This window comes from Cervus canadensis, chromosome 3 (genome assembly GCF_019320065.1).
Source record: "Cervus canadensis isolate Bull #8, Minnesota chromosome 3, ASM1932006v1, whole genome shotgun sequence".
Taxonomy (NCBI): domain Eukaryota; kingdom Metazoa; phylum Chordata; class Mammalia; order Artiodactyla; family Cervidae; genus Cervus; species Cervus canadensis.
The window spans coordinates 28,122,450-28,266,628 of record NC_057388.1 but is presented as its reverse complement, the minus strand read 5'-3'; the positions used below and the strand labels follow the sequence as shown (position 1 = coordinate 28,266,628).

The window sequence follows — 144,179 nt, the reverse complement described above, 5'->3', positions numbered from 1 at the left end:
AAGGCGATAAGAACTAAAATGAACAGCTCACCACTCTATATAAAAATTGCCTGTGTCATAGGGATAGTGTTACCATGAACGCCTAACTACTTACAGATAATGGAGAGATGCAAAGTTTGACCAAAACACCTGCAGTCGGTCAAGAACCTCTTTAGCCCATTTGATATTTCCTGAAGCAAATGGCATATTCTTGTTAAGAACTACATTTCCTTGTTCAATCTGCAAATTGATATTGTGGTGAAGAGGAAAAAAGGGAACATTTAATGAGAGTACACTCCAACCTTGTGAACAACTGCTCATTTTGGTACTTTTACAGAACAAATATATAAAACACATGTGCTAAGTTAACTTGGTTGGTAGAAGAGTTACGGTCCTAAAGCAGGTTATTCACATCCATAGGAAACCAGTTAAATAAAAGCTTAACAACGTTAGTGCCGTATCTCACCTTTAGGTTCAGTCAGTGTAGTTCTACTTGATACCCTGACCCGCAATATGATGCTGTGCGTGTGCCAGACTTCATCCCCCCACTCACCTGTCTCATGTGTTCATTATACAATTGCTTACACATATCCAACTCTGCAATGAACATGTGCACAAGTGTGCTATAATGTGGGCTGAAAATTTCCATGACAACTGGTTTCTCAAGAAAATTCCCAAATACGGTCAAAAGCTATAAAAAAAAACAAAGTGAAAGAAAGATTAACCACCATAGGTTGTTAATACAAATACTCAGCTTCCCCCATTAAACCTCCTCCATCACTAGATACAGAGCAAACATTTAGATCTATGCAAGTATCCTGCAAGGTCTCCACATCGAAAACATATCTTTGCATCTCATTAAAGTTTCTACACATCCAATAAAGCAAATTTTAAATGTAAAGCAGTTTCCCTTCCTCACCAGAGAGTGAAGAGTCAGAAAGGAACCTCTGTTAGCGATCCCTGATCACAGCTGACATTATACTTCTGTTGGGCATCAGGAAATGTGGAGGATGCTTTGCAGATTTAAGAACAGAAGCAAGACTGTATACTTGCTATTTGCTCTTCTCTCTTACATACTGGACTGCAAAGAGATCAAACCAGTCAATCCTAAAGGAAATCAGTCCTGAATATTCATTGGAAAGACTGATGCTGAAGCTCCAATACTTTGGCCACCTGATGCAAAGAACTGACTCACTGGAAAAGACTGATGCTGGGAAAGATTGAGGGCATAGGAGAAGGGGACAACACAGGATGAGATGGTTAGATGGCATCCCCGACTCAATGGACATGAATTTGTGCAAACTCTGGGAGATAATATAGGACAGGGGAGGCTGGTGTGCTGCAGTCTAGTGGGTTGCAAAGAGTTGGACATGACTTAGCGACTGAACAACCTACACATACTCCCTTTGAAATAAGAAAATCCATATTGAGGACCTCCAGGTCACAGAGTAATAATAACTATAGCTACCCTGTGACAGACGATAAAGGAAAAGAATGTGAAAAAGAATGTGCATATATATATGTGTGTATATATATATATATATGTGTGTGTACATATATATATATATGTATGTATGTATAACAATATTGTCACCCTGCTTATTTAACTTCTATGCAGAGTACAACATGAGAAACGCTGGGCTGGAAGAAGCACAAGCTGGAATCAAGATTGCTGGGAGAAATATCAATAACCTCAGATATGCAGATGACACCACCCTTATGGCAGAAAGTGAAGAGGAACTAAAGAGCCTCTTGATGAAAGTCAAAGAGGAGAGTGAAAATGTTGGTTTAAAGCTCAACATTCAGAAAACTAAGATCATGGCATCTTGTCCCTTCACCTCATGGGAAATAGATAGGGAGACAGTGGAAACAGTGGCAGACTTTATTTTTTTGGGCTCCAAAATCACTGCAGATGGTGACTGCAGCCATGAGATTAAAAGACACTTACTCCTTGGAAGGAAAGTTACGACCAACCTAGACAGCATATTAAAAAGCAGAGACATTACTTTGCCAACAAAGGTCCATCTGGTCAAGGCCATGGTTTTTCCAGTTGTCATGTATGGATGTGAGAGTTGGAGTGTGAAGAAAGCTGAGCACTGAAAAACTGATGCTTTTGAACTGTGGTGTTGGAGAAGACTCTTGAGAGTCCCTTGAACTGCAAGGAGATCCAACCGGTCCATCCTGAAGGAGATCAGTCCTGGGTGTTCATTGGAAGGACTGATGCTAAAGCTGAAACTCCAATACTTTGGCCACCTGATGCTAAGAGCTGACTCATTGGAAAAGACCCTGATGCTTGGAGGGATTGGGGGCAGAAGGAGAAGGGGACGACAGAGGATGAGATGGCTGGATGGCATCACCGACTAGATGGACATGAGTTTGAGTAAACTCCGGGAGCTGGTGATGGACAGGGAGGCCTGGCGTGCTGCGATTCACGGGGTTGCAGAGTTGGACACGACTGAGCGACTGAACTGAACTGATAACTGAAACACTCTGCTATACAGCAGAAATTGACACAACATTGTAAATCAACTATACCTTCAGTAAAATTAAATTTTAAATTAATAGTCATACCAGAAGCATCAGTCACAGTGACTGTCCTATCTATGCCCATGCGTGTTTTGCCACAGGACCCAGTCACCCCCAAAACAGCAGCTGGCACAGCAGTGGCGACCTGTTCCAATGACACCCGCTCCACAGGCTGACAGTTCCTTTGGTGTAAGAGTCATAGCTGAAACCTATGCTTTGAGAAAATCAGATTCTTTCCCAGAAAAGGAATTAGGGCATGGCAGGTTGAACCAATGCCAGTAAAATTATGAGTGAAGACAAATTACAACTGAACCTTGAACAAAATGACCTTCAACTGCATGGATCTACTTTTACACAAAATTTTATCAATAAAGACAGTGGAAAAGTTTTTTGGAGATTTGAGACAATTTGAAAAGACTCTCAGGGCTTCCCTGGTGGCTCAGAGGTTAAAGTGTCTGCCTGCAGTACGGGAGACCCGGGTTCGATCCCTGGGTCGGAAAGATCCCCTGGAAAAGGAAATGGCAACCCACTCCAGTATTCTTGCCTGGAGAATCCCGTGGAGGGAGGAGCCTGGTAGGCTACAGTCCACGGAGTCGTAAAGAGTTGGACACGACTGAGTGACTTCACTTTCACTCAGAGGAACCATGTTGCCAAAAAATAACAAAAATTTAAGATGTGTCATGAATGCATTAAATATATGTAGATACTAGTCTATCCTTACAGAGATATAAGAATCTATTTCATATAAAATAATGTATAGTCTTCTGTTTTATAACTTTGCTTTCAAAAAATTACATTATCAAACAGTATACCTCTCTCATAACTGAAGAAATTGCCTATCAGCCTATCACCACAGTTTTAAGTAACAATGTTACCAATATCATATTATGAATATGACTGTAATACTCTATGCCATAAAATTTTTATAATGATTCAGTTATTAGTACATAGGCTAGGCTATTGAGGGACAGTCCTGTCGATTGTTCTAGGCTACCAGAAAATAATCATGCTGAAAAAAAGAAGCAATCATTCAATCACTGATAAAAAACAGCAATCATGAATTCATTTTTGCTGCTTCAATTCATGATTACTGCTTCTTTTTATCAGTGTATGAATCATTATACCTGTAAAGAAATATGAATTTCTTTTTCACATTATCTTTTCAATTTTTTTATGTCTAGTGTTGGTGATACATGTGCTCTATATCATGTAAGACGATATTGATACAGGTACATACACACTACCAATGCAGGTATTGGCAGATGATTCAATAACAAACTCACAGGATCTTTAGAATACAGTCCTGTAAGTGTGTTTCTTCTTCCTTATGATTTTTCTTAATAACACTTGCTTTTTTCTAGCTTCCTTTCTTGTAAGAATATATTATGCAATACATACAACACAGGAACTGTGTCTCCACTGACCAGTCATTATTGGCAAGGCTTCCGGTCAAAACAAGGCTGTTGTTAGTTAAGTCTGAGGGGAACCAAAAGCTAAACACTGACTTTGGACTATGAAGGGGGTCAGCATTGTTCAAGGATCAACTGTCCTAGCAAGCAGGGGAAGCCAATGAGTAAGGGGAGAGAAAAAGCAGACATGTGAACCAAAACACCATCACACAACCAGCAAGCTGCTGAGTGTAAGCCCACAATTCCTGTTGATTGGTCATGGAGCCCTCAGATCTTAAACTAATCTTGACCAACCAGGAGTTTTAACAAGGCTAAGCTGTCTGGGGAGGCTAACTTTGGTTTCCTATTGTCCTCCTGTCTTATTTTCTCATCGGTGGGGATTCTTCTGTGCATCAGTGTGAGACAGCTTTCTTTGCAAGAAAAATAATGCAGTAAAAATACATATTTTAATAAAAGCAGTGTTTACAGAACGCTGACTAGGTGCCCAGGCACTATTTTACGGGAGTTAAAAAGGCTGTTCTCAAAGCTCCATATAAGGAAACTGAGTCGTGGGCAGGGGACAACTTGGCCGAGTTGTCAGAGCTGACACAGAGCTGTCATCTGACTCCGACACGAGCCGTCCGGCGCAGGGCAGCCTCTGCCACCTTGTGAGGCCTCCCATCAGCCCAGGCGCCACTGAAAATTGTTCTTTGTTAGTTACTCACTCTGTGTGGGCTTCAGAAAATGTTAGCTATCAGGCCTGTTCCATAGATACTTCCTTCGAAGTATCTCCTCAAAATAACTAAATATCATCAAGGTGGCAAAGAATTATATACCAAGATCTGTGCCTTGTTGGTGATGAGACACGGCAAAAGACAGAGCTCTGCTACTCCTCTTAGGGGTACACTAGTGGCTGTACCCCCAAAATTGTTGTTGTTAAAAAGCAGCATCACTGTAAACATTTTGTAAAGATGTCCTAAAAACTACTCACTTAAAAAAAAAAATCAACACAAGGAAAAAAAATTATACCAACAGAAATGTAGATCTAACCGTATCTTCAAGGCAATTGAGATAAACACATGCTGGCCTTTTTTCTGGTAATATTAATTGTAAGCACTGTAAAACTGTTGGTGGGAAAGAAAGTGGTGCAGCCGCTATGAAGAACAGTGTGGAGATTCCTTAAAAAACTAAAATTACAGCTACCATGTGATCCAGTAATCCCACTGCTAGGCATATATCCAGAGAAAACCATGGCTCAAAAGAATACATGCACCCCAGTATTCATTGTAGCGCTATTCACAACAGCCAAGACGTGGAAGCAACCTAAACGTCCACTGACAGATGATGAAGAAAGAGGATGCGGTATGCATATAATGGAATACTACTCAGCCATAAACATAATGAAATAATGCCATTTGCAGCAACATGTGGTCATCATACTAAGTTAAGTCAGTTAGAGAAAAATAAATAGCACGTGATATCACTTACATGTGGAATCTAAAAAATGATACCAATGAACTTACGTCCAAAACAAAAACAGACTCACATACATAGAAAATAAAACTTAGGGTTACCAAATGGGAAAGGGTGTGGGGAGGGGTAAATTAGGAGTTTGAGATTAACATATTGACATTACTATTATATAAAAAATAGATAATCAATGACATGTTGTTTAGCACAGGAAACTATACTCAGTATCTTGTAATAATCTATAAAAGAATTTGAAAAAGAATATACGTATATATATGTGTAAAACTAAATCACTTTGCTGACCACCTATAACTAACACATTGTAAATCAACTATATTTCAATAAAAAGTACTGCAGAAAAAAAAAAAAAGTACTGCAGAAACTACTAAATATTTAAAATCCACTTGGTTAGCTGCTGCCGAGAAAAATGCAAAGTATCAACTTTTCTTCTTACAAGCACTGTTCTGTTACATTTGGACTTTATGTTAAATTCTGAAGCAAAAACAGCCTTAAAGATTTCATAAAGAATTGGACTCTACCTACAGTAAGGAAACACATCTATTTCACAGCATTCTCTTTCAAACCCGTATTATGTCAACCACAACTGAAACAATACTAGAAGCTTCCCAGCCACATCTCATTTAGTCCAGCTGACATGCTTAGTGGAACTTAACTCCAAGTGTAAAATAGGAAAGAGAGAGAAAATATTCTTTGGGGAGGTAGTTAAGCCAGAAATTAGTAGTTAAAGTCTTAACTTTTAAAGCAGTACACATTACCTTAATTTTTCAACATCACAGATAAATAAAAGTTATCTTCCAGGATGAGAATAAAGGTCATTTGAACTCCTGGTTTCCTTGTCACATCGGAACTAGGAGCTTTTTTAAGAAGACAACAGATTCTGTCCTTCATATCAATCTTGAAAGATTCAAGACTGATTCTCAATACGTGCTTCTTTCCGAAATATTCCATTAGAGGTCTGTAGGGTTTACCTTGATTTTCTTCTACTTCTTGGTTTCATTATGCAATATTTATGTTTTTCCTAAATTTGTCTCTTTTTCAGATTTTTGTAATCTGTTGCGTATGAACCACGTACACTTCGCAGTTTTCTGCTGCTGATGCTGCTAAGTCGCTTCAGTCGTGTCTGACTCTGTGCAACCCCATAGACGGCAGCCCACCAGGCTCCGCCGTCCCTGGGATTCTCCCGGCAAGAACACTGGAGTGGGTTGCCATTTCCTTCTCCATCACAATTTTCTAGTGTTCTGTTATTTCATCTAAAGACTTTTCTCAACACTTACCTTACATACTTCAGTCTCCATGTAGAGACACTGTAAATTTTAGAAAGCCTTCCATCAGCATTTTGTTTTAATTTTTATTGAGCACTAACTCTGCAGGGGCTATGTCAGAGTTTTATACTGTTGGCTTCCAGGGCCCTCCCTGCTCATGGCTTTGCTGGGTCCTGGTCTTCAGAGAAGTCTGCAGGTATTTATTCCCCAGGACGCGACAGTAACTGGGCAGAGTTCATCAACCTAGGCCTGTAGTAGAAATACTTCTCTCCCTAAATACACAACCCTGTTATTTTTCTTCTTCTGCCACAACTCTTGCTGCAGTTTATCTTCATCTGCGTGTCACTGCAGGACTGTGACAACCAATCAGCCCTCCTAATGTCACAGTTATTAAGTACCTGCTTTATATAAAGGATTGTAAAAGGTGATCTAAATATAACAAAAACTCTAAGATGATGCCCCACCCCTGGAGAGCTTATAAGGGCAGCAGCTTATGCTATATTTTTCAGTAGACAAGGTACAAATATGCTGAGAATCAAAGAAACAATACATGACAATCAAGAGATAAAACTGTTTAGAAAAATAATTGGCATGTTAAGTAGAATCTATATGAATGGCTGTGAGAAAGAGAAAAGGTAGGAGCCGCTGTAATTGAGATTTTCCTCCACATTCTTTAATGCTATGATTTCCAAAAGTCTGAAAGGAAGTCCAGTAACAGAGAAGATGATAGACTAGTGCATAGCCACTAAAAATGGCATTGTTGAAATCTGTTATTAAAGTAAAAATATTTATGATTCGCTGCTTCTTGAGAAGGCTACAGAAGGATTGCAGAGTTCAGAATATGTCATTTTTCGCAAAGAGAAATATGTATGCATATCTAGTCAAAGAAAAGGACTGGCAGTATTAAAAACCACAGTAACTTCTGAGAGAGGGCATGACGGGTGGTGTTATTTTATAACAACAGGCTATATATTTCAGCCAGCACATCTCAGTTTCATGCAAGGGCTCATAAGAGAGCACTCTAGGCCTTGTGACTTCCCTGTGTTAAAACAGTTGACAGTGTTAGAAGACACAAGAGCCTAACCACCATCTGACCAATTTATTTGAATTTCAAGACCAAAATCAAGCAATTATCTCTGAGAAAGTCTGGGTCTGTTATTTTGTTTTGCACTGCAATCTTCAATGAACTGTGTCCACAATTCTCTAGCTGTGTTTCGGCCAACACAGAGTCCTCATTCCACTTTGGGGACATCATCTAAGTTTACACTCAAGATTCTCTTCTTTGACAAGCAAGTTCTACTATTCATACACTATACTGTATTTCATCAGTTCTATGATAAACATTCTTTCATGTTTTAACACCTTTGAAACTAGATTATGTTATATAATCAACAGCGTCCTAATCTTTTGGCAGTGTTCCCCTTTGTTGATAAACAATGGCATGTCTGGTAACTGGTGTCTTATGCTTAATGAAAAACAGTGCGTAAACTGTTATTTATTTCAGTCAGATCAATAAAGTGGGCAGGCGAACCCAACCTATATAAACAATGGTAAAGAAAAGAAATTCTTGAATTAGCTGGTATTTTTCACTTTTCACTGTGGCTTAATTTTGAATCAGTACCTCACAGGTCTTCCCAAATTTGCTCTAAAGGTAATGAAAGAACAATGAATTCAAGCAAAGATCAATAGTCAAATGTCCTAAAACTGAACTTGTCCAAGGTAAATGTCATCATTCATTAGTGTGTTATTCAAAGTTTATAATTCAGTGAGCTGAATATGAAAAGAATGTGACTAGTTAATAGTTTACCTGAATCAGAAAAGAATGTATTCCCTCTTTTCATCTAATAGTCTTACATTATTCATTAGTAAAACTTTTTTTTTAATAACTTCTTCAGAACTAACCTTAAACGCAGCTTCCAGACCACTGCAGTTGAAGAAAGCTTCACAAAGAATTGTCCCAAGCCTTCTGTCAAAATCCAGAATTTTGGACTTAAACTCAGCATAATCACTTTCAAACTCCTATAAAATTCAAAATAAAATATTAGTTTTCAGGAAAGAATCCAACAGTGAAAATATCAATCACAAAAGTGTGACACCTCTCTCTTTTTCTCTCTGAATGGATTTATTCTTCATAGCAGGATTCTAGGAAAGAAACAGCTGTATCTGACTAAGTGTTCAGTGACAGCCTTACAGAGCCGTGAACATCTAGCACTGTCAGCTCACCTTTCCACAATGCCTTCCACTGGCTCAGACCCCAACATCAGAACTTTGGCCTATTGATCCACCCTTCTCCATGCTATTTTGATTATAAATTTAAAAAGCAAAGCTTTATAGAAAAGAAAAAGGAAAAAAAAAATCTTGCCTCATTATAAATTTAGTACATCTAGAGTTTAAAAATAAAGCTTTTGTTATTTTATGGAGCAGAAACCCTGCCAGGAAACACTATTTCTTCAAGTGGGAACTAAAAAGCACAGGTCTGTCTGTGAGAAAGATCACTGGAGACACAGACGCAATGCAACACTCTTCCCATTCCCCCAGTTTCCTACTAACATGTGGCTAACAACCCCCAGTTTCCTCTTAATACATAAACACCCACTCTCATAATTACAAAGAACAAAACAAAGACTAAATAACCATCATCTGCATAGCATTCCAACTCAGTCTTCAGTGAAGCCCCAGAAATTCAGAAACACTTTGGGCTTCCTAATCAAGCCACCCCAGAAGGGTACACCACACACTTAACAGACGCCCTTTGTTACCTCCATAAACTGAGCCTTTTCTATTAATAATACTAACAGGAATAATAACAATGACGACAGCTAACATTTATTCAGTTCTATTTTAAATGTTTTACATTATTAGCTCAATTCTAATAATATATAATGTAGGTAATATTTTTCTCATTTTATGGGCAACTAAATAAACTCTGAGAAGTTTATGTCCACAGTCATACCACTAGTTAACAGCAGAGCCAGAATTTAAAACCAGGCAACCTGGCTCCAGAGCCCACACTCCAACCTTGATTTTGGATCTTTCTATGAAGAAATGCACCTTATGCTAAATTTAATACACACTAGAAAATGTGTATTTCTAGCGTAACAGCACAGTTCTAGAGCACTGTGTATCATAAACAGCAATGTCACATTGAGCATCAAGAGGAAGTCTACACTTTTGAATTAAGGCCAAACAGTCTTTTCATTCAAGGATCACTGACTTTTAAAAGTAAACACAAATGCCCAACAAGTTGTAACAAGCCTACCTTGCCTCTCTTCTCAGTGTGGCAACAAGGAACATACAACTTAGGATCTTCAAACATTATTTGAACAATTAGCAAATAATCAGTATCTAAGTTCAGTTCAGTTGCTCAGTCGTGTCTGACTCTTTGCAACCCCATGGACTGCAGCAGGCCAGGATTCCCTGTCCATCACCAATTCCCAGAGCTTGCTCAAACTCATGCCCATCAAGTTGGTGATGCCATCCAACCATCAGGGAAGGAACAAATACTTCTTTCCCATAACGGATCTCTCTCCCAACCTCTCCTGTCAGCTCAGCCTGAATTCAGAATTGCTGAACGGACTTCTCCCCTAGGAAATCCCCCAAATAACTAAAATTTATTATATACAAAGGCTTCCCTGGTGGCTCAGATGGCAAAGAATCTGTCTGCAATGAAGGAAACCAGGATTCGATCCCTGGATCGGACAGATCTCCTGGAGGAGGAGATGGCAACCCACTTCAGTATTCTTGCCTAGAAAATCCTAGAGGAGCCTGGCGGGCTACAGTCCATGGGGTTGCCAAACGGGAACTCATCCTCTCTATAAAGCCACTCCTCATTCTAAAACCCTAACAAAAACTCTGGCAATCTCTTTGACTTCTTCCTCTCTTGCTCAAGTGTTATCTCTCTTTTCTTCTATGTATTCTCCATCATCCAGGCATCACCCTCATCTGGATCACCATTACCACTTAGCTAGACTTCTGTTGGCCATATCTGAACAACTCTCTTTACCTTTAATCTCATCTCTCCCATCATTCTCTAAACTGCAATCTAAATAAGCTTTCTAAAATAGAAATCATATGTCAATCTCGTACTAATAATTCTCCATGTCTCAGTATGGAATACTTAACTTTTAGGGTGAAGTCTCACAGTCTTAGCCTCATCTACAATGTCCTTTGAGATGTGAACCCTACTTACTCCTCCTGACTATTCCAGTGTCTCTCCCGCTTCACACTCTCGGATCTAGCCAGGCCTGCCTTGTCACACTGATGCTCTGTGTATAACACAATTTTCTCTAATCACTTTCTTTTCACCTACTCCTCACCTGCTCCATTTCTATTTATTTTTTCAGTTCCATTTATCTTTCAGGCATTGTCTCAGTTTCCCTTTCACCTCCCCTGGAAAGGGGCCCTTCACAAATGCTTCCATGGCACACAGCACTTTCCATTCCCTAGCACTGAGTACACTGTCTCACTGACTACCTGGATTCTCGCGCTGGATTTGAATTTATGAGGATGGTAACCAGGTTTCTTCTCACAGTGACAGTACCAATATTTAACATTCCCAGCGCATAGCTGTTTCTCAATACTTATTAGAGAATAAACAATATACTGGTGCTACTCAAAACCATTGTTTCCATATTCTAGAAGCTCCAAAATTGCCCTTATTAGTAACATGAGAAATTTTGACGTTTTAGCTAGAGAAAGGTCATGGACTGGAATGGGTGAATTTAACTCAGATGACCATTATATCTACTACTGTGGGCAGGAGTCCCTTAGAAGAAATGGAGTAGCCATCATGGTCAACAAAAGAGTCCAAAATGCAGTACTTGGATGCAATCTAAAAAATGAGAGAATGACCTCTGTTCGTTTCCAAGGCAAACCATTCAATATCACGGTAATCGAAGCCTATGCCCCAACCAGTAATGCTGAAGAAGCTGAAGTTGAACAGTTCTATAAAGACCTACAAGACCTTTTAGAACCAACAGCCAATAAAGATGTCCTTTTCATTATAGGGGACTAGAACGCAAAAGTAGGAAGTCAAGAAACACCTGGAGTAACAGGCAAATTTGGCCTTGGAGTACGGAATGAAAAAGGGCAAAGGCTAATAGAGTTTTGCAAAGAGAACACAATGGTCATAGCAAACAGCCTCTTCCAACAACACAAGAAAAGACTCTACACATGGACATCACCAGATGGCCAACATTGAAATCAGACTGATTATATTCTTTGCAGCCAAAGATGGAGAACCTCTATACAGTCAGCAAAAACAAGACCAGGAGCTGACTGTGGCTCAGATCATGAACTCCTTATTGTCAAATTCAGACTTATATTGAAGAAAGTAGGGAAAACCACTAGACCATTCAGGTATGACCTATATCAAATCCCTTATGACTATACAGCGGAAGTGAGAAATAGATTTAAGGGACTAGATCTGATAGACAGAGAGCCTGATGAACTATGGACGGAGGTTCGTGACATTGTACAGGAGACAGGGATCAAGATCATCCCCATGGAAAAGAAATGCAAAAAGGCAAAATGGTTGTCTGAGGAGGCCTTACAAATAGCTGTGAAAAGAAGAGAAGCCAAAAGCAAAGGAGAAAAGGAAAGATATTCCCATTTGAATGCAGAGTTCCAAAGAATAGCAAGGAGAGATAAGAAAGCCTTCCTCAGCGATCAATGCAAAGAAATACAGGAAAACAACAGAATGGGAAAGACTAGAGATCTCTTCAAGAAAATTAGAGATACCAAGGGAACATTTCAGGCAAAGATGGGTTCAATAAAGGACAGAAATGGTATGGACCTAACAGAAGCAGAAGATATTAAGAAGAGGTGGCAAGAATACACTGAAGAACTATACAAAAAAGATCTTCACGACCCAGAAAATCATGATGGTGTGATCACTCACCTAGAACCCAACATCCTGGCATGTGAAGTCAAGTGGGCCTTAGAAAGCATCACTACGAACAAAGCTAGTGGAGGTGATGGAATTCCAGTTGAGCTATTTCAAATCCTGAAAGATGATGCTGTGAAGGTGCTGCACTCAATATGCCAGCAAATTTGGAAAACTCAACAGTGGCCACAGGACTGGAAAAAGGTCAGTTTTCCATTCAGTCTAAGAAAGGCAATGCCAAAGAAATGCTCAAACTACGCTCACAGTTGCACTCATCTACCACGCTAGTAAAGTAATCCAAAATTCTCCAAGCCAGGCTTCAGCAATACATGAACCATGACTTCCAGCGTTCAGCTGGTTTTTGAAAAGGCAGAGGAACGCAGAGATCAAATTGCCAACATCTGCTGGATCATCAAAAAAGCAAGAGAGTTCCAGAAAAACATCTATTTCTGCTTATTGACTATGCCAAAGCCTTTGACTGTGTGGATCACAATAAACTGTGGAAAATTCTGAAAGAGATGGGAATACCAGACCACCTGACCTGCCTCTTGAGAAACCTGTATGCAGGTCAGGAAGCAACAGTTAGAACTGGACATGGAACAACAGACTGGTTCCAAATAGGAAAGGAGTACGTCAAGGATGTATATTGTCACCCTGCTTATTTAACTTATATGCAGAGTACATCATGAGAAATACTGGGCTGGAGGAAGCACAAGCTGGAATCAAGATTGCTGGGAGAAATGTCAATAACCTCAGATATGCAGATGGCACCACCCTTATGGCAGAAAGTGAAGAGGAACTAAAAAGCCTCTTGATGAAAGTCAAAGAGGAGAGTGAAAAAGTTGGCTTAAAGCTCAACGTTCAGAAAACTAAGATCATGGCATCTGGTCCCATCACTTCATGGCAAATAGATGGGGAAGCAGTGGAAGCAGTGTCAGACTTTATTTTTTTGGGCTCCAAAAAATCACTGCAGATGGTGATTGCAGCCATGAAATTAAAAGACACCTACTCCTTGGAAGGAAAGTTATGACCAACCTAGATAGCATATTAAAAAGCAGAGACATTACTTTGCCAACAAAGGTCCATCTAGTCAAGGCTATGGTTTTTCCAGTGGTCATGTATGGATGCGAGAGTTGGAGTGTGAAGAAAGCTGAGCGTCGAAAAATTGATGCTTTTGAACTGTGGTGTTGGAGAAGTCTCTTGAGAGTCCCTTGAACTGCAAGGAGATCCAACAAGTCCATCCTAAAGGAGATCAGTCCTGGGTGTTCATTGGAAGGACTGATGCTAAAGCTGAAACTCCAGTACTTTGGCCACCTGATGCTAAGAGGTGACTCATTGGAAAAGACCCTGATGCTGGGAGGGATTGGGGGCAGAAGGAGAAGGGGACGACAGAGGATGAGATGGCTGGATGGCATCACCGACTAGATGGACATGAGTTTGAGTAAGGTCCAGGAGTTGGTGATGGACAGGGAGACCTGGCGTGCTGCAATTCATGGGGTCGCAAAGAGTCAGACACGACTGAGCGACTGAACTGAATTTAGCTTTTAATAGGCAATCAAGTTGCTGTGTGAAGAATAGATGCGATGGAGCCAAGACAGGGCCTGAAGGAGTAGTTTAGGAGCAAAGGCAATAACCTGGGTCAGAGATGAAATCTGTATATATTTTCAGGGTGATATATTCTCAGGGTTTATATGACAGAACCTGATGTTTATCATGAGAAAAGAGTAAGATCATGGATGACTCCTATATTTTGTACTAAGCAGTACACTATATGGAGTATTTTTGAGTTGAACAATACAGGAAGAATAGGCTTGGGGAGAGGTAAAGCACGCTGGTGATGTCTATTAAATATACAAGTGGAGATGTTGAGTAGGCAGCCAAATATACGCTTTGTTTTTGGGATATAAGGAGGTCCTTTCCATTATGTCTGATGTCCTTGAGGCTTTTGGTAGACGTTCTTTATCAATCTGAGGAAGGTCCTGCTACTCCTATTTCTGAGAATTTTTTTTCCCATCATGAATGGATGTTGAATATGGTCAAAAACCTAATGCATCAAAGTTTTTAAATTGATAAACTATCACAAAGGAGGCAAGAATATACCATGGAGAAAAGACAGTCTTTTCAACACGTGGTGCTAGGAAAATTGGACAGTTACATGTAAAAGAATGCAATCAGAACACTCCCTAACACCACACACAAGAAGAAACTCAAAATGGATTAAAGAACTAAATGTAAAGCCAGAAACTATAAAATTCTTGGTGGAAAATACAGGCAGAACATTCTCTGACATAAACCTATATCTCCATCTTTTTGGATCTACCTCAGAGAGTCATGAAAATAAAAACAAAAATAAATAAATGGGACCTAATTAAACTTAAAAACTTGTGCAGAGCAGAGGAAGCCATAAACAAAATGAAAAGACAACCCAAAGAATAGGGCAGACGATCTAATAGACATTTCTTCAGGGAAGGCAGACAGATGGTCAAAAAACAGATGAAAAGATGCTCAATATCACTAATTATCAGAGAAATGCAAATCAAAACTGTAATGAGGTATGACCTCACACCTGTCAAAATGTCCATCATCAAAAAATCTACAATAAATGTTGGAAAGGGTGTGAAGAAAAGGACACCCTCTTATACTGTAGGTATGAATATAAATTCGTACAACCATTATGGAGAACTGTATGGAGAATCCTTAAAAAACTAAAACTAAAACCCACAGTTACGCCCACTCCTGGGCATATACCTGGAGAAAATCATAATTTGAAAAGATACATGCCCACCTATACATGCAGTACTCTAATAGCCAAGACATGGGAGCAACCTAAATGTCCATTGACAGAGGGATGGATAAAAAGATGTGGTACATATATATACAGTGGAATATTACTCAGCCATAAACAATGAACTAGTGCCATTTACAGCAATATGGATGGACCTGGATATCAGCATACTAAGTGAAGTCGGACAGAGAAAGCCAAAAATCATATTCTATCACTTATGAGTGGAATCTAACTGTTGAAATGATACAAAACGGGGACCTCCCTGGGAGTCCAGTGGTGAGGACTCCATGTCTCCACTGCAGGGACACAAATTTGATCCCTGGTCGAGATCCGGCATATTGTGTATGTGCTTAGCCGCTCAGTCATGTCCGACTTTTGCGACCCCATGGACTGTAGCCCGCCAGGCTTCTCTGTCCTTGGGGATTCTCCAAGCAAGAACACTAGAGTGGATTGCCATGCCCTCCTCCAAGGGATCTTCCCAACCCAGGAATTGAACCAGGTCTCCTGCATTGCAGGTGGATTCTTTACCAGCTGATCTACCAGGAAAGACCTCGTGTGCAGCACAGCCAAAAAAAAAGATACAAATGAACTTATTTACAAATCAAAAACAGACTCAGAGATCTCAAAATCTAACTTGTGGTTACCAAAGGGGAAACATGAGGGGAAGTGATAAATTAGGAGATTGGGATTGACATATACACACGACTGACTATATATAAAATAGATAATAGGGACCTACTGTATAGCAGAGGGAACTCTACTCAATATTCTGTAATAACCTATATGGGAAAAGAATCTGAAATTATACACACACACACACACACATTATACACACTTTATCATCACTGACCATCATCTGAGCCTTAATGAGTCACAGCAATAATATCAAAGATCACAGATCACCATAACAAATATAGTAATAACAAAGAAATTTGAGATATTGTGAAAATTTCCAAAATGTGACCAACACAAAGCAAGCAGGTGCTACTGCAAAAATGATACTGATCAGTGCAGGGTTGCAATGACCTTCAATCTGTAAAAAAAAAAAAACCAAAAAACAAAAAAACCCCCACAGTATCTGGCAAGCACAAATGAAAAAATGAGGTGTGCCTGTAATTCTTCAATATTTGGTAGAATTCTCTAGTGAAACACCCCAGGCATCAATATTTTCTTTGGGGGAAGTTTTTAAACACAAATCCAATTTTTCTCACTCTCACAAGAAAAAACAATTTTAAGTATATGTAATGACAGATGTTAAGTAAACTTACTGTGATAATCATTTCACAACATACACATGTACCAAATTATGTCGTACACCTAAAACTAATAACATGTCAATTATATCTTAATTTTCAATATTTCATATTGGGTGAGTTGTGGTAATTCGAATTTTTTGAGGAATTGCTTCATTTAATCAAAGTTATCAAATTTATGTCTAGAGGTTGTTCTTTTGCTTGTTTTTTGGTATTACCCATTATTCTTTTGACATCTGCAGGACATGTAATGGTAGCTCTTTTTTACTCCTGACATTAGTAATTTTTCTCTTTTCTTTGTAGTCTTACTAGAGTTTTGTCTTTTCAAAGAACTAACTCTTAGTTTCATTGACTTTATTATTTGTTTTCAATGTCATTGATTTCTGCTCTTCCCTTCTGATTTTTCCCTTCTTCATTATTTGTATCTATTTGTTCTCATTTTTTTCTAGGTTCTTAGGGTAGAAACATTACTGATTTGATATTTTCCTCTTTTGTAATGTATGCATTTAGTGCTATAAATTTCTCTCATAACTGCTTTAGCTGTTCCTACAAATTTTGAAATACTGCATTTTCATTTCATTCATTTTCATTCAGTCCTCTATGTTTTATTTCCCTTGAGACTACTACTTTGATTCACGGCATACTTAGAAATGTGATCTTTAGCTTTTAAGTCTTTAGAGCTTTTCCTGTCAGGTCTCTATTATTGATTTCTAGTTTGATTCCATTGTCATCTAAGAACATACTCTGTATGATTTCATTCCTCCCACAAGCAGCGAGTCAAATAAGAAATCACCTGGGAAATTAAGAATACCTTGACACAAATGGGGGAAAAAAGAGCCCAACAAAGTCAAACTTAAGGAATATACCAGAAACAGTATTAAGGGAAAAATTATCACTATAAACATATACATTAAAAAGGGAGGATCTTAACTGAATAACCTAACTTTACAAGTCACATGAATTGAAAAAGAACAAACTAATACCAAAGCTAGCAGAGGAAAGGGGAAAAAAATCAAGATTAAAGTGGAGATAAATGAAGTCAATAACAGAAAAACAGAAAAATCAACAAAACCAAAAAGTTTATTCTTTGGAAAAAAAATGAAATTGACATTTAGACAGACTGACTAAAGAAAAAAGAGGGAAACTAAAACTACTAAAATGAAATCTGAGTAATTACTACCAATTTTACACAAGTAAAAAGAATCATAAAAATGTTTTATGAACAATTGTATAACAAATTATATAACAGATGAAAAGGACAAATACAGAAATACATAACCTACTATGACTGAATAATGAAGTAACAGAAAAACTAAATAGGCCTATAACTAGTACAGTGACTAGTCATCAAAAAACTTCCAAAAATAACAAAAAAAGCCTAGGACCAGATAGCTTTCTGGTAAACACCACTAAACACTTAAAAAAGTATTGACACCAATCCTACTCAAAAATCCTCTTCCGAAAAAGTGAAGAGGGAACACTTCCTAACTCATCTTATAAAGCATTGTCCTGATTCCAAAGCCAAATAAAGACATGACAAGAATATTACAGACAGGTATCCCTTATAGATAATGATATAAACACTCTCAACAAAAGCTAGCAAATAGAACCCAGCAGCATATCAAAAGGATCACACACCATGACCAAGTGGATTTCTTTGCAGAATGCAAAGATGGCAAATGAAATCAATAACAGACCATGTTAACGGAATGAAGCAAAAAGACCCCATGACCATCTCAATTGATGCAGAAAAAAATGACAAAATTCAACACCCTTTAATGATAAAAACACTCAAACTAGAAATGCTACAGGTCATCAACATGATAAAGGCCATCTATGAAGATCCCACAGTTAATACCACACTCGATGGTGAAAGGCAAAGTGGTCCCGATAGGATCACAAGCGTGACAAGGATGTTTACTTCCACCACTTCTATTCAACAAAGCATAGGAAGCACTAGCTAGAGCAATTAGGTGAGAAAAATAAGTAAAAAGTAATCAAACTGGAAAGGGATAAGTAAAATTGTCTCTGTTAATAGATGACATGATTTGACACACAGAAAACTCTGAAGATTCTGCACCAACGATAAAAAATGCAGCAAAGATGCAGGGTGCAAAATCAACATGCAAAAATCAGTTGTACTTCTATTCATTAGTTATGAATAACCAAGCTGTTCATATACCTTACAGGATATAAAAAAGATAACTCAATATTTACCAAATACCTAAATGTAAACGCTAAAAGTATAAAACTCTTAGGAGAAAATATTGGAGAAAATCTTTAGGACGCTGGATTTGGTAATCATTTCTTAGATGTGACACCGAAAGCACAGACAACAAAAGAAAAAATTTGACTTCATCAAAATTAAGAAATTTTGTGCATGAAAGGACAGTATCATGGGTATCAGTATCCAATAACCCATGGAATGGAAGAAAGCATTTTCAAATCATACACGGGATAAGGGATTAATGCCCAGTATTCTTTGAATTCTTTTTTTTGGGGGGGGCTCTAAAACTCCAATTTTTTTATATCTTCTATTTCTTTGGTGAAAATTTCTATTTCTTCACTGAGGTTATTTTTTATTTGTTTCATTATGTTGATAATTGCTTACTGAAGCATTTTTAGCACGGCTCTATAAAACCTTGTCAGATGATTCTAACATGTCTTAGCTTGATGCTGGCATCTATTAGTTTTCTCTTTTTGCTCAGTTGAGATATTCCTGGTTCTTAGTATAATAAGAAATTTGTTATTGTGGGGAGCTCCTATTATGGCTGAGTATACCAGCAGGCAAGACATGAAATTCCTGTAGATGACTAAGAAGAAATTTATGCAACTAAAATTTTTAAACACTACATACTGTAATAGCAAAGAATAAAGAGTTAAGGAGACTAGAACAGATCTGAGAACTAATTGTAGAAACTGGAACACAAGCTAGTATAGATTAATAACCACTTTCAAAGTGACTTTTAGATCCTAGAGTAATGATGGGTTAGGTATCTGGATCAACCTTCCTACTACAAACTATCAGGGAGAAGGAACATAGCCACAGCATCTTGGGTCACTCCACCTCAGGGTACAGGTCCTCAGCCTGAATTCCCCAAACTGCCCCAGATGAACTTACTGACTTCTTTTCTATGAGGATGCAAGGAGGGAGACAAACACTAAAGGACAAATATGGCACAGCAAAAAATGCTAAACATAGCAAAAACTCTCTCTAGGCTGAGAGTTCCGAGTTGGAACTTCTGTTTCACTCCCTGAGAACTATGTAATCTCAGGTAATTTACTTGCCCTCATCTGCCTGTGTGGTTACTCTCAGGGTTACAGTGAGAATTAAGCAGGAATGTGTATAAAAGTTTGGCACGATGTCTGGCATCCAACATTTGTTCAGTAAATATTAACAAACTCCGAATAACTGACTCTAGTGGAGCCAAGGGTTTACTTTCAAGAATATGCACCAACCTTGTGTAGCTATCTGGGGAATTTTATTTAATCAAGCCACATTTCAGAATGTTGGTTGAACCTAACCGTTGAACCTAAAGTCACGGGCCCATCAGTTAAACACAAACAGTTAAGAAAGCAATCCTCTTGTCAAGTTCAACTTAATATAGTATCACTGTGTATACTCCCTAACATCAAACTTGCTAAGAGACTACAACTTAATGATTTCCACCACTAAAAAGAAATGATAATTATGCAACATGATGAGGTGTTAATTATGACTACAATGGTTTTTAAGATCTATAAATGCTTCAAATTAGCATGTTATATACCTTAAACATCTACAATGTTTCATGTTTCAACTAATTAATTAATTAAGAAAGCAAGTCTCTCCCCATAATTGCCTAGATCTCAAACAGTCCCATAGGAAGCAATCAAAGCAAATACCTAAAGTGACCTTTATATTCAGTATTAATAATTCAGAAACCCAAGGACATGTTAATGGACACACCTGAGCACCCCCTCTTCTGTAAACCGACCACAGTGGCAGAACTTCTGATACATAAAGGCTCAGAGCCTCACTGATAGGCTTGAGATTAATGAAGAGAGAGAAATAAGTAACAGCATTTCTGAAAAGAAACTACCAGCCACTGTTTCTTTAATTTCCTGGAACATATGTCAGCCATCTCTACACCAAAGGGCAGGAAGCGGACAGGACACACAGGACCGCCGCATGCGCACTGCTGGATGGGGTCAGGGGACACGGAGCAGTGTGTGCAGTGGGAGAGCAAGGGCATGGGGGCTGGGTGTGTGTCACAAGAAAACACCACCATGAATATGAGAGTTTGGAGGCAGTTTGTTGGCCGAAGTATTGTCTCCTAAAAATTACCAACTGATTTCATCATGAAATTTCACTGACTTCCCTGGTGGCTCAGGCAGTAAAGCTTCTGCCTACAATGCGGGAGACCCGGGTTCGATCCCTGGGTCGGGAAGATCTCCTGGAGAAGGAAACAGCACCCCATTCCAGTACTCTTGCCTGGAAAATCCCATGGACAGAGGAGCCTGGTAGGCTGCAGTCCATGGGGTCGGGCCAAAAGTCGGATATGACTGAGGGACTTCACTTCATCATCAAAATCAGAACACAATGAACTCAGCTCTTCAACAAATGAACAGCTTAGTCAAGCCAAAATAATCATTGCAATATTCTAAGGCAACACTGATAACCAAGGCACATTAAAGAAAAAGAAAGGGCATCTTTGACATAAGCACACCAATTAATTGAACTTTTAGTTAATTCACATTTTGATTTCACGGAATAACCAAAGTCAAGATAATCAGACCGGAAGTTGAAAGGGAACTTCAAGGGAAGGCTATAGATGTCTCCAACCTTTGGAGATCAGAGGTAAGCCTTGCCCTTTTCAATTACAAAATAAACAGGGCTTCAAAATACTAAATACAAATACCAGGCAGATATATATATCTGAAATATCTATATATATATAATATGTATCTGTATATATATTAATGGCATGCTGAAAACCTACCAGGATTTGTAATTGTGAGTAAATCAAGACTCTCCTGCAACTGGCAGGCACCTGAGGGTCTGCACACTGTGGGTCTCACACTCCACTGCTCAGTTGCTCAGAAGAGCTAAACCAAGCCCCTCCAAGAGTCCCATTCTGTCCACATTCCCTGAGTGCCTGCCACGTGCCAGGCATTTTAGCAGGCTCTGCGGAAGAGCTCAGGCTATTCATCGCCACATATCTGGGTTTCTCTTACTTTTCCACAAATTAGCAGCACACACAACAGCTGTATCATTCTTACTATTGACTCCACTTCCCAAAAGCTATCAACAGTTCAGAGGGATTCACTTTGCAGACCATGTCCTTACAAAGCTAACACACTGTACTTGTACATTTCAGAGAGTCAATTATTTGACCAAATATAAACATAATAGTGAATAAATTCACATTCCACAAAAAACAATGAGGGTGAGAGCTAATCATTACTTTTTGTTTTTGGTACCTGGGCTTCACTGTCATGGCAAAACACTAAAATGAAGCTATTTTTATCCCAGAGCTGCAGGGACATTCACAGGGAACTCCTGGCCCCTAATCTGCTGGCAGTAACAGAAAACAGAAGCAGCTTAAACCTGAAAAGCTTCCCTCTTTTCCCTGAGATTAATAATATGAAATTAACAATTATCTCTTAAGAATAACAAAAAAGAGACTACATAATGTTAATAATATATGCAACAAATGAGATGAAACTAAATATTCAAGTAAATGAAAAATATACTTAATGGTTCAAGAAAAGGCTAAAATAAAACATGGAAGTTACACAGACACCAGATAATCAAATCAAGATGAGTTAATATGGTAAGTTTTCAATACACATCAACAAGAAACAAATCCAGACAGAGGTCCACTGTTGCATTATTAGAAATAGTTTAAAATATTCCCAACTGAAAATGCAAAGGACTAAGTCTAGTCCCTGATCTATCATGAAATAGATGAGAGAATCCATGCAAGCCATTTCGCCTCTTTCATCCGAGAGAGGCTGGACTGGAGAGAACGTATTACCACTGTGACCTACTGTCCTTCCCAGCTTTAAAGTAAGATTCTATGAAATGAAAACAAAAAGATACAACATTACCATGTTATTGTAATCAGATGGGTCATACGTGCTCTGTTTAAAAATATTCCACTGTTTCATAAATTCTTCACTCATCTCACAGATCTGTCCATTTAAAATTGCTCCCCTGGTACCGCCAAATTCAAGTCTTTCCAGCTTTTCAAATTCCAATATGGTGACAAATATATCCTTTGAAAAAACACAGTAAAGATCTTTCCACCCTCTTGAGTAGGAAAAGAACATTTTAAAGATTCAAAGAAAGAAATTTCCCAGCATCCAAAATTGGTGAGTCAATAAGACATTTACATGATAGAAAATAAACGTTATTATGATTTAAATCAAGAAAGTAACTGCCTACTTTTAAAATTACACTCCCATTTTCACATGGACTGAAAATTATTGAGCAGTATAGGTGACATCTAATTTAACCTCAGCAAGACATTTAACTCTCTCATTTCACATCCTTCGGATCCTAAGTCAGATGCCCAGGCAAGATCCACCAAAGCTATGGTGAATGGGCTGTTAAGAAAGCATGGTGCAAGTTGCCCAGTGTTATGCATTTGGCACTCAGACTTTAAGAGTCATTCAGAAGAACTTTTCTGGTGGTTCAGGGGTTAAGGCTGTGCACCCAGTGCAGGGGGCATGGGTTCAATCCCTGCTCAGGGAACTAAGACCCCACAGACTGCAGCCAAAAATTAAAAGGCATTTGGGCTGCATAAATGATGAGAATTTTCAAAACATAAAACTCTGATTTTGAATGAAATCTGACAAATCTAACAACAAAAAAGCCCAAACTTGCTGGAAAGAGTTTCATAAAGAAAATAAGGCAGTTTGAAACTTGGGGGAAAAAAAAAATCGTAGCCAGCTGGCACCATAGAAACTGGTGTTTAAATGTGTTTACATGTATGCATTCATTCAATGGCTTCCCAGGTGGTGCTAGTGGTAAAGAAGCTGCCTGCCAATGCAGAAGACTAAGACACCCTGGTTCGATCCCTGGGTCTGGAAGATCCTCTGGAGAATGGCATGGCAATCTACTCCAATATTCTTGCCTGGAGAATCCATGGACAGAGAAGCCTATGCGACCCTTCAGTCCATAGGGTCGCAAAGAGTAGGACACAACTGAAGTGACTTGGCACATAGCAATTCATTCAATGTTTGATTTTTTGGTATTTAAAACATTTATACAAAGCACATGTTTTCACGTTCTTTTCACCTATTTTCATGGATAGCTAATATTTTAACTGTATAGCATATATATTTATATACTAAAAGTTACCATAATATTGAGATGATCAAATGGGTTTTCAGGTATGGAATCCCAATAAAAACATCAAACATGTAAAAGAGAAAAAGGGATTATTTTTTAGGTTCCCAATTTACAACTGTCTTCTAGGAACTTAGTATGTTGTAGCACAAGGGTCAGTTCAGTTCAGATCAGTTGCTCAGTCATGTCTGACTCTTTGCAACCCCATGGACTGCAGCACGCCAGCCTTCCCTGTCCATCACCAATTCCCGGAGTTTGCTCAAACTCATGTCCATCAAGTCGGTGACGCCATCCAACCACCTCATTCTCTGCCATCCCCTTCTCCTCCTGCCTTGAAACTTTCCCAGCATCAGGGGCTTTTCCAATGTGTCAATTCTTCGCATCAGGTGGCCAAAGTATTGGAGTTTCATCTTCAGCATCAGTCCTTCCAATGAATATTCAGGACTGATTTCCTTTAGGATTGACTGGTTTGATCACAAGGATCACAAAGGTCACTGATCCGTAAAGATTAATGAAGTTTTGAAAAAAGAAACCAAAGCTTTGAATGTAAACAAAACTCTGAAACTAAAACTTTTACTGTATCTTGACAGCACTGGCCTTGTAAGCTCCCATGAAAATCACCAAGGAAGCAAACTTCTCACCCCCTACTCAAATAGAATAAATAATCTGTTCCCTGAATCATATTAAAAGGTATAGGGCTTTTGAATTAACCTACAATATAAATCAATTAGAAGCCAATAAGTAAATACCTCTATTTTCATGAAACGATCAAGAAATTTGTCAAATCTACGAAACACCAGATAAGACCGGAAATCCCATGGTTTCCGTTTCTTATTTCCCATAAAATAGCTTGCCAATCCTCTTCTATAGTTGAAGAAACAATTTTTGAAAGTCTTTAAGATGTTAATGGCCACTTGAACCTTTTCCAGACAGTCTTCAATTTCCCCTTTCAAGAGATCTTCAGGTGAAAGGTAAGCTATTGCCTAGAAATCAAAGAAAGAATGATATGAAAATGTTTAATAGTTTTCCTGAAAATATCTGTTTCAATGAAATGTTTTATTTTTCAGTGAGTCATTTTCAAATAACAATGTCTAGAATTGGGCCAGCAAGGCTGTGAAACAGAAGACACAAATTCTAGAAATTCAGGTAACTAGGTTTTAATGACATACATGTATAAAGAAATCTACAGAAGATGCTGTAATTACTGGAATCAAACATCCAACCATGACTGCATTTTTGCTAAGCTTCAAAGATAAAACAACTGTGTAATCACAATTTGCATGGCTATTTGAGGCTGCAAATATTCTGCACAATTTCTTTTTAATATAAAGAAATGTAGAAGCCAGGAGGGGAAACCTATGAGAGCATGTATTTTAGAAATATGGTCATGTTACCTGGCAGCACAGGGTCACTTGCAAAGGTGAGGAAGAGCTGACACAGGTGATTATACCACTGGCAATTTTTTTAGATTAACAAACTTCTCTTCTGGGGGCTCATTACAGGACATAAAATCTAGCTGAGCTACAGCAACTTGAACTGATTTTGAGTAGTTGAAAGGCAAAGATGAGAACGATTAAAGAGAAACCAACAGATTCATGGAGCAGCTCTCATAGTACCATCATTCAGTTCTTCCCTTTCTCCTGTTTGTTATGAACCTTCACAATTTCCCTGTTTAGGGAAAACCTAAACCTAAACCTATAAAAACCAAAAACCTATAAATTCTAAGCCCGATGCATCTTCACCTCATATAAATTAAAGGTAAAATTGCATGCCTTTAATTCAACAGTTGTTTAGAAAGCTGTAACAGATCTCAGTGGAGAATGTAATAAAAGCCATTGGGTTCAACAGTCAATTGAAGAAATGATTTCTAAATGCAGATGTATTTTCCTCCTTCTCCCATAAATGGCTACAGTTTTACATGCAGTGGCTACAGTTCTACCAGAATATAGACTCAGAGACATAAATGTGTAAAGTAGTAAGAAAATCATTCACTTGGTGTCTAAAAAGCCTACTGAGTTCCTTCAACTCTGGCGATAGAATCCCAATCTATACTCATATTTCTCACTCAGGCCTGTATGGAAAATTAACTTCTCCCTAAAGGTTGTGGTGTTGGGGAAGACTCTTGAGAGTCCCTTGGACTGCAAGGAAATCCAACCAGTCCATCCTAAAGGAGATCAGTCCTGGGTGTTCATTGGAAGGACTGATGCTGAAGCTGAAACTCCAATACTTTGGCCACCTCGTGTGAAGAGTTGACTCATTGGAAAAGACCCTGATGCTGGGAGGGATTGGGGGCAGGAGGAGAAGGGGACGACAGAGGATGAGATGGCTGGATGGCATCACCAACTCGATGGGCATGAGTTTGAGTAAACTCCGGGAGTTGGTGACGGACAGGGAGGCCTGGCGTGCTGTGATTCACGGAGTTACAAAGAGTCGGACACGACTGAGCTGAGCGACTGAACTGAACTGAAAGGTTGCTAATATTTCACACAACAGGGATGAGAACTCCCAGGAATCCCTCAGTAATTTGAGTTTTGTAAGAGTCTGCACATTGGTATGGGTTAGGGATTCCATAGGCCTTTATCTATATGTATTCTTTATAGTAAATGTGTCCTTTTAGGAAGCTAAAGAATCTACACAGTGCTGACTCCATTGCAGTGTGATTCGGCAACCCTCCATGACCTAATTATCAACATCTGAAGTAGCCTCCCTTTGGGCAAGCCATCCTTACATTCATTCCTGTGCTTCCTGCCTGACCCTCACATAGATGAGACAACCATGGCAATCAGCTTTCTGTTCACAGAGCCCACTGGTGAATTAGACCTCCTACATCAAGGACACAGTACCCAACATCCTAGATCAGAAAACCAGTCTATACCCTTTCGCTGGGCAGCAGGTTTGGGCTGCTGCTGAGTCGCTAAGTCATGTCCGACTCTTTTGTGACCCCATGGACGATAGCCTGCCAGGGTCCTCTGACCATGGGATTTCCCAGGCAAGAATACTGGAGTGAGCTGCTATGCCCACCTCCAGGGGATCTTCCTGACCCAGGGGATGGAACCTGCGTCCCCTGCATTGGCAGGAGAACTGTTTACCACTGAGCCACCTGGTAAGTGCCAGGAGGTTATGCAAACGGAAAAAGAGTCAGCAGAGGCAAGAGCCCTGGCCGTGGCCCAGTTGGAGACCACTAACTGCTTTTGTTTTCTCAGAGGGTCTCAGTGGCCTTATTTACAAAAGGAGGAGAGATGAATGAAGTGAACCTCAAGATTCTCTTCTGCTTCCTACAGTTCTCCCTGGAGCACACCCAACCAAACCAGCTCTACTTCCTCATGCTCAAGAGTATTAGCACAGACCAGCAAAAAACCACCGGATTTAGGATGAACTGGTTCCATGTCCAAAGCCTTATAAAACAAAAAATGATTAACCAGTTTATTTTATCAGTAGGAATCAATTAATGAATTTATCAATGATAGCATTTTTTAAATTTTAATTTTTATTTTACGTTGGAGTATTGTTGATTTACAATGTTGTATTAGTTTGATGCCTGTCTCCCAGCTTTTTCGTCTGATTTATGTGATTTTATGGACTTAATTCTACCATCCTTTTCCAAGCTCAACCTTGCAGACTTAAAACTCTTTGTCATCTAGGATCTTGTGAATAAGAACATCCCCAAGAGGGACACTAAGTAAGCTGTAGAACAGGGTGGAGGGCCTAGAGTGGAAATGACTCGCAACGAACAGGGAGCAGACTTAGGTAACCATGGAAGAAAAGCAAGGCACTAAGATAAGACACCATTACTGTGCCATTATCCAAGGTGGTCAGATGATGCCTTTTATATGTCTGGCCTAAATGACTAGGTTAACAGTCACTGTTAGAAAACAAGTAAAGAGAAACACATTTGCTTTTAAAGCAACAAAGGATTTCTGACCGTGCCTGGAATGCCTAGAAAGATCAGGCAGACAAGGAAAATGAGTGAAGAAGATCAGGAACAACAGTGGATGGTGGAGCCCAAGGTCACCTGGACAGCACCTGGCCCATCTAAAGGGGTACCTGAAGCTCTAGCAGCTGACTGTGCCAATGGGGATGGAAGAACCAACGGAGACCTGACTTTTCAGTGGAGGCTGGAATGCTGGAATCTAAATAAGACCTAATTAATTTAAGCACTAGCAACATATTTTTAAATAAAAATTTCAAAATACTATGCAAAACAAACACACTGCATTGATCCATTGGCCAAACACAGTCAACAGAATGCCAGCTTATGACTTCTGATAATAAGCTAAGGGTTCAAGGGTTCAAATGTTTCATAAACACACTGAAGTCTATAGATTCACAAAGTACATAAAAACTACCTAAGGAAATTATAAAAGACACATAAAATGTGTAACCACACAAATTGCGCAAAGCACAAAATTAAAGGAACAACATGGTATAATTCTATACCCACAAATCACATCAAATTTTTAAAAAATGGTAATGCTAAAAGCTGGTGAATTACAGTAAACCTGGTTACACATAATAATAGCAATGCAATTAACATAAGCTTCTAAAAATAATTTGTATATGTCAAATATTGTTCAAGAGTCATGAAAAGATTATAGCCCTTAAGCAACATCAGGAATTTATATTAAGCTGATTATCCAAGTTAAGGAAAAAGGATTTTCGTATAAAGTTGTTGTCTACATATTGTTTATAATACAAGTGGCTGGAAGTAATCTACTTATCCAATAAAAATAAATTAAACTTTTCAAGAAGATATTAAAAAAAAGAATTATATGATAAAATGTATTAGTAAGGAAAATTCTTTTAATGCTGAATTTGAGAGGGATGGAATTATAGGACTACTTCCATTATAAATTTCATACAATATTTTACAGATATCACTAGTATACCAAATAACTAGTATACCAAATATTACATGGTAATTAGAAATAAAAACTTATTTTAAACTATGGAGCATAACATAACAGGTAAGAGCTCTTTCTTGCAAGCTGGATGACCTTGGGCATGCTATTTATTCTTTCTGGACTTTGGGTGTTTTTGTTTTTGTTTTAATATAAGCTGGATCTACTAATAAATAGTACCTATATCATAGTGCCGCTAGAAGATTAAATTCATAGAATTTTGTAAAGGGCTTAGAAGAATTCTGGCAAATAAAACAAACTATACAGTGCTTGCTGGGGCTTTCCTGGTGGTACAGTAATAAAGAATCCACCTGCCAATGCAGGAGACACAGGAGACACAGGTTTGACCCCTGATCCTGTTGGGAGGATTCCCTGGTGGAGAAAATTGCAACCCATTCCAGTATTCTCGCCTGGGAAATCTCACGGACAGAGGAGCCTGGTGGGCTACAGTCCGTGGGGTTGCACAAAGTCGCACACAGCTAACTGACCATGCACATATACACTGTGCATTAAAAAGGCATTAAAAATCAACTGGACAACAAACTGGAGGTGGTGATGGGTGTTGTAGAGGTTAGCTCTTCAGAGAACCCAGGTATGAATGTTTACTCATTGGTCATTTTTTATTCCTTACATGTTGGGGCAGATCTACTACAAAGTCTACTTGGAGAATCTAGGAAATTGGGTAAACTAAACCTTTGGACATAAGCCAGGAATAGTAACTAAGGAACAAGGGAAGCAAGGTTATTTCCTCAGGAGTTTGGCAAACTTTGACCACGGACACTGACCAGGGGTCAGGGATAATAGGTTAACAGGCTTACAGGTAACCTGGGCTCTTTGCAAGCCACCTATAAAAATGATTGACAATCTTTGAGGTTTCTGCACTAACAGGGCTTTGCAGTAAAAGTTTGGATCATTCTCAAAATGAGATGTGGATCCTCAAAAGGGGTTTGGGAGAAGCTGTGGTCACAGCTGTTAAAACCACAGTGGGGATCAAAGCCTTTCACATGAGATGTGTCCATTAGGGCCCAGTGCGCTCACTTAACAAAAGAGCAAAACTGAGTTTGCACAACAGAGAAACAGAAATAGAATGAAGCCAGAAGAGACACTAAAATAAAGCAAGAAACTGACAGGTTACCTCCAATTAAGAGCTGCAACTAGTCTGCAAGTCAACAGTTTGGAACTTTTACTGATTTCTATTAAATGTTGCACTGAGCACTTCATTTAGGTTCTCTCCTTTGATTCTTACAACAGCCCATGAACAAGGGCAGAAACTGAGGCTCAGAGAAGTGATTTAACTCCACTGTGTGCTCAGTCATGTCTGACTCTTCTGTGACCCCATAGACTATAGCCTGCCAGGCTCTTTTGTCCCTGGAATTCTCCAGGCAAGAACACTGGAATGGGTAGCATTCCCTTCTCCTCTAAAATGGTTCAGTTAGATCTGAATCTTGGTTGGTCTGAGTCCAAAGACCTTTGCGTATACCATTCTATCTAGTTAGAAGCAGAGAGGAGAACCCCCTCTGAGAGAGAATAAACCCCCACACACCCACATCCCTACCTCAATCTTACACTCCCAAAACTCTAAACTGCAGGTCAGAAGACCTGTACTTTAATTTGTCCCCCTAAATTTCAAGGAAGTTGAGCAAATGATATCTTTCAAGTTTCAGTTAATTCATCTGAGAAAGTATCAGAGATTGGAGTGGAACCCAATTCCCCAACCAGTTTCTCCTACAACATCCTTCTCTTGAATGCTTAGGACAGCAAAGTGCTGGGCCTGGGCAGCAGAAACTCCGAGCTGCTTGCCTTGACTATGAGCAGATTTTCAGGGTTCCCAATCTCCTCCAACTTACCCCACTGTGCAATAAAATTTTTTAATTTTCAATATGAGTCATGAGGAGAGAAGCATTAGACTAGACTGGGGATTTAATAGGTCAATCATAGATGTCCACCCTTCCCTGAGCTAGTGATCCAGATCTGTCTAAAATATCCTATTTTCCTGGCCACAGGGTTGCTCCAGAAGAGAAAGTAAAATGTTTTCAGTTCAGTTCAGTTGCTCAGTCGTGTCCGACTCTTTGCAACCCCATGGACTGCAACATGCGAGGATTCCCTATCCATCATAAAACCCATTGGTCCAGAACTAAAAGCAAAGTCAGTCTCTTTCCAGGGAAGTTCTTCTAGTAGCAGAATATCCCTTTAGTGCTACCAAAAGCCACCTTACTTACATGTGATGAGAGGCTAAGAATTGAGTCAATTAAACACAAATGAGCAAAGTGGAGCTTTGAAATTACCATCTGATTCTCCTGGAGAATGCTAATCCTCAAGTCTTTGCACACTTAGACTTTCCAGTTAATGTGAACTTAGGCCCTTCTTTCTGTTTCGGTTCGCCAGTTACAGGTAGAAGTGAGGGACTCTCCTAAGAGGCGTTCTTAGCAACACAAAGGCTAAGCCACAAGCACAGATTCTGATTCTCTGGCATCCATTTTACAAAAGCCCCTCAGGGGTTCAGACCCACACCCTGATATAGACCCTGCTATGGACTGAACTATGCCATACCCTCTGAAACAGTGCCTGTGTTGAAGCCCTAACCACCAATGTGACTATCCAGAGATGGAGTCTTCAGGAGATAATTCAGGTTAAATGAGGACAGGAGGGTGGACCCTGATCTGATAGGACTGTGGTTCTGTTACAAGAGGAGGAGGAAGATCTTTCTATCACGTGAGGGCAGAGAGAGAAGGCAGCTATCCGCAAGCCAGAAAGAACACGGGTCAGAATACACCAATGCAGGAACCTGGACTGTTCTCCCAGCCTCCAAAACTGTGAGAAAGCCATTTCTGAAAATAAAGCCACCCAACCTGTGGAATTCTGTTATAGCAACTCAAGCAGACTTAAACACACACACACATACCCTTAGAGAATCACTAGATGATACGTCCTTCCAGTATCTTTTAGCTCTGAAATTATGAAATGCTGATATTATCGACACAAGAGGAATTAAAACTTTCCACTGGATGAGGAAGCAGTCTAATTTTTAAAAATATTTTGTAATATAAGCAAAGAGTAGAGAAACAATTATAAGTAAGATATTTTTAAAGGTCACCCATGAATCAAAATTTTTTTAATTCGACTACTATTTTTTTGACGATCATTCTTGCTTCCACCATGTTCTCTTACTTTACTTTCCAAAAGTCTTCCCTCAGCCTGTGTTTCCATGGAAACCAAAAGGAAAGATACAAAGAAAGTACTACACATGTGTGCCTTGTATTAGAAGCTACCTTAAATCTCTGAAGAAAGGTAGGGTATTAAACAAACAGAATCCAGTAACAACCTGTCCTGCGATTGTATTTAAGTTATTTCTAGTGCTCCTTTGCCATTTAGGATAGAAGATCACCTGGCCTTTGTTACCATAAAGTCCTCTCTGAAAAAAGAGGAATAAAGTGATCTCTAACTGGATTTATTCATTCCTCATTGATGTAATAAAACTTAAAAGTGAAAGCGATAGTCGCTCAGTTGTATTGGACTCTTTGCAACCCCAGGGACTGTAGCCCACCAGGCTCCTCTGCCCATGGGATTCTCCAGGCAAGAGTACTGGAGTGGGTTGCCATTCCCTTCTCCAGGGGATCTTCCCAACCCAGGGATCAAATCTGGTCTCCTGCATTGCAGGCAGATTCTTTACTGCTGAGCCACTAGAAAAACCCCAGTAAAACCTACCACATGGCAATAATTCTCATTGACTCTATTTTTTCATGCTACATACCTGGTCAATGAAGAGATTACAAAACTCTTGCAATAAAACTATAATCCGAGCAGGGGTATTATAAAACTTGGAATGACTCCAGATCAGACAGATGGTATGAAATAACGGGGCAATTAATACACCGGTCTGTGGGAATTCCGTCTCCTGGAGACACTGAATGTGTCTCCTCAGGGGTCTCAGGTAAAGTTCCACATCTTGGGCTTCGAGCAGAGCTGAAAGGAAACCACCATTAATGTGAGGCAGTCTCTTCTATCTAAATTCACTTCACAAGCTCAAGACAATGATGCAAAACAACATGGTTATACTTAAATGTTGCCTCTTTTTAGATTATTTATCCTACAATTGACACATGACAGGTTAGGAAAAGCTTCACATATTGTCTGGCTGTAAGAACCCTTCCAAAGAGCCTGGGCATATTCAATATTCACCTTCACAGCACAAGCAAATTGTGACTGAAGACTCACAAGCTTCATCAGCAGGATTTAATTCCTCCTAGGTACTTGCTACCAGCACAACTTAATCATTTATTGTTTCATTCTTCTATCTTATGAGAGTAACTTATACAATGACTAAAAAATTTTCTATTACATTATTAATCAAAATATAACTATTGAAACTTTGAGGCATGGGTGATGAACATATTTTGGACATAGACGAAGGCAATAGTTACAGGATACTGTGAATACACTAAATGCCACTGAACTGTACTCTTTAGAATTTTACCTCAAATTTAAAAATTATTAAGCATATCATATTGATGTTTGGTAGAAACCAACACAACACTGTAAAGAAATTATCCTTCAGTTAAAAATAAATTTTAAAAAATTGTTAAGCATGTTGGAATAGGTATATTTTTTAAAGCTATATGAAAAAAATTTAAATAGTTAACTATTACTAATTACTGCTTAATCTAATTCAAATTTTCTCTTAAAACTGGCCCTTTTGATGGCCCTAAATAGATTTCCATCAGACTCCATTTTACTCCTGAGGCTACAAATACTTTTGCTTAACTGAAAGGCATCTCCTATGAAAGTAGGATATGAAGGAAACTAAATTCTTGTTATCTTGTGTATCCCGAAATACTCCTGTTAGAGATTAAAAACAAAATAACCTGCTACACTTTTTTTTTTTTAGCTGTCGGAATCAGATATCTACCCACTCACAGTACTCTACTTGACAAGTAACTCATATCTGTCCACCTAACAAAGACCTGGGATGAAAGAGAGGGTCCAGGAACCATTTTTATCCCAGATGCACTCATGTTCTGAAATGAGTGTGTTTTCAATATTAATTTCAAAATCAAGTAACTGCATGTAATAGGTAAAGTGACCTTAAAATGTGATAAGCATATCTAGTGACTTTACAGAGCCCCCAGTAAATCGCTGGGGAGGGCCTTCTAACAACGGCTTTGGGCCACTTGCTCTCCTCAAAGTGTTTTTTCCCTGAATCTCTAGGCTGTATGTTCATAAGGTTCTAAGGATCCCTGGGATTTATTCCTGCAGACCTTGTAGCCAAAGAAAATGTTAAATCTTACTAACAGAAAAAAACACAAGCAGCTTCTGTTTATGGAGGGTACACTTACTGTGTGCCTAGTACTCTGTACTTGTTGTTAAATCATGTCAGACTCTTTAGCGACCCCATGGACTGTAGCCCACCTAGGCTCCTCTGTTAAGGGGATTTTCCAGGCAGGAATATTGGATTGCCATATCCTTTCCTGGGAGATCTTCCCAACCCAGGAATCAAACCCACGTCCCCTGCATTTCCTGCATTGGCAGGTGGACACTTTACCACTGAGCCACCAAGGAAGCTGGGTACTTTGTACTGTATATCAAATCTTCAGTTCAGTGGATTTCAGCCAGGGGAGGTCTTCACCACTGGGGGTCATTTGGCAATGTCTTAAGTTTTTTTTTTTTTTTTTTTCTTTTTGTCATAATGGGCATGGGGGTAGTGGGTAGACTCCAGCAATGCTGCTAAATATACTGCAATGCATAGGGCGGTTCCCCACAACAAAGAATTACCCCACCCAAAGTGTCAGTGGTATTAGCGTTTCGAAACAGTGTTTCAATCCTTGCAACAATTTGCAAACAAAGTTTTAATATGCCAATTTGGCCAATGGAAACCAGAGACTCCGCAAAAAGATAGTGTACTGAGTGGATCTGGGGCAGAAACTCAGATCTAATTCCCCTCTGTTTGAAAAGAGGCCTTAAGACAACAGTTTATGGAGAAAAGCCTAAAGAGTTAGCATAACTTCCTCAAAGTAAACTTTAAGTATTTTCTGACCTTCCATGTATTACACATTAAAAATTTAAAAATAATTCTCTGATGTCAGAAACAAAAACAGGAGTTCTCTGGTGGTCTGGAGGTTAGGACTCTGCTTTCACTGCTGAGGGTCTGGGTTCAGTCTCTGGTCTGGGAACCAAGATCCCACAAGCTGTGCACATAGCCAAAAAAACAAAACAAAAACCAGCTATGGGGCCATGCTATCTTACAATTTTATCATTTAAAACTTTAGAATCATGGATCATATCCATATTTGCTTACACATGCCTAAAGAAACATGAACAGAAATCAAAAAACTATGGAGGGGATTACTCCTGGTTGAGACTGAAACTGGGTACTGAAAAGATAAGCAGAATTTGCACTTTTATATTTTAAATTATAAATACCATCTTATAATTTCTGGCTTTAAACAATGTGCATGTATTATCTGTTGGAAATTCAACAAACAAACCCTCCTCTCTGGGTGTTAAATCTTCAATGATGATTTTGCATTCTTAGGAGTTAAATAAATGGTGGAACGTAAGCAAATTCGGAGATTCTACTGGGGAATAACTGGACTAATTGCAGCCCAACTGTTGATTAGATAATATCCATGCTGGGCATTCAATTGCTTCCTGATAAATACCAAAAGCCTTTTCCCTTCACACAGGCACACTCACTGAAAAGTTCACTCTAGATCCTCTTTAGTAAGTACTTAAATGGTTTACTAATAGCTGAAGAATAAATCGTAGATGATTAAGGTGGATTTACCATTAGAAGAGTCAAGTGCAATCATTTCATGAGCATACCAAGGGTAGAAGGAGGCTGAGCAAACAGTCAGATCAGGAGGGACACTGATCCAGGCCAAGGAACACGAGTCTTACCATTTTTCACAGCCATGAAAATGTCCTTCAATGTTGGAAAATAGCTGCTTTGCTTATTTTTCAGGATCTTAACCATTTTGAGGACAACAGGAGTCTGAAGCTAAATTGAGATATATATATAACCTAGATTAATGACTAAATAAATGCATTCTGCAAAAAAATTTAAATTGTATTCCATTAATGCACAATACACACAGTATCTAACACTCAAAGACGTACCTGGTTTCAAGTTGAAAATAATTTTTAAAATTAACATTTTTTCCTTAAGCTTGTATTTTATTTTACATTTATAGGTCTTTATTTGACTTTTTAAAAACCTAACTTACATTTTATTATATATGTAAGATAATAAATTTCCATATAAAATCTGTTTCAGAAAAATCTCTAAGAGATAGGTGAACATGTGAATGAATGTCTTAGTTTTTAGAACATTAAACTGAATAACTTCTAACGCAAACAGTAGCAGAGGAACCAGTTCGTTCTTCTAAAGTTGCATCTCTCCACTAAGCAAAGCCTACTCCTTTCCCAAATCAATTATATCAACTAGATTAATTAAATCATAAAAATCTTCAACATTTCCCTTGGGAACCACACTTCCTATGCCACAAAGTGTTTCCAATTACTCATATGCTGTCAAAATATTTTCAAAAAGGCAAATTCAGCTTTAATACCCATTAATTTTAAGAATGCATACTATAGAGAATTTTGCAGTAAGAACTGAGTAAGTCATTCAAAGACAGTGTGTTAAACCTTTAAAGTTATTGGAAATCACTGCTTTGGGGCACCAAATTCAACAAGTGACTTTGCTAATTCAACTGACAAGCAATTTCTACGGCTCTCTACTTACTTGATCATAAATGCATGATAGGTTCTCTCTTCTCATCGTCCAGAAATCCAGTTCAGTTTGAGGATTTGAGTGAAGACCATTTAGCAAAGGTTGCACTGAATCTTTCTCTATGATTTCTTGGATTTGATGTGACCATTTAATAACCACTGATTCAATTGCATGGAGTACTCTCCTTTCATTTGGCTCCAGTCTGCAAACACTGAAATGATTAATAATATAATACAAAAATCAATCATTTCATCTGACTAAGGACAGGACTTAGTATTTTAATAACTATTTTTTTTATTTTTAAAATGTGCTATCATTACAATAATATTCCTATATTGCTAACATGGGGGTGTTACAGGGGTGTGATATTAAGTAGGTATATCAGCTCTCCATTTTGATATCTTGGGTAAACTGTATCATTACGTACCTGGTCTCTGAATATTTCTGATGTAGGTCAATGTTTCCTGCAATAGTGGGAATTGGTAGAAGAGTTCTTCTCAACATTTTGCCCCTAAAAATATGCATTTTACTTTTCATGACTTCTATATGATGTTCCATGTCTTGTGAAATAAAGCATGACCAGGATTTATGGTTGTTCTTATTAGAAACAATTGGCACTAAAATCTAGAGAAAGAAAAACATTTTAAGCAGCAGAAAAATTAATTTACAGACAACTTCCTCCTTCAAAGATTTTGTTACACAAGATTGGCAACTAAACCACTCAATTTCAATTTCATAAATGTCCTCCTGTGACATCAAATCTACAAACAAATGACAAAGTCAGTGACCCATTTAGACTTAACCAATTAGACAAATTCAAAGTGGAAGTACTACACTGCTTGTTCATTCATTTACATATTTATCAAACATTTATGGAGGCTCCCAGTAACTCAGACCCTGTATGAAATAAGCAAAATCATGTCAAGTAAGTAAACTGCTTTCTTAGTGCAAATTGAACACATTGGCAGGTGTACTAATAGAAAAAAATCTTCTTGAATCACATGGAGGCAAAAGCAAATTAATCTTGTCCAGCTCTGAGGGACACCCCAGTGGATTAAATTTTGATAGAAAGATATTTATTAAATCATATGAACCTTTTTTTGGAATTCCTTCAACCATTAAGTTGAATGAATTAAGGGAATATCAATGAAACTATATGTGTGGGAAACCTCCAAAGTTATTTTTTGTGTTCCCAAAGCCCAGCATATGCTAAGTAATGATAGTTTGTTGAGTTCGTGAAGTTAGTCTCTTCTTGCTTCCTCATTCTTTTCCAATATGTACTAATTGTAAACATTTCTTTCTGACACAGTCTGTCTAGACTTTCAGCATTAGCCATAAAATTTCCATCAGCTAAAATGCTTAGAAAACAGCCTACCTTTTTAAAGTTGATTTTGAGAACACAATCCTCTAGTTAACTACAAACTGAAAATTCAGTTCATTTTCCAATGGGGATAAAACAAATATGTCCAGATTGTATTATATTTTCCTGCTTTGTACCCACTACTTCTTGAGCTAGGAGATTAGCAAGAAATAGTGTCTTTCGGTGGCAACAATCTAAATGTCCATCTACAGATGAATGGATAAAGAAGATGTGGTATGTGTATATACAATGGAATACTACTCAACCATAAAAAAGAATGGAATAAAGCCATTTGCAACATGAATGGACCTAGAGATTATCATACTAAGTGAATTCAGTCAGAAAGAGAAAGACAAATGCCATGTAGTATTACTTATATGTGGACTCCAAAATAGAATGCAAATAAACTTATTAAACTTATGAAACAGAAATAGACTCCCAGGCAGAGAACAGACTTGTGGTTGCCAAGGCAGAGGAGGGCTGGGGCGAAATGTATGGGGAGTTTGAGATCAGCAGATGTCAACTACTATATAGAGGATGCATAAACAATAAAGCCCTACTGTAGAGCACAGGGAACTATACTCAATATCCTGAGATAAACCATAATGGGAAAGAACATATATATCTGAATCTTGCTCTCTATATATATCTGAATTTGCTCTATAGCAGAAATTAATACAACTATACTTCAATAAAAACAAACAAACAAACAAAAGTAGTGTGTTGAGCTCTGAGGGTCAGAACTTCCGTGAGAGGCACATGTTCCTGTCATGTGGAAAACACAGGAAAAACACCCATCTCTGACTGGGAGGGGTATTAGGGAAGACTTGCCAGCAAAGCTGATATGCGGTTTAAATCTTAAAGATGAACGAGTAGGGCAGGTAGAAACCTGAACACTGATGCAAAATCACTGAAGGCTAAAGGAGTACATTGCTTCTGAGAAAGTTCCAGTCTGGCCTCCTTGAAACTGGAGCCAGCACCCCCCAAGGAGAGGGTCTGTGAGGAAAGCAGGGGGCGGTGCATGAAGAGCTTTGGAAACGAGACTGAAGACTTAGGTTTGCTGAGCTGCCCGTGCACTGACCCACTGAACAACTGCTTTCTAGATTCAATTCCCAGTATCAACAGCTTTTTCTAAAAGTCAGGGATAGGGATAATTCCGGTTCTTCAACACTTCCAGTTTACTGGATACTATTTCAAACTTTCACTCTATTTACTGTTCTGTGACAAGACCAACTTCTTTTAAAATTAAATATTTGTGTCATAAGCTATAGATAAAACTGTTATGCAATTCTGAGCCACATGCTTTGTAGAGCAGTTAAGCAGAGGGCTAGGGTATCTCCATGAACATCATTTCAAACAAGTTGACCTGGGATGTGCTCTGTAGTGAAAATAAACCTCCTTAGCAACAAGCACATACAAAGGAATTCAATTAATCTGCATTTTTTTTTTTAGCTGGAAGTTTTCTGTCTAGGTTTTATGCTTTATAAAAAAAACCTCCAAACTTTCTCTGAACCAAAGTAATTTGGACATGTTTACTAGTGGATATACAATCATAGGTAAAAAAGTCTGCTGGCATTCTCTTTACTCACTTTCTTTATCCTTCTTTGAAACTGGCATCTTCCTTTTAACAACAGTTCTTAAATCAGTAGAGACTATTACCTGGTCAACAACTTCAAAATACAGGAGCCTAGGCTTCTGCTAGACTTATTAAATTGAAATGTATAGGAATGTGGTCCAGACACCAATTCTAAGAGCCAAATCATATTTTCATTCTGGCTTGAGAAACATTTACAGTTATTGTTTCTTTCAAGATATGGGTCAACATAATACTTAAATAACTGCATGACATTTTTAACACTTCTGCTAAATTACATAATATAGTTAAAATAATAGCATATAGGGACACATATTATATTGAACAGTAGATCAGGAGTAAAATTTTGCACACATTAGATCTGAGATGTCTATTACACAGTAAGTGTCATGTCCAGTAGGGTGGTGGAAGTCCAAGCTTGAAGTTCAGGAGAAAGATCAGGGCTGGGAAGAGAAGTTTGGGAGAGCCTAGCCTATCAACATAAATTACTGTTTATCAGTGTATACCTGTGTCAAACTTCAAAGACTATACAACATTGAATATAAATTACAGTATATTAGGTCATTAAAGGAGAAAAAAATAAATATGAAGTCATAAATGACTTTTTCTCATCTTCTGTTCAAACACCTGGTCCATCCCTTTAATTTACTCCAGTATAAGAACCACAACACTGGAAAATTCCCTCAACACTTTTCAACCCAATCACTACTTCAGTAACATAGTCCCTCTTTGGTCCTTGATTTAGTCACCGATTCACCAATCCTTGCATTAAATGTTTTTCTTCTTAATGTACCAGAAAGTACCCAGAAAGATAGTAGTTAATTAGTTTGGAATGCAAGTCACAAAGGGCCCATTTGATTTCAAACTTTTAAATGAAATCTGTCCTAATTTTATTATGCACCTTCAGAGAACGTGCATAACCACTATCATCTTTCAATAAATACATGGATGTGGGTTTGACAATTGGCTTTGATGGCAACCACCTGGATGAAAAAGTTGCAGGGGTGTTAATTTTCTAACCAGCCTTTCCAGCTTTATTTCTCACCACCCTCTAGTTCTTCTTCCCCAGTCTAACTGTACTAATGTACTTTGTTTTTTTAAAAATGCAATTTGCATTTCCTCACCTCTGGGCCTTTGCACTGCTTCTCACTTCATCCCTTCTCCACACCTAGCTACTGCTCCCTGACCTTCAACAAACAATTTACCAAATAATTTACAATGATTTACCTTCAACAAATAATTTACCATACAACTGTGGATGCTTTTGAGAGTAAAAATGAACACTAAGAATCAGCAGATGTCATCTGATCTGTAACAGAGGAGACTGGAACCAACTCAGGCAAATCAAGACCTGTAACCTATTCAAGTTGAGACTTCCTACCTTCCCTGACAACTCTGTAAGATGTTCAGCATCCTGCTGAAACCACAATGCCCACCACGCCGTATCCCTGTTTGTTCAGCTGTCTGCCTCCCTAGTTAGACTGCATGCTTTCTGAGGGCAGAAAGGTCATCACTAACTGCCAAGTGTGTTCTGTCAGTGGTACCAAGTAGGTAATAAAAAAGCATTGACTAAAGGAACAAATGACACCTGTGGGTTTGTTAGCATACAAATTCCAAGTGAAAAGCCCAAAGGGACACTTGGGAATTTGTATGCTAATAGGCCCGCAGTTGTCATAAATGTCAAAAAAATTCAAATGGAGATAACGGAGGTCATACACCAAATACTTTTCCTCTAAAAAATATCTTGCAGCTCCACTGTTTTGTCTCTTAGAAGAGGATACCTTTAGCCCTTATTTACCTTTCATTCATTTAACAAGAACTTACCTAACTCTTACTATGTGTCAGGCAGAATCTTGGGGGTTTGGGACTCATCCCCAGTGGCTCAACTGGTAAAGAACCTGCCCGCCAATACAGGAGACGCAAGAGTCGTGGGTTTATTTCCTGGGTTGGGAAGAGCCCCTGGAGAAAGAAATGGCAACCCACTCCAGTATTCTTGCCTGAAGAATAGGAGCCTGGCAGGCTACAGTCCACGGGCTCGCAGAGAGCAAGCACACAGCGAGGAAAGAGCAAGAGCCGTGACTGGGGTAAGGCGAGTAAGGCACTCACTACGGAACAAAACATGAGAGGCCACAAAAAACCCACAGGCAACAACTTGATGTGCTGTTGTTTGGTCACTAAGTTGTGTCTGAATCTTTGCGACCTCACGGACTGTAGCCTGCCAGGTTCCTCTTTTCATGGGGTTTTCTGGGCAAGAATACTGGAGAGGGTTGCCATTTCCTTCTCCAGGGGATCTTCCCAACCCAGGGATGGAACCTGAGTCTCCTGCATTCCAGGTGGATTCTTCATCCCTGAGTTACCAGGAAAGCTCAACAACTGAATAAGATGAATCATATTTTAAAATATTTTTTAAATAAAAGTTAATCCCAAACTGATAAAAATAGACATTTTTTAAATAAAGATGAGTGTTACTGATATTTTGCCTTAGGCTCCAATATGACTTGGCATGGCACTCTTAGTGATCCTATTTTTAAAGTGATTTACTTGCATTAATTTTTATTTTTTAAAATACTGCCTTAGTGAATTCCCTGGTAGTCAGTGGTTAAGACTCCATGCTTTCACTGCTAGCACCTGAGTTCAATCCCTGGTCAGGGAACTAAGATCTTGTAAGTCTTGTGGTGTGGCCAAAAAAAAAAAAAACACACACACAAAAAACTGCCTTAAACTATTATTCAACTTGGATTAACGAGTTTTGTTTCTTCTCACCTCCCTGGAAGTTCTCCTCTTGAGCTGGGTGCCTCACTTGCCTGACCCTGGGTCCGGGCCCTTCAAAGATCCCTGTTCATCTGGAGGGCGGCTTCACAGACAAGAGAGATTTGAGCAAAAAGACGTGAATGGGTAGGCTGAGTGGATTCTGGGGAAGATGAGGAAACAGCTAGAGCAAAGGCCCCAGGGCTACAGTGTGCCTGAAATAATTAAGGAACCTTCACAAGGAAGCCGGGAGTCAGAGACTGAAATGAGTTGAGAGGTCACAGGGAGGTCAGACCACAGAGAATTTGGGTTCTTGCCAGGCCTTAGGGCCCCTTCATTCCGAATTTAAGTCTTGTCCACAAAGACACCTAAGGGACATCGAAAGTGTGATGTCCTCACTTTTTTCGTCCCAATGCTCATATCCTCAAGCAAAATTAAATAAATTAGAATCTTCCCAAACCACCTAAACCCATGAGGTTCTGAATGTTTTATGTCTTCTACAGATAAACTCATGGGCAGTGTACTGTTTCACTTAAACTTTTCAGGGGGCTATGCAGAGAAAGGTCAGAGAAGCCTCAAAGAGTTTTCTATCTTTTGTCACAGACGGTAGAGAAAGCATTCCAATAAGGAGCGCAGCTTTGCACTTGTAAGTCCAGTTGATGGCAGCCTGGATTCCCGTGACCAAAGGTCATTTACAGTCCATGTGAAACCCTTTCATCAGATTCAGTTCAGTAAAAATCTCCTGAACACCTGTGACATAACAAAAACTGTCTCAAGTGCTTAAGATAGAAAACTCTCTTCCTAGTGTCTTCTGGAAATCAGCTAACACTATAGAAACTCAATAGAGGGAAACCATGGTAGAACTGAGGTTGGGGGAGAGAAGCCCTACCTAATCCAGAGACGGCCTGAAAATACTTTTCAAGAAGCAAGCAGAGGAGCCTCAGGAAGTAGAAGACGTGTGAAAGACGGAGTCTGACAAATGTTCAGTAATAAATATGTATGTTGGCAATTACTCCTACATTAAATATCGGTCTTGGCAAGACTGCTTTGACTAATGAGACCTAGTTTAGTGATACTGTTTCCCCAAATTTGGTGTGCATTAGAATCACCTGGACTTCCCCGGTAGCTCAGATGGTAAAGAATCCGCCGGCAATGCAGGAAACCCCGGTCGGATTCCTCAGTCGGGAAGATCCCCTGGAGAAGGGAATGACAACCCACTCCAGTATTCTTGCCTGGAGAACTCCATGGACAAAGGAGCCTTTTACCAGTCCATGGGGGGGTCGAAGAGTCGAACACCACTGAGTGACGAACACCCCCCCCCCCCGCCCCCACACACACACAGAATCACCTGAGAATCTTTAACCACTACTGCAGCCTGGCTCCCACCCCGAGACATTCTTATTTAATTGGTATTATGTGTGACCTGGGCAGTTACATTAGCTCCCCAGGTGATGCTAATCTTCAGCAAACTTTGAAAACCACTGCTCCGGTTCTTCCAAATTCAGTCATTTTGTATGCTATTCCTCAAAGCTGGTTTGTGAACAAACAGCAGCAGCTCCACTACAGACCTGCTGCCTCAGTTTGCCTTTACCAAAACCCCTAAGTGGTTCTTAGGAACATTGGAGTGCCGGTAACATGGGTTGGAGAGCACTTCTCTGACTGAAGGGGAGAAAAGGAATTTTAAGGCGCTCATTCCTAATACTTTGTGTCTGTTATCTTTTTCCATTACCTCAGGAGTGCACTTAGAAACTAACAGGAATCGTAAAAACTGATAACACACTTTTTCAAAGTGTATATCTATCTTTAAACTCTGAACAGGAAGTTTAATACTTTAGCCAAGTGCAGAAGCCTATTCCAGTTGCTTTTTAATTTCCTTCCATTATTTAGAAAGAAAGAGGTAAAGGATGATCCTACAAATTACTACCTGTTGAATGTCAGCATCAGTATCAGCTCATTTCAGGAACAATCTAAATGCTATCATTTTCCATCCACCTGGCTAATGAGATGACCAGCTGCTACATTCTTTTTAATAGCCAGTTATCCTGAATTAATTTCAAGTGTCACGAAGATAAATTAAATATTAAAATATTAAGGATAGACCAGTACCTCATCTAGGAAAGCAGTTACGTGTCCAAGAGATGAGGCAGGTAACTCGCCAAATAAAACTGTCTGAGAGAAGTCATTTACTCCAATGTTTTCAGTAGTCTTCTTGGCAATATAAACAAGTTTATGTTTTACATCTCTTGGAATCTGAAACAAGAGCAACATAATTATTTTAAGCCCACAATGTAGCTTCCATGTTAACAAGATGTACTATCTCTAACTTGTAACTGGATTGCAAGCATGAGAAACAAAATCTGGCATCTTGCCTACCTTTATAAATAAGATTGTTCCACTGTGCCTCTGCAACGTGTATACAGTTTTCTTTTTTCTTTTATAAAGCTAATTTCACAGTATTATTGGTGTGGAATATCACCTTTCAGAAGATTATTATATACCATAAAGTCTCATAATTAAAAACAAATACAGCGAGAAATTAGAAATGTTTCCATCTCAGCAAAGGTTATTCTTTTGTATAACCTTTTCCTGTTAGAAATAAGCCCAACTGAGATAAAGACCAAGAGGTTACATTTGATTACTACCCTCAAAGCAAAAAAAAGACGTGTTTAATCAAGATATTCTAGCATTTTCATGACTACCAAGTCATTTCTTCAGATATCATGACTATTTAACCTAATACTAAAGTGTTCTCTTTGTCTACTCTGACAAACTTTTAAAAGTAAAACTAGGAGAGCAGCAAAACAAACAAAATTCGGAATTCATAAAATTCTAAGGTAAAACTCCAGTTTTTTTTTCTCTGGGATCCCCGCCATTATAATCGACCACATCTAGCGATGATGGTACCACTTTACAACGTAACAGCAAAGTATCTCAAGACAATAAATCTTGCTCCAAACTCTTCAAAGTCTAGAAGTGTTCGTAGAAGTACAGATGCTGTATTCGTAGAAGTACAAATACTGAACTCGTTAACGTTCAAGTGTACTAGAAGTCAAATTGAAAAAAGGAAAAAGAAACACTGTCCTGAGCGAAGACTGCTGGCAATCCTTTTTTTTTTTTTTTTTAAGACTAAGTATCAATATTATCCCCTGGGATGAAGTGTGGTTGACAGGCAGCCTGAGCCATGACAAGCCATTTGGGCTCTGCCAAACACCACATGTGGCTCCAGAGTGATCCAAGAACGATTTACAGTAAAGTTATCTGGCACAGAGAATTCACCTTGCGCCTAACACCAGGCAGCTAAAGAACGCGCGGCTTTTGCAGGCTCAAAGGCTGACCTTCTAGAAAACTAACCAACAGCCGCTCAACAGCAGAGCAGACGCACCTGGGTTCCTGGGGCAGGCACTTGATAGAAGTTATTTATTTATTTACTCTTAAGAGCCCTAATACATGTCCCGAAGGAACCCAAGGAGGCGCGACGGGCCAGTCCCGCCCGGGTGCCCGTCAGGCTGGACGCGGGGTGTGGCCGGGTCCGCTCACCCCTTACCTGTTGGGCCGCCTCGAGCCGCCCCTCAGTGGCGACGCTGAAGAAGAGGCAGGCTGGGCTGGGGCTCTCCAGAAACTCCCCCAGAACCTGCCGGTTGTCCTCACTCTCCAAATGCCGGCTCCATTTCTCTTCCGGGAGGCCCAGTAACTGCTCCAGGCGGCAGCCGACGAAGCGCACCCGCGCGTCCTGGGCAAAACTCCGCGCTCTCCTGGCCGCCGCCACCTCCTCGTCTTCGTCTTCCTCCTCCAACTCCACCAGGCCGGCGGCCTCCGAGCCGACGCCCGGGGTGAGGCGGAGAGTCGGGGCTTCTCGGGCTGCCACCTGGGCTGCCATCGGGGACGTCCGAGTAGGCGCGGGACCGGCCGGCTCCCCGTGCGCGTCCCTCCGCAGCCCCGGGTAGGCCGGGCCACCTCCACACGCGCGCCCCGGGAGGCGCCCACCGCCTCCAGCGATCACTGCGAGCGCGGCCGCTTGTCCCGCACCTGCTCCCACTCGGCCTCCCGCGTCTGCTCTCGGAGCTACAGCGCAGCCGGACGGAGTTCCAGAGGGTCTTTCGCAGCGCGTCCCGTTGCCAGGGGAACGGCGGCCCCGCCCCGGCCGGCTGAGGGCGGAGTGAGCGCCGAGCGGAGCGGCTTTCCGGAGGGCGGGGGCTCGCCCTCCACCGGGGTGAGCCGCTCGGTGGCCTCTCCGCTGCCTTCTGTCCCCCTGGCACCCAGGGCGTCTCCGTGGGGGCTCCCGGGGAGGGAGTCCAGTGTTGATTAATTGCTGTGTTTTAAGCAGTGCCGCCGTGTGCTGAACTCCATGCTAAGTCCAGCCTCTTGATTATTCTAATACCTGGAAAGGCAGGGCTTCAATTCTTCGGCTTATCTAAGAAGCAAAGAAATAAGTCACAAAGTGACTAAGCAACAAAAAATGGTGGATTCATGTCTCGCGCCCAGGGCTTTTAATTCACCTTGCCCACAGTGGTTAGGTGATTCCAAAAAAGAACCAACATTGCAATTCAGCTTTCTTAGTTGTGGGAATCCCAAGATCTAGGCATTCAAAATCCTGATTCCGAACGTCACCTGCCAACTTACAGGGATGTTAATACACACAGCGAAAGAATGAAGGACGCTCTTTGAAAATGTCAAAGTGTTCTGAAATATATAGAGAATTATTATTCAATCCAAGAGTAAAAGGTCACAGGAGAAAAGTTCCAGATTAGTAGCAGTCTCCCTGATGTTGAAATGGGATTTCAGTACAGTCTGTTAATGACATGTGTTAAGACGGAAGGAGCTAGAATTTTGAGAGGCAGTCCTCGAATTAAACCTTTTTTAGTCCTTTCCATTTGTTAATTGTTCATTTAAAAATAAAAACTTCAAACTTCGTGTTTCCCAAGGAAACATGAGTGAGCGTTGCCCTTAATAATCCATTGTAATAACTGATTATTGATAAATAGGTTGTTTCCAGCAAGACTTGGTGCCTCAACAGTTTTTTGTTTTTTTCTTCAGGATATCTGCTATGTCTGATAACCACTGTAGGCTTTTCTAGTTGTATCATCAGAATCTTGAATGAACACAGGCTCTTGGAAAGTCTTTATAATGACTTCACACTTCAAGGCTGCTTTGTACTGGCCAGGGCAATCCTTAGGGTACCCAGTAGCTACTAAGCAAGCCTAGAAATTACTGAAAATACTGTATGATGCTTCTTAGTCTTTCCTCTCATCCCTATGTTCTACCTTTGCATCCTCTACCACAGGGAAACAGGAATTCTGTAAATAAAAGAGTTGAATTAACTTCAAGTGGAAAGCCACTTTGAAATTCAGTAGAAAATTTGAAATCATAATGCTATTTAACTACAGTTTTCAAAAAGGTACATATGTAACTTATAGAATGAAAACACATCAAAGATGTATTGACTCATTAATGGGGAAATCGAAAAAATGATGAAGTTGGTTCCAGGAGAATCAAAGAAAAAAAGATTCACAGGCAGCAGAGACTGTTGAAATAAAGTTGTTAGATTAGATACCGTACTCCTTACTGTCCTACAGAACAGTATACTCATGACTTTTATCTTAGGCTTTTAACAAAATAATTTGTATATTTCAAAAATAATTTACATCTGTAATGAAAAATATCTGTGGTTAACTGCGATTAACAGAAAGCCCAAGTAATAGTGGCAAACAATAAAAATATTTATAACCTCACCCAAGAAGTCTAGTTGTAGAAAAGCCAAGGGTTGGTTAACAAAATGACTCTGGGATGAAACTGTTGTTTGTCTCCCTTTTCTGTGGTCTCCAGTTATTCTCCTGTCACGAATACTAAGTGGTAGTGATGCTTTCTAGCATTCCTTGTAGGTGACGATGCAAGAAAACAGAGCATCTTCATTTTTAAGTAAAGAAAACTTCGTGAAGCCATTCAGAAGATGTTCCCTTTCATCTGATTTGCCAGTATTTCATCATGTCTGTGTCTAAACTTTGTGTTTGTGGTGGGTAATGAGATCAAGATCCACCTCCAGCCTCCTCTTAAGAATATGTCCACTAGGAGGAGCCTGAGCAAAATCTGGATTCTGCTTGTGAAGAAAAAGAGAAAAAAAAACTGTCCATTAGTCAACCAAGACAGGAATGAATATGCTTTTTTTCTCAGATGCCCCTATATACATATAAATCATGGGAAGTATCACTTTACACTAACACAATTCCCCAAGAATTATGAAGACTTTACTTTTTTTTTGCCCCCTAACTGTGGCTAAACATTAAAAAGAACTTTATTCCTGGAGAAGCCCATGACTTAGGTCAATTTGAGATTTTGGAAGGAGATAAAGGAAAACAGGGTAAAAACTGAGAAAACTATGTGACTTGAGGAATTTTCCTGTCTGGATTTTCAGAGATATCAAGACAGAAACGAGTAAAGGACAAATATAATGGGGAGCTGCTGTTGAGGCCACTGGATATGTGCTGTGCTCAAGGGTCGGGGCAGAGAAGAGACATGCAAATCACAGACAGGAATGTCAACTCATAAGGTCAAGGCCATTCAAAATAGATAAAACAAACAAACAAAACACTAGTTAAATTACAGTTTCTTACCACTGTTCCTTTTGATTGAAAAGAGGAGTGGGGTAGGGAGGGAGGGGGGAGGGATGTTCAGGTGGGAGGGGACATGGGTTAACCTGTGGCTGATACATGTTGATGTTTGGTAGAAACCAACACAATACTCTAAAGCAATTACCCTTCAATTAAAAATAAATAAACAAACAAAAAGCCTAAAGCGTATTTGCAAAGTCCAAGCATGAATTTAGGAGTTCAACAGGGAAATGTAGTAGAAAACCAGAGGATTTGCAGGAAAGAATAATTTTGTAACATTTAGAAAGAAAACTCTGAGGTGTACAAGAAATGACTGACAGAAACAAGTAAGCGAACAAGGAGAACCACAGAGCACTCTTCAGAGGAAATCCTCGCCCGTCTTAAGTGTAATCTCCGCCTGTACCTGCATAAGGTGCTCTACCTTGCCTTATGGTTATCTGTGCAGTTTTCTTAGTTTTCCTGATTAGCAACTAAGCCCTTTGAAGGTCGGCGCTATCAGGGACTGTGACATTTATCTATTTTACCCCCTGTGGCGTCTAGCATAGACCCTCCAGCAATTCCACTGTTCAAATATTTGTTGAATTGAAATAAACACTTCAAAATAAAATGCCAGCAAGGGAAAGACTTCTGTAACCCAAAAAATTTCAGTCAGGTGAAAAGTGAGAGCCTCTGGAGGGAGAAGGGAAAAATGAATTTGTGAAAAAAGAGATAATTAATTCATTTAATTAAAGGAACAAGAAAGAAGTTTTACTCTGGGAGCCCTAGTTCCAGAGAAGGAAGAGGATATAGAGATTAAATAAATTCAACAAAAGAATATGAGAGTTAAGTTGGAGGGAGTATAAGCACAATTATTTCTGAATAATTCCTACATCATATCAAACACATTGTTATTTCTATTCCTGTTTGTTGAATCTTTCTTTAAATCAGAAATGAAGAGACAGCTCAGAGAAAGTGCTCAGAGTTGGGCATAGGTGGGGATTATGTGAGAGTTGGTGATCTCTCCCTTTTGGAGGGAGCACACACACAGTCTTACATTTGTCTAGTGCTCCACAGTTTACAAAGCCCTTTTATGGGCGATATTTAGTGGAGACAGATTTGAGGAGGACAACAGTGTGTTTATATCAGGTAAATCCCCCTCTTGCTTTTCTATTTACACTGTGGATGTATCCATTGTAACACTGCTAAAGCTTTCTTCCTAAACCAGTAAGCACTGTTTGCATTCTTGCTTTTCTCCCCAAATATGCATCTGTATTCCTAATATGCTAGAAGTGAGTTGTTCCAGGACATAGAATATCACATATAACTGGTAATTGTCCCTAAATCTCCAAGGATTAACATACCCTAATTTTATGTCCCAATTCTATCAGCACCAAGAAGCCACTACCGCTTTCCCAGCAATTCCAGCCCCTTACAAAGAGGGCGCTCTGTGGCACACAGTGAGGTTGCTTGGGCTGGGAAAGGTTAGAATTAATAAAACATTCTGTCAATGCACACCAACAGTTCTTTGCCTGTGGCCACCCAAACCCTTAGCTTCTCATGTAAACAGAGGATACAAATCATCTCCTGGGAACCTCAGTAGTTTGATTCTAAAAGGGTCAACAAAACTACAATCGGCAAAATCAAGGTGTTAGGGAAAAGAGGGGATTGATGGAAGCAGAAAGGAAATAAAACAAATCTTAAAGTATAGTTCATAGATTATGTGATGCACCTTTTCCCACATTTTAACATCTATGCATTTGGAGTCCATCTTACATTTGTGGTCTGCCAAAAGGTATATCAGTTGTTGTTACTATTGCCCATACATCTGCAACAAGACTTGCACAGTGGAATACTGTCAGCACAGAAGAAATTCCTGGAGATAACAGGAAACCATTCTTTGAAGAAACGCTACATCATTAAGACTTCATGCCGCAGTAGAAACCCTCCTGCCCAGCGTTGGTATTCAGTTAGGACACCAGTATAGCCACACTGGTTATTAAAATACCAATTCCATACTGGAAGGCAAATAGCCACTCTGATTCCCCATCCCCTTACTCCCCAGCATCTAGCAACTGAAAGAGAAATGCCAGGGAGCTGGGGTGGAGGGGTGTGGGGTGTGGAATGGAGAAACAAGGAGGGGCTCTGGGACGTTCCTCCAATACTATGTCTAGCATCCCTTCTGATTGATGGGTGCGGTGCTGTGTCTGTTATTAAAATGTCTGGCTGTTATCTCTGTATAGTACTTAGAAACAGTAATTATTCTTACATTGTTTAAGTGGAATGAACTGAACTTGGAATAGGGTAACTCTTAGTTTGATATCTAAATATATCTAAATTTTGATTGGGTTTTGTGGGTTCTTGAGAACAAAGCAATGTCCTGTGGATTCACAACCCTGGTGTATTTTAGACCAAGTTATAGCTCACCCAGAGCCAGACATCCTGGAATGTGAAGTCAAGTGGGCCTTAGGAGGCATATCTATGAACAAAGCTGGTGGAGGTGATGGAATTCCAGTTGAGCTATTTCAAATCCTAAAAGATGATGCTGTGAAACTGCTGCACTCAATATGCCAGCAAATTTGGAAAACCCAGCAGTGGCCACAGGACTGGAAAAGGTCAATTTCATTCCAATCCCAAAGTAAGGCAATGCCAAAGAATGTTCACTACCACACAATTGCACTCATCTCACATGCTAGCAAAGAAATGCTCAAAATTCTCCAAGCCAGGCTTCAACAGTACATGACCATGAACTTCCAGATGTTCAAACTGGATTGAGAAAAGGCAGAGGAACCAGAGATCAAATTGCCAACATCTGTTGGATCATCAAAAAAAGCAAGAGGGTTCCAGAAAAATATCTACTTCTGCTTTATTGACTGCTCTTGAGAAATCTGTATGCAAGTCAAGAAGCAACAGGTAGAACGGGACATGGAACAACAGACTGGTTCAAAATAGGAAAAGGAGTACATCAAGGCTATATATTGTCACCTGCTTATTTAACTTATATGCAGAGTACATCATGAGAAATGTTAGGCTGGATGAAGCACAAGCTGGAATCAAGATTGCTGGGAGAAATATCAATAACCTGAGATATGCAGATGATACCACCCTTATGGCAGAAACAAAGAACTAAAGAGCCTTTTGATGAAAGTGAAAGAGGAGAATGAAAAAGTTGGTTTAAAACTCAACATTCAGAAAATGAAGATCATGGCATCCGGCCCCATCACTTCGTGGCGAATAGATGGGGAAACAATGGAAACAGTGACAGAATTTATTTTTCTGGGCTCCAAAATCACTGCAGATGGTGACTGCAGCCATGAAATTAAAAGATGCTTGCTCCTTGGAAGAAAAGCTATGACTAACCTAGACAGCATTTTAAAAAGCAGAGACATTACTTTGCCAACAAAGGTCCAACTAGTCAAAGCTATGGTTTTTCGAGTAGTCATGTATGGATGTGAGAGTTGGACTATAGAGAAAGCTGAGCACCGAAGAACTGATGCTTTTGAACTGTGGTGTTGGAGAAGACTCTTGAGAGTCCCTTGGACAGCAAGGAGATCAAACCAGTCCATCCTCAAGGAAATCAATCCTAAATATTCATTGGAAAGACTGATGCTGAAGCTGAAACTCCAATACTCTGGCCACCTGATGCGAAGAACTGACTCATTGGAAAAGCCCCTGATGCTGGGAAAGATTGAAGATGGGAGGAGAAGGGGACGACAGAGGATGAGATAGTTGGATGGCATCACCAACTCGATGGACATGAGTTTGAGCAAGCTCTGGGAGTTGGAGATGGACAGGGAGGCCTGGCGTGCTACAGTCCATGGGGTCGCAAAGAGTCAGACATGATTGAGTGACTGAACTGAACTGAACTGACAGCTCACCTACAAAACAAAAAGAAAAAAAAAACAACAGAGAGTTATTTGATATTTTTAGAGAGACCGTAATTACTTTGAGAGTATTCTGAACAATGCCAGAGTTAAAAGACATTTTATATTTAGTAAGGAGCATAAATATTTAAATCACAAGCCTAATCAGTATTTCTATTAGAACAAAATGTATAAATTGAAGGCAGATATTTTATTTAAATGTATTCACTAGTGATTGCCACATTTATTCTCATTGCATCAGTTCTTCAGAGAATTTGTTAAGATCGTGGATTTTAATAACATTTAAAAGAAAATATTTTAAAAACATTTTGTAAACAAGGTATATTTTTCCTAAAAATATAGAAGAGTATATCTTAGATCTGCAAAATGATCAGTTTAATAAAATTCTCTAGGCAGGTTCACCCTTTCTCTTTTCCTATTTTATGTCAAAGTCTACATTTACAATTGGACCCAAGAATAAAAATATTCCCAATTACTTATCTAATTGGTGGACACATTTACAGAGACTGCTCTTTTTCCTCTTTATATTATTACTTTAAATATATATATTTTATTGAAATATAGTTGACTTACAATGCTTCAGGTGCACAGCAAAGTGATTCAGCTATACAGACACACATACATTATTTTTGAAAATATTATCCATCATTGGTTATCACAAGATATTGACTCTAGTTCCCTGTGCTATACAGTAAACCTTTGTTGCTTGCTGCATATCTATTTTTTAATAAGAAATCTAGGGTTCTATTCCTACTAAGTCAAACAAGTGGGATCAAAATGTCATAATTTTTTTAGTTAAGCAAAAATTCATGTTTTCTAAAATATTTATATATTATACATATATATATGTATACAAAAGCTTTTCTACTACACTTGATAAAGACTTGAGAAAGAACATCAAAAAAAAAAAGAAGAGATAGAGAAATTAGAGAATATAAACTAAATGAGAGCACTGACTATGAAATAGGAAAAGTGAAACAAACTAGAAAAAAGTAAAAGACGATCATATAGTCCAGTTGTTTTTAAACATGACTACTCATTAGAAACATATCTGGAGCTCTGGAGGAAAAAAGCAATATCTGAGCATCTGTAGTTTTCAAAACATTTCAATATAATTGTGACATTCATCTGGATTTTAGAAAGCGATTACAGGTTTTTCTATTAGATCCTGGTTTGGGTGATGTTTTGATATTTGGTGATATTTTGATAGTTTGGGCTTCCCTAGTGCTTCAGTTGGTAAAGAAATCACCTGAAATTCAGGAAACCCAGGTTTGATCCCTGGGTTGGGAAGATCCCCTGGAGAAGGGAATGGCAACCCACTCCATTCTTGCCTGGAGAATTCCATGGACAGAGGAGTCCGGTGGACTACGACAGCCCATGGCGTCACAGCATGTCAGACACAACTGAGTGACTAACACTTTCGGTAGTATAGAGGTTCTATTATTTTTCTGTTGACCAATCATGAGACAATGGTATTAAGTAACAGTTATGTAATCACAATAGTAAAAGATCTTTATCAGTTTTCACAATCAATAGCCAGACAAAAAACAAAAGATAATTACAATTGCAAGTCATAATGAAAACATGATTAACAATATAAAATATTTACATACAATTTTGGGGGGGTCAAGCAGAGTGATATGACAAGAGGAAGTGCATACATGCACATGTTTTCATCCACCCAGGCAGTCTATGTCTTTTGGTTGGTACATTTTATCCATTTACATTTAAGGTAACTATGGATATGTATGATCCTACTACCTTTTTCTTAATTGTTTTGTGTTTATTTTCTGTCGGTCTTTTCCTTCTCTTGTGTTTCCTGCCTAAAGAAGTTCCTTTAGCATTTGTTGTAAAGCTGGTTTGGTGGTGCTGAATTCTCTTCACTTTTGCATGTCTGGAAAGCTTTTGATTTCTCCATCAAATCTGAAGGAGAGTCCTGCTGGGTAGACTATTCTTGGTTGTAGTTTCTTCCCTTTCATCACTTTAGATATATTATGCCATTCCCCTCTGACTTATAGAGTTTCTGTTGAGAAATCAGCTGATAGCCTGATGGGCGTTTCCTTGTATGTTGTTTGTCACTTTTCTCTTGTTGCTTTAAATACTTCATCTCTGTCTTTAATTTTTGTCAGTTTGATCACTGTGTGTCTTGGTGTGTTCCTCCTTGCGTTTATCCTGCCTGGGACTCTCTGTGCTTCCTGGACTTGGTTGACTATTTCCTTTCCCGTGTTTGGGAAGTTTTCAGCTATTACCTCTTCAGATATTTTCTCAGGTCCTTTCTCTCTTCTCCTTCTGGGACTCCTATAATGCAAATGTTGGTGTGCTTAATGGTGCTCCAGAGGTCTCTTAGGCTGTCTTCATTTCATTCTTTTTTCTATATTCTGTTTTGTGGCAGTTATTTCCACCATTCTGTCCTCCAGGTCATTTATCTGTTCTGCCTCAGTTATTCTGCTATTGACTCCTTCTAGTGTATTATTCATCTCTATTTGTTTGTTCTTTAGTTCTTCTAGGTCTTCAGTAAACATTTCTTGCATCTTCCCAATCTTTGCCTCCATTCTTTTCCCAAGATTCCGGGACATTTTCACTATCATTATTCTGAATTCTTTTTCTGGAAGGTTGCCTATCTCCACTTCATTTAATTGTTTTTCTTGGATTTTATCTTGTCCCATCATCTGGGACATAACTTTCTGCTTTTTCATCCTAATTAACTTTCTGTAATATCGTTTTTGTTTTAACCACTGTGAGACTGTGCTTCTTGCTTCTTTTGTCTGCCCCCTGATGGATGAGTCTAAGAGGCTTGTGTAAGCTTCTTGATGGGAGGGACTGGTGATGGGAAAAACTGGGTCTTGCTCTGGTGGGCAGAGCCTTACTTAGTAAAGCTTTAATCCAATTATCTGCTGATGGGCGAGGTTGTACTCCCTGCCTGGTAGTTGTTTGGCCTAAGGTGACCCAACGCTGGGGTCTGCAAGCTTTATGGTAGGATTGATGGTGAATTCCAAGAGGGTTTACACCAAGGGGAACCTTCCAGTGCTCCCCACCCACCAACCCATGCCTCCACAGCAGGCCCTCCAACACCAGCAGGTAGTTTTGGTTCAGTTTCCTGTGGGGGGTCACTGCTCCTCTCCTCTGGGTCTTGGTCTGTGCAAAATTTTGTATGTGCCCTCCAAGACTGGAGTCTCAGTTTTCTTCAGTCCTTTGGAAAGCCTATAATCAAATCCCTCTGGCCCTCAAAGCTAGATTCCTTGGGAATTCCCAGTCCTTTTGTTGGACCCCCAGACTGGGAAGCCTGATGTGGGGTTCAGAACCTTCACAAGAGTGTAAGAACTTCTTTGGTATTATTGTTCTCCAGTCTGTAGGTCACCCACCTGGCGGGTATGGGATTTGACTTCACCGTGATAGCACCCCTCCTACCGTCTCACTGTGGCTTCTTCTTTGTCTTTGGACATGGGGTACCTTTTTTTTTTTTTTTTTGGTGAGTTCCAGCATCCTCCTGTCAATGATTGTTCAACAGCTAGTTGCAATTTTGGTGCTCTCACAGGAAGAGATGAGTGGACGTCCTTCTCCTCTGCCATCTTGAACCAGAAGCCCCTCTTTTGTTTTATTAGCTTGTCTGATAAAATTTTTTAAGCATACATGACCTACAACACTATGTTAGTTCTGTGTGCACAGCACACTGATTTGATATTTCTATATGTAAAAAATGATCAGTGCTTGCACAGATTTTTAATACAAATTGATGTCCCCAGTACAATTGGTATTACCAACTGTAATTGGTAATTACAATTAGTACCAACATTGGTATTACCAATATCAATACAAATTGGTATTTTGAAAAACAAAACAGGAAAATAAATGAAAACCTGAAACTCTTTCCATAGGACCCACAACCCTGTACTAATCATGATTTACTCCATAAAGATGAGAATTAAAGGTTATATATCATCATCAGAATAGGGCTTAATTTTCTAACAATATTGTCTTTCTGTCCATATAATTATAGAAAGTGAGAGGAAGCAACTCTAATACAAAACCACAGTAACTTATAAACTTGATTCTGACTTATAAACTGTAATTAGAAATATTATATATTAATATGATGCTTCACCAAACATGCATACACATACTCACCACATATACTTATAAAAATATGATAAAGAATAAGCTAATATAAAAGCTGTAAGGACATAAAATAGTTAAAATTGTAACTATTTACAATATTGTTGAATTGCACTAGAATCATTATTCAGTTAGCTTCCTCTTTGCCTTTGTACTGTTTTCTTCAACAGTGGTTTTCCAAACTTGTTACGGTACCCAGACATTTCAAAGCCATGTTGCCCTTTACACAGCACCATGAATCACTGATGTATTTAATTCCAACATAAAATTATACAAGCTAGGAATGATTTTGCCAGCAGAAAATATAACTTTATTATGGCTTCCACATCTCAAAAATAATACTACTATCAATAAAATATTTATTAAAGCACATTTCATAGCAAGATAATAAATAACACAATTTGAGCCAAGCCAACCATCTAGAAAGACATGATTCAAAGACGAATGAGCGTATGAGACAACTGCTCAAGTTTAACTTCCTCCCCTTAACCTGTAATTTGCTTCTGTCTGATCTTAGCTCCCAGGGTCTGACTTCTTGGCTCTCTGACTCCAACTCGAGACTTGTTTATCTTAACCTGGCCCAACATGAGCTGAGCCTTGGCTCTTTCCCATACATGTGAGTTTACTGCATTCCCATCTCTGCAAGTGCTGGCCAGCCCATCTTAGGAACGGGGAAGGGGATCTTGAGGTGCTCAAGAAATCCAGCCAAGGAAGAGATGCAGGGGGGCAAGGTTACTACAGAAAAGATGAATAGCACCCTTGTGCCTGAACCTGGTTAAGACAATGGGTGCTAAATGTACTAATCGATAGGAAAAAGTAGTTCTATAGATTAGCTTGGGAATGAAAGGGGCAAGTCAGAGTTAAGAACAGGATCTGTAGCCCAGTTAAGGTAGTATAAAAATGCATGAGGCGCTGGAAGTGGAGGGCAGAAGTTAGTGAAGGGGCCTCTGAGCCTTGCAAGGAATGATGTCAGTTTGGACAATTTATCTGTTTATGTCTTATTCCACAAAGAATCTGAAAAGCTAGAGTAGCTTAGAGCTTATAAATGTAGAGCACCTTATTCTTTTCTGAACCAAGTCTGACAGGAAGCTGTCTAGGATAAGAAAAGTTTTGGACACAAAATGCCCTATTTTCTGTTCATGGCCCCAACTTAATAGGGAGCTATTAAGTATATAGTACTTTTTGCCCTGTAAGTTCAGGTTCATTTCATTTTAGTTGTATCTCTTTTTTGTTACAGTTTTAATTAGAGGATAATTGCTTTTTAATATTGTGCTGGTTTCTGTTGTTTATCAACATGCATCGGCCATAGGTAAACAAATGACCCCTCTCTCTTACCAAGTATACCTCTAAACACAGGAGATGATTTCTGACATAGAAAATTATTCACACACGTCCCCCAAAAAGTTATTGAACAACACATGAGCAGCCATTTCTGTTTTTTAGTAGTCGGTTTCCTTCTTACTTGTTTGGTTGTCTGCACTTAGGTAAGTAAGTAGTCAAAATTAACATTTTAAAATTAGAAAATAAGATTTGAAACTTTACCTTTGCTTAGCATTTGGAAAAGATGACCATCATAAAATTCTCAGCAGAAACTAGCTTCATAGGTAGTCTGATAAAAAAATATGTACACTTAAATTGTCACTGAAATTTTTTAATGGGATATTGAGCATTAACTTTTCAACCTATTGGTCCCTCAACTGGAACTTCTCCATCCTCTCTGCCCCCTTTTGGGTTAACCTAAAATTAATAGTAACTTCTATCTACTGAACACTATTGTGTCAGGAGCTTGAGAGTTACCTTCGTTAATCCTCTTAACAGACCCGTGAGATATTTTTTCCATTTTGCGCAAGAGGAAAAGAGGATGAAGAACTGGTAGATAATTTGCCTAGGGTTGTGTAGTAAGTGGCAGAACCAGGAATCAAGTTCACATTCCTCAGCTTCCCAGTGGATGATCTCTGTGTTACATGGCTTTGCTTTCACCAGGGTGCTTGACCCTCTGCATTGCAAGCAGGCCTTTACCCCCGTGGCAAGGATGTACCGCTAGCTCTTACCTCTCTGCTGCAGTCCTCGTTTTTGGTCCCTCCAGGCTAGTGTGTTTCAGCCCTGGTCCAGTCAGGCTTAGGGTTCATCCCTTTCGCTGACCCCTCTTCCCTCAGTTTCCCCTGATCCTGACCGGCAAAGCTTGCTTCCTCACTTCGTTTTGCTCAGACATCACTTCAGGAGGCTTCCTGAACCCCCTAATTATAATCCCAGCCCCAGCACTCCTCACCTCTAGCTTACTTGTCCCCCTTGCCCTTAGCACTTTCAAATGTGCATGAACTCTGTGAAGGCAGGGGATAGGGCTCTTTGTCTTATTCTTGGTCTGACACCTGGACTACCTGGTACAAAATAGACCCTCAGTACTCACCCATCCAGAAGTAGGAGGGCTAAACATGTAGTTTTATGGAAACTATTGATAATAGTTTTTTGATCAATAGTTTATTGATATGATAGTTTTATGAAACTATCAGTTCAGTCGCTCGGTCATGTCCAACTCTTTGCGACCCCACGGACTGCAGCATGCCAGGCTTCCCTGTCCATCACCAACTTGCGCAGCGTGCTCAAACTCATGTCCATCGAGTTGGTGATGCCATCTAACCATCTTATCCTCTGTTGTCCCATTCTCCTCTTGCCTTCAATCTTTCCCAGCATCAGGGGCTTTTCCAATGAGTCAGTTTTTCGCATTAGATGGCCAAAGTACCGGAGCTTCAGTTTCAGCAACAGTCCTTCCAATAAATATTCAGGACTGATTTCCCTTAGGATGGACTGGTTTGATCTCCTTGCAGTCCAAGGGACTCTCAAGAGTCTTCTCCAACACCACAGTTCAAAAGCATCAATTCTTTGATGCTCAGCTTTCTTCATAGTCCAACTCTCACACCCATACACAACTACTGGAAAAATCATAGCTTTGACTAGATGGACCGCTGTTGGCAAAGTAACGTTTCTGCTTTTTAATATGCTAAGTTGGTCGTAGCTTTTCTTCCAAGGAGTAAGCGTCTTTTAATTTCATGGCTGCAGTCACCATCTGCAGAAACTTGGGAGCCCCCCAAAATAAAGTCCCTGTTTCCCCATCTATTTGCCATGAAGTGATGGGACCAGATGCCATGATCTTAGTTTTTTTAATGTTGAGTTTTAAGCCAGCTTTTTCACTCTCCTCTTTCACTTTCATAAAGAGGTTCTTTAATTCTTCTTCACTTTCTGCCATAAGGGTGGTGTCATCTGCATATCTGAGGTTATTATTTCTCCCATCAACCTTACTTCCAGCTTGTGCTTCATCCAACCTGGCATTTCAGCATATACATTAAATAAGCAGAGTGACAATATACAGCTTTGATGTACTCTTTTCCCAATTTGGAACCAGTCTGTTGGTACAAATCTTTTATACAGAATTTTAGGAAATGTGTGTATATTTATGCCTATCTGTATTTCTTGCAGTCTTTCAGCAACTTTAAAGATAAAGTAGTTTTATGTGGAAGTTTGAACTTCCCAACCCAACCCAAATTTTATATTAATATATATCTAAAATTACATTTTCTCTATATATGCACCTAATTTTATTAAAATGCATACAGGAAACAAAAATCCCATGGATTATGTTTTCCCTGAACAAAAAAATTTCAAACAATGCCCCAATTATGCAAAGGGATTATTGTTCATTGGAAATGCATCTACTGTTTCATTGCAGTACAATATTTTTAATGAAATGTTTCAAACACTGCAAGCTCATGTGAAAATTTTGCCTAACTGTCACCGAATTTTCCTGGTTGAATTCACCAGAGAATGTACAATGTACTTAAGGCTTGAGCATTTGTACCTAGCTGTGGGCAGCATAGTGATGCATGATTTATCATGAAAATACCTTTCCTAGTTAAAAAAAATAGATTTTATGTCAGTACAGTCCAATACAATATATGTAATTTGCTAACTCATTTGCTAAATCAAATGCTTATTGTAAAAGCTGTTATATATATGTACACACTTACATAAATTGCTTTTCTGGGCTAAAGTACTATGAATAGCATATTGATTCCTTTCTCTTTAAACAGGAAAACTTGATTACTAAAATTCTGAAATCCAGAAACCCTATTAATTGGAACATTTTCCTCCAGGAGAAATTATCCTAGCATTTGCCAAACTATTACCTTAGACAAAAACAAATATTTGTATGATCTTTCTTCCTTCCTTCCTCTTTCTATTTGCACTTGAGATCAGCCTCAGGCATCCATAAATAAATTCATTGTGACCTTCAAGGAAGAAGAATATAGCCTAATACATACACTAATTAGCAACTTTTAGGAGCACTGAATACAGTGTCTAAAAAACTCTGCTACATAATTACAAGTTGGCTGTGTATGAACTAGACATTAGCGCTTGGGCAGTAAATACAGTAACGTAAGTTAGATGTACTGAAGAATAAAGTATTTCATATGTTTTGCACATATCTGAAGTCTCTGCACTCTTTAAGCATCTGAACTTATAAAAAAAAAGCAAGCTATACAATCCTTTCTTGATATTTGAAGTTATCATGAATAGCATTATAAACTATACCATATTATACAGTGTTACACTTAGAACTGCTTCAACTTTCCTAACTTATTATATCAACAGTTTTGTGTAGGATAAGGTAAAATGCATTACTTTTTTAGTATTTTCTTTGATTCAGTCTAGGTTCCTGGTTGAGACTGAAGTTCCTAGAAGTCCAAGAATCAAACCGGCACTACCACATAAGAGTTTACTACTTGCATTATCCCTTTTATACAGTATCATCCTGATGCTTCCAAATGTGAATTTTTCAAATAATTGAAATACATTTCTAGTTTGATACAAATATTTTGAAAAATTTAGTAAGACCTCTTTACTGGTCATTTGCCAGAGTAAAATAAATCTGTTTTTTGATTCAGGAACTGTCAATAAACATATATTACTACACTAGCCATGTATTTAACTTACAGTTTTACTATAGAAGGCATCTACCGAAACACAATGTAGGCCCTGATTAATACAGATGTAAAAAGAATTCTTGGCATCCTGTGGACCAAAGTATTAATACTTACCTGCTGCCTAATATCCTCTGCTCCTCACATGATGATATGTAATATAGCCTGGGTTTGGGAATCTGATAACTAAAGTTGTTATAGCAGTACTTTATTATGTCAGTTAAGGTTCTGAGATTTGCAGAGCTCTCCCAAGAGGAAAAGCAAATAGCTTTTGCTTTTAGACTGTGGCATCTACATGGCATGCATTGCTTCTTACTGCTTCTGTAAGCTTAAATAATATTTTAATTATGTTTTCATTTTCAGCTCTTCCTACAATTTCCTAACATTTACTGCTTAAAAATATCTAAGTAAAAAATGTACCTAAATCAAATTTTAATTTCCATAAATGTCTAGAGCAATGGCTACAAATTAACATGAAATTTGAATTGGTGTTCTTTGGTGATATGTTCAGAGAAATGGTGACCATATCTTAATACTAGGAATTATGAAGAGTTGCCAATACATTTTCTAGTGAGAACATTACTTTCCAGTGTTCATCGTTATAAGAAGGTTGATAGTTCAAACAATTTATTGCTGCTTTATAGTATACATAATTAAATGAAGAAACATGTTAAACTCAAGGGAATTTTTAATAGGTTACTTGCAATTGTTATTGCAGGCAACAACTTGTACATGATTTTATTTCCAAATCCACAAAAAACAAATTTTATACAAATCAGCACTGTAAAAATGTCAATTACAGCCCCAGAGGCTTTGCTGGCAGAATAATTGTCTAAATTCTAGGATATGGGAAACAAGTTCTTTTCTGGATTCATCTTTTTTTTTTTTTCCATTTTTTTTTTTTTTTTTACAAAAAAAAAAAATTTACAAGTGAAATGTTACTACAAAACTTTTTATAAGGAATTTTTGCAAAACATTTACATTTTACCATCAACTATTTCTGTTTTAAAATCATTATGTAGATTTAATACCCTATGCTGCACATCAATTTATGTGGGATGACAACTTAGTGACATGCATAAAAAAACACCACAAGGCATTAAAATGAAGACTTAAATACAAATATTGTTGCAATAAAACAGTTATAAAATTGAAAAATAGGACCTAAACATCATGCTTATCTAAGTTTGACAAATTAACTTTTTCTCCTAGATTACACACTTTTATTACTGCTCTCATGAGAGTGTGATAAATAATGACTTAACATCAAGTTCTAATGTAATCAGCAACACATACACAAACCTAACCAAAGAAAGTATACTGTAAGAAAAAACTATTCTAACACTGGAGTTCTACCATGATAAATACATAGCTTTGCACTGATAATTACAATAAAGAAAAGTTTTATAACAGTGGCAAAGGGAATGAACAGTGAAATGTCATTAAACAAGACTCTACTGCACATCTGTGCCCTATTACTTATAACAGCTATATCCCACCGAGTCAAATAAAGGACATTGAAATTTACGATTCTTATAAGACAGAAGAGTGGATTCAGAATGGTTTGCAGAACAGACTGTCAAAATATTTCTAATTTCAGTGGTGAAATGTGCACCTGCTAACACAAATTAATATACTTTATATGCTATAAAGCTATCCAGATTCAGTTTGTTAAATTTATAATAGGCCTCATTGTTGATTAAAAAATAACTTCCATTTCTGAGGCGCATACATAGGTATGCATTAAAAACGGTTCATAGAATAATGGTGCAGAGAGCTCACACTCAGTATCAACAACAACAAAAAGTGTCACTCTGAGGAAACATGATTCAAACATTAGGAAAGTTTCTTTGCATAAAAAAATTTATAGCACTGATTGTGTAGCATAATGATAGATAAAATATATATTTGATGTTTCAGCTCCTATATAATAAAATTAAAATTAACACTACCAAATGCTCCTCTGTACCAAACAAAACAAACTGATTCTGATGTTTTTAAAGCCAGATACATCAGTTGTTAAGAGTACATTAAATAAAATATACAAAACAATTTACAAAATCCAACTAAAATTTAAAGACTTTGTTACAAGTCTACAAAAGCTTTAAGAAACTTGAAATTTATAACCACAGTGTAAAAATTTTTTTTCCTTTAATCTCAAAGCTTTTTTATACAAACTGAAAGCACAAAAGACCTTCAGTTTTATATAACGCTACAAAGGGCTGGCCTAAAGTGTACATAGTGTAAACAGTGATCATTACAGTATTTCTCCTTCATCAAAAATACAAGAAACATCACAATTTCGGAAGAGAATTCGCATGAGTAGTACTTTTCCTGAAATAATAGAGAATGTACCAAGAAAATAACATACACCTATACTCAAACAGTCCCCAAACTAATGGTGTTAATTAACCAAGTAGTTAAAAACTTCAGTTTTCAAATGGTGAATTCCAACTGCATTACAATTCACTGTAAATATATTTTTAAATATGAAATATCTTACTAATATTTAAGCTACTGGCATACTCCAAATTTTTTTATATGAAACTTTTGGCCATCTTTCCTATTAAGATCCTTTTACAAACAATGAAATACATTTATTTCTTTAATCACTTATAACTGACTGATATTTTTAAAAAATACTTCTTGTTTCATAGCATCACATCTGTTATACATTTGTTAGGATGTCTTCTTAAGGAAAATTCAGTTACTGGCATAACATAAAGACATTACTGTGTTATAAATTCTTAATCAGCCTCTAAAACAGTGCTAGAAATAAAATGGGATTGGCTAATTTTTAGCAAAGAGGAAAACAGAAATTATAATGTAGTTAAAAGATAATTTTCTGCTGGCCTTAAAAAAAGTGTGATAATTCTTTCTTTGGCTACCAAGTCAAAGCATAAAGAATTTTGCACATTGTCAACTCATATTTACAGAATATGAAACTACAGGACAATTTAAACTCTATGCAAATATTTCCAATATAAACATTTAAAACGAACTTTGTGGTTCAACCTAGTGTTAGGAATATAATCAATCCTAACTTCAAAACCATACCTGTTAAGTTGCCTCATTTTATTTTTCTGAAGCTATTATGAGTTTTGTTTTAACCATTTTCCCCCCAGTATTTTCCTATGGTTTCAATCTAAAATTTAACCTAAGGTTTAGCTCTAAGTTCCTCTTGTGTCTCCAAATGGAGAAAGTAATTCGATTTCACTGATTGTCTGCATACGCACTACTACAATGTAGTGGTAATAAAGATCTGAGATGCCTCTCAGATTGTTTTTGGAACTTATCTAATTTAACTGTTGAAGAATTTCTAATATTTAGAAAAGACGGCCAAAACTATTTTCAATTCATTTTCCAAAAATCAAGCTAAGGAAATAAAGCATTATCTCTATCATCAGTTAACTATCTGTTTTCTGTAATATTGGGGGAAAAAAATCCACATAAGTATTACTGACTGAATTTATAACAAAGTACTTTCAAAGAAAATAAGTCCAATTAAGGTCCAGTCTGCAAACTACTGAGGTCTGTCTTTTTAAACATGTTAACACATGATGTTAAGAGAGGGGAAGATTCAGTTTAAAGATTATGTGATCTATCTCCGAATAACTACAACGTACATAATATGGAGGAAATACTTTTCTATCTGTTTCCAGTATATCAGTTTGCTTTTGTATTTTAAAAAATTCAACACTTCATGTGCTGACCCCAAATCCTGGGATACTTAAAGAAGCCAAGAATGAAAACATGATTTCCTACTCTGTAATTCACCTGGCCAGCCCATTTCCAGATTTTCAAAGGTGTGTAAACTTAAGTGCAGCACTAGAGGTCTCTATTATAAATAACTTCAGAATTCTTCCATGTTGGTTGAAACATTGGGAGTTGCTGGGTTTGAATCTTGAGAAATGGCTGCAACTGTGACAATTCTTGGGGAGCCAAGCACCTCTGTAACAGATGAGTCCAGTTCTCCGGAGGTAACAATGGCAAGAGCTGTCCCACCACCTTTTTTATTCTGGTGCGTTTTGACATGTTTGGAGAGATGATCACTCCGCATAAATCTTTTAGAACATTCCGGACATTCAAATCTCTTTTCACCTAAACAGAAAAATAGTAAATAAAACAGCAATTCACTTTATCTAAATGAAATTATCATTTAAAATAATTTCTCTTCTGGTCATACTACACTTTTAACTTTTCGACAGTTGCAAAATACTTTGTTTCTATTTCAAAATGCCACCAAACACACAGTGCAGTATAGGAGAAAGGACACATGACTGGGAATAAAAGACTATGTTAAAGTCCTGATTCTGCTCAGAACTGAAAATAAAACTGTTTCCTCAGTTTCCCTATCTACAAAATAAGAAGGTTTCTAACAGATGATCTCAAAAGTCTCTTCCAGTTATAACTGCATAAGATCAAGGCTCATATTCACTCTTCCTTAAAAACTATTGTCAAAGTTTTGGACATAACGCCCAGAGGCAGGAAATACCTGGAAACTACTTCAAATAAAATCAGTTAATAATTTTACAGTGTACTGAGTTTCTTCACAAGGTAAAAAATGAGAGTGGGGCAAACACTACATTTCAAATTTAATAAGTTTTTAGATCTTGCAGAATTAGACTGTTAGGTTCTGGTAGACAGAGTGATCCTTAAATATTCTCTCTTTAAGTTATAAGATAGTTCTACTGGAAGTAACTACTTCTGTATTTTAGAAAAAAATGATTTCATTTTTATGCTAATAGGCAGGGGCACATAAAAATTTAGTTAATTGATATATCATGACATTTATAATGGATAAACTATTAGCTTTATTGGTCTCCTTAAAATTATTATTTAGAGGAAAGAAGCACTATCTTCCCAGTCTGATAATAGAATTTAAGAAAATAAGAAAATTCAATTCAGCTGACTTCTTTTACCTGGCCCTGCTTTTGACTGACCAATAGAAAAATCTACAGGTTCAAGTGTCAGATATTATCCCCTCTTCTTTATGTGTTTGTTTTTATTTAAAAAAGAATTGCATCTGATTCACTGATATTTCCTTTCTCTTCTCATAGAAAAATTAAGTGAATGGATAAAATCCTTAAGGAATAAATAAAGCCAGTTAAATTTTAAGGCAAAATGACTTGCATTTTATGAATGCTAACACTCAGGCAAGGACCAAAAAACAATTAAATGAGGGTTTATGTTTAGGATCAATCTTGAACTCCTTTATCCTTCAGGCTTCCCATTTTATTTCAAAATAAAAATTCAAAGTGTACAAATTTAAAAGCTGGAAGAAATTTAAAGGATCTTATTTTACATTTTCATTTTATAGGTAAGTTGAGCCTCAGAAATTATTTTGCTTGGGAATCATCCAATTAATTAATAAAAGGGCAGAATTCAAGACACCTGATTTCTAATTCAGGTATTTTGTATTAAATCACCTGTAGTAGAGACCTCTGTTCTTTTATAGCAATGATAACCAAGAATAATCAGAAAGATATCAGGTAGTGATGGCTTGAAGGCATGAGCTTTATTCAGTAAATACTGAATCAATGGGTGACCAACTTGCACACACTGGCTGTTTAATAAACATTTGTTAGCTGTGGTATTTATTCATGAACTCAGTTATTTTTCAAAAAGTATTAGACTGGTGCAAAAGTAATTGCGGTTTTGCGTTGTTGAATTTTGCCATCTGATACTAGAATACATTCTTAAATAAACGTAGTGATATTATACATCATTTTAATGTGCATTTCTCGCTTTTTCTTTTTGCTAATGTCTTATTGCTTACTGTTTATATTTTAGACTAGACAAATGATGTTTGACAAAAAGCAAATTTGAACGATTTTCTTATTCTAGTTTAAATGGGTAGTAAAGTATCAGAGACAACTCATAACATTAACAACGTGTCTGGCCCAGGAACTGCTAATGAACACACAGTGCACTGGTGGTTCAAGAAGTTTTGTAAAACAGAAGAGACAGCCTTGGAGACGAGGGGTGCAGTGGCCGGCCCTCGGAAATGGACAACAGCCAGGTAGGAGCAATCGTCAAGCTCTTACAACTGCACTGAGAACCTGCCGAAGGACTCAACGTCGACGTTTGAAACAAATTGGAAAGGAAAAAGGAAAAAGCTCGCTAAGTGGGTGCTTCATGAGCTGACCGGAAATGAAAAAAATTGTCACTCTGAAGCACCTGCAATGCAGGAGACCCTGGTTTGATTCCTGGGTGAAGAAGATCCCCTGGAGAAGGGTAGGCTACCCACTGTAGTATTCTTGGGCTTCCCTGGTGGCTCAGCTGGTAAAGAATCTGCTCGCAATGGGGGAGACCTGGGTTTGATCCCTGGGTTGGGAAGATCCCCTGGAAAAGGCAACAGCTACCCACTCCAGTATTCTGGCCTGGAGAATTCCATGGACTGTATAAATAAGTCCACCGGGTTGCAAAGGGTTGGCCATGACTGAGCAACTTTCACTTCACTTTTCTTATTTTACACAACAACAAGGAACCATTTCTTGATCAGATTGTGACATGCAACGAAAAATGGATTTTAGACAACTGGTGACGACCAGCTTAGCGGTTGGACTGAGATGCTCCAAAAGTACCTTCCAAAGCCAAATCTGCACCAAAAAAAGGCCATGGTCACTGTTTGGTGGTCTGCTGTTAGTCTGACCCACTACAGCTTTCTGAACCCCGGCAAAACCATTACATCTGAGAAGTATGCTCAGCAAATCTATCAGATGTACTGAACACTGCAATGCCTGCAGCCAGAACTGGTCAACAGAATGGGCCAAATTCTTCTCCAAGACAATGCCTGACTGCATGTTGCATAAACAATGCTTCAGAACTTGAGCAAACTGGGCTACAAAATTCTGCCTCATCTGCCATTTTCACTTGAGCACTCACCAACTGATGCTTCTTCAAGCATCTCAACAACTTTTTGCAGGGATAACGCTTCCACAACCAGCAGGAGGCACAATACTTTCCAAGAGTTCACCAAATCCTTTCCAAGAGTTCGCCAAATCCCAAAGCATGGATTTTTATGATACAGGAATAAACAAACTTACTTCTCATTATATGTTGACTATAATGGTTCCAATTTTGTATGTCTGAGCCTAGTTATAATGATTTAAAATTCATGGTCTGAAACCACAAATATGCTTGTACCAACCTAATATTTGTGTTGCTCCAACACAATATTTGGAACAACTGCAGTATGACAGGTATTGGTGATACAAAAATGAACAAGTCAGAGTCTCCAACTTTAAGAAGCATCCATTATCTTGAGTGAGTCATTTGTTAAGCACATGAAACTACTGGTAAGAAAAGAGAAAGGAATTCAAGTCCCCAGCTACTCAGTACCAAACTCTAAGATAAACGAGAAATGAAGGGGACATGGTTTTTGTGTGGACTTTCTAGTCTACTCCCAAGTGGTGTGGATATCCAATTAATTTCAAGCAATAAAAGTTAGCTAGAATCTCAAAATAAGTAAATTATGTTGTACAATTCAAGTATCATTAGGGGAATGACATTTCAGTTCATTAACCTTCTTCCACAGAGAAGTGTGTCTTCTGCGGTGTAAGAACACAACTTTCTAATTTCCTACCTCTTTGGCAAACATTATCATTATACTTTATAAAATATAAGGAGGGACAGAGTTCTTACACTAACTATATATCCTACAGCATCTTTTTTTGTATTTTATTTAGATTTCATTAATCATTTTAGTAGGGTTAACATTTATACTTAATGCAACTAGTTATCAAAACTGTTGATATTAGTTATTAATACTTACAGTGAGCAAAATGCCCCAACTCCCTAAAAAGATGCCTGTGCCCCAACCCCTGGAATTGTGCATACGTTTCTTTCCTTTTTTAATTGTAGGATAATTCCTTTACAGACTTTTGTTGTTTTCTGTCAAACCTCAACATGAATCAGCCATAGGTATACACATGTCCTCTCCCTCTTGAATCCCCTACAAAGATGCCTGTGTCCCAACCCCTGGAATTGTATATACATTTTATCACATGGCAAAAGGGATGTGACTAAGTTTAAAAAGGTTAATATAGAGAGACTGTTCTTAATTATCTGGGTGGGCCCAATCTAATCACATGAGTTCTTAAAAGCAGACAGAGTTCTTCAGCTGGAGTCAGAAAAATGCAGCAGGAGAAATTAGAAGTGTGAGAAGAACCTGACCTGTTGCTGCTGGCTGGGAGTGGGGATGGGGGTGGTTTCCACATGGAAAGTATGAGAAGGAATGTGGGTCACCTCCAGGAGCAAACATTAGCCCCCACTGACAGACAGCAAGGATACAAGGACCAACATCCTACAACAGTGAACACTGAATTTGATTGTCAGTGTGAATATGTCTGGAAGCAGATGCTTCCCCAAAGACTTCAGTTGGGAACATGACCCAGTCATCACCCTGATATCTTGTTTTGGTTTTTGTTTTGCTTTTATTTATATATGTATTTTCATTTATTTATATTCAGTTCAGTTCAGTCACTCAGTCGTGTCTGACTCTTTGTGACCCCATGAATCGCAGCACGCCAGGACTCCCTGTCCATCAACAACTCCCGGAGTTGACTCAAACTCATGCCCATCGAGTCAGTGATGCCATCCAGCCATCTCATCCTCTGTCGTCCCCTTCTCCTCCTGCCCCCAATCCCTCCTAGCATCAGGGTCTTTTCCAATGAGTCAACTCTTTGCATCAGGAGGCCAAAGTATTGGAGTTTCAGCTTTAGCATCAGTCCTTCCAATGAACACCCAGGACTGATCTCCTTTAGGATGGACTTGTTGGATCTCCTTGCAGTCCAAGGGACTCTCAAGAGACTTCTCCAACACCACAGTTCAAAAGCATCAATTTTTCGACGCTCAGCTTTCTTCACAGTCCAACTCTCACATCCATATATGACCAATGGAAAAACCATAGCCTTGACTAGACGGACCTTTGTTGGCAAAGTAATGTCTCTGCTTTTTAATATGCTGTCTAGGTTGGTCATAACTTTCCTTCCAGGGAGTAAGCATCTTTTAATTTCATGGCTGCAATCATCATCTGCAGTGATTTTGGAGCCCCCAAAAATAAAGTCTGACACTACTTCCACTGTTTCCCCCATCTATTTGCCATGAAGTGATGGGACCAGATGCCATGATCTTAGTTTTCTGAATGTTGAGCTTTAAGCCAACTTTTTCACTCTCCTCTTTCACTTTCATCAAGAGGCTTTTATATTAGTTGGAGGCTAATTACTTTACAATATTGCAGTGGTTTTTGCCATACATTGATATGAATCAGCCATGGATTTACATGTGTTCCCCATCCTGAAACCCCCTCGCACCTGCCTCCCCATCCCATCCCTCTGGGTCATCCTAGTGCACCAGCCCCAAGCACTTGTCTCATGCATCAAACCTGGTCTGGTGATCTGTTTCACAATTGATAATATACATGTTTCAATGCTATTCTCTCAGATCATCCCACCCTCGCCTTCTCCCACAGAGTCCAAAAGTCTGTTCTATACACCTGTCTCTCTTTTTCTGTCTTGCATATAGGGTTATCATTACCATCTTTCTAAATTCCATATATATGTGCTAGTATACTGTATTGGTGTTTTTCTTTCTGGCTTACTTCACTCTGTATAATGGGCTCCAGTTTCATCCACCTCATTAGAACTGATTCAAATGTATTCTTTTTAATGGCTGAGTAATATTCCATGGTGTATATGTACCACAGCTTTCTTATCCCTTCGTCTGCTGACGGGCATCTAGGTTGCTTCCAAATCCTGGCTATTTTAAACAGTGCTGCGATGAACACTGGGGTACACGTGTCTCTTTCAGATCTGGTTTCCTCAGTGTGCATGCCCAGGAGTGGGACTGCTGGGGCATACGGCAGTTCTATTTCCAGTTTTTTAGGGAATCTCCACACTGTTCTCCATAGTGGCTGTACTAGTTTGCATTCCCAACAACAGTGTAAGAGGGTTCCCTTTTCTCCACACCCTCTCCAGCATTTATTGCTTGTAGATTTTTGGATAGCAGCCATTCTGACTGGCGTGAAATGGTACCTCGTTGTGGTTTTGATTTGCATTTCTCTAATAATTCAACACCCTGATTTCAACTTTGTGAGATGTTAAGCAGAGGACTCAAGCTAAGCCTACTAAGACTTCGGACTTAAACAGCTATATAAAAAAGTGTGTTTTAAGCTGCTAAATTTGTGATAGCTTGTCTTGGGAGCAGTAGAAAACTAATAAAGATATAATCTTGAAAAAGGTAAAGCACAATTCAAAAAGTAAATTACAGTTGATCTATAATGGATCAAGATCTGTAAAATATCTTCAAGTATCAAAAGCATGTCAAGAAGAAATTTCAAATTTTTTTTTTCTCTAAGAAAATCTAAAGGATGTAACCAAAACGACTTTGGTTTAATAAATTGAACATAAAAAACCTGCATATTTTATCTAGATTATTAATAAAATGCCATGCTGTATGACACGATTATTCAAATACAGTATTTATATGTACTACTATATATATTTATACATATAAAAAGGATGTAAGTAGAAGATGCAAACTTAGAAATTATGCAGATTATTTCCTAACATGATATAACAGTATTTCTCTCAGAAAAAAATTAGCTGAGATTTTCAAATGGAATCATAGATTTGAAGGGATGAATGGAATAAAACATCTTTTAAATTTTATTTATTTGAGGTAATCCATCAAGAGACAATTATCTAACTGTCAGAGTCCTACCTATAATTTCATTTTCATGTTACCCTCAAACCTAAGCTAATACAATGTAAAAAACACATTTTATGAATATTTTTCAAAGCCTGTCATTTGATAACATATCTGCATATTTACCAATTAAAATAATTTCAAGAGAGAGCTAAGAGATTTTATTAGTTTTCAAGGGCTAGTATAAAAAACAAAACAAAAACAAAAAATCATAAACTGTGTGGCTTAAAGGCAACAGATACTCACTCTCTCACAGCTATGGAACTAGATGCCAAAAACCAAGGCGTCAGCAGCACAATTCTCCCACCAAAGGCTCCAGAGGAGAACCCTTCTTTGCCTCCTCCTAGCTGGGGGTGACTTCTGGCAATCCTTGGCACTGGCTGGCTTGTAGGTGCAGCTCTCCAGTGCTTCCCTCTGCCTTCACGTGGTCTTGCCCCCCGTATATCATCTCTTTATTATACAGATGTCCGTCACTGGATTTAACGCCCACTAGGTCCTAAATGCTAGGCACCCGGCATAGTTATAACTTCCTCTTAATGCATCTCATCTGCAAAGAACTATCTCCCAATAAGGTCACATTCACAAATTCTACGGAGTAGGAACTGTCTCTCTTTCTGGGAGACACAATTCAACCTACTACAGGGACACTTTTAAATGTATGGCATTTGTTATAGCAAAGCAAAAATCACACCCATTGCTCAATGGATAACTTCATCAAACATCCATCTGTAGCATCTATACAATTTCTTTCCAGACTTTTATATATAACTCACTTTACAGAAATTGTATTTTGATTTGTTCTTAAAATCTAATTATTCAAACTGAGAAACCTTAGTCCCTGGATCCCTCCAATGCCTACTGGGATGGCCCTATCAGTCCCTCCTGGACACCCCTTCTTTTCGTAAGTACACTTAATTCTCCCCTATCATTAACTGGGGATAAAAGTAAATTAAAAGAGGGAGAAATGATAATTTGAGAGAAGTTATGTGGCTTAAGTTTTCTTAAAGTAGAAGACAGATAAGGGAAAGTTAAGTGGGAGTAACGAGAGATAGAAGACTTGAGGGTGCTAAAGTATGAGAGTGAAAATATTTAGAAACCTATGAGTCACATGGCTGTTATCATTATTATTGATGCTGAGTGTAATGACTTTATTTTTAAAATAAAACTGTTAAATAATGTGCTAAAAAAAAAAAAGACTTGAGAAGGTTTAGATAATTACTAAGGTAATGTGAAAGCTGAAAAAAAGAGTAAGATTGATAGGCTATTCTGAGAGACTGCCTGAGATTTGAGACCATAAAATTTGTAGACATCAATCTACATCATGAGAATTTTTTCATTTCCTCCTTCAGCAATTATCTGCTCAAACAAGAGAAGCCCTTTTGGTCATTTCCTTATTAATACTTTTTAAAAAGGCAATCTTATCTACTCTAATGGTTTTAACTATCATCTAAAAATGGATGGCTACATCAGGATACAGTCCTAAAACAGGAATTTGATCTCCCAGATGTGCCATAGAAAGCATCATTCAACATGTCACAAAAAGAACTCATTAACTTTCCAATCCTTATAATTCTCAGAAATAAAAGGGGAATTCCTCCCCAAAATATGCAAGAGGCAATATCAGTAAAAACGGTGACCAAAACTTAACTCCTCTGTGAAAAGACTCAGAAAACTGGGGGAAAAATAAACAATCAAATCAACTTATTTAGACTCTGGAAATTAATCAAGGGTTCCTGTAACTCAGGAGTGTTTTATAAGGAAAATGGCTAAATCTTGATAAGAATAGCAAGTTTTATGGTGATTTAACTTGCTAGTTCCACTTACTATTTCCCAGCAGCTTGGTAGCCACCAGAGGGAGCAGAACAGAGTGAGAGCCCTTTCAAAACTTCGTTCCCAAAGAATCATCATTGCGTCTTTGGAGGACTTAAAATACTGCTGCAGTGAATATTCCTTGGAAGTGCTCCAATGCAAAAAGTCTTCCTCCAGGAATAGAGAAGAGCATGTGTTTGTCTAAAACAATTACAGACAAGTATTTTAACTTCGTGGATACCTGAAACAATGACTAATACTTGAGCCAAATAAGAAATAGATAAACAAAAAATTTTAAAAAGCTCAGAGGTATGAGATAGCCATAGGGGCTCTAAAAAGTTCTGACATACTCCTTGGAAGGTAGAAGCCACATACATGTTTAGGGCTGTGAACATTCTCAGGAGAAAGGTTGAGAAGAACCAAGCTCTCACTTATAGAGCCTACCTATCCTTCGAGGCTCCACAAAAGAAGGAAGAGAACGAGCATTGTCTGGCTGAGAGCTAAGGGTGCCACAACATGCACACAAAGCCTCTCAGAAAAGACGGAGAGATAACTGGTCTGAAAATTCCCCAAATTTGATGAAAAACATTAATATACACACAGAAGAACCATAACTAACTTTAAGTAGGTTAAACAAAAAGAAATTCACACTGAGACACATAATAATCAAACTGTTAAAAAAAAAAAAAATCTAGAAGCAGCAAGAGAGAAGTGACTTATCACCTACAAAGGATCATCATTAAGAAAATCAGCTGATTTGTTTTTCATAGAGATCATGGAGGTCTGAAGCAACAGGATGATATATACAATGAGGTGAAATAAAAAAACCTATCAACCAAGAATTTTATACACAGCAAAAATATCTTTCAAAACTAAGATGTTTCCAGATTGATAAAAGACTGAAGGAACCCGTCACACCTATAAGAAATGTTAAAAGGGGTGGGTCCTTCAGGCTGAAATAAAAAGATACTAAATGATAACTAGAATACACATGAAAAAATAAAAGAATGCCAGGTGAATAAACTATACAAATACAAAAGACAGTATAAATGCATTGTTTACTCATTTCCCCCTATCTAGTTTCAAACAAGACTGCATAATACTTATAAATCTGTGTTGAGGGGTACACCATATACAAAGCTGTAATTAGTGAAAGTAACAGCGTAAGTGGAGGCAGAACTATGTAGAAGAAAGTTTTTGCATGCTACTGAAATAAAGCTGGTATTAATCCAAATTAGACTGTTAAAAGATGTGAACTATAATACCCAAAGCAGGAACCACTAAGAAAATTACATATATATATATAACATATATATATATAAATATATACACATACATATATACATACCTATACCTATATATATTATAAGAAATTAAAAAGTAATTAAAATAACATGAGCAGTATTTGTTTAACACAAAATGTCAATAATGGAGAAACTCAGGAACAAAAAAGAAGACATGAAGACAAATAGAAAACAAACACTAAAATGGCAGAAGTCTTTAACAGTAATTGCATTAAATATGAATTAAACTCTCCAAAAGGCAGAAACTGACAGGATAGATTTTTTTAAAAAATGACACACCTATATGCTATCTAAGAGAAGCTATCTTTAAATTCAAAGACATGAGGAGGCTAAAAGGATGGAAAACAGATATACTGTGCAAACAGAGAGTTGAAATAGCTATACTAATACTAGACCGGTAAGATAAAAATTACTACTAGAGATAAGGAAGGGTACTTTATAATAATAAAAGTATCACTCCACCAAGAAGCTGTAACACTTAGTGACATGTAAGTACCTACCAAAAGAGCTCCAAACCACAAGAAGCAAAATCAACAGAAGCGAAGGGAGACAGACATTCCACACTATATCCACCCTTTCCCTGAATTCTCCATTTCAACTGCAGTAGTCATCATTGGTACCTTTCATCTCTTTTCTCATATTTAATCAGTCACCAACTACTGTTAATTTTATTACACAGACATCTCTTAAACTGGTCCCAAATACACCTTACAAATTCTGTTTTATTAGGATCTTACCAAAAGTTCCTACTGTCTTTGCTAATTGGTCTCAAAGTTATTCCCTAGAAATCTGTCCTCCATACAAATATCAAATGGTTGAAAATGAAAAGGTGACCATCTGATTATTAGCTGAAACTTCCAATGGTTCCTCATTTCCTATAGTTGCAGAAAAAAACAAAAACAAAAACAAATCAAATATATGTAACTTCCTATTGATCTCTGCCTACCTTTTTTAATCTATTGTCACAAACATCATGGTTCCAAAACACTGAACTGCTTGTACATCCTGACATCGTATCTTCTTTCTTGTATAAGTTAGCTTCTAGTTCAAGATAAAAATTCTGACTCTGCTCCACCGACCAATCATGTAATTTCCTGGCAACTTCTCTCTCCAATTCTCAGTTTCTTCATTTTTAACTGGGAATAGCAGAAATACCTATATCATGTTACTGTTCAAAGGATGAAATGAGAAAGTGGATTTCACAAAGCCTTCAGAAACCCAGCACACTGAAGATCAGATATGTTAACTACTACTGTGACTGCCGGTCTGAATTTATTGCTTCAGTGGCTCATTCTAACTCATCACTATGTAACTCAACTTGGCTCAAGGACCTAAGTTTCAAGCCTTCATAAAGAAGCCAATCAACCTCTTAAGACTTACGTTTAGTCTTTATTTATAAAATGGTGGAAATGCACAGAATTGTTTTCAGGAGTCCCTTTGGCTCTAGACACACTGCATGAGGCATATGTGTGAGGCTGAGCAACAAATTCTTTGGGACTGTTAAAATAAAAATTAACCAGAAAATCTCCCTCAATTTTTAGACTGCAATTTCTCAAAGATAATACTGTCTCATGCTTTTGAAAATGTTTCAATTTGCATACAGTAAAATTCATTCTTTTTTCTACATAGTTCTATGAGTTTGGATAAACACATTAAGTCATATAGCTATCACCAAACTTCCAATATAGAAGAACTGCTTTCACTTAAAGAAATTTCTTCTTGATATTTTTTTCACAGTCAAACTCTCCTCCATCACACATTAGGAAACACTGATCTGTTCTCCATTTGTACAGTTTTGATTTTTCATCCATGTGGTTTTGTGTATTAATGATTCATTCCTCTACTCTGTGGAGTACTCCTCCAACATATGGATATACCACAACATTTCATTCATTTACCAGCTGAAGGATATTAGGGTTGTATGCAGTTTTGGGTGATTATAAATAAATCTGTCATGTATATTCAAAGCTAGGGTGAATACTTGGGAGTGGATATGGTTAAGTGTATGTTTAACTTTTATAAGAAAATTCCAAAATGTTTTTCAAAAGTGCCATGTCATTTTGCATTCCCACCAGCAATAAAGTTCCAGCTCTGCAATTTTGTCAGTACTTCTAATTGTCAGGATTTTGATGTTCTTATTTTTTATTTTAGCCATTCTAATAGGTGACAGGTATCTTATGGCAGTATTAATTTGCATTCCCCCAAATAAAAGATGCTGCTGAACATCTTTTCATGTGCTTATCTGTCACATGTATATTTTCTTTAGTGAAGTGTCCAGATCCTTTGCCAATTCTTAACAAGTCTTCATCTAATAATTCTAACATGTGGATCATCTTGACACTGAGTAATTTTGGATTGTATCCTGGACATTTTTTATATTATGTTATGGTGATTCTGGGTTCTATTACAAATCCTCTAGAGAACAGTTCTATTTTAGCAAAACAACCCTTTAGGTTCATACTAAAAATGACAGCTTGCCTTCTTTGATCAGTAATTTCAATATTAATTTATTTTTAAACATTTTATTATGCTCTTTGAGTATGCCCAGCACGTGTCAGAAATTAGGTGGTGGTTTATAATACACTTCAGTCTTTGAGGCCTCTGCTATGGTTCTTGGCGATTGTTCTGTGCATGTACAGCTCAGAGTTGAGTCCAGAACTTAACTTTATTCCATACAGAAAGTAGGGGATCACCTTTTACAGATCTCTACAAACTTATCCTCAAACTCTCCAACCCCCAGGTGTCCTTTTTTTCTGGATTCTCTGGCCAGAAAGCCAGTATTCTGGGGGCTGGCGAGGGGGGTTCCTTCACTGTCCTGCACATACATCATGGTTGGCATTACCTTCAGAGTGAAATGACAAAGAACGGGAAAAAAAAAAGTAATTCCCCTCATATTCACTGAAAAACAAGGGCCCAATATTTCCTGATTCCTCTAACCAAAGATAAAGGTATTTTCTCAATATTTTAGCTGCTTCTGCAGACACTACTACAGTGCAACCCACAAACAGGCTGGCCTTGGAGTCAAGCGCCCCTTTGCTCTGCTCTCTTGCCAGATATACATGGTTTCTCCTACAGTGTTTGCTGTTTATACCTGCTATTCAGGGCCTACAGTGCCAAAGTTGGTAGAACAAAAGGAAAAAAAGTCCTGTGAAACTCACTTCTATTATGCATTGTTATGTAAGTTTAACCGCATCACATTTCTGCAAATAAGAATAGAGATTATCAAGGAAGAGCATATATTCTAAAAAAGAGCCAATTTGTCTTTTGTAGAACTCTGTAGAAGGATGGAACTAAAATAATGAGAGGGAGACATGGATTATAAAACAGTAAACTGAAGCCTATACATGGAATATTAGCCCTACTGTTAAAAAATTGGGGCAAAATATTTGAGAATTTCTACCTGAAGAAATATGGTCCCACACTGTAATATACTACAAATTGATAATTAGGTCCCTTTCAATATAACACACAGTGCCCCTACCCAATTTCCTAAAAAGAAGTTAACAATGATTTCACAATCATTCACTTAAATATTTGTCAGTCACCTTCATCATCACCACCATCTATTTAAACAAAAGCCCGGGATCACTGGACAATGCACGTAAGCCTACCGCAGACAAAGCGAAATACAAAGAAAATATGACCTTGGAGGAAACAAGAGACTTCCAGTAAGCTCCTGTATTTATACAATAAGAACAAGATGTATATTATCAAGGGTGAAACAGATCACCAGCCCAGGTTGGATGCATGAGACAAGTGCTCAGGGCTGGTGCACTGGGAAGACCCAGAGGGATCAGGTGGGGAGGGAGGTGGGAGGGGGGATGAGGATGGGGAATACATGTAAATCCATGGCTGATTCATGTCAATGTATGGCAAAAACCACTACAATATTGTAAAGTAATTAGCCTCCAACGAATAAAAATAAATGGGGAAAAAAAAAAAAGAAAAATCACTCTTGGAAATTAAAAAACAATTCAACAAAAATACCTGAAGCTAAAGCTAAGGAATTTCATTGAAAATATAGAAAAAGGTAAAAAGACAAGTAAAAGAAAAGGTGTAAAAAAAATCAATATAGGGAGTCCAACATACATCTAGTAAGAGTTCAAAATGAGCAAAAAATAAAAAAGGGTGAATGAGTGGATGTAGGGTGGTGGGGGAGGACCCAGAATTGAAAATTTCATCCAGAACTATACCATAAATGAAAACCTATGCTACATGAATAATTATGAAATTAACAGAATACTAAAGATTAAAAGAAAGCTCAGGATGAGGGCATATCAAAAGGATGGAGAAGGCAATCTGAAATAACTTTCAATGGCCAGAAATAGAACAAAGTGAGGAAGATAAGGAATACAGGAATATCTGGTTTTATTATGCTTTCCTTTACTGTGCTTTGCAAATACTTTTTTTTTAAATTGAATGTTAGTAGTAATCTGTATCCAGCAAGTCTATCAGCACCATTTTCCCAACAGCATCTGCTCACTTCGTATCTCTGTGTAACATTTTGGTAACTGAAATATTTCACATTTTTCCATTATTTTATATTTGTTAGGCTGATATGTGATCACTGATCTTTGATGTCACAACTCACTGACGGCTCAAATGACAGTTGACTTTTTCTTTTTTACAGCAATAAAGCATTTTAAAATTAAGATACATTGTTTTTTAGAATGCTGCTGTTGTTAGTCGCTAAGCTATGTCTGACTCCTTTTGCAACTACAGGGACTATAGCCCACCACGCGTCTCTGTTCATAATTTCCCAGGCAAGAATACTGAAGTGGGTTTCCATTTCCTTCTCCAAGATGTAACACTTCTGTATGCTTAAATAGACTATAGTATTATGTAAACCCAACTTCCACATGCACTGCGGGACCAAAAAATTAGTGTGACTGGCTTTACTGAGATATTCACACTTCACTGAGGTCGTCTGGAACCAAAATGGGACTATCTCTGAGATGTGCTTGTAATGATGAAATTGGATGATAACTCAAAAAACAAATATCCATGAACAAATATCATCAGTTCAGTTCAGTTGCTCATTTGTGTCCGACTCTTTGCAACCCCATGGACTGCAGCATGCCAGGCCTCCCTGTCCATCACCAACTCCCGGAGTTCACTCAAACTCATGTCCATTGAGTTGGTGATGCCATCCAACCATCATATCCTCTGTCGTCCCCTCCTCTCCCCACCTTCAATCTTTCCCAGCATGAGGGTCTTTTCTAATGAGTCAGCTCTCTGAATCAGGTGGCCAAAGTATTGGAGTTTCATCTTCAACATCAGTCATTCCAATGAACACACAGACTGATTTCCTTTAGGATGGACTGGTTGGATCTTCCTGCAGCCCAAGGGACTCTCAAGAATCTTCTCCAACACCACAGTTCAAAAGCATCAATTCTTCGGCACTCAGCTTTCTTTATAGTCCAACTTTCACATCTATACATTACTACTGGAAAAACCATAGCCTTGACTAGACATACCTTTACTGACAAAGTAATGTCTCTGCTTTTTACTATGCTGTCTAAGTTGGTCATAATTTTCCTTCCAGGGAGTAAGCGTCTTTTAATTTCATGGCTGCAATCACCATCTGCAATGATTTTGCAGCCCCCCAAAATAAAGTCAGCCACTGTTTCCCCATCAATTTACCATGAAGTGATGAGATCGGATGCCATGATCTTAGTTTTCTGAATGTTAGGCTTTAAGCCAACTTTTTCACTCTCCTCTTTCACTCTTTCTTTTGTTTTTTTTATTTTATATTGATTAACTTTTTTTTTTTTCCTTAGTTGGAGGCTAATTACTTCACAACATTTCAGTGGGTTTTGTCATACATTGATATGAATCATCAAGAGGCTCTTTAGTTCTTCTTCACTTTCTGCCTTAAGGGTGATGTCATCTGCATATCTGAGGTTATTGAGATTTCTCCTGGTAATCTTGATTCCAGCGTTACTTCAGCCCAGCATTCCTCATGATGTACTCTGCATATGAGTTAAATAAGCAGGGTGACAATATACAGCCTTGACGTACTCCTTTTCCTATTTGGAACCAGTCTGTTGTTCCATGTCCAGTTCTAACTGTTGCTTCCTGACCTGCATACAGGTTTCTCAAGAGGCAGGTCAGGTTGGTCCGGATTTCCATCTCTTTTCAGAAACTTCCACAGTTTGTGGTGACCCACACAGTCAAAGGCTTGGCATAGTCAATAAGCAGAAAATAGATGCTTTTTCTGAACTCTCTTGCTTTCTTGATGATCCAGCGGATGTTGGCAATTTGATCTCTGGTTCCTCTGCCTTTTCTAAAACCAGCTTGAACATCTGGAAGTTCACAGGTCACATATTGTTGAAGGCTGGTTTGGAGAATTTTGAGCATTAGTTTACTAGTATGTGAGATGAGTGCAATTGTGTGGTAGTTTGAGCATTCTTTGGCATTGCCTTTCTTTGGGACTAGAATGAAAACTGACCTTTTCCAGTCCTGTGGCGACTGTTGAGTTTTCCAAATTTGCTGGCATATTGAGTGCAGCACTTTCACAGCATCATCTTTTAGGATTTGAAATAGCTCAACTGGAATTGCATCACCTCCACTAGCTTTGTTCATAGTGATGGTTCCTGAGGCCCATTTGACTTCACATTCCAGGATGTCTGGCTCTAGGTGAGTGATCACACCATCACGGTTATCTGGGTCGTGAAGATCTTTTTTGTACAGTTCTTCTGTGTATTCTTGCCACCTCTTCTTAGTCTCTTCTGCTTCTGTTAGGTCCATACCATTTATGTCCTTTATTGAGACCATCTTTGCATGAAATATTCCCTTGGTATCTCTAATTTTCTTGAAGACATCTCTAGTTTTTCCCATTCTGTTGTTTTCCTCTATTTCTTTGCACTGATCACTGAGGAAGGCTTTCTTATCTCTCCTTGCTATTCTTTGGAACTCTGCATTCAAATGGATATATCTTTCCTTTTCTCCTTTGCTTTTTGCTTCTCTTTTCACAGCTATTGGTAAGGCCTCCTCAGGCAGCCATTTTGTTTTTTTCATTTCTTTTTCTTGGGGATGGTCTTGCTCCCTGTCTCCTGTACAATGTCACGAACTTCCACCCATACCATAGTGGTGAAAATAAATGACGGAATAAACAAATCATTGGGGAAGAAAGTATAAATCTTCATTACACAAGAGGCACAACTAAAAATTATACGAACAGTGAAGGGAAGAGAAAATAGTCTTTAGTACACCATAGTAACATCACACAGAACATTACATTGTATCTTCAGGCAAGATACAATGAGGAATGCTAAAAGTGAAAACAGTATTTTCTTTAAAGAAAAAAGCAGGACATTTGTGTAGACTCAAAGAATAGCCTCCAACATATTTACTAACTATTATGGTTAAGTCCACAAATTTTTTGATGCACTTCCCTCTAGGCTATGGAGCTTAATAAAATTTCCCCTTGAATACTGAATGGACCTACTCACTTGCTTTAATAAACAACACATGGAAAGGAAAAAAGAAAAACCTTATAGTGGATATACCTAGCAAGTACTATCTTAACTAACTCATTAACATTAACATCACCAATAATAAGACATATTGACATCATGTACTCCCTGATAGATGCAATTAGACACAAACAATTCATAACCTCAGTCTAATCATGAGAAAATATCAGGCAAGCCCAAATTGAGGGATATTCTACAAGATACCTCATCTTACCTAAAGTGTTAAGGTAAGAAAAAGATCAGGGGAAAAAAAATGAAATTTCACAGACTTCAGGAGTAAAGATCTATGACAAATAAATGCAATGTGGTACTCTGGACTGAATCCTGGAAGAGAAAAAGTATATTTGTGGGGAAGCCTGTAGTTTAATTGGTAGACCTGTACCAATGTTAATTTCTTAACATTGTATTATGGTAGGCGTTACCAATAAAGGAAGCTAGATGAAGGGTATTTGTGACCTCTCTCTACTATTTTTGCAACTTCTCTGTAAGTATAGAATTACTTCAAAATAAAAAGTTAAAATAAGCTCTTAAAAGCTAGTGGGGAAAAATTAGGTCACCTACCAAAAAATAAGAGTAACAGTAACTTATTATTAGTAAAACAGATGTAAGAAGACAATAGAGCAGTGCCATTAATGCTTCAAGAAAATACAGTTTTCAACCTCAAATTCTGTGTTAGCCAAACTATCAGTTAAGTTGAAAAGCAAAAGTAAAGGCATTTTCAAACAAATTTACTTCCCTATGCCTTTTTCTAGGAAGCATTTCAGAATGTTTTCCAGAAACAAAGGGAATAAACTGAGAAAACCGAGGATGTAAGATCTTGAGAACACTGGATCCAAACCAACAGAGCAGGGAAGAAAGGTTTCAGGATTATAGCTGTGCAGCAGTCCTAGAGAGAAATCAATCAGTGCTTGATCAGAAAGCTGGAGAGCTCCAGGAACAAGGATAAACTGGACGGAGTTGACACTTCTCTTGAAAAGTTAAGATAACAAGAGGAGGTGATAAAGTTAACCAATGCAAGGGGGAAGAAGTCAATGTGAATCTTTGGGGAAAAAAAATACACAGGAAACAACATGTTACCCACATAATCATAGTCCATTACATAACCATAATTATTTATTAATTTTCAATGTTAAGCACTAAGCTATATAAAATAGGCAGTGGCTATTAAAGAAAATTTAAGTATTTTAACATTAAGAGAAAGACGAGAGAGTAAAAGTTTAGGTGAGAGAAGTTAGAAGGTGGAAGAGATGGAAACTGAAGGACAGACACGGCAACACGCTATCACAGAGAGGTGTGTCATGATACAACATTTGGCCTACACGCAATTAAAGAAAAGACTCAAAGTCACTGATAGTATAAGGTGAGGTAAGTTATTTTGGGAGGAGTGTTGATTTCTGACAGTTTGTAACTCAGCGTCCCTCTTTAAAAACAGAAGTATATTGATGTACAATATTATATAAGTTATATAGGAGCATAACATAGTGATTCACTATTGTTAAGGTTATACTTCATTTAAAGTTATTACAAAATACTGGTGATACTTCTTGTGTTGTACAGTATATCCCTGTAGCTTATTTTATACCTAATAGTTTGTACCTCTTAATCTCCTACCCCTAAATTGTATCTACCCCCTTCCCTTTCCCTATTCTTAACCACTAGTTTGTTCTCTATATCTGTGAGTCTGTTTCTTTTTTAAGAAAAGAATATATACACTAGTTCATTGTATATTTTACATTCCACCTGTAAGTAGTATCATACAGTACTGATCTTTATTTCACACCATGTCCTGATGGACAATGAGGCTGCTTCCATTTCTAGGTAACTGCAAATCATGCTGATGTGAACACTGGGGTGCATGCATCTTTTCAAATTAGTGTTATTTCTTTTTCCCAGAACATATACCTAGGAGTGGAATTGCTGAATCACATGGCAATTCTATTTCTAGTTTTTTGAAACCTCCATACTATTTTCCAGAGTGACTGTACCAATTTACACCGCCACCAAGAGTATACAAAAGGGTTCCCTTCTCTCCACATCCTTACCAACATGTTTTTACTTGTGTTCTTTTTAACGATAGCCATTCTCACAGTGAGGTGGTTTTGATTTGCATTTCCCTGATGATCAACGTTCCCTGCAATGTTGAGCAGTTTTTTATGTGCCTACTGGCCACCTGTGAGGTAAATTCTTAACTCTCACTGCATGAAGTCAGTAGTGTTAATACTGATATATCAATAAATAACAGTATAAGCATATTTTATAGATACATTGAGCCATCACAGGATTAATAAAAAAAGAATGCAGGAACAGTTAAAACACATGATTTACTCCAGGGAGCAGAACGGGGTGGTGGGGGGAGACTTGGATTAACAACTGAAGCTCTTCTACCTGATTTCATTTTCTCCGAGTTTTTTTTTTTATTAATATAGCCAATTAACAATGCTGTGATAGTCTCAGGTGAACAGCACAGGGACTCAGCCACACATACACACGTATCCATTCTCCCCCAGTGATCTGATTTTTTTAAAATACCACATGTATGAATCATTTGGAAAATTTTTAAATTTGTTCTACAGAAAGCAAAAAAAAAATATTCATTATTTCTCAACAGTGCAAAAAGATAACTCATTTATTCATTTACACTGAGGTGATGACTGAGTTTCTACTTAGTGCACTGGTTGGGTATTAAATAAAAAACTGTTCTTGCCATGAAAGACCAAGGCTTTTAGCTTAACATGTTAAATGCTTAATCAATACTAATTTATTTCAAAAGATATTGTTTCATATTCTTTTCAACAACTTTAATAAACAGAGTGAAAATTACTGATATTATGTCCTTAAAAATAACAAGTATCTGATGCTAAGTCAAACATTTTTCAAAATAACATGTTTAAATAAAAAATTTCATGAATGATGTATTCAAGATGTTTGAAATACTGAAAATAAGCTTTAAGTACATTAAATTCTGAATTATTCAAGTTATTATAAGATGATAATGATGGGGAACATTTAAAAAAAGAAATTATGCCTCCAAATCATTAAATCTTTTGAAGTAAATGTTTAAATAAATTCTTCAATAAACTTATCTTGTGTAATCTCTATCAGTATGGATATACAATTGAAAGGAAGTTGAGAAAATCATTGTTTCTCAAAAATGATGAAATCCCAATGTGAGAGGTTCCAGATTTCCTCAGCTTCCCTAATCTGTCCCATTGCTAAGCCAGGGTGGAAATACTGCATCCAGTAATTCTGGCAGAGTATTTTTCTATACAGATATCAATATTGCTATGGGCTTAATTTTTAATCACAATACATTTGCCAGTATGAAAGGTGAGGTGGCATCAGAAATCCCAGTGCAATATACTACAGAAAGCTTTTAAAACTTTAATTAAAAGTCTTATTTTTAATATAATGCTAACTCAGTGATTGAGCCATTACACAAAGACTCATCTGTATTACTAACTTGTGTGCATATCAAACCAAGTACTTTTTATTCATCACTTCAAAGAGATCTAGCAATCATTATTTCTTCTCTGAGATTATATTGCAATATATAAAATAGAGCCCACTTCTAGCTTACAATTCTTTTGTTAGAATCAAATGAGATAATGTTTTTGAAACACCTGATATTCAGTAGCTGATCAATAAATGTGAATTCCAGTTCCCCTTTCGTCCTTTATGTACCTTGATTCAAGTGAACTGTTAATGTCTAATTGAAAAAAACCTACCGAAATCATTGTTTTCAATAATTAAACAGAGTCCCCAAAATATAAACTATACATGTTCTAAATACAGCACATCACGTTATACGCCAGAAAAAAGGGAAAATTGTCCAACATATCACGACTTAATACAAGCTTCTACTAAAACAGTATAGTATTGCTATAGGAAGAGACAGATAAAACAGAGCATCCAGAAATTGAGCCATTCTTAAAGGGGACATCAATATATGAGAGAAATTCCATTACGAATCAATGAAGAAAGAACTGAACTATTAAAAAAATGGCTTTCCACATGGAATAAAAATAGAATAATATTTCCTCTTTAGGAAATCATCAAAAACACTCTAGGCTAATAAAAGATCAAACTTATGAAAAGAAAACCTTAAAGCCAGTAAGAAGAAAATGTTTTTAAAAACTTTATGATCTTGGGATAAAAGAAAATTTCATAAAAAAACTAAAAGGGATATATTTACATATTTTATATTTGACTAAATAAAAATGTAAAACTTCCATATGACAAAAGATGGCACCAAGATAATAACTAGCAGTATGTGAAAAGCTTTTGCAAAATATAAATCAGTAAGAAAAAGGAAAACAATAAAAAGAGCAGAAAACAAAAGATAAATGACCAATAAACATATGAAAAGCTGCTTCATCTTACTATAATCAGGAAGAATGAGAATTAAAAAAATCAGAAACCATTTTAGACTATAGAAAACTTTCAAAGCCTGAAGCTACTGGGTACTGGTGAACATACAGCACAGTGAAAACTCTTGATCAATCCCTAGAGAGTAACAGAGATGGTAATAGCCACTTTGGAGACTCTAGTGTTTATCTAGCAAAATCAAACATACACATTCCCTAAGATCCAGTAATTCTACTTCTTGTACATGTTCACTGTATGTTCAAACCAGTAAAGTCTGTGACAGCAAAAAAAACTCGAAGTCATCTAAAGAGTATGGGGGCTGGATTACACAGTGTAGTTAAGTTGTGACAGAACACTACACAGCAGTTAAAAGGAACAGACATGTGCTCAAACACATACATGTATTTGTGTTTGATATGAGCTTGGGTAGATTACAAAACATAAGTGAAATTATGATACTGTAATATATCATTTACATAAAGGTTTTACAGAACACACAAAACAATATTTCACATATATATCCATGAATAAAATATGTAAGAGTATTAAAACTACACTAAAAACTTACACTTTAAATTCACGGTAGCTGTTGTCTTTGGCAGGTAGGAGGACAAAGATGATGTTAACTTTATATGATTTGTTTTGTTAAAAAATAACATGTTAATAGCTGTCAATTTTGAAAGAGTTTAGGTAGGTATTTGTCATATGATTCTTGATACTTCACTCAATTATCTGGATTATAAAAAAACTAATTAAGATCACCAATAAGATGGTAACTCAACTCTCTTTTAAACTGACACAAAGTAATATACATCAGTTTGACACACTAAGAAAAAAAAGATAAACGAATGGAATAAATTCCAAGTCATTTAATTATGCTGATAAACCTTACAAAAAATAGAAGAAAATATATCTCAGAAATAAGGTAAAAAGTTTTGATCTTAAACATCTTTCATTTAATCACTAAAATGAATGACCTCTCTTTAATTTTTTGTATTTTCAATTTCATAGCTCACTATCACTAAAAGTTTCATCTAAGCATTGAGAAAAGAAGTAACAAGACCTAAAATAAACCAACTAACCTGTATGAGTTCTTCTATGTCTCTGAAGCTCATCACTCCTTGTAAATCTTTTGCCACAAAACATCCAGTTGCATATAAAAGGTCTTTCTCCAGTATGCCAGCGAAGATGTGCTCGTAGGTGAGATGTTTTGCCATAAACTTTTCCACATCCTTCAATATGACAGATATGCTGTTTCTTTTTTCCTGGTTCATTACTGCCTCTATCAAAAACAAAAAACAAATATTAATTACACTTCCAAATGTCATGCTTATAATTAAGGAAAAATAAAAGGGAATCAAGGTAAATTAAATGATGCTTTCTAAATGGGTTTTTAAAATCATGATGTCACAACTATTGTTAAAAATCAGAAAAATTTCAATTAAAGAAAACAGGGCTGTGGAATAAACTCAAAAGTGCAATGAAAACATGTTAATTTTAGAGAATGCTATGTTCTGACATGGAATTCCTGTTTATTTCCTAGTAGCTTCCTCCCCTGGGAAAAAAATCTTTAAGCTTTTCAAGACATGTGAACATTCTTCTCTAAAACAGCAAAATATGGTGATCCTCATTTAAAAGTGTAAGGTTCAGAGTTTCACTTCCAACAAAAACAGCGTGAAGGGCTCCGTGGACGTATTCCCCAGTGAAACTAGTGAAAATGATAACAAACAAAGCAAATACTATTTACAATCTCTGGAAATGGCCTTATGAGTATACAACAAATAAAGAAACATTGATTCATGAAAACCAAATAGAATTTGGTAAGAAGAGTGAGAGTGTTGTATTTGAACCAGTACTCATGCTGTCTCTCCCTCCTCCTTCCACCTGCCTTGATAAAGAAATGCTATAGACTGGTGCAATCAACAACACTGTTCCCTCTGCTCCCACCTTCCAGTTGGTGGGTTATCACCTCAACACAGACAGGTCATCAGTATTTCTCTTTCTACCTGCTGTTGAGGCTAAGTTTCAGGTGAGTGTGGCTGACAGATGAGGAACAACCTTCTTCCATCCAATTTCAATTCCTGAGACACAGGCTGGACCTTGGATAAAGCGCTATGAAACCATTGAAGTCCAGATTACCCTAGACCCAGCTCATATGTAGTTCATAAATCAGAGGTTCCAAGCCTGGCAGGATATAAAATCTGAGGCTACTATTGATCTCCCTGTTCGCAAGTGCTCATCTCCTGGGGCATGGAATGCATGGGGAGAAATGTGCCACTGTCCCACTATCCCAGTTCAACAGCCATGACACAGATATTGGCCAGAAGGAGAGCATACCATAAAACATCCGGCTCCAAATCTCTTCCTAAGAAACTGATTTCATTTGTAACGAAGTGTGGAAAGGTCTAAAGATGCCCTTATAAACAGAATAGACAGGGAGGAAACCAATAGATACATTGGTGAAGTAAGCAAAACTGCAGACCGTTATGCTGCCAGAAAAAACTGAGGAAAAGAGGTAGCTGGTAGGAGCCCTACAGGATCAAAATAAATTTCAGATACAGACCTAATGCGTGCCCTTTTAAACTCTGACTGGATCAGTCTGTGTAGCAATATATGCTTCAGGGCATTATTAAAAACAACAATCAGTGGAGTTTAACAGCTGGGTGTGGTCAGGGAAAGAGACACCCCAAAAGATCCATACCCAAACCGCTGTCATTCCAGGGTAAGTAAGGAACAAGATTCATATTTGGGGGGGTATTTTTCACAAGAATAATTCAGCTAGTCACTAATCAATCAATCAAATAACAACAAGCCAGGGGCAGGAGGAGGACAGAGGGCAATACTAAAAGTTGCTACAATACATTACTTCACCTCTAAGTTTCCAACAAAAATTATGAGACGTCCAAAAGTCACAAAGAAGGAAACTATGACCTATTCATGAGCAAAAAAGCAGGCAAGAGAACTGTCTGTGAGAGACACCAAATTTAATAAGACTTCAGAGCAGCCATTATGAATATGTTCAAAGAAGTGAAGGATATTACGATTAAAGCAGAAAAGCACGGTATAATGACAATTTCACATCAAACAGAGAATATCAATAAAGAGCTAGAAATTATTTTTTAAAGAACCAATGAGAAATTCTTGAGATGAAAGGTAAAACTGAAATGAAAAATTCACAAGAGGGACTGAAGAGAAGGAAGAAATAGTGAAACTGAAGGAAGTTCACAGGGATTATGTAATCAATCTGAAAAGCAGACAAGAGACAGAACAAAGAATAAACAATGTCAGAGAAATGAGGGACACCAACATATGAATGAGAATACCAGAAGGAGAGAAGAGGGAAAGGGGGAATAGGTGATGAAGCAGAAAAAATATTCAAAGAAATAACAGCTGAAAACTTATGAAAAACATTAATCTATACTTTCAGGAAGCGCAATAAACTGCAGGTAGGCTAAATGTAGAGATCTACAAATAGACATTGTACACCAAAAGCATTGAAACCTGAAGACAAGGACAAAATCTTGAACAGCAAGAAAGATTAAACGCTGGCTTCTCAGCAGAAACAATGGAAGTCAGAAGGTAGTGAGAAAACATAGTCAAAGTACAAAAAACAAACACACACATAAAACCAGAGAGCCTCCAACAAGAATTCTATATCCAGCAAAGTTATCTTTCAAAAATGAAGGTGAAATAAAGATATTCCCAGATAAACCAAAAACTAAGAGAATTTGTTGCCAGCAGACTTGCTCTGCAAGAAATATTAAAAGAAGTTCCTTAAGCTGAAAGCAAGTAAAACCAGCAAGTAATTCAAATATATATAAAGAAACAAAAGTGCTCTAGCAAAGGTAATTACGTAATTATAAAGGATAGTGTAAGTGTGTATTTCTTCTCACTTGATTTAAAAAGCAATTTTATAAAACAGTATGCATAAAATGTATTGTCAAGCCTATAGAGAAACACAACATATGCAACATATTTGCCAAAAACAGCACAAAGGAGGTGGGTAGGAGCAAAGCCATACTGAACTATAAGGAAATGACCTCAAATTCAAGGGAACAAATAAAGAGAACCAGAAATCATAAAGTTAACATAGCAAAAGCAATATATACATGCTCATTTTTCTCCATTTCTTTAAAAGGTAAATTTATATAAAGCAATAATTATAACAATGTATTGTGGGGTATGTAACACTTGCAATATCTATGTATAATAAAAATACCACAAAGAGGAGGACAGATCTACATAGGGGGAAAATTTCTATAACTCCCTGGAATTAAGTTACTATAAATCTTAAAATGACTAGGATAAATTAAGCTATACATGGTAAGGCCTACAGCAACCATTAAAGAAATATATAAGTACAATGAAAAAAATCATTAATGAATTAAAATGCTGTATTACAAATTAAAATGATATATTATTAATTTACTTCAAAAGAAAGCAGTAAAGGAGGGATAGAGGAACAAAAAAAGGACATGAGACAGAAAACAAAATGTAAAATGGCAGGCATAAATTTATTATATCAATAATAATATAAAATATGAACAAATTATATATATATATTCATCAAAAGGTAGGTTCTGTCAGATTACATTTAAAACAATACAAGAGCCATTATGCAATATCTATAGCTGACACACTTTACATTTAAAGATACAAAAATACAAAGAAATTGAAAGCAAAAAGGTGGAAAAGGTCTCATGAAAACAACCACCACAAGAAAGCTGGAGTGACTATACTAATACCAGACAAAACTAGCTTTAAAACAAAAGGCGCTATTAGAAACAGAGAAATTTGTTAAGGATAAATGAGTCAATCCACCAGGAAGGTATAATAATTATAAACATACATCCACTTAAACAACAGAAACGAGAGGGCCAAAAGAGAAGTAAAAATTGACAGAAAATGAAAGGAGAAAGAGATAATTCAATGCTAATAATTGCAAGTTTCAATTTATCTTCAATATTTCCACAAAACAACTAGAAGAAAATCAGTAAGGGTGCAAAAGACCTAAGTAACACTTTAAATGAATTAGACCTAACAGACATCCATAGCACACTTCATCCAACAAAAGCACTCTTCTCAAGTGCACATGGAATACTCTTCACGATAGATCATGTGTTACGATGTGAAACAAATTTCAATAAATTTAAAAAGACAGAAATAACAAAATTTTCTGACCACAATGAACTGAAACAAGAAATCACTTATAGGAGGAAACTGGGAAATTCATAAATACCTGGAAATTAAACAATATACTCCTAAATAATCAGTGGGTCAAGGAAGAAATCAAAAGACACTGAGATGAAGGAAAACAAAAACACAACATACCAAAACTTAGGCCATACACATAAACTGATGCTCAGAGGGAAACTTATAGCTGTAAATACCTATACTTAAAAAGATCTTACCTCAAGCATGTCAGAGTGGCTATCATCCAAAAGACAATAACAAATAACAAATGTGGAGAAAAGGGAGCCTTCATGCACTGTTGTTGGGAATGTCAATTTGTATAGCTGCGACGGAAAACAGTATGGATACTCCTCAAAAACTTAAAAAGAGAATGACCCTAACACCCTGGAATGCCACTCCTAGGTATTTAACCAAAGAGAATGAATTACTAATTAGAAAAGATATAAACACCCTATGTTAACTGTATCATTATTCACAATAGCCAAGACACAGAAGCCACCAAAATGCCCATCAATAGATGAGTGGATACAATATATATGTATATGAATGTGTGTATACACACACACACACACACAATATTACTCAGTCATCAAAAGGAATGGAATCTTGCCATTTGTGACAATGCGGAGAGACCTAGGTGGTACCATGCTAAATGAAACAAGTCAGAAAAAGACAAATACTGAATTCTTTTACTTATATGTGGAATCAAAAAAATTAAAACAAATTAACAAACATAACAAAATAGAAACATTCAGAGAGAACAAACAGGTGGCTGCCAGAGTGGGAGAGGGGAAAATAAGGCGAGGGAGACTGAGAGGCACAAGCTTCCAGTTAAAAAAGTGAATGAGTCAATGGGATGAAACATTCAGTGTGAGGAATACAGTCAATAGCTATGCAATAAATTTTGTACAGTGATATATCATAGAATTATTGTGATTATTGTGAAACGTACAGAAATTGTTCGGTTGCTAAGTCTTGTCTGGCTCTCTGCAACCCTATGGACTGGGCACACCAGGCTTCCCTGTCCTTCACCATTTCCCGGAATTTACTCAAACTCATGTCCACTGAATCAGTGATGTCATCCAACCATCTCCTCCTCTGTCGCCCTCTTCTCCTACCCTCAATTTTTCCCAGCACCAGGGTCTTTTCCAGTGAATCAGCTCTTCACATCAGGTGACCAAAGTATTGGTGCTCCAGCATCAATCCTTTCAATCAATATTCAGGGTTGATTAACTTTAGGATTGAATGGTCTGATCTCCTTGCAGTCCAAGGCACTCTCAAGAGTTCTCCAACACCACAGTTAGAAAGCATCAATTCTTCAGCACTCAGCCTTCTTTATGGTCCAACTCTCATATCCAAACATGACTACAAGAAAAACCATAGCTTTGACTATACAGACCTTGATTCACTATATTGTATAACAGGAACTAACATATAGTATTGTAGGTCAATTATACCTCAAAAGCAAACAAACTCACAGAGAAAAAGAGATCAAATCTGTGGTTACCAGAAGATGGGGAAATGGACCAAGGCAGTCTAGAAGGTACAAACTTCCAGTTCTAAGATAACCAAGTACCAGGGATGTAATATACAACATGATAAATACACACTGCTACATGTTATATATGAAAATTGTTAGGACAGTAAATCCTAAGAATCCTCATTGCAAGGAAATTTTTTTTCCTATTTAATTTTACAGCTATACAATATGATGTTCACTCAACTTATTAAGATAACCTTTCCATGACATATTAAGTCATATTATTATGCTGTACACTTTACATTTATATAGTGCTGTGTGTCAATTATATCTCAGCAAAACTGGAAGAAAAAAGATCATAAGTAACCTAACTTTTCATCTTAAGACAATGAAAACAGAGCAAATTAAAATAAAGCAAGCAGAAGAAAGAAAATAATAACGAACAGAGCAGAAACTAATGAATTCGAGAATACAAAAACAAGCAAAAAAAAAATGAATGGAATCAAAAGTTAATTCTTTGAAAAGGTTAACTGAACTTACAGCTGTTAGGGAGACTAACAAAAAAAAAAGACAGAGAGAGAGGGAGAGAAGGCTCAAATTACTAGAATCAGAAATGAAAAAGGGAATATCATTACCAACCTCACAGAAATAAAAATGATTATATGGCAATACCAAAAACAATTGTATGCCAATTACTTAAAAAACTATCAGATGAACAAATTCTTAGAAATATACAAAGTACCAAAGCTGACTCAAGAACAGGATACAACTCAGAACAAGTAAACAGGATGAATTAGCAGTCAAAAAAGTATTCACAAGAAAAGCCCAGGAACAGTGAGCATCACAGGTTCATAAAAACTTTTGAAAATTAATACCAGTTCTTCACACTCTTTAAAAAAAATCAAGCTGGAGAGAAGACTTCCCAATCAATATTCTTCCCAATGAATATCCTTCCAATGAATATTTGGGGCTGACTTCATGTCAATCCCCAGGGAAATAAACTCTGAATATTCTAATGGGAGGACTGATGCTGAAGCTGAAGCTCCAAAACTTTGGCCATCTGATGCAAAAAGCTGACTTTTGAAAAGACTCTGATGCTGGGAAAGACTGAAGGCAAAAGGAGAAGGGGACAGCAGAGGATGATCTCTGTTGAGATACTATCACCAGCTCAATGGACATGAATTTGAGTAAACTCCAGGAGATAGTGAAGGACAGAGGAGTCTGGCATGCTGCAGTTCATAGGGTCCCAAAGAGTCAGACATGACTTAGTGACTGAACACCACCACAAACTCTTTCAAAAAATGAAAACTGGACAAGAAAACTTCCCAACTCATTGTAAGAAGCCAGTAATACCCTTGCCAAAACATTATAAGAAAATCACAAACTGATACCACTCACGAACATGGATGTAAAAATCCCCAACAAAACAGTGAAAAACCAAATCCAGGAACAGAATTACATAGCATGACCAAGTTGTATTTATCCTGTGAATGCAAAAGTACTTTAACATCTGACAATCAGTTAATGTAATATATTATACTGATATAATAAAAAACCAAAATTACATGATCATCTCAACAGATGAAGAAAAAGCATCTGACACAATCAAAAATGCTTTCATATTGGGTGAGCTGGAAGACTCGTACACCCAAATGTTAAAAGTTACCACAAAGCCAAAGTCATCAACACAATGTGGTATTGGTGTAGAGACAGACATACGGATCACTGAAATAGAACTGAGAGTCTAGAAATAAATCTATATGTCTATGATCAACTGATTTTTGACAAGGGTGCCAAAACTATTCAATGAATGGGGAAGGATAGTTTTTTAACAAATGGTGTTGGATGAACCCGTAACTCACACCATTTACAAAAATTAACCCCCAAATGGACAAAAGACCTAAATGTAACAACAAAAACTATAAAACTCTTACAGGAAAACATCAGATTTCAGACATCAGATATGACAATGGATTCTTAGATATGACACCAAAAGCAGAAGCATCCAAAAACAAGAATCGACTTCATAATTAAACACTTTTCTGCTTCAAAGGATACTATTAAGAAAGTGAAAAGACAACTCACAGACTGAAAAAAAAATTATTTCAAATCATATCTCTGATAAGGAACCTGTATCAATAATATATAAAGAACTACTGATACTATAATTCAATAATAAAAACACAATTAATTAATTAAAATGAGCATGAGATCTTAATAGATAATTCTCTGACGAAGACACAGAAATGGCCAACACACAAAAGCATATTCTACATTATTTGTCATCAGGGAAATGCAAATCAAAAACAAAAACTTGTATAAGTGTTTGGGTGCATGCATGCTTAGTTGCTGAGTTGCTTTGTGGCCCCATGGACTGTAGCCAGGCTTCTCTGTCCATGGGATTTTCCAGGCAAGAGTCCTGGAGTGGGATGCCATTTCCTAACTCCAGGGAATCTTCCTGACCCAGGGATCAAACCCGTCTCCTGTACTGCAGGCAGATTCTTTACAGCCGCTGAGCCATTGAGGAAGCCCATACATAACATATATATGTAAGAATATTTATAGCAGCATAATAGCCAACAGACAGAAAAATTCCAAATGTCCATCAACTGATGAATGGATAAGTAAAATCCTTTCTTATCTGTAAAATGGAATATTTTGTTCAGTAAAAATAATGAAATACTGACATATACAATAGTACAGATAAACTTTGAAAACATACAAAGTGGATGAAATCAGCCACAAAAACCACATATTATGTGATTCCCTTTATATGAATGTCTAGAATAGGCAAAACTGTAAACAGAAATTAGTTCAGTGGTTGCCTCGAGCTGGGAGGGATGAGAGAGTGATGGCTAAAAAATACAGGATTTGTTTTCAGGGAAATAAAATTGTTCTAAAATTGTGGTGATGGATGTACAACTCTGTGAATATATTAAAAACCAGTGAAATGTACAGTTTAAATGAGTGAGTTGTATGGCATGTAAGTTTTATATCAATACAGTTGTTTTAAAATTTTACAAAATAAATGAAAAAAGAAAACCATTAAAAAGTATCAGATACATGCTAAAGAAACACTGAGATCCCATTCTTAGAATAGCTCTATTCAATTCCTTTCATAACAGTATTATATCTCAATTCTTGGGTTATAAAGCTAGTGATGTTCCAATAGTCAAACCAATGGGTTGGTTTTAACTAACATCCTATGTGCCTTCATTACATGTAACTATTCATTACATGTTAGTTATTATTATACTAGTCTCCACGGAGTTGGGTAGTGGCAACAGAGCATTTACCTTCCTTCTCCTTCCCTACAATTAGGACAGGAACAGGCAACTCTTCGAAGCCTCTTGCCAGGCTGCACTTCTTGATCAGAAGCCTGCTGGCCCTGCTGCAAGTGCACTTGCGTGAGTTGGTCAGGACTAACAGCACCTATGGTTGCATTAGCAATTCCTCCAACCGCTACGGTCACAGGAGCTATGGTAGCCTGTTGGACCTTCACTCCATCTTGTCCTTGCTGCTGACCTAAAGATGAGAGGGGGAAAAAAAGAGTGTTACAATGCTTTATATTCCTAAAAAAAGGATTAAGAAGATTTCCATAGGACACTTAAAAACTACGATATTTATTCTAACAGATAATCTGTGTAAAGTACAAAATCAAAAGTGTTAATGATTTATACTACGTCGATCCCCCTAAAATATAATATTCTAACCTTAGCAGCTCAGGCTGCTTGATGGGACCATACATAAATCATTAAATCCTCTTGGGGCTTAATTTCTCCATCTATAAAATGAAGATTAATAATCCTTGCCACTTACCTACCTCACAGAACTGTTGTGAGGATCTGTGAGGCACTATTTGAGATCCTTGGATGAAAGATGTTACAGAAATAGAAAGTAGTATTATTACCATTTCCACACTCAGCAACACACCTCATTCACTCCATGAAATCACAGGAGCAAAAAGTAACTGAACAAAGGATTAAGTTTTATGGACATTTCTCATTCCTGAATACTTTAAGCAAACAACTCTTTATTGATGAGTCTTTTTATTTTATTAAGTAGTTATTAACTAAATGCAAAACCATTCATGATTATTAGATTCTGTCACTAAAACCACAAAACAGACATTTTTCTCTGGTGCTCAAACAAATCGAGCTCATTCCCTTCTTAGGGCCTTTGCACACACTCTCCAGTCTAGGCCAAAATGCCTCTGCACCCAGATCTTTGCACAGTTAACTCCTTAGTAACAGTCTGATCATAGTTCAAATCTCTCCTCTTTAGAAAATGCCATTCCTGACCACAACATCTAAAATAGTTTCCCCTCAGTCTGTTTCTGTTTCATCAAGTTTTCTCTTATTTAAATTATCATGTCCTTTTATTATTTTTCTGTCTCCACCTCACTCCTGGATGTTACAGGTCACAGAACAGAAATCCTGCCTGTTATGTTCACTGCTGCATCCTCAGCTGTAGAACAGAGCCCAACACACAGTAGCCACTCAACTGTTGTTGTTCAGTCCCCCAGTTGTGTCTTGACTCTTTGCGATCCCATGGACGGCAGCACACCAGGCCTCTCTGTCCCTTACCATCTCCCAAAGTTTGCCCAAGTTCATGTCCATTCAATCAGTGATGCCATCCAGCCATCTCATCCTCTGTCGTCCTCTTCTCCTGCCCTCAATCTTTCCCAGCATCAGGGACTTTTCCAATGAGTCAGCTATTTGCATCAGATGACCAAAATACTGGTCAACTTAACATAAGCCACTCAATAACATAAGCTTGATGAAGAAGAGTTTAAAAGAAGAAAACATTTTAATGACATTCTGATCATATCACTTCCATGCTCAATAAAACTTTCATTTATTCCCCATTGACCAAAGTCTGCCATTCAAAGGACTCTACCATAGGGACTTGGCTCCTGACTCACTAATTTCCTCCTAATGGCCAAATCCAAAGTGCATTGTCTCAATGCACGTAAGTAAAACTGCACTGCGGCATGTTATACCACTGACCACGCTGTCCTTAAAACTTGGCTGTTGGAGCTAAGTGCCTACATCCTTAGAAGCTCGTCCTCTTTGTTAGCTCTCCCTATCAGCATTTAAACCTAAACTGACATCACATTCTTAACAGATTTACCTACACTGGCTGCCTTTACTCCTCATTCCCCATTCTCTTCTTCAACTGCTGAAATTAGGTGTCTGACCCATTGCTCTGCTAAAATAATGACAGAACAAACAATTTCTCTGATGGTAAACCCCAAATACTCTTCCTTTTGCTCTTCTTTCACGGCTGGTGCACCTGCAGCTGCCAACCCCACCCTCTTCCTGAAATGTTCTCCCCGTGCTCCTCTGCTGCTACCCACCACTGGTGTTCCTCCTCCTCCTCTGACCATTCCCTCAGAATTCCCACTTCTCATCCAAACTTGCTCCTCTGGTTATTCATCCACTTTCATAACTTTTACTACTGTCTATAAGCTGATGTCTTCCAAAACTGTACATTTATGCTCAAATACCTCTCATGAATGTCATAATCTTCTTGTTATCTGCCAGGGAACATTTCCACCCAGATTTTTCAGAGGCAATCTTTCTAGGAATGAGACAGGTTATCCCACAAAAATGGTGGTCCAATCTACCATTTTCTCTTGCTTGATTATTACAATAGCTTCCTAATCGCTCTCCTTACCACCTCTGTCCTCTATAAGTGCATTCTTAACACAGTTTCCAGAAGAACCATTCATTGTAATAGGAATACTCTGTAATAGTCAAAAAGAATGAAAGAAATCTTTATGGACTAACCCAAATAAACATCTAAAACTACATGGCTGAATTAAAGGAAGTTACTTGATCTTTTCATTCAGTTCAATTCAGTTCAGTTGCTCAGTCGTGTCCAACTCTTTATTTCCTACACTGATTTTCACACTCACAAATAAATTGGAAAAAGTCCGAAAGGATATATGACAAATTGATTAGGAGTGCTTACTTCTAAAAGGGCATCTGAGATTAGAGTGTAGTTAGCAGGAGTGCTGGTCTTACTTAAACTAGGTGCACACTTTTTTAAACAAAGAAAATGTTTCCATGTATTACTAACATATTAAAGACTAGTTTTAAAAGGAAAAATCCTGCTAGTAATTAACAGACCCAATCTGGAACTTCATTATTGCTTTTATATGCATTTATTTGATTCCCAATAGAACTGATCATGTTTTTCAAATACATATTGACCATTTAGATGTCCTTTCTGAATTGTATGTTCCTATCCTTTGCCATTTATCTACTATGGCTTAGTTTTTTTTCTTTTGTGTAGCTCCTTAATAAAGGAGCCTTTGTTTTGCTTAAAATATTTTCTATGATGTATAAATTTTAACCACACACATTAACAACAAAGGAAATAAGGCTTGGTCAAACCTTGTGAAGTCAACTATAAATGACACTTTAAAAAACACTGATGCCTTCATAACATTTAAACACAATGGGAACACAAAGGGGAAAGCAGAAATGATAAAAGATGAGGTACAACCTTACTGCCCTTTTCTTTGGACTGTACTGATTTGATTCTTTTAGTATTTCATACCACCCCTTTGAGGGAAGGAGGACAGATAATATTCTTGTTTTATAAATGAGAATATAATCTAACTGGTCCTTATTTCCTCTTACGGGAAAAATAACTTGTTAACTTTTTTGTTGTCTTTTTTTTTTTTTTTTTTTACAGTGAGTGATAGGTAACATTACTGTGTAGGTAAAATAGACCTATACTTTTGAAAAATAAAAGAAGTCTCAATTATCTTATCTGTAAAAAAAATTAACCCAACTACCAATACACTGAAAATGATCTATATAATAATAGTCAATAATAATGTCATAATAAAGAAGCAGGTTCAAAATACTATTTTAAGTACATGTGTCTCATAACTGTATTTTTGCACACAGTCTAGGATATAAGATTATCTACTAGAATTGATCAGGAAAAATAAAAATTGTTGACTTCTGTACTATAAAACTTGCTGTGGAGGGCTATATGGACTTCTTACTGTTCTGAATAACTTTAAAATGTTTCTTAAATCAGCCTATTTTGGCTTATTTCCTCTACAAATTAAACTTATAGTCCATCTAAACAAAAGCCTCTGAAGGAAAGAAGGTATGTCTCCTTACATTGATGCAAATAATTTTCAGCAACTACACTCTGAAACAGGGTTTATTATATAAAACAGACAAGAAAGCTGTGCATTCCCAAACATAAAAAGATAACCAGGTATGTCTATGGTTGAGGATGTGGGGTAGAGATGGAGAAAAGAAATGGGAAGTGACTGCTAATGTGTCAGGGGTTTCTTTATGAGGTTATGAAATGTCTAAAATTATATCATGTTGATGGATGCAGTTCTTTGAATACACTAAAAGCCACTGAACGTAAGCTTTAGATGGCTGTACTATACGATCTATGAATCAAAAATGAATAAAGCAGTTAAAAAAATTAAAAATTCTACTATTGTTGGCTCTAAGTCTCTTTAAACTAGTTGATTCTCACTTGGAGGTATTTTTATCTTACAGGGGATATTTGGTAATGTCTAAAGACATTTTTAGACATCTCTCCCATCAGGAAGCTTCCACATGCCTCTTATCCTTATCCATCAGAGGGCAAATGAAAACCACAACCACAGAAAACTAACTAAACTGATCACAGACTTGCCTAACTCAATGAAACTATAAGCCATGCCATGTAGGGCCACCCACGACAGACGGGTCATGGTGGAGAGTTCTGACAAAACGTGGTCCACTGGAGAAGGGAATGGCAAACCACTTCAGTACTCTTGCCTTGTGAACCCCGTGAAAAGGCAAAAAGATATGACACTCAAAGATGAACTCCCCTGGTCAGAAGGTGTCCAATATGCTACTGGAGAAGAGTGGAGAAATAACTCCAGAAAGAATGAAGAGACGGAGCCAAATAAAGTGAAAACAAACCCAGTTGTGGATGTAATTGGTTATGGAAGTAAAGTCCAGTGCAATAAAGAGAAATATTACATAGGAACCTGGAGTATTACATCCACGAATCAAGGTAAATCGGAAGTGCTCAAATAGGAGATGGCAAGAGTGAACACCAACATTTTAGGAATCAGTAAACTAAAATGGACTGGAATGGGCGAATTTAATTCAGATGACCATTATATCTACTACTGTGGGCAAGAATCCCTTAGAAGAAATTGAGTAGTCCTCACAGTCAACAAGAGTTCAAAATGCAGCAACTGGGTGCAATCTCAAAAACAACAGAATAATCTGTTCATTTCCAACAGTATCACACTAATCCAAGTCTATGCCCCAACCACTAATGCCAAAGAAGCTGAAATTGAAGGGTTCTATGATGACCTACAAAACCTTATAGAACTAACACCAAAAAAAGATGTCCTTTTCATCATAGGGGACTGGAATGCAAAATTAGGAAGTCAAGAAATACCTGGAGTAATAGGCATGTTTGGCCTTAGAGTACAAAGTGAAGCAGGGCAAAGGCTAACAGAGTTTTGCCAAGAGAAAGCACTGATCTTAGCAAACATTCTCTCCCAACAACACAAGAGAAGACTTTACACATGGACATCACCAGATGGTCAATACCGAAATCAGACTGATTACATTCTTTGTAGCCGAAGATGGAAAAGCTCTATATAAGTCAGCAAAAACAAGACTGGGAGCTGACTGTGGCTCAGATCATGATCTCCTTATTGCAAAATTCAGACTTAAATTGAAGAAAGCAGGGAAAACCATTAAACAATTAAGGTATGACCTAAGTCAAATCCCTTACAATTATGCAGTGGAAGTGACAAATGGATTCAACGGATTAGATCTGATAGAGTGCCTGAAGAACTATGGGCGGAAGTTTGTGAACCATACAGGAGGCAGTGATCAAGATCACCCTCAAGAAAAAGAAATGCAAACAGGCAAAATGGTTGTCTGAGGAGGCTTTACAAATAGCTGAGAAAAGAAGAGAAACTAAGGGCAAAGGAGAAAAGGAAAGACACACCCATCTGAATGCAGAGTTCCAAAGAACAGCAAGGAGAGATAAGAAAGCCATCCTCAGTGATCAATGCAAAGAAATAGAGGAAAACAACAGAATGGGAAAGACTGGAGATCTCTTCAATAAAGTTAGAGATACCAAGGGAACATTTCATGCCGCTATAGAGTCCATGGTATTCTCCAGGTCAGAATATTGGAGTGAGCAGACTTTCCCTTCTCCAGGGGATCTTCCCAACCCAGCGCTGCACTCAATATGCCAGCAAATTTGGAAAACTCAGCACCAGCCACAGGACTGGAAAAAGTCAGTTTTCATTCCAGTCCCAAAGAAAGGCAATGCCACAACACTGCACTCATCTCACACGCTAGTAAAGTAATGCTCAAAATTCTCCAAGTCAGGCTTCAACAGTACATGAACTGTGAACTTCCAGACGTTCAAGTTGGATTTAGAAAAGGCAGAGGAACCAGAGATCAAATTGCCAACATCCACTGGATCATAGAAAAAGCACGAGTGTTCCAGAAAAACAACTACTTCTGCTTTATTGACTACTCCAAAACCTCTGTGTGGTTCACAACAAACTGGAAAATTCTTCAAGAGACGGGAATACCAGACCAACATACCTGCATCCTGAGAAATCTGTACGCAGGTCAAGAAGCAACAGTTAGAACTGGACATGGAACAACAGACTGGTTCCAAACTGAGAAAGGAGTATGTCAAGGTTGTATACTGTCACCCTGCTTATTTAACTTATATGCAGAGTACATCATGCAAAATGCTGGGCTGGATGAATCACAAGCTGGAATCAAGATTTCTGGGAGAAATATCAATAACCTCAGATATGCAGATGACACCACCCTTATGGCAGAAAGCGAAGAATAACTAAAGAGCCTCTTGATGAACATAAAGCGGAGAGTGAAAAGCTGGCTTAAAACTCAACATTAAAAAAACAAAGATTATGGTATCCAGTCCCATCACTTCATGGCAAATAGATGGGGAAATAATGGAAACAGTGAGAAATCTTATTTTCTTGGGCTCCAAGATCTCTGCAGATAGTGTCTGCAGCCATGAAATTAAAAAATACTTGCTCCTTGGAAGAAAAGCTATAATAAAACTAGACAGCATATTAAAAAGCAGACATATGACTGCCAACAAAGGTCCCTCCAGTCAAAGCTATGGCTTTTCCAGTAGTCATGTATGGATGTGAGAAGTGGATCATAAAGAAAGTTGAGTGCTGAAGAATTGATGCTTTTGAACTGTGGTGTTGGAGAAGACTCTTGAGAGTCCCTTGGACTGCAAGGAGATCCAACCAGTCAATCCTCAAGGAAATCAATCCTGAATATTCACTGGAAAGACTGATGCTGAAGCCGAAGCTCCAATACTTTGGCCACCTGATGCGAAGAACTGACTCAGTGGAAGAGACCCTCATACTGGGAAAGACTGAAGGCAGGAGGAGAAGGGGGTGACAGAGATGAGATGGCTGGATGGCATCCCTGACTCGATGGACATCAAGCTCTGGGAGTTGGTGATGGACAGGAAGGCCTGGTGTGCTGCAGTCAATGGGGTCACAAAGAGTTGGACACGACTGAGTGACTGAACTGAATTGGAAGGCATTTTTGGCTTCCCAGGTGACTGAAGGGTGAAGAATGCGCTTGCCTTTCTTCAGACTTTGACAGATGTATGACTCGGATAGATTCCACAGGACAGTAGCAGTAAAAAGAATAATATCCTGAGTTTGAAATTTTGCTTATTAATTACAAAATACTTCTTTACCTTACTGAAGAGCTTTTAACTATGTGGATTTTTGCCACAGAAGAACTATAACTTGAGAACATTAAGATAACTAAGTCCTCTCTGCACTTTTTAAATGAAGATGAACTCTATTAGCCAATGACTTCCAGGACTCATTTACCTACAGTGGGTCATGTACAAGTTGCAAAGCTATACTGAGTTTCTCAGCAGGTACAATGGACAGTTCAGCAGTACCTATAGATTAAAGAAGAGCTTTGGAGTCAGACAGATCTGTCTTTGAGTTCTAAATCTCTTTAGTTTCTTCTTTTGAGTAGCAGGAATTAACTGAGATAATGTCCAATATCTGGAGTATGACTAAACACTCAACTACATCTACAATTGCATAAATTATTAAGTACAAACACTTAATAATAGCCATTCAGATTTCTATAGGTCTTAGATCTTTGGATAAGAAACCAGTGTACAAGTGAGATAGATTCATTCACCAAACATTTCCTGAGTACCTGCTACCTGCTTAACACTTCAAGTCTGACTTGAAACTCAAACCTGTGGGGAAGTCAAGTCCAACCAAATAATTATGATATTCAGTTTCAGTTCAGTCGTTCAGTTGTGTCAGACTCTTTGCGACCCGATGGACTGCAGCATGCCAGGCCTCCCTGTCCATCACCAACTCCCGTAGCTTACTCGTTCACTGAGTCACTGATGCCATTCAACCATCTCATCCTCTGTCGTCCCCTTCTCCTACCGCCTTCAATCTTTCCCAGCATCAGGGTCTTTTCAAATTATGATATATCCTACAACAAAAACATACATAAGATGCTTAAGAAGTACAGAGGAAAATGATTTACTGGCAAGGAGAAACAATGAAGGTTTCACAGAGGAGATGAAACCACGGATAGGTAGAAAGAATAAAGGAAAACAGGAAGGCAACGAGAAGGAACTATTTAAAGGCATAACTGAGATACTGTATTGCTAGATATTAAAGTACAAGAAAATGAGGGGCTAAGGAGTGTTGGAAAGATAAATCAGGAAGGATCTCGTTCAATTTCTTAAATGAGTGACTCTCTGGAGTGGGGATGTGAGGGGTGAGTCCTTGTTAAAGAATCATGCCTCCCTTCCCCAACCAGAGACAGCTGCCATATAATCACTCTGGCCTTCCCTGAGGCTCAATGGCAAAGAATATGCCTGCCAATACAGGACACGCGGGTTTGATCCCTGGGTTGGGAAGATTCCCTGGAAAAGGAAATGGCAACCCACTCCAGTCTTCTTGCCTGGGAAATCCCATGGACAGAAGAGTCTGGTGGGCTACAATCCATGGGGTCGCAAAAGAGCTGGACACAACTTAGTGACTAAAAAACAACAATAATCATCACCCACTTTAACTGAATAGATTAAATGGCCATTATAGAAATCAACGACTTTATACTTATACTTTCTCACCAAATGCCCTCTCCAAAGCCTCTGAGAAGTTATATAAATCATTCAAGGTGATGCAGCTGCTATCAAGGTATGAACCTTGTTCAGCTTAAGCTGAACAAGCCTGGGCCAGGGACTCCTTTCTGGCTGGTTGGGGTATCTCCCTAGGAACTAGGGATATTAACTGGGCTTTGGAGGAAATAAGAGTAAAAAATAGTTTTAAACAGAAACTTAATGGATTCAAGGTCACATTTTAAATAAAACACTACCAAACAATCAATAGAATGGAATGTGGAAGTTCTATTAATAATTTTTAAATAAGATCTGTAAAAAATCCATCATTATATCCTCCATATTACATTATGGACATGATTTTATCAGTGTTATACTGCAACTTTAACATAGATTAGACAGGAAAGCTGCTTAGACCAGACCTATGCATCAATTTTTGGAATGCTTTTTCTGGATCTGGCAACCTCAAGGCAGATGCCTGAGTTAAGGCATGTATTAGTGTGAGTGAGTGAGTGAAGTCGCTCAGTAATGTCTGACTCTTTGCGACCCTGTGGACCTACCAGGCTCCTCTGTTCAGGGATTCTCCAGGCAAGAATACTGGAGTGGGTTGCCATCTCCTTCTCCAGGGGATCTTCCTGACCCAGGGATCGAACCCAGGTCTCCCACACTGCAGGAAGACGCTGTAACCTCTGAGACACCAGGGAAGCCCGGAGGAAGCTCCTCCAAGGAGCGGCTGCTGCACGGGCGCAGGAGGGCCAAGAGGAGCTACTCCACGTTCAAGGTCAGGACGGGCAGCCGTGAGGAGATGCCCCTCATTCAAGGTGAGGAGCAGCGGCTGCGCTTTGCTGGAGCGGCCGTGAAGAGATACCCCACGTCCAAGGTAAGAGAAACCCAAGTAAGACACTAGGTGATGCGAGAGGGCATCAGAGGGCAGACACACTAAAAACATAATCACAAAAAACTAGCCAACTTGATCACAGGTACACAGTCTTGTCTAACTCAATGAAACTAAGCCATGCCGTGTGGGGCCACCCAAGACGGTCGGGTCATGGTGGAGAGGTCTGACAGAATGTGGTCCACTGGAGAAGGGAATGGCAAACCACTTCAGTATTCTTGCCTTGAGAACCCCATGAACAGTATGAAAAGGAAAAATGATAGGATACTGAAAGAGGAACTCCCCAGGTCGGTAGGTGCCCAATATGCTACTGGAGATCAGTGGAGAAATAACTCCAGAAAGAATGAAGGGAAGGGATGGAGCCAAAGCAAAAACAATACCCAGTTGTGGATGGGACTGGTGATAGAAGCAAGGTTCGATGCTGTAAAGAGCAATTTGAATAGGAACCTGGAATGTTAGGTCCATGAATCAAGGCAAATTGGAAGTGGTCAAACAGGAGATGGCAAGAGTGAATGTAGACATTCTAGGAATCAGCGAACTAAAATGGACTGGAGTGGGTGAATTTAACTCAGAAGACCATTATATCTGCTACTGTGGGCAGGAATCCCTTAGAAGAAATGGAATAGCCATCATAGTCAACAAAAGAGTACGAAATGCAGTACCTGGATGCAGTCTCAAAAACGACAGAATGATCTCTGTTCGTGTCCAAGGCAAACCATTCAATATCACGGTAATCCAAGCCTATGCCTCAATCAGTAACGCTGAAGAAGCTGAAGGTGAACGGTTCTATGAAGACCTACAAGACCTTCTAGAACTAATACCCAAAAAAGATGTCCTTTTCATTATAGGGGACTGGAACACAAAAGTAGGAAGTCAAGAAACACCTGGAGTAACAGGCAAATTTGGCCTTGGAGTATGGAATGAAGCAGGGCAAAGACTAATAGAGTTTTGCCAAGAGAACGCAATGGTCATAGCAAACACCCTCTTTCAACAACACAAGAGAAGACTCTACGCGTGGACATCACCAGATGGCCAACACCGAAATCAGACTGATTATACCCTTTGCAGCCAAAGATGGAGAACCTCTATACAGTCAGCAAAAACAAGACCAGGAGCTGACTGTGGCTCAGATCATGAACTCCTTATTGTCAAATTCAGACTTATATTGAAGAAAGTAGGGAAAACCACTAGATCATTCAGGTATGACCTATATCAAATCCCTTATGACTATACAGTGGAAGTGAGAAATAGATTTAAGGGACTAGATCTGATAGACAGAGAGCCTGATGAACTATGGACGGAGGTTCGTGACATTGTACAGGAGACAGGGATCAAGATCATCCCCATGGAAAAGAAATGCAAAAAGGCAAAATGGTTGTCTGAGGAGGCCTTACAAATAGCTGTGAAAAGAAGAGAAGCCAAAAGCAAAGGAGAAAAGGAAATATATTCCCATTTGAACGCAGAGTTCCAAAGAATGCCAGGAGAGATAAGAAAGCCTTCTTCAATGCAAAGAAATAAAGGAAAACAACAGAATGGGAAAGACTAGAGATGTTTCAAAAAACAGAGTACCCAAGGGAACATTTCATGCAAAGATGAGCTCAATAAAGGACAGAAATGGTATGGACCTAACAGAAGCAGAAGATATTAAGAAGAGGTGGCAAGAATACACAGAAGAACTATACAAAAAAGATCTTCATGACCCAGATAATCACAATGGTGTGACCACTCACCTAGAGCCAGACATCCTGAATGTGAAGTCAAGTGGGCCTTAGGAAGCATCACTATGAACAAAGCTAGTGGAGGTGATGGAATTCCAGTTGAGCTATTTCAAATCCTAAAAGATGATGCTGTGAAAGTGCTACACTCAATATGCCAGCAAATTGGAAAACTCAGCAGTGGCCACAGACTGGAAAAGTCAGTTTCATTCCAACCCTAAGAAAGCAATGCCAAAAATGCTCAAACTCCGCACATGCACTCATCCACACGCTAGTAAAATTATGCTCAAAAACTCTCCAAGCCATGCTCAGCAATACTGAATAAACTTCCAATGTTCAGGCTGGTTTAGAAAAGGCAGAGGAACAGAGATCCAAATTGCCAAACATTCGTAATATCGAAAAAGCAAAGAGAGTCCAAAAACATCTATTTCTGATTTATTGACTCGCCAAAGCCTTTGACTGTGTGGATCACCATAAACTGTGAAAATTCTGAGGAGATGGGGAAACCAGACACCTGACCTGCCCTCTTGAAGAACTGCTAGCATCAAGGAAAGCACAGCAGAACTGGTCAATGGAACAAGAGACTGGTCCAAGTAGGGAAAAGGAGTACGTCAATAACTGTCACCCTGCTTATTATTATATGCAGAGACATCATAAGAAACACTGGGCTGGATGAACCACAAGCTTGAATCAAGATTGCCAGGAAAACTATCAATAACCTCAGATATGCAGATGACACCACCTTATGGCAGAAAGTGAAGAGGAACTAAAAAGCCTCTTGATGAAAGTGAAAGAGGAGAGTGAAAAAGTTGGCTTAAAGCTCAACATTCAGAAAACTAAGATCATCGCATCTAGTCCCATCACCTCATGGGAAATAGATGGGGAGACAGTGGAAACAGTGTTAGACTTTACATTTTTGGGCTGCAAAATCACTGCAGATGGTGATTGCAGCCACGAAATTAAGACGCTTACTCCTTGGAAGGAAAGTTATGCTAAACTAGATAGCATATTAAAAAGCAGAGACATTACTTTGCTAACAAAGGTCAGTCTGGTCAAGGCTATGGTTTTTCCAGTGGTCATGTATGGATGTGAGAGTTGGACTGTGATGCAAGCTGAGCACAGAAGAATTACTGCTTTTGAACTGTGGTGTTGGAAGACTCTTGAGAGTCCCTGCACTGCAAGGAGATCCAACAAGTCCATCCTAAAGGAGATCCGTCCTGAATGTTTGTTGGAAGGACTGATGTTGAAGCTGAAACTCCAGTACCTTGGCCACCTGATGCGAAGCGCTGACTCATTTGAAAAGACCCTGATGCTGGGAAAGATTAAGGGCTGAGGAGAAGGGGACGACAGAGGATGAGATGGCTGGATGGCATCACCGACTCGATGGACATGAGTTTGAGTAAACTCCGGGAGTTCGTGATGGACAGGGAGGCCTGGTGCGCTGCGGTTTATGGGGTTGCGAAGAGTCAGACACGACTGAGCGACTGAACTGAACTGAACCGAACTCTGATACCAGGAAAAGAAGATTAAGTGTATTCTAGTAACTGAAAAAATTTCTCTCTTAAGGTATACTAAAAAAAAAAAAAACCAACCAACCAACCAACCAACAAAAAGACAGTATTTGAGTTTTAAGTCAGTCTCCTGTGAGTCCTAAGTTTACACATCAATTTCTCTAGAATCAGAACCTGAAAACCCTCCTGAAATTACAAAGCTATAAGCTAAATCATAAATCTATTTTTCTATCAAAGAACACTTTAGGAAGCCCTACCGTAAAAGAGGAAAACTACTAAACCATCTTAATTATATATACATACTTCAGTAATTCATTAATAATAAGTACATTTCTCTTTAACTGTTAGTTATTTCTATGTATCCTGTCCCTTATCTAGACTAACAGGGCCACTCTTCTCAACTCCTTGTGTGTATAAGGAAAAGTTTATGTTGTAGAAATCCTTCCCAGATAGCAAGCAACTGACTCCAGAAGGAACTGAGTATTTTCTTTAAACAGAATCTCACTATCCTTAAGAAAAATTCTCATTTTCCCTCATTTCACTCATTCTTTATTGAACCATACTAATTTATTAAGGGGGTGGTAGGAAAAGTCAAAGGAAAACCAGACTACTTCTATATGGAATGTTAATAGTTTTTAAAGATGTAAAGCTTTTTTCATTTCTTCAGAGGTAACAGAGTCACTACAGGAAGGCCTGAACTGATAGGATCTCTATCACAAACTTTACCCCACATTAGGCTCTCACCTCCTGAAAATAAAACATATTAGTCTTAGTAACTTGAAAAATCTGCAATTGGAAACCTTTGAGGACAGGAAAGAGAGTGCACAATCAAATCTGAGTTTTGGGAAAACTCTGGAATGTCAAGCTGGAATGACAGAGAAGCTAGAGGCAGAGAAGCCAGTTAAGAAGAACCTATTTTACCTTCTAGATGATGAGGTCCTGAAAATGAATAGAACACAGGAAGAACTCAATCTAAGAAAAATAACTGTAGTAACAAAAAACCCAGTGACGGCTGTTATCACTTAGTGAAAACTCTCCTGTGCCCTCAAGTGAAGTCACTCAGTCATGCCCAACTCTTGTGCAGCCCCATGGACTGTAGCCCACCAGACTCCTCCATCCACGGGATTTTCCAGGCAAGAATACTGGAGTGGGTTGCCATTTTCATCTCCAGGGGATCTTCCCCACCCAGGGATCAAACCCAGGTCTCCTGCACTGCAGGCAGACTCTACCATCTGAGCCACCAGGGAAGTCTAAGCACTGTGCAAATCACTTTATATTTATTATCCCATTAAAATAACATGATTATTACCATTTTACAGATGTGGACATCATATCCAGAAAAACACTGGACTGGCATCTAGGTGGTAAAACCAAAATGTGAATCAAAGTCTGTCTAATTCCAAAGTTCAGGCATAAAGCTACAAACCTTAGTGATTTCAGCCAGACTACATCACTACAAACTCTGGCTAAGATCAAGTCAGTCCTTAAAAATCCTGGTCTGGGTACAGGGAAGAAAATGAGCCCATCAACTTAGATAATCAACTTAGGAATCAAGGAGGGAAGCAGGTCAGGAAAGGAAAATCAGTTCTATGCTCAAGGTATCTCCTCCAAGCGGAACCCCAGCTCCAACTCTGTCATCAATTAGAACTGCTTTATCTCCAAGTCAAATTCCATATGCCTCTTCTCTCATCAATTAACCTTCTGCCATTTTCACTTCCCAAATTTTTGAACTTCATCCTCACCCTCACCTTGTTCTCTAGTTATCTGACTGGAAAAACACTCAATTCAGCAACCTCTTCTGCCTTCATTTGGCATCCTTTGCCAATTTTCTCTTGCCTCTTTGAACTTGTCATGTCCGTTGGTAATTCCCATCAGAAATACCTCTGAAAACAATCTGGTTTTTTCTACTGCCTCAGAAACCATATCTCTTCTCTCTCCAGGTTTTTCCTCTCCACTAGTTCTACATTCCTAGTGAATCAATCTCCTTGAAATTAGATTAGCCTCCTCCCATCCAAGTCCGTACTATGCAACCTAAAATGTGTATTTGACCATGATATTTTTCTTAAGGTCCCCTGAAAGCTCCTCAAAGCTTTTAAACTCTGTATCATGACAAGGCAAGAATCTCCATGTCCTGGAATTTGTCACCATGACTACTGCACATAAACTCCTGGTATGAACACATGAAAAACCATCTGTGAGTTCCTGATCACATCATGCTATTACATGCCTCTGAACATTTGCCTGGAATATCCTTTCTTTGTCAACATGGCTAATTTCTTGTCATCCTATATCACTTCCTTGAAAAACCTTTCTTGCAAACTCTCTCATTGGATTATACATTATCTGCAGGGGATGCTCCACAATAAGAAAAGATACTGCAAGGAGGAGCCCAAGCACTGCAACGAAGAGTAGCCCCTGCTCACCGCAACTAAAAGCGTGAAAAGCAATGATGACCTAGCACAGCCAAAATAAAAAAGCTAAAAAAAAAAAAGCTTCAAACACAAAATCCAATGAACTTTTATCAACACTCACTCTCCAAATCATCTTTTCAATATTCAACATTCTGAGATTCCTCTTAGTTGCTGACATACAATCTTGTCCTCTTCCTATCTCCCCGACTGAACTCACTTATCGACTCAACTTTCTTCTTTGTTCCCAGAAGACTGAGTGTAACCCTAAGGCTAGTTCTCACTCTACTGCACTTCAAACTCAAAACTGTTTCCCTCATCAACCTCACATACTGCCATAACTTCAACTACTACCTCTATGTAGAAGACACTCCCCAAATCCAGAATGACAACTATGATCCCTCTTCTCAGATCCAATCTCCAAATATAAACTGGACATCTCCAACAGAATGTTGTACTTTTAACTCAACCTTAACAAATAACCAAACTCAGGCTCATCACTGTGTTTTTCTCAATGTCACTTCTTTTAATGGTGCAATCATTTTCATGGTCACCTGGGCTCAAACTCAAATAATTACCTTAAACTTAGTATTTCTTCTCTATATTCATGCATCACATCCTGTCAGTTGTTCTCTTGAAGTCTCTTGAATCACATTTTACATCCAAGTTCAGATTTCCCATCACTGATATCAGAACTAACCATATGGTCCCAAAATTGGACTTCCAGTTTTTCCTATGTCTGCTAGATAATAAAACTAAAATACCTTTTCATAAATGAAACTGCCTCTATCCCTCCAAAAATTAACACACTCACACACTGTTTCAGTGACTTGTCCCCAGTCTTTGGTCTGACATTCTCAGTCTATACCCAAACTGCTACCAATCTTACCAACTGCACCTTCTACCATTTTCCTCAAAGTCTCCACCAACTAAGAGGATCTACCAATTCTTTCTTCAACAGGTAAATCACATTTCCGCTCCTTCTCTTCTGCACCAGCTGTTTCTTTGGCCACTGATGCATTCCTTCTTAGTTCACACTCTTGGGAGGACTTTCCCTTCCTTCAAGTATCAGTTCAAGCTTCCTAGGCTTCAGTTCAGTCGCTCAGTCATGTCCGACTCTTTGTGATGCCATGGACTGCAGCACACCAGGCCTCCCTGTCATCATCAACTTCCAGAGTTTACCCAAACTCATATCCATTAAGTTGGTGATGTCATTCAACCATCTCATCCTCTTTCGTCCCCTTCTCCTCCTGCCTTCAATCTTTCCTAGCAAGAGGGTCTTTTACAATGCGTCAGCTCTTGGCATCAGATGGCCAAAATATTGGAGTTTCATCTTCAACATCAGTTCTTCCAATGAACATTCAGAACTGATCTCCTTTAGGATGGACTGGTTGGATCTTCATGTAGTCCAACGGACTCTCAAGAGTCTTCTCCAACACCACAGTTCAAAAGCATCAATTCTTCGGTGCTCAGCTTTCTTTACAGTCCAACTCTGACATCCATACATGACCACTGGAAAAACCAATAGCCTTCACTAGACGGACCTTTGTTGGCAAAGTACTGTCTCTGCTTTTTTTTTTTTTTCCTGCTTTTTAATATGCTGTCTAGGTTGGTCACAGCTTTTCTTCAAAGGAGCAAGCGACTATTAATTTCATGGCTGCAGTCATCATCTTCAGTGATTTTAGAGCCCCAAAAAATAAAGTCTGCCACTGTTTCCCCATCTATTCACATGAAGTGATGGGACCAGATGCGATGATCTTTGTTTTCTGAATGTTAAGCTTTAAGCCAACTTTTTCACTCTTGTCTTTCACTTTCATCAAGAGGCTCTTCAGTTTTTCTTCACTTTCTGCCATAAAGGTGGTGTCATCCGCATATCTCAGGTTATTGATATTTCTTCTGGCAATCTTGATTCCAGCTTGTGCTTCCTCCAGCCCAGCATTTCTCATGATATACTCTGCATATAAGTTAAATAAGCAGGGTGGCAATATACAGCCTTGAGCTACTTCTTTTCCTCTTTGGAACCAGTCTGCTGTTGTTCCATGTCCCGTTCTATCTGTTGCTTCCTGACCTGCATACAGGTTTCTCAAGAGGCAGGTCAGGTGGTCTGATATTCTCATCTCTTTTAGAATCTTCCACAGTGTGTGGTGATCCACACAGTCAAAGGCTTTGGCATAGTCAGTAAAGCAGAAATAGATGTTTTTCTGGAACTCTCTTGCTTTTTCGATGAACCAGCAGATGTTGGCAATCTGATCTCTGGTTCCTTTGCCTTTTTGAAAACCAGCTTGTACATCTGGAAGTTCACGGTTCACGTATTGTTGAAGGCTGGCTTGGAGAATTTTGAGCAAGCGTGTGAGATGAGTGCAATTGTGTGGTAGTTTGAGCATTCTTTGGCCTTGCCTTTCTTTGGGACTGGAATGAAAACTGATCTTTTCCAGTCCTTTGGCCACTGCTGGGTTTTCCAAATTTGCTGGCATATTGTGTGCAACACTTTCACAGCATCATCTTTCAAGATTTGAAATAGCTCAACTGGAATTCCATCCCCTCCACTAGCTTTGTTCGTAGTGATGCTTTCTAAGGCCCACTTAACTTCACATTCCAGGATGTCTGGCTCTAGGTGAGTGATCACACCATTGTGGTCATCTGGGTCATGAAGATCTTTTTTGTACAGTTCTTCTGTGTATTCTTGCCACCTCTTCATAATATTTTCTGCTTCTGTTAGGTCCATACCATTTCTGTCCTTGATTGTGCCCATCTTTGCATGAAATGTTCCCTTAGAAAGCCTTTATTTCCATCTTGTCTCTCAGTGACATCCTCCAACTTTTAATTTCAATGTAACCACCTCTTATCATTCAGTTTAATTTTACTATGTGCCACTATGTATTATTTCTATGCACCGTCTCTCATTTTAATAAATATTCTGTCTCCTCATAGAACAGAAGCTTTTTTTGAAGGCAGGGACTATGTCTTATACCATCTTTGATGTTCTAGGAATTTAGCCCTGTGCCTACACTTAGTAGGAACTTAAGGATTAATCACACAGAAGATATGTAGTTGAGAGATAATAAAAAAAAGAGAAATCAGCAACCAGGAACACTAACAACTCAGTGATAGGAAACATGAGAAAAAAGTCATCTGACATGAGAGTGGAGACCATGTGCAAAGGCAATCACAGAATCAGGCATTAGTGTACTGGCGTCTGAAAACAGCAACATTTTCTAACAATGATTATCAAATGATGGAATTTTTCTGTTTTACAGGCAGTTCACCCAAACAAGTAATAAACAGGTACTAATAAAATATAGGGTTTGGATTTTAATTATCTTCCCCAACCAATGATGCTTATTTTAATGAAATATAGTATGTCAAAGCAAGCTAGCCTGTCTAGGTTGATGTGGATTCCTAAAACATTAGAATGGCAAGTCTTCAAAAAAAAAATTTTTTTTCCTCCTCTTTATTTGGCTGTGCTGGGTCTTAGTTGTGGCAAGCAGGATCTTTCGTTGTGGCAAGTGAGACCCAATTCTCGGACCATGAATTGAACCTGGGGCCCCTGTAAGGGGAGCATGGAGTCTTAGCCACTGGACCACTAGGAAAGTCCCTTGAATGAGAGCCTTGAATGTACTGAAGTTTACAGTTGATCTGTCCAGGCTGGGAAATACAGAAGTGGCACTCAGAGCTAGCAGGGTACAGTATGCTCTGACAGTTCTTAGGCTCATGGCTTAAAATAATTGTGCAGTTCAGGGCCAAGAGAGGCTAGGCCAACACTGTTAGCCTGTCATGAATCAGCCTAATCCCATATAGACAGCTATTCTAAGATTCATCTCTAATAGGAAACTGAGCAACCAGGAAAGACTAGCTTTCTACTTTCAAGTGTACATAAACCCACCACAGATTTTCTCTAAAACCATAGAGAGGATCATTCTAACCATGTAAGAACCATCCTACATTCTCTGAAATGTAATCCAGCCCCATCTTCAGTTGAGGACAATTCTGTACTAGTCACCACTTCTCACTTCCAATTAAGATGAGATGAATATGAGCACACCTTTGGAGGAACAGGGGGAGAATTTTTAAAACTATTCTTGAACTGAAATAACATTTGGCATATTTGTGGGGGAATTAGAACATAGGCAAAGAAAAGGTTCTGTTCACTTATAAAAATTCAGAGTATGATTAACTTAAAAACTCATTTACAGAAATAAACCTTAAAAGACAGAACTGTTTGCTCATTTGATGGAACAGACTAACTTAAATAATTTAAAGATGTGTGCAGACAAGGAAATGAATGAGCTCCACTATAAAATTATAATCAAAGCCTAATTCTTAATAAATGATCTCTACATTTTCTCTTCAAAATAGTTCTAAGAATTAAGTTTATATTGTCCTTTTAATTTCTTCACCACGATAAAGCTCCAAAAGACCATGCATGAATTTATAAGATACCTATATTAATATTTCTTTTAAATATTCACAGCTAAGGTGTATCAAGATTATTTCTACACTTAACCATGATATACAGGAATAACTGTGAAATAAATTATATAAAGAAATAACTAATTAAAAAAAACCCAGTGGATCACATTCATATTCCTATCCCCTCTGTCACATTAGGGAGTTTAATTATTATTTTCCATTTCTACTTTACTGCCCCTTGGAAAAATTCAATGTGCTTTATCAGCTTGGAGAGACAACAATCTATTCATTACTAAGGAATACTCCTGATTTTGAAAAGGAAAGGAACATGCAAATGTTCTTATTTCTAGACCTAGTAAATTCTCTAAACACAAAGAGAGATTGAAAACAAAACAAAACTACATTTAGTTATAATCTCCCAAAGGCCACTAGTAGTTTTGTATCACTTAAAATTTTTAGTTTTAATTAATATACAATGAATTTTGAATGATTTTAATATCCTAAACAATAAAGTGTAAAATTTGGCCAGATTTATCTTATCTGGACTATGACTGTCCAATGTTTATCTAACATTTCAGTACAAAAAGCAACTATAATGCTAAAACACAAGAAAAAATTGATTAGGGTAACTTTTATGAGCAATTACAATAAATAAACAAACTCAATATAGAATGTCATTAAATAAAATCAAAAGATTTTACAGCAATACAGAACATTGAGATTTTCATATCACCATGACATTAAAGTATTTTATTCAGCTAACAAAAAAGGCAAAGCATTCTAAAAGGTGAAATCCAAAGTTTCTGTATGCTTATTTTTATTACAGTTAAAATGAATATCAGTCCTTGAAACAGTTGACAAATTTTGAAAAATGACCACATACTATATAAAAAACAGAATCAAGTATTTTAAATACAATTTTTTAAAAAAACAGAGCTGCATCTACTGAGTCAAATATTTATTAAGCACCAACTATAAGCAGGGGCTTCCCTGGTGGCTCAATGGTAAAGAATCTGTCTGCAAAGCAGAAGATCTGGGTTTGATCCTTGGGTCAGGAAGATCTCCTAGAGAAGGAAATGGCCATCTACGCCAATATTTTTGCCTGGAAAATCACATGAACAGAGGAGCCTGACAGGCTACAGTACTTGGGGGTTGCAAAGAGTCAGTTGGACACTACTGAGCGACTAACCATAAATCTCAGGCTGTAACTATATACAATGCACTGTCTATGCACAGTGGAGGAAGCAAAGATAATCAGGTTACTATTAGAAGTAGCATAGGGAACCATTACTTAGCTCCAACTTACGGCCACATTTTCAATTACAAAAGCTGAATGCTACGGCAATAACAGCATTTCAGGACCACTAGCAGATCAGGTGCAAGAGCTGGCAAGAAAAACATGAGATGGGAAATCTGGTAGGAAGTGGGGAAAAAAAATTTAAGTCTATGAGTTCCCCAAATGTATCAGGTTATTATTCAATATCATTCCTCCATGATTTAAGGTTGCAGTATATAGAAGTTGCCAAGTGCTTTATTCTATGATCAAAAAATTTATTGTTTTTTACTTTACAAATTAAGACAATCCCTGGGGAGTAGCTGACATGCAATTCTAGAACAATATGACAGGTGCGTGCGTGCTAAGTCACTTCAGTCGTGCCCAACTCTTTCCAACCCCAAGAACCCCACCAGCTTCTCTCTCCATGGGGTTCTCCCAGCAAGAATACTGGAATGGGTTGCCATTTCCTTCTCCAATTTGACAGGTAGTTAATATATAAAAAATTCTGAAGGGCAGAGGTTTAAATCTTCTCTCAATAAGTTGTTCCCTATTTAATTATTTACTTTATTATGAATGCATTTCTCTAGTTTAAGCTAAATTTTTCCTTTCAATCTAATTATATCATATGTAGTTTGGTTTACTGAGGAAATGGAGAACTATCACTACTGTCCGTGTGGAGGACCAACTTAAAGCCACCTTTCCTTTCTAACCCTAAAGACACTACCAGAGAACTACAAGAGCTCATCAATGAATTTGGTAAGGTTGCAGGATACAAAATTCATACACAGAAATCACTTGCATTTCTGCACACTAACCATGAAAGATCAGAAAGAGAAATTAAGGAAACCACCCCACTTAACACTGCATCAAAAAGAATAAAATCATAGGAATAAACTTACCCAATGAGGAAAAAGACCTGTACTCTGAAATCTGTAAGACACTGATGAAAGAAATCGAAGATAACACAAACAGACAATGACATACCATGTTCTTGGATTGGAAGAATCAGTATTGTCAAAATGTCAAAACTATACTACCTGAGGCAATCTACAGATTCAATGCAATCCCTATCAAATCAAATGGCATTTTTCACAGAACTAGAACAAAAAATTTTAAAATTTGTATGGAATCACAAAAGACTCCAAACAGCTAAAATAGTCCTGAGAAAGAACTGGAGGACTTCAAACTATATTACAAAACTACAGTCATCAAAACAGTGTGATATTCTCACCAAACACACAGGAATCAATGGAACAGGACGGAGCGCCCAGAAATACACCCATTCACTAACGGTCAATTAATCTACAACAGAGGAGGCGAGAATGTCAAAGGGAGAAAAGACAGACTGTTCTGCAAGTGGTGCTGGGAAAACTGGACAGCTACAAGTAAAAGAATGAAACTAGAACATTATGCTAACACCATACACAAAAATAAACCAAAAATGGATTAAAGACTGGATATTATAAAACTCTTAGAGGGAAACAGAGGCAGAACATTTTTTGATATAAATCGCAGTAATATCTTTTGGGATTCACTTTCTAAAGAAAATAGAAACAAACAATAAGCAAACAGAACCTAACTAAACTTCAAAGCTTTTGAACAGCAAAGTAAACCATAAACAAAATGAAAAGACAACCCACAGAATGGGAGAAAATATTTGCAAATGAAGTGACCAACATGTGACTAATCTCCAAAATATACAAAGGGCTCACGTACCTCAATATCAAAACAAACAGCCCCCTCAATAAACGGGCAGAAGACCTAAACAGACATTTTCCCAAAAAAGACATACAGATGACCAAAAGGCACATGAAAAGATGCTCAACATGCTAATTGTTAGAAAAACGCAAACCAAAACTACAAAAGGTTATCACCTCACACCAGTCAGAATGCCCATCATTAAAGAGTCCACAAATAGTAAATGCTGTAGAGGGTGCAGAGAAAAGGGAACCGTCCTACACTGTTGGTGGGAATCTAAAATTGGTACAATCATTATGGAAAACAGTATGAAGGTGATTCCTTAAAAAGCTAAACATTAAACTATCATATGATCCAGTAATTCCACTCTTGGGCATATATTTGCAGAAGATCACAATTTGAAAAGATACATGCACCTCAATATTCACTGCAGCACTACATATATTACGATAGCCAAAACATGGAAGAAACCTACATGTCCATCAACAGAGGAATGGATAAGGAAGATGTGGTTACATATACACCACACAAACACACACACAATGGAATATTAGTCAAAAAATTAATGAAATTTTGCCATTTGCAGCAACATGGCTGGACCTGGAAATTATCATACTAGGCAAAGTTAAAAAAAATTCTATCATTCACATGTAGAATCTTAAAAAATGATACAAATGAACTTACTTACAAAACAGAAAGAGACTCATAGACTTTGAAAACAACCTGATTACCAAAGAGGAAAGGTAGGGGAAGGAATAAATTAGGAGTTTGGTATTAATATATATAGGCTTCCCTCATGGCTCAGAAGGTAAAGAATATGCCTACAATACAGGAGACCCAGGTTCAATCCCTGGATAGGGAAGATCCCCTGGAGAAGGAAATGGCAACCCACTCCAGTATTCTTGCCTGGAGAATCCCGTGGATGGAGGAACCTGGCAATTACTGTCCATGAAATTGCAAAGTGTCAGACACAATTGAGTGACTAATACTTTTCTCTTTCACATTAACATATACACACCACTATACATAAAATAGACAACAAGAACCCACTGTATAGCATAGGGAACTCTATTCAATATCCATAATAAACTACATGGGAAAAGAATCTGAAAAACAATGGATATATGTGTGTATATAACCTAACAACTTTGCTATACACCTAAAACTAACACAACATTGTAGATGAAGCATACTCTTAATATAAAATAAAAATTAAATTAAAAAAAAAAAACACCTCTCCTTTCTATTTCAAATGTGAAAGAGCCAAACTTGACTCAATATTTACATTAAGACCCAGCAATACAGAACACTGCAGAAAGCTATTTCACCCCACATCTTGTATATTTACCTCTTACCTCATTAGCCAAAGTGGGAGGGAGGGGACTTAATTAGAAAACCCACCAAAACTCCTAACTCATTTTCTTCCACTATAAATTCACTGATCTCACAACTTCTTGTCATATTATCTCGGTTCATGAAATAATTATTTGGCCCAGCTGAATTTGTCATAAAAGTACAAATACTTTAGAAAAATATTTACAACAAAGTATCTAGTACAACACTTGCTTTAAGTTTCTAAGTTTGACAATCTAACAAAAGGAAGAAAAAAGAAGTGGAACTCAGACACAAAATGAGTGAATTGTGGACACAAATATCTGGATTCTAGAATTAAAAATAGTTTACAAAGTAAAATTGAATAACTATATTAAATTTTAGTTCTGCTAAATGAAAAAATTGTAACAATTGGAAGTATTACTTAGCAACCAAACCACTGCCTCTTGGGACAGGAGAAAATAAAACTAACTTTAAGATCTTATTCCTTTGAGAAAGGGAAGAAGCAAGAAAAACTTGCCAACAATTTTCTTCCTAATAAAAATGCTTATGACACCTGCATGTCTATTTAAGCCTCAGGGAGTTAAGACATGGGTTATCCTGACTTTGCTAATAACTGAAGATGTGATTTGGGTAAATTTACATTTCCCTTTGGGTCTTAGTTTTTTCTCTTATAAACAAAAAGATGATCTGTAAAGGTCACTTACATATCAGAATTTCTGTAATCTTCCAATATGGTTAAAAAAAATTTTTTATACACATGAACATATGTATATATTCACCTACACACATACATATCTTGATACCAGTCCGAATCTCTGTTTTAGTTAGTTCTAAAGAAAACTTTAAAACTTTGTATTAAATACTATTTCTTGGTAATCAGATTCTTAGCCTTAAGAATTAAAAGAAGTAAATCAGTCTACCATTTTAAAACTATTTTCAAATAAGCTGAGAAGACTGTGGGTGAAAAGAGAGTTACTCAGTTACCACGAGAAAGGGGCACACACGCGCCAGGAGGCCACACAGGGAAGCCCAGGGTGGGTGAGGAGGCAGAGGGCAGGGGGGAAATGGGGACGAGGGCCTTTACTGTGGTTTCCACCAACAGGAAAAGGTGTGCGTCAGGAGAAACAGAGGCAGGGGAAGCAGGCTTGGGATTGGCCAGTGTGGAATGGCCACTGGAAGTGGCTCCAGGGCATGAGGGCTGCCCTTTGTTGTCTGGTGCCTGGCCCTGTGACCAGAGTAGGTAGACCGCAGCCTGAAGCATGAGGGCCGCAAAGACTGTGGTTGGTTGGGAGCGGGCTCTGCAGTGGTTTGTACTGAAAAGCACACTCAAAGTGGAGGTGCTTACTATCTCCAGGAACTTCTCAACCCTGGAAAGGGCAGTTCCTTCAGGATCGGTGAGGCCCCAGATGTCAAAGCATCAGAAAACAAAATAAAACCCACAGTTCACGCACCCACTTAACCCAACAGAGCAGTCTCACTTCTTTTTACTTAAATACTTACTACATTACCAGAACTGTGGTTTATGTCACAGAAACAAAAATGAACATGTAATAGAAAATGAGACTGCAAAATGCTAAACACACACATATTGATTTAGAAGAAAAGCATTAAGGGTAAGTTTATAATAATAATAATTTACATCCAAATTTTTGGTACTTACCAAATATTTTGTGACAAATACAAATGTTTTGGTATTTACCAAACATTTTTATATGCTACTGCATTTAATTCTCAGAAAAACCCAGTTTAGTAAGCATCTTGTTATCAGGTGATTACAACTACGGCTCAAGAACGCTAAAGGCCATCCTTTAGCACTGTCATGTCACAGACAGTACCTGGCAGATCAGAGGACCGAGGACAGGTCTTAACTCCTGTCTATTTCACCAGCACCACATCTCCTTCATTTTAGGTTAAACCTATAGTTTTCTCATGCTGAAAGAAATAGTTAACTATGCCTCAACAATGAGGATTGACAGCTCGATGGCCTTTACTATAACAACTGGGCTAACATACTGAAAAGCATGTAGGGTTCTTAACAACATAAAATAAATAAATCTTTTACTAGTGGTGCTTTTAAGTTATATCTGAAGGCACAATTTTGTTTTTTTAAACTTCAGTATAATAGCTGAGTGCCAGACTTTCCATAACCTTTTAAAGACTTGATTACCAAAACAACTCTTTCGTTTCTCAGTAATCACGGGGAATATAAACTTTTAAAAGTGTTTCTACAAATTCAAATTAGCTTTTTACCAAACGAAATCCAAGCAAATATTATATTAAAATTGCTTTTGAAATGCATTTGTTTTAAAAATCCTGTCTTGTTATTATTTAATTTAAAAAAATCCCTCATAGAAGTCATTCTACATATGCATCTTGAATTCAGCACAACCCACCATTCAGAGAAGCACTTTCTTCCCAAGGTAGCAGCTGGAGTCTACCTTAAACTCCCCTTTACTTCCCCGGTGGCTCAGACGGTAGAGCATCTGCCTACAATGCAGGAGGGCCCAGGTTTGATCCCTGAGTCAGGAAGATCCTCTGGAGAAGGAAATGGCAACCCACTCCAGTATCCTTGCCTGGAAAATCCCATGGACAGAGGAGCATCGTAGGCTACAGTGTATGAGGCTGAAAATGGAGTTCTTCATACTTTAATACCCCCAAGCAGAAAATTCTAAAGTTCAAGCAGATGAAAATACAAGTTCTCTTATGAGATCTCTTTGGACTACAAATCAGATGTCATATTCTTCAGCTTCTAGCCTAAGAAGTAAGACATTTTCTCCTTTGAAACTGAGACAAAAAAGATCCACCTAATTCTTCTACTTCTAAATTTGTAGAGTTTACACTATTTTCCACGGAGCAGGCTGACTAGAAATCTAAGGCATGAGGTGCTAAGGTAATAAAACGGTCAGGTCTGTTGGGATGGTTACCGTAAAGTTAGAAAGCAGGAAGGGAGCAAAAACGACAGTAAAATCTCTGGCCTGAATATCAGGAACTAGCTTTTGGAAAGGTTAGGAGGTAACACCACCTAAGAGGGTTCTCAGCAGTATTTATTCTCACAAGGCTATTGATGCTGCTTGTCAGCTACCGAGAAGCTCAGGTCCAGGCAAGCACACTTCCTGTCTTAAGAGGCAGCTGGTCTCTGACCAGGCATCTTCAATGTCTGTATCCACTGGCAAGGGCATTCTGAGTAAGTCATAGGAGGTCCCAGATGGCAATATGAATGCCCCAGGGTTTAGGGGCCTGGCCCTCATCTCTGCTGATGGCTAGGCATGTGTCTAGTTTAAAAAGACAGCAGAGAGTCATTTTCTAAAAAAGATCTGCAAATCCTTAGTAATGACTCAAACTTAGATAAATGACCTTCTTTAAAGGGCAATAGCGTAGATTCAATATTAGATTTGATTTCAAAGATTTGCCGAAACAAGAACAAACTCTGACATTTTTTGAAATGCTGACATATTCAGAGTTTTACTCCAAAAAGTAATTAATTTGATTTAAAAAACTAGAAATATTGCTAAATGATATTTTTCCTGAATTTTCCTCTTGGTTCACTGAAATAAAATTTAAGTGCAAAATTTTTTCCATACATTTGTCTTTAAAATGATAGAATTTTAATACTAAAAAATACCTCAAATATTTCATTTTACAAAATACATACATATACATATATTTCATTGTAACAAAAGGGAAAAACAAAGACTTCTTAAATATATCATAGTTACCTCTACTCATCACAAACTGCTTATGGGATGAAACATGCTTGCCTTCCAGTTCAAAAATTATACAGTTATCATTGCCAGCTCACATAGCTGCCAAAGAATCCTTTTAAAAAGCACTGAGAGCTGTCTGAATACTTTCGTTTCAACGATCAAGTTTTCTTTGTGACTTGAGTTGAGGGTGGAGTGTGAGGAGGCCTGCTAATTTTTTAGGATTACCCCCAAATGGGTTGGTATCCTTAATTATAGGGTAGAATTAGAGGAACAAGGAAGGTGATGAACAGGTCCACAGGTATAGAATATAATCCCCTTATGTAAATGTGTATGCATATATTATGCATACACAAACTCACAGACAGACAAAATGAACTCAATCCCATCTTTTGAAAATACACTCCAATCTCCTCCACTATATTTACTCTGGTGTATTAAACTCATATAAAATGTAAATTAGCATTTAATTCTCTTTGGTACTTTGTTTCTTTAAAACTGAGGTGGGGGGGGCACTTTTAAAACTTTTTCATGGTAACAACTTCCTTGTCCCCAAGGACTTAACCATGATTAACGATCAAACAATAATTTTGAGTCTAGGTGGAATCTGGATTCTTTCCCCACAATCCCCGTGTTAATTCTGTAACACTGGGCAAGTTCTTTACCATTTCTAAGCCTTAATTTTTCTCATCCCTAAAAAAAGCTATAACGTAAGATTGATACAAAACAAACGTCATGTAGCACAAAGTACAGGTTCCACGAGTAGAGAAGAACATGTCTGTTTTGTTTCCCAGCACCTAGAACAATGTGCAGTACACAGAGGCAGATATTCAAAATATCTTGTTTATTATCCATTAAACAACCATAATAAATTTATAGCATCACTCTTGTCAAATGAGTTAATGCTACATAAAAATGACATGCAGAATTATCTGAAGAATACACATTCTATACATATAATTCCTATGATCTCTGGGTTTTTAAAAGTTATTTTTTAATGATATTTACTTCAGAAAGTAGAAAAACTTGTATCTGTACTGACACATCACATCCTGATCAAGCAGCAAGTCATGAAATACAGGCCTTATGGTATACCTGTCGGTATGCTTGATAACAGTATCAATTTTGTATTAATATAATTAAATATCAGTGTGTATAAATTAATATAACAGACATTAATTATCAATATATGCTGATATTGCATTGGTCAAAAAGTTCATTTGCGTTTTCCCATAACACAGTATACAAAGGACCAAATGAAATTTTGGCCTAACCTGTATTTAATAATATTGCTTAATACAAAACTAACATATTAAATACTAATAGTAATAGTTTACAAATATTAATGAAAATGAAATAAGACTCCTCTATAGCTTATATTCTTAAAAATCTGTTTTTCAAAATTCATTCAAAATCAGTTTACGGTACATATGTATTTACTAAAGGAAGTGTTCTTATTAGTTTCAAATTCCCTATCAACACAGAATACCATAAAGCAATACATTTTTAAAAATTCTAATTCTCCCTGTGGCACATAAGTCCTGCGCTCCAAAGGTCAATAAACAGTAGAGGGCTCACCTAGAGATAGAGGTATCAGTGATTTACTGAACATACTACAACAATTACAGTAACATAACTTAAAATCATACTGCTTAGCTGTAAAGACAGTCCTGTTCACCTGGAACAGTCTTACGAAGTATTTCACTTACTAGCTGCCTAACATACTGGTTGTATGCCCTTGGCCAAGACACTAACCTCTGATAGCCTTGGTTTCCTGTTCTAAAAACTGAGGTAACCATTGTTGTCTGCTTCAGAGGATGCCGAAATCAAATGAGTTAACATACATATAATGCTTAAGCACAATGTCTGACACTTTGAGACAATGAATTGTTTCCACAACTGATTACAGGAAATACACTGTACAGTACATGGGGACTTTATGGTGAGAGACAAGTGTAATGGTTACAGTCCCAGGGTTCTAGAGACAAAATGTGTACGGAGATTAGATGACCTTGAGCAAATTATTTACCACTCTAGGCCTCAGTTCTTACACCTGACAATACTTAACTTTATAGGGTGTTCTAAAGAATAAACGAGTTAATATGTCAAGTGCCGCATACAGTATCTGGGATACTCTAAACATGCAGTAAATGTGAGTTTAAACATAAAACAAACATTGAGGGTTAAAGAACACTTTTACTTCTTGTTTCATTCATAAAAGGGAACAGAATTATTTCTTTTCCTATTAGAACATTATGAAAGTGGAAGTTCGGCCCCATATATCATTCAGTCTCATAAGCAAGGTATCAAGCCTCATAATACGGACACTGGCTACATATTTGCTGGCTGAATTTATGGATGCAGTCTGCCAGCAGGGAGTCCACGAAATGGATGAAAGTCTATCAAGAGGTTACTAAAACCATTTACTGCCCTATCATTAAAATCAATTTAACTACTGACATCCTACCAATGAGGACAAAGGGTGAAATTCTAGAAATAAAAACACAATGCACTTTAACTTTATAAAACTATAAAACAAGTAATCAATAGGATTATTTACAAAATAAATTATTCCTTCAATAAGCATACTGTCATAGTTCATAGTATTTATGACAAATATCTGTCAAATGTTAGAGTTTCAAATTTAAATGTAGATCTAACTATATGGGAAAATGGGTAAGATTTACAAACCACTTTAAGTGTAACTGTTTATCCTACATGAGTTCTGTTAGTACATGTCATCATATGCATCTAATCTCTTCTCCTTCCTTCTTCTCCCTCAGGTCCCTGGCCAAGACACTCTCAACTATAACAAGGATTTCCCACCCTCCCGCCCAATCCCACACCAGGCACAGGAGGCACCCACTTACCACAGCACAGATCACTATCTGGTTCCTATACTTCTGTGCAAAAGCAGCTCCGCTTCTGTGAACAAAAAGCTGTGGTGACTTGACTCATTATTTACACAACTGGACTAAACTCTCTTGGGCCACATTATGAGGCACCTACATGATAACTTCTGAGGGACAGAAGCAACCTTGAGACTTTAAATATCTTTGACTTCGCCTTAAAACTTTCCTTACTGCTAAGATTCTCATCTGCGTCTCTCAAAACAATTAGATGAATGAAACAATTAGATAAGCAAGTTCCTCTTTTATTTCATTTTACTAAGCACTTTTTCTTTTATGATCATAAACTCATTCCTTTTCAAGTATGCATCCTGACTCATCCCAAGGATCTATCCATCTCATTCTTCTATGAAATCAAAGCTTTCCTCCACCTGTATGCCTTCCCCGAGTTTAGTTATCAGGATTGTATGTACCGAGCAACATTCCTTGATGTGTGAAACAGAAAAAAAATCATACACATAAGACACAGCTCCTGTCTACAGGAGGTTTACAATGCAACTTTAATGTATAATAATATTCCTTCATCTAAGCCTAAATTCTGCATTGTTTATAGAAGACTCTCTAACTGCATTTCCAACATGAAAAATCCAACGTAACTTGAAATGACGGTCCTCATCCCAACCTTGCAAACTTTTTAGTCATCCTTTTAAGGTCCTGCTCAGGTGTTAAACCCTCTCCATGAAAACACTCCAAGAACTCTACAAGCAAGTCTTTCCTTCCTCTGGGCTTCCGGAACACCTCATTGACAGCCTTTACAAACCACACTGTACTTTAATAAACTATATATTCATCATATTCCATTAAGTCTGAGACGCAAATGATAAGAAAGAAAAACTATCATGCTAATTAAACTATGACATGCCTTTGATTATGAGGTGGATTTCAATTTCCAAGATGTTAAATTGTTAACAAAAAAAAATTATGTCTTAGAAACAAAGTGATTCGGAAGGTTCCACAACAGGGAATATACTGTTAGGGAGGCAAATTTCTCACTTCACCTTTGGTGTCTCAATGCCTATTACCATACTTAATACAAAGCAGAGAAAAGAAACCAGCAAACGTGCTATTTTTACGGAATCCCTTCACACTGATTTCATGTCACCATTCTGTGTATTAAAGAGAGGTTCAACAAAGTATCTTTTGTATTAAGCAGCTTCACTGCCATAGCCTTTATCAACACCACTGTGAACTCACTGTTAAATTACCCCAGTAACGTCCTTTCTTCTAGGCTCCTAATTTCTGACTTCTCCACACTTTTATCTAGAGAAATGCTATAACAGCATCATTTGCAAACCTTTCCATTCAATCCCCTCTATCCACTAGATTCATGTTTTTCAAAATTATTATTACTTTGGCAGAATCTCTTCTTCAAACAAAACGTTAAGCACACAATCCAAAAAACCACAGAACTTCTCTGGCTGAAGCAGGGGCAGCAGGCTGTGCACTGGGCGTGCCCTGAGCTGTTCTGGAGACCACTATCCTCTGTGGGGCACGGAGATTAGAGAACACGACTCTCTCTGTTAGCTGTAAGCTTCCCGTGAGTACTTCACCCTTTTCATTCCAAGTTCAGCTGGCTTAAAACATCCTCTCTCTTCACCTTTCTACCCTCGAAGTTTCAAATACTTACTTCCTAGACCAATCTTCACCACAGAAAGCATTCCTTGTTTACTGCAGACCTCTGATCTCACTTGTCTCTGAACTCTCCCAGTTGTTCTCCTTACCTCAAAACCCAGCAGTTAAGTGTAAACTCTCATATGCAACTGCAGCAATCATATAATTGTTTCATGTATGTAAGCCTTATCTCCCTAACATAAGTATCCTTTTTAGACAAGTACTTTCAGAGCTTGCAGAGACAGCATGCAGCACACACTTAGTTCTTACTACACTGAAATACACTGCTTCTTTTCCACCTGCACATACACCCTTCCCCATATCCTTAGTTGCACTTCACCATGGCTTTCAGATACCCCTTTTATACAGATCTCTCTTTTAATTCTGATCTTATTAAAATATTTATTTTTAATTGATTACAACATTGGTTTGATTTCTGTCATAAATCAGTATGAATTAGCCATAGGTGTACATATGTCCCCTCCCTCTTGAATCTCCCTCCTACCTCCCGTCCATTCCCACGCCTCTAGTTTGTTACAGAGCTCCAGTTTGAGTTCCCTGAGTCATAGAGCAAACTCCCGTTGTTTATATACTTCTAATCTTTAATTCAAGCTAATATCCATATTGAAAACTACTTATTTTCCAACTTTACTATCTCACATTCTTCTAAAGGGTGAGAGTTGCTACGTATAGGTTTTTTACTAAGTTACCAACTTCCATACACAGTTTTCTTTACAATATCCAAACCCTTCTTATAACTTTGATCTGATCTGACCTTTACAGCTCTATGAGGTAAAAAGGGAAGGAATTAATTACACTATTTTACAAATGAAAAAAAGATTAACGCTCCAATTATAACATGTTTGCCCTGGATGGAGCAGCTAACAGAGAGCAGTGCCCACCAATAAGAGTTCTACTTCCCAATTCTGTTGCATTATATGTTTTAAAATATCATTTTCCATTGCTGCCTGAACATCCCCACAAGCAGGCTGTGAATACTGCACCCAGGCAGTCAGGTGTACCAATGTAATAAGGGGGCTACTGCCATGAAGTTCCCCCCTACCTTCCCCTGTGACTGAGCAACATTTAAACACACCAATGAAATCCCCTCACACCCTGATCCCCCAATAAAGGCATCTGCCCATGGGTTCTTGTTCTCTCTGCTCCCCACGTCCGAGGTTGAGCCAGCTTCCCTGACATCACCTCCCATGTGACTCTTTCTCAGGGCACACTGACTGCTTCTCTAGGACCTGTGTGTACAATAAACTTTTTTTCCTGGGCCTCTCTTGTGCCTCTTCTTCTGGCTGCAAATGACTGATGATCACCTAAAAGAACAAAATACCTGTGAGCTAGGAAGCCTCCCAGTACATGTATCTGCAGTAACAATAAACCTACTACCTGAACTACACCTCTGATCAAGCCCAGATAGTCTCCACCTATAACTTTATTGGGGCTTCCATGGTGGCACAGACAGTGAAGAATCTGCCTGCAACGTGGAAGACTTGGGTTCTATTCCTTGGTTGGGAAGATCCCCTGGAGAAAGGAGTGGCTACCCCTCCATATTCTCAGGCTTCCCTTGTGGCTCAGCTGGTAAAGAAACTGCCTGCAATGAGGGAGACCTGGGTTCTATCCCTTGGTCGGGAAGATTCCCTTGGAGAAGGGAATGGCTACCCACTCCAGTATTCTTGCCTGGAAAATCCCATGGATAGAGGCTCCAGTCCATGGGGATGCGAAGAGTCGGACACAACTCAGTGACTAACACACACCTAACTCACCTAACTTTATTATCACACCTAAGGCAAAGAGAACCTTCATCTATCTCAATTGTTGCTTTTTCTATTCAAAAGGGTCTGGGGCCTCAAATGGTTTTTAAAGCACCTTTGAGCTAAATATTCTGAGCCAAAAAGACAGGCCTATTGGGTTTGCTTACTTCACAGAGCACATTAACAGACTGGAAGTTCTAAGTGCTTCCCAGAGTTTGAACCACATCAGGATCCTGGATTTTCCAACTGCTCTCCAAGTCCACTCAAGAAAAAGTAATCACATTGTTCATACTAAAGTGACATCATCAGATATATGACTATGCTTAAAGTACTGAGACAAAATAGCCTAACTATAAATTCAATATTGAGCACTTCAGTGTATGTTTAAAACACTAATGCTTTGGTAGTCACCTAATAGAAGTACAAATAACAGAAAAATGGCATCTAAGGGCACAATCACTAAGTCTAACAAATAATGGAGAACAGAAAACTATTAATTTATGAACTAAAGTATTACGTAAATTTCTTAATAGAAATCATCTTAATCACTCTGCCTTTGTAATAAGAAAAATGGTAAACATGACTCTCAACCCCTACCTCCCCCAACCAAATCCCTATTTAATCAATCATGTAAGCTTAACAAGACTTATACAGAGCTCTCACCATATGCTGGATGAAAGTACCCAGAATAGACTATGTACTCAAATATTCATAGAATCCTAAATTTTAGAATTAGAAAACTCACAAATTATCTAATCAAACCTTCTATACAATATAGGAAATTCTTCTATATTTTAGTGTCTCTGATAGATGGGCATCCAGCCTCTAACACTAGGAAAATCACCACTTCATGAAACAAACTATTCCATTTCTACACAGGATTGTGTGTATGTGTGAAAGTCTGATTCTTTGCAACTCCATGGATTATACAGTCCATGAAATTCTCCAGGCAGGAATACTGGAATGGGTGGCCTTTCCCTTCTCCAGGGGATCTTCCCAAACTAGGGATGGAACCCAGGTCTCCCACATTGCAGGCAGGCATCTGTATATACATATACTGATTCTATTGGTTTCCCAGGGACAAACATAACAGAACTTCATCAATTAAAAAAGCTCTTCACATATCTAAAGAAGCTGTCACACTTTCTCTTTTCTTTTAATGATACCCACCCCCCCTGATTATTGTTAGTATGAAATGCCTTCCACACTTTTCAACCTGGGAACCCTTCTTGATATGCTTGCCAGTTTGTCACTGTCCCACTTAAAATGTGCCACATCCAGTAATGTACACAATATTGCACATGGTCTGAGAAGTACAAAATACAGGCGCTTTACTCTGCTCTTCGTTTGTGTTAAGCCAATAAAGCATCTTCACATGTCCTGCTGCCACACCATGCTTTCCATCTTGTAGGTATAAAATCGTGCCCCCCCAACCCGACAACTTTAAATAGAGGATCCTAACCGTTACATTTATGTTGCTAGTTCTTGTCCAGCATCCTGGTCTAGTAAGATCACCATCCTGAAGGAAATCAGTCCTGAATATTCATTGGACGGACTGATGCTGAAACTGAAACTCCAATACTTTGGCCACCTGATGTGAAGAACTAACTCATTTGAAAAGACCCTGGTGCTGGGAAAGATTGAAGGCGGGAGGAGAAGGGGACAGAGGATGAGATGAGTGGATAGCATCACTGACTCAATGGACATGAGTTTGAGTAAACTCCAGGAGTTGGTGATGGACAGAGAAGCCTGGCGTGCTATAGTCCACGGGGTTGCAAAGAGTCAGATACGACTGAGCAACTGAACTGAACTGAAAATCACTTGGCATCTCAATTCTATGCCCTCTCATAATTATTAGCAATACCCCCTAGCTTTGTCTCATCTTTGAATTCAGTCAATAGGTAAACCTCAGGTATGAAATCTGAAACAAACAAACAAAAATGTTCAACAGGACTGTATCAAGTATAGAACCCTATGCCACAATACCAGAGACCTTTACTGAGGAACACAGCCAACATTTTTCACATAATAGTTAGGTACAAGTCTTTAAAGAAATCATGACTATCAATGCTGAAATCAAGATACTTTGTGTTGATTTTATTTCCTTTGTATACTCATCCAGAAATTCTAAAGAACGAATTTGTGAACCTAGTTCTTTGGTGAACCCATACTGGCTCCCAGTGATTTCTGAATTCCTTTAAATATTCAGAGGGCAACTATTCCGTAATTCATTAAAGGACTCTGTTATGGGCAGTTATCAAGCTCATCTATCATGTGTGGTGTTTTCAAAAACTGAGGTGTTTATTCATGCTCAATTTTTCCATATTGTGTAACTTTTAAGTTATTGACATGGCCTGAAATGAAGTCTGAAAGTTCCTTCTGACCTTAGGATAGCATTCGTCTGGATCATACTTTCAAACAGAAACTAAATGCCCCCTATCTCCTCACTTACCTTGAATAAATATCTCAGAGTGACTTACAGCTCTAGTCATTTCCACTGGAACTGCATTCTCCTCACTGGTTAACAGAAGCTGGGTCGATGGAGAAGCTCTGCCTCTTCTCCATATTACATCATTTTGGTCAAGCAACGACTGTGTGCTCCACAGCAGGTTCCCAGCAGTTATCTATTTTACATATACTAGTCACATATAGTAGTGTGTATATGTCAATCCCAAGCTCCCCATTTATCCTTCACCCACTTTACCCCCTGGTAACCATAAGTTTCTTTTCTACATCATTTGTACCAACTTTTAGATTCCATATGTAAGTAAACCTCAATGAGGTTATCTGTAAAATAAGCACAATAATCTCAAGGATACTGTGGGATATACTGAGATAATAGAAATACCTAGCACCTATCACATACTAGGAAAACAATGTTTGTTTCCCTTCTCAAATCTCATTTCAAAAAAAAAAAATTTCTAACTAGAGTTAGAACTTGCTTATCTACAAATAGAATTTACTAATTTCTTTAGTTCTGAAACTGCTCTTTCAAGAAGGGACAAAATACTACTACTGAGGTTTCACCATTAAAAATAACAACAAAGAGACAGAGAATTGTGTGTTTCACCAATGCTGTATTCAATATATTAACACTGAATATCAGGAATAATAAACGCAGTCTATGTGGGAGAAGACAAGGCAAGCTGGATACTCTCCTTTTACGATCCCTAAACCTCAGCTACATTTACTCATTACCAAGCAAAAGATTCAGTTAACAAAGGCAGAAATACAGGAGAAAGACAACTCAAGCAGAAGCCAAGATTCTAGTTCTCACTTTGCCACAAAACACAAGAAAGTCACTTAAGCTTTCTAAACTTCAGTCTCCTTTGTGCTAAAGTACCACTAAGGGATGAGGGAGGAGGAAGGATTCTCAATTATCTTTAAGTTACCTGAGTTAACTACAACTTTAGTAAGTCTTTCTCTCACCACACATACTTACATTAGCAATAGGTTCCCTTTGCCACAACTTGCTCATTCACTAGGTAACAAAATGACAAGCATAAGGAGTATCCAATCTTACTCATACCTAGATCAGAGGAGTACAGGAGAGCCCACACGGACATCTGGATATGGTCTGATATCAGGCCAGGTTGCCCCTTTTACTGTCAATCCTTACTACGTCATCCCTAAAAGTATGCAATGTAGCACTGCAGAATCTCTGACCCATGTTTCTGCTTTCACTTATAACAGTAAAAACACAAAATTCCTTTATAAATAGACTTTAACAGCAATAAGGAAGACCAACTGGTGAGCAATAATCTCAAAGACCATTTCAAGTAAAAGTTTATCATTTGCAAATCTGTGTTATTTGTACTTTTCCCCATCTTCTTGCTTATTCAAGCTTCCTTTCTCTTCAACTTGCTTTTACGCCAGCTCCAATATTTAAGTATTACTTGTTATATATTCCCTGATTTAGATTTGAAAAGCAGATGATTAACACTCTATTTTCCCTCACTCAATTATCTTGAAATGCCTCCCAAAGATGCCCTTTTAAAAAATTAATGTGGCTCTATACGAGTACTTTTTTATCTTCCGTGAAAAACTTGAAAAGAGGCAACAATATTGTTATATCATCATCAACAGATCTTAAAGGTCATGCTATACATCTTCTAACGGGTAAAACCAACTTGGCAGTTCAGAATCCAAATCACTTGTACAGGGCACAAGATATAAGTTTCTTAATGAACGCCAACCTATAACAAACAATATTAGAAGATTTTACAAAAAGAAAATTATAGGAATAAACATGACTTCTCTGAAAAAGGAAATAACACAGGAGACATATGCATACAAATAGATACATGTATGTTTATATATGCACATATACATATGTGTGTATATGTGTATACCATATGTGTATACCATATGTATATACATTATTTTAAGATGTATACTAGGGAAATCCAAACTAATACAACATATGGCAGAGGAAAACCATATTTGTATTACATGTCTAGTCAATTTTCTACTTTTACTAGCTCTGGAAAAAAGTTTGGTGTAAGAAGTTGATTCTACTGGATTAAATTAGGTTTTTAAATTAAATATAAATGTCAACTATTTCGTTTGGCCTCTATTTTCACCAATAATGATTCTATTTTCACCAAAATTGACTCTTCCATTCCTGGTTCTGTTAATCCCAAGGTTTTATATTTTAAATCTCCAAAGAAGTAAAGGAAGATAGAGTTCTTGAAGTGCCAGCAACATTTCATGTCTGAACTACCTTTATGCAAGAATTTCAACAGAAATGTTAATTTCCACTAAAACTGACAAAGAAATATCCATCTATCAAGCAAAAGCATGATCTATTACCATATATGATCAGGGCCAAAAATAAATCAAATTGCTGGCCAGTGCAATTACTAATGAAATCAATGGTCCCTACACGTTCTAAATTCTTTAAAGAGAAATAACTCCTATAGTTCATTTAATCTAGGACACTTTGGCTACTAGAACACACTGCAAAAGCAGGTAGTTCTTTTTTGAGGACAACATCATCCATTATCCTCACTTACTTAAAACAAAGGATATTCTTAAGCCAGCAGTGTAACTAGTTCTTACTGTTGTTTTAGTTGCTAAGCTGTGTTCCACCCTGCGATCCCATGGACTGCAGCCCACCAGACTCCTATGTTCATGGGATTCCCCAAGCAAGAAGACTAGAGTGGGTTACCATTTCCTTCTCCAGGTGATATTCCCAACCCAAGGACTGAACCCACGTCTCCTGCGTTGGCAGGCGGATTCTTTACCACTGAGCCTGAGAAGCCCATGACTAGTTATTATATTTGCTCTTAACCTTTTTAAGAGGATTTCTCTTCTTCAAACTCCAAACTCTAACAAGGAAACAAACAATACGATTCACAGTAGGAGCACATGTATTTAGTTCCTACTACAATCCTAACTAGCTAGATGCTCAACCTAGAACTCAGGATTCAAGCTGAGACCAAACCACAGAAACACAAACTGAATAATTATCAAGGAAAGAAGCGTCCTGTAGGGTATCATTAACATTGCATTTCATAAAATCAAGTATGAAGCTCCTCAGCTTCAAATACTAGTTTCATTTTATTTATCTTGTATAATTTAAAAAAAATTTTTCTGTCCATGTCCTCCAGAACCTTTCCTATACTTTCTAAAGAACATGAGGATGGATGGTGGAGAACTCTTAGCCCCTTGTTCTTGAGCTAGCCAATACATTCTGTCAAAGCTAAATCATTTTTTCAAGTTCTGGTAATAGCTGTTATGAATATTAACAAAAATTTCCCATAAATTAAACAATACCACTGGGGCGGGGGGGTGGGGAGCATGAAGTAATCAAAAAGTACTAAAAAGCAAATGAGAACACAAAGTAAGAAATCTGAACTTCCAGGGCTCATTTATAGAAGGGAAATATCAGGTCCTTGCTGCTCATTCTCCCCCTTCCACAGACAGGAAAGTACCTGGTGTACCACTCTTAATGTCTTAAATGCTCAAAGTCAAAACGAATGAAAACAGCCAATTCCTTAGCTTCATTAAGACCACTCCATGGCTTCCCTGGTGGTTCAGCAGTAAAGAATCCACCTATGATGTAAGGAGACACATGTTCAATCCCTGGCCTGGGAGAATCCCACATGCTGCAGAGCAACTAAGCCCGTGCACAACTACTGAACCCGCAGTCTAGAGCCCAGGAGCTGCCACTACTGAAGTCGCCGAGCCCAGAGCCCAGGCTCCACGAGAGACGCTACCGCAGTGAGAAGCCGGAGCACTGTAGCTAGAGAGCAGCCTCCCACCCCCAACCAGAGAAAGCCTGCTTGCAGCAATAAAGACCCAGCAGAGTCAAAAATAAATAAATAAAATTATAAAAAAATAAAAAATGAAACCACTCCAGGGTGCTGCACCCAATTCTAAATTGCTATCTTCTCTATCACCATGTATACCTTAATTCAGCAAATGTCTGTCAAACACCTATTACGCTAGGAAGTAAAGCAAAATCTGCAAACGAGACCCAGATTAACTGCACAGACTTGTTGAAATCAGCATATATTTCTGGTCTTTATAGCACGGGTATTTTCTTAGAACAGAGCATATCTATTAAAAATTAACAAAATTTAAGGTATTTGATTTTAGGAGAAAAAAATCCAACTACATAAAGCTCAAATTTTCTCATACACGTAAGTGTCCCTCAAATCATATAAACTCTTTAAATAAAAAAATTATCCCAGAAAATGCAAGATTAAACACACCTACTGACAGTGCTCAACACATAGCTAGTCAATATTTATGGAATAAAAATTATGAATTGTACTTGCCACAGAAATCTATTCTCTGAGCCACTTATGAACTAGGCTCGATATCCATCTCCTCCATATTTTGCCTTATCAGTAGTTCACGGCTGACAACTTGATCCCTGGTTCTCAAACTTAAATGAGATTTACAACCACCTGAAAAGTTTGTTTGAAATCCTTGACCAAATCCTTGACCATACCCCTAAAAATTACAATTCCAGAAAACAGATCCTGCATTTACAATAATATATCATTCAAGTGGGCTTCCTTGGTGGCTCAGATGGTAAAGAATCTCCCTGCAATGCAGGAAACCTGGGTTCGATCCCTGGGTTGGGAATGATCCCTGAGGGCATGGCAACCCACTTCAGTATTCTTGCCTGGAGAATTCCCATGGATAGAGGAACCTGGCGGGCTACAGACCATGGGGTCGCAGAGAGTTGACACGACTGAGTGACTAAGCTCGGGACAGCAAGTGAATGTGAGGCAGTCAGAAGATCCTACTCTGTTATGCTGGTTTACCTTCAAGAGGCGAAGGGAAAACTCTGGGTCATAATTGGTATCAATGAGAAAACAGAAAAACTGAACATTTCTAGCCAAAACTAAAGATTATACAATCCTCTTAATCATAATTCACTAACTAATGCTTAAAAGGCAAGATGAAATATAACTGAAACAACCTTTGCTTTGACAATACAAATTGTCATTCAACCCACCCAAAACAGACATTTTTCTGAAATAACGTATTGTCAATGTTCAGAAAAAGAGTAGAAACAAAGGAAGCTGAGGACTGTGATCCATAGAAACAGGCATGAAATTGTGCTGTAATAGTTTTAGGGGAAAACATACCACACTCAAAACACTCTCTGACTAGTTACTATGCTGTCAATAAAAAAGCCACTGGTCATGTGTTACTATTTAAATTAAAATTAAATAAAATCAAGTAAAATTCAAAATTCAGTTCTTCTATTGCATTAGTCATAATGTAAGTCCTCAATAGCCACATGTGGCTAGCGGCTAACATACTGGATAGAAGAGATATAGAACATTTCCCTCGTCACAGAAAATTCTTTTGGATAGCTCTGGCTTAGAGTCAATGGGTATCTAAATAAAACATGTAATCTCCATTCTCCTGAATCAGAGAGGTCTATCTGACAACTTCTAAATTTTAAATATATAATTCTACTTTAGGTAGTGACTGTAAAACAAGAACCCTAGCATAATTTATCCACAATTTGTTTCAAGAAAAGTTATTCAAAAGTGGTATGTTTATTCATTTCTGATTCTCAAAACAGAAATAATTTAACTAAAGAGGTCTTAAGTATCAGACACCAAAACCACAACTAGGTTTTCATAATCAAATGAAAAGTGTTTAATTACTAGAAAACAAATGGCATTAGGTGAGAAGACTGATCCCAAAAGATTAAAACACTTAATAAGACTGGTTTTCCAACTACTTCAAAAGTTTCCATTCACATATGTAACAAATAACTACTTCATAACTAGTTCTAAAACGACCTTACAACAAATTCAAATTAGTGACATTTTACTGTCTATAGTTTTAATTGCTTTCTACCAATTTCACACTAAAAACTCCTATAAATAATTCAACCACTGTAGATTTTATTTAAATATAATTTTATAGGGGACTATTCACTGAAAGTCCTGAGCAAATCTTGGTTTTAGCAGAAAAGTAGGCATAAAAGTTAATGAAACAATTTGCCACTCAAAACCATATCTCTCAACTGCATGAACATCTAGTTTTGTATAATAAAATGCACAAGCACAGGCAACAAGATGCAGAAGCATGAGGAGTAACAGAATTCAAACTGCAGCAGATCTATAACTGTATTATTTCAGCTTTAAATAGACTTTCCCTTAAGTAAGACATAAGCATCACTTTGACCAGGGTTCTTTCAGAAAAGCTCAAGTATACACAAATTTGATCTCTAAATTACAAAAAAAAAAAAAAGATTATCCGGAAAGTCTGCTCTGCAGAAAAAAAACTTTTAGAAAATACATAAACCTAACGCAAAATCTGTAAACATAAATGGGTCATACTGATGAATACGGAGTTATGGCAGTGAGTCTGACATTCCTGTGTACTTTAGCTTCTTTATGATCATCTGCTTACTTACAGGTTCACATCGAATCTGAGTCAGCAAAGGAAAGCACTACCTCGTTACTAAAAACAGTTTAAAAGGATCTTTAAAGGCAAAGACTGTACAGTAACTTACCTGCCACACTGGTGATTGTAACTGGAACTCCTTGCACTTGAACACCCGCAGCACCCAGGTTGGCAACACTCACTGTCTGAAGGTTAGGCACTGATGCAAGCTGGGCAGTATTCAAAGTTATTGGGGCACCAGCAACAGCCACAGGAGCAATCTGAGCAAGGGTTGTGCCGCCACTTGAAGACACTGGGGTGATGGTTAACTGCTGGGATAACCCAGCATTCTGAACTTGCAAATTTGAAAGACTCTGAATATTCTGAACCTGTACAGTTTGCCAGCTGATTTGCCCTGAAGGTGTTAAAGTTGGAGCCCTGATAAGCACCTGAGTCGGATTTACTGCTTGAAGTTGAACATTCTGCAAAGGCTGCTGCTGGATGGTCTGAATCGTCTGCCCTGACTGGAGTTGAAAAGACTGGGGTGGAATAGCTTGAATTATCTGTTGCTGAGGCTGCTGGATCTGGATCTGTTGCAAGATAGGCTGGCCTACAATTTGCACCTGCTGAAGAGAATTTGATTGATCCTGTGTATTCTGTATTCCATTGGACTGAAGCTGACTGGAGCTCTGGGCTTCAGACTCCGTAGCAGAAGGTGTCTGAGAATCTTCAATGGTGCGTTCAGAACTACTGGCTGATGTGCTTGCATACTGGCCCGCATCTGCTGAGCTCACTAACGTGTCACTGCTGGTCAGAGATGTTGATGCAGTGGTTGTACAGGTAGTGGAGGAGGAGGGAGATTCTGGCATGCTGGCAGACGCCGTGGTGGTGGTAGGTGTGGACGCTGACTGACTCCCATTGGAAGCGCCACTGTCAGCAGTAGCAGCAGGCTGGCCAACCTGCGCAGCTCCCCCTCCAGTAGCCACGTTGTTTATCACTGGCAAAGCTAAAGTCACTCCCCCAATGTTAATCGGTAGGGTTGTTACAACTTGAGCCTGAGTACCAGGAAGGGTCTGTAGCTGCAGTGGTATTGAAACACCAGGTCTAATTTGGACTGGAACTGTCTGATTCGCCAGGTTTTGAGCAAGAATATTCCCAGAAGCTGTCCTGTTAGCAGCTGTGAGTATAGCCTGATTATTACCTGCAGAAATGAGCTGAATTTGACCCTGCAAATCCTGTAGAGATGAACTACTCGTTGGATTGATTTGAATTTGCTGGCCTTCCACCGTTTGAAGTTGTGGAATCACTTGGTATTGTACACTACCACTTGGATTTTGTACTTGTATGACTTGAAACTGACCAGGGGAAGAAGAATTACCTGATTTAGTTTTTGTGGGAGATGCACTCCCATTATTACTGCTGGAAGAACTAGATGAACTAGAAGCTGGTTGAGAAATGTTATTTTCTTTTGAAGCAGGAGGAGTGGAGGCAACAAGTTGCCAAGCATTCCCAGCAAGTTGTGTTGTTACCAGTTCTAGCTGTTGTGGTTGATTCTGAAGTTGCACCAATCCTTGGCTTGGATCTATAATAATTTGTTGTTGTCCAGTTGCTTGATTTTCACCAGGAGTCCCTATTTTGCTGCAAGTAGCTGCCAGTAAAGCCAGAGGAGAGGGCTGAGAGTCCTACCCAAAATGGGATAGTAAAAGGGAGAGGGAAAAAAAAGTGGGAGGATTTAGTGAAGGCCAGTAGTTGGGAGGGGTTTATTTATTTATTTTGACAGCTCTACATTTCAGAACTTACTCAAGAAAAGAAAAAAATCTAAATATTAGCAAAAGCAATAAGATACAGGAATAAGGAAGCAGGTCCTACAATATAAACTATAAATAATAAGAAATTTCTAACAAACTTTCTTGAAGTGTTATTTTACTAAACTCAAAACGCCCTTGGGAAAACACACACCTTTCTCTTGTAGTCTGAGTTCCTGGTGGAATTTTAACCACGATATTCCAAACATGTGAAACCTATATGAATTTACAATTTAACTTCCTCACTCTCAGAAAGATGCTTTGAGTGGATAAACATTTTTGTTCTGTTCTTCACTTCTGGGCATTTAAAGGGCATAACTCCCTCTTTCCCCTTAGGTTTCGTGATGCCTTTTTTTTTTTTTTTTTTGATGTTTGCCTTTACCTGGGAGCCTGAGGTTTTGGGTTTTTTATTGTTATTCTCTGGCTCAGAGGTTTTCCCTCCTTCTGTAGCCATCGCCGCTGCCTGTGCCGCCTCCTCCTCCTCCTCCTTCTTCTGATCTGCAACAAACCCCCCCCACCCCGTACACGACAACAGGTTATTAGGATTATTATTATTCGTCTTCCCCTTCCCCTCTCCTCCCCCTCCCTCCGAACATTAATCTCCATAAACCCGCGATCCACGCACACCGGCAGGGGGTGGGGGAGAAGGAGGGAAGGGAGGAGGGGGATATCACAAAACGTGGTTTGAAACCCGACCCATCGGCTCCAGAGCAACACCCAGAAGGTTGTTCTCTCTCAGACATTAAGACAAAACACAACCCTCCTTCCCTCCCCCTGATTCCCTCCCTCCCTCTCCTCCTCCCCTTAAAGCATCTCAGCGGCCCCGGGGGAGGGGGAAGAACCGAGCAGGGTCTGGGGAGGGAGGGAGGGAGGGAGGTGGTGAAGGAGACCGAGGGGGGTGGAGAATACGTACCGCTCATCCCGCATTAACAGGACAAACCCTCAGACGGAGACACTGGGATAGAGGTGGGTGGGGGTGGGGGCGAGGCGGGAGGAGAGGCCGGTCCCGCCCGCCCGCGGTGGCTCGGAGGAGGCTGTAGCTGGCACAGGCTCTGCCTCTTTTTCCGCGAATGGCCGCCGCTGGGCTGTGGCGTAGCAGCTCCTCTCTCCGCCCGAGCCCTGCTGACTCGCCCTTGATTGACAGCGGCGGCGCGCGGCGCGGGCGGCGGTGCGGGCCGGGGGCGGGGCCAGGGCGGCGCAAGCAGGGCCTACTCCCCACCCCCCTCGGCCTCTCTCTGCCAGAGCCTCCGACTCTCCACCCCTTCCCCCAGCGGATTGGCCGCCGACCTGCCGGGGGCCGGGGCGCTGGGGCCGCCTTCTCTCCACCCCCTTTCTGGGGGTTATTCTTTCAGCAGCTTTTCTTTTCCTCGCGTGGCTCCTCCGGTGCTTGTTCTCTCGGCGTTCTAGCTCAGGCGCACTGCCGGTGGGCCTTTCATACAGCCAAACTTGTTGTCTCAGGATATCCCGCCCCCTACTCATTTCCCAGCGCCCTCCCCTCAAAAGCCGGCTCCAGCATCCCTCAGAATTGCCACTAAAGAAAAAAAGCAGGATTCTCATTCAAGAAAAGCGGGAAGAGCGGACAAGGGGGCGCGCGAGCCACAGAAGACTCGGCGCAACCGGTGAACTGCCCGCTGCCCCCGCGCAGGGAGCATGGCTTTCCTGAGGCGCATCCGGACCCGGGCGCCCTTTTTCCCTGGCTCGGTCCCCATTGGTTGAGCGCCTGGGTGACGCGCGCTGAGTGGTGGGAGAAATGGGGCGGGGCACTACCGCAAAGGCTGTCGGCCTTCGTAGTTTCCGGTGGCCGCGACGGCCTCTCCGAGACACCGCCTTCCTTCCCGCCCCTGACTGAGTCCGGGCCGCGGAGCGGAAAGCTGCCCGAGGAGGCGGTGGCAGCAGGGCGTGGCCGGGGCCGAGTGGGAGTTGAACTGAGCGAGGGGGAGGGGGAAGGGGTGTTGTTTGCCTGGGCCTATCCAACGCGCA

The 144,179-nt window shown here is 38.3% G+C and overlaps 2 protein-coding genes across 3 annotated transcripts in view; both read right to left on the bottom strand.

Annotated features, from left to right (window-relative positions):
* Positions 1-46,397, bottom strand: part of DNAH11 (dynein axonemal heavy chain 11) — a 385,020-nt gene extending 338,623 nt beyond the window's left edge. The window contains exons 1-11 of the mRNA XM_043462325.1: positions 45,778-46,397; positions 44,340-44,483; positions 36,959-37,155; positions 36,544-36,742; positions 35,697-35,796; positions 32,554-32,765; positions 24,654-24,887; positions 22,662-22,829; positions 8,549-8,665; positions 533-670; positions 95-219 (exon numbers count right to left, since the gene is read on the bottom strand). Of these exons, the coding sequence (XP_043318260.1) occupies positions 95-219; positions 533-670; positions 8,549-8,665; positions 22,662-22,829; positions 24,654-24,887; positions 32,554-32,765; positions 35,697-35,796; positions 36,544-36,742; positions 36,959-37,155; positions 44,340-44,483; positions 45,778-46,110 (1,967 nt within the window). The 5' untranslated portion in view covers positions 46,111-46,397. The remainder of the gene's footprint in view (positions 1-94; positions 220-532; positions 671-8,548; positions 8,666-22,661; positions 22,830-24,653; positions 24,888-32,553; positions 32,766-35,696; positions 35,797-36,543; positions 36,743-36,958; positions 37,156-44,339; positions 44,484-45,777) is intronic.
* Positions 46,398-62,470: 16,073 nt separating this feature from the next.
* On the bottom strand, positions 62,471-143,332 carry SP4 (Sp4 transcription factor). 2 transcript variants are annotated; one of them, XM_043462805.1, is made up of 6 exons: positions 143,113-143,332; positions 142,582-142,697; positions 140,525-142,076; positions 97,423-97,651; positions 88,536-88,735; positions 62,471-65,888 (listed from the first exon to the last, which is right to left on the bottom strand). In XM_043462805.1, the coding sequence occupies exons 1-6, from the start codon at positions 143,117-143,119 to the stop codon at positions 65,641-65,643; spliced, it is 2,352 nt and encodes a 783-aa protein (XP_043318740.1). In that variant the 5' UTR covers positions 143,120-143,332; the 3' UTR covers positions 62,471-65,640. The 2 variants fall into 2 exon arrangements, with proteins under 2 accessions (XP_043318740.1, XP_043318741.1); XM_043462806.1 differs by having other exon boundaries at positions 142,582-142,692; positions 143,113-143,308.
* Between the last annotated feature and the right edge of the window lie 847 nt (positions 143,333-144,179).

Excerpts from the sequence above, each read along its gene's own strand:
- SP4 (XM_043462805.1), bottom strand. Across the intron at positions 97,652-140,524 it reads TACAATCACCAGTGTGGCAG|GTCAGCAGCAAGGACAAGAT; the intron begins GTAAGTTACTGT and ends TCTCATCTTTAG. Across the intron at positions 88,736-97,422 it reads TGTAGGGAAGGAGAAGGAAG|AGGCAGTAATGAACCAGGAA; the intron begins GTAAATGCTCTG and ends TGTTTTTGATAG.